Here is a 142,944-nt window from a genome sequence, read left to right as displayed (position 1 = left end):
CTAAGGCCGGGATTTCTCATATTGCATTCCTAGGAGGTGGCAGTTTGCCCTCTGCCTGCAAACCTCTGGTGACAAGAAACTCACTCCCGCCTAGTTGAGTGGCTCTGTTGGTAGCTGATCTATGGAGTTATAACTTACCTCCATGCTGCTTCTTCTCCGGGGTCTCTAGTTCTGTCTTCAAGGCCACCAGGACCAGATTCCTTCTGCTTTTTAGGGGTATGGTGGCTTGCTCGAGCCAATGGGAACCAGAGTGGAATAGGTGATAGTCACATCTGCCCCGCGACACCCTTTCCTTGCTCCTGGAGGGCTCTTGACCTTGTTGGCCAGGCTGGAAGATTTGAGAGCTGGCAGTCAATCACAAGAGATTGTCCTTGGGCAGGCTAAGTGGGCCATCTGTCCTGGCTGAGTCCCAGGGCTGGGCCCATGGTGGAGGACCAGGACATGGCTGGGCCCAGCATGGAGACCAGAGTGTGAGCTGCACAGTCTCACAGGCCCAGGATTGAGTCCAGCTCCCCATTATGACTGAAGGTGAGGGCAGGGGCGAGTGTGGAGGACATGACAACAATTCATAGCTGAAAGAGTTCTTCTAAGAATTAGATGGTCAGAGATGCTTTAATGTCTAATAGGGTTCTTGGAATCTGCTAATAATGTTTTTTTCCAAATCCATAATCAGTAAATGGGTTAATCTGCTGGCAGAGAGAAGCTTCAAACAAGCCAAGCTTTTAAACATTTATTACTCTTTCAGCTTCAAGGTTTTTCAAAAATTATTGTATGCTTCTTTTAAAATTCATCAGCTTGGGGCAAGCTGGCTGCCTTAATAACAGCACTAAGGAAGTGTTGATAAGGTTCTGTCAATAACAGGTACTTCTCCAGCAGGGGAGCAGCATCAGAATAGTTTCTGGAGACTCCCAGTCGGTCTCCTCTTTGGTCTTCGAGCAAGAGCAGACACCTCTAGACCCTCTTCCGTGGTTGTGTCAGCAACCTTGATGCCACATGGACCCCACCTTCCCTACAGGAGACAGGGGAGTTGAATGAAGGTAAGCAAGGACCCTGAAGGTGAAGGAATAGGCCGGAAACCCACCCTGCTTGTGTTCTGGATTTTGAGTATGGTTTGTGGGCTTAGATGATGAACTTCTCTCACTTTTCCCTCACGTTTGTCATGAGTTATTCTAGTCTCAGGCATCACAGAGACAGAGCCAGGAGAATGCAGAGAGGGGAGGGAGAAGGCAGGACTCCCTAGCCCTTCCCTTTCATTCTGGTCTTGAACAGGTCATGGAATCCTGAACTTGGAAGAGAACTGAGAGGTTGTTCAACTGAGCTTGCTGCACAGGAAGGAGATACTTGCCTGAGGGGTCTCCTGGAGGAAGTGTGGTCATCCAGGACCCCCGAACACTTCCTTGGTGGTGGAGATCATTGCCTTGTAAAAGGACTCAAGATAGGGGAAAAACCAGTAAGTGAGCAAAGGGGAGAAGTGTGAGCTCCCATTTTGCCTTTGTGGCAAAGTGGCTACGTGGCTTTGGACAAGGTGTTTCCCCTCTGGGCTTCCATTTCCTCATGTGTCAAAGCAGAGGGCTGGACTAGGTGATAGTGATAATCTAGAAGTCATCATTACTAGGGTGCTTTTTATGCACTAGATTCTGAGTTAAGTGCATCACATAAATCATCTGTTTAACTCTCCTAACAACTCTAAGTTTCTCTGGAGAACCTGAGTGTCAATAAAGGTCATATTAAATCTTAGATATTTTGTGCATCTGAAAGTTATCCTAGCCACACTTTCACGTATTTGCAGACATCACACTCTTGATAAAGAACAAGGAATTTCCAATTAGATAAAGTATCAGTTAGGATTAGGTTTTGCTGTGACAGAAATCGCAAAGTAGCAGTGGTTTAAACATGCAAGGTTCACTTTATTGCATAAAAGTAGTCAAGAAGCTGGCAGGCAGCCCTAGGCATTCATCAAGGACCCAAGCTCCTTCCCACTTTATGCTCTGCTATAGGACTCACAGTCACCACATGGTCCAACAAGACTCCTGGGACTTCAACTGTCACAGCTCCACTCCAGGCAGAAGGAAGAGAAAGAGAGGAAGGACAGAAAGCAGTGTACGTCTGGCTGAGTCCAGCCCCTTTAAATTATCTTCTTGGAATTTCCACAATTGACTTCCATTTGTGCATCATTGGCCAGAACACAGTCATGTGGGCACTCCTTGCTGCTAGGGGAGGATGGGAAATGTAGTCTTTTAACTGGACACACTTCTACCCTCAATAAAATCTGGGCTTTGTTCCTAGGGAACAAGAGGGGAAGGAATACTGGCTAGCAAATGGGAATCCTCCCTGCTATAGATGTCTACATACAAAGGACTGTCTGCATAACAATAGCCTGACTACTTTAAGTAGACAGTTTTGTAGTAGGCTTATGTAGCTGTTTGAACCTAGAACATAAGGGACCAATATCTGTACCAGTTAGACTTCTTTCCATTTCAAGTAACAGAAGCTCATCTCCAACCAGTTTAAACAGGGACATTTATCAGTCCACACACTTCATTCCCAGAGGTAGAGTTGGCTCCAGGGTTGCTTTATTTGGCAGCCTAGCAACATCATCCAGCTTGGACTCTGTTTATCTACCTGTTCTCTTGTGCTTGGTGTTGGCTTCTTCCTCAGGCTGGAGGCAAACGGCAACCTTGTTTCTAGGAATGATATCCAAACCAAATCATATCCAGGCAAAGAAAAGAGAATATTATTGCCAGTGGCTCTTAGGAGCTAGACATGTTCTCAAGAGTTTCTTGTGCCTCAGTGGCACTGGATCATACATCTACTCTCAGACAAAGTACTAGCAAGGGCAAAGGCAAGTAGACCACTTCCTGGGCTGGGATCAGCTTTCCTGAAGTTCATGGCTATGTCAGGGAGTAGTGGATACCTGAACAAAATTGGGATTGTGTGCATATGGGACAGAAGAGCAAACATGGCGGCAGGCAGCCAGCAGTGTGCACTCCAGCCTGGGAGGTGGAGTTAGCATTTCCATTTTGCAGCAAAGGGATTGAGGTTCAGAGAGGTAAAGTAATTTGTTCAGGGTTACACAGCCAGGAAGTGGCAGAGATGGTGCCATAATCAGGGAATGTCATTCCAGATCTGAGAAGCTTAGCATTGTACTCTGCAGCCATAGAAGGGAGAGGGTCTCAGCTGTCATCTCTATCCATGTTTCCCAGACTTCAGCCATTTGTTCACTACCTTTGTGACTTTCTTCTACATTTGCTTTCATCTGCACAATGACTTACTCAATATTTTATTGAAATAATAAAACCATTTTATTGTTGCTAAAAAAAATTCACATTTTTTTATGTAAAGAATTGCATTTGTAAAGGAAACTAAAGTACTGTCATAGACAGAAAACCAGTGATGCTTGCCAGAAATAGAAGGTACATTATAAAAATAAATACAATAAAAACAAGCACTCATTCTGTTCTACAGGGATACCATTACCCGATGAGCTCAAGATCTGCTCTGTTTGTTCTTAAGAAGTGAGGAGAGCATTAAAGACTTGCCAGGACCAAGCCGAGGCTTCCCCTTTGATAAAATGAGAAGGAACTAATGAGAGTGGGAAAGAGCCCTGCTTTCTATGCCTTTCAATGTCATTTAGGGCTCCTCATCTGAAATCATTCCATGTACCATTCTTTGAGAAACGTTAACTGCACCCTGAACAGTTAGCTACTGCGGCATTACAAACCACGCCACTGACTCAGGAGCATACAACAAAAACCCCTCATTCCCAGAAAGCTGCAGGTCAGCTAATGCTCTGCTGATCCAGGCTGGAATTCATTGGGTGACTCTTCTGTCTAGGGTAGAACAGGGTTGGCAAACTTTTTCTGTAAAAGGTCAGAAAGTAAACACTTTAGGCGTTGTAGACCACACAGTCTCTGTCACAATGACTCAACCCTGCTGTTGTAGTGTGAAAGCTGACACAGACAGACCAGACATAAATGAATAATCATGGCTGAATTTTGATAAAACTTTATTTATGAACCCTTAAATTTGAATAAAACATAATTTTTGCATGTCATGAAATAGTATTCTTCCTTAGATTTTCTTCCCATTTAAAAATGTAAAAACCATTCTTTGCTTTAGGGCCACAAAAAAGCAGGCAGTAGACGAAACTGGACTTGAAGACCATAGTTTGCTGACCCCTGGTCTAAAACAAAAGCTGTCATTGCCTCTTCCAGGGCTGGCTTTATGGATGTGGGCCTTGCACAAAGGAGGACCCACACTTGATTGAATGCTGTGCAATAGCTGTCTTGAAATTTTTTATAATTTTTGAACAAGGGACCCTGTACTTTCACTTTGCAGTGGGACTTGCAAATTATATAGCCATTCCTGGCCTCTGCTCAAAAGATGTCTAGAGATAGGAAGAATGATCTCCCAACAGCTGTCTCACTGGTGCACGCTTTCCTCATGGAGAGGGCAGAGGTGCAAAGAGGCCAGTGGAAACACCTCTGCCTCTTAAGGTCTAAGCCTGGAATGGACCCCACTGTGTCTTCTGACCACATTCTCTTGGCCAAGGCAAGTCGTATGGTCGTGGCTAAGGTCAAGGAAAGGGGAAATATACTCTGTTCCTTCAATGGGAGGACTCCAAAGTCACATAACAAAGGGCTTGGATACAGGGAGAGGTGAAGAACCGGGGCTGATAACGCAACCTACCACCAACTGTATAAGAGTGTGTTGATCCAGTGTGGTGTTTCATGTCTGTAATTCCAACACTTTGGGAAGCAGAGGTAGGACGATTTTATGAGGCCATGAGTTCGAGACCAGCCTGGGCAATATAGTGAGATCACATCTTTACAAAAAAGTTTTTTTAAAATAACTTGGTGTACTGGCACATGCCTGTAGTCCCAGCTACTTTAAAGGCTGAGGTGGGAAGATTGCTTGAGTCCAGGAATTTGAGGTTGCAGTAGGTTAGAATTGTCCGGCTGTACTCCAGCCTGTGTGACAGAGTGGGACCTTGCTTCTAAAAATAAAAAAGTGTGTTAATCATTCTGGCTATTTGGACGAGGGAAAATGTCAAAGAACTAATTTCCTGGTGCTCTTATCCATGAGTTTTATCAGTCCCTTATTCATCAGCCCAGGCAGAGTCAAGACAAAAAACACTGTGTGTGCCCTGAGGTTGGTTTCAGGTGGTACCAGTACATGCATTATCTTTCTTTCCCTTCTATGGGAGCAGGGAGACCGCACAGGACTGATTCCACTTGTGCAGATGCAAGGGAAGGGAACTAGGTGGCATTGCAAATAGAGGAGCCAGCACGCCAGTCTCCTCCCACAGTACTCAGCCTGCTCCCTTTCCTGGAAGAGCCCTCTGGGGGATCTCAGTACCTTGGATAGCACCTTCAGGCTGCAAAACTGGAAAAGAAAAATGTCTGGCTCACACTCTGCTTGGGAATTCTTTCTAGGTTTTAAACACATTTGAATAAACAGAGTGAGTCCATACACATATATCTGAGTATGCCACTGCCCTGCTTAGGATCCTTTCCTGGCTCCCGAGGCCCACGTTTGGCTTCACGTTGTGGCCCTGTATGACCCAACCACAGTCCGTTCAGAGTGAGCACCTCACCGTTCTTGGACACACCAGCCATCTTCCCCGTAGGGGTCTTTGCAGCCACCATCATAGCTTTGGAGGCCACACGTGTGATAAGCCAGCTCAAATCCTTTTAAATAAAAATGGAAACTTACTGACTTACGTAACTTATATACATTGGATATTTTCCCCACCCAAATCTCATGTTGAAATGTAATCCCCAGTGTTGGAGGTGAGGCCTGGTGGGAGGTGACTGGATCATGAGGGTGGAAGTTCCATGAATGGTTTAGCACTGCCCCCTTGATGCCGTCCTTGTGACACTGAGTTCTCTCAAGGTTTCACTGTTTAAAAGTGTGTGGCACCCGTGTCTCTTTTTCTCCTGCTTTCCCCAGATCATCCCTGCTTACCCTTTGCCTTCCACCATGATTAGAAGCTTACTGAGGCCTCCCCAGAAACAGATGGCAGCACTATGCTTCCTGTACAGCCTGCAGAACTGTGAGCCAATTAAACATCTTTTCTTTATAAGTTACCGAGCCTCAGATATTTCTTTATAGCAATTTGAGGACGGACTAATATAGTAACTGAATATCTAGTGGAGGGAGCTTCAGACATGCAAAGTGCTTACAGATTGCTCTAAGAATATGCTTTCTTCTGTGTTGGCTCCATTCTCAGGCAGGCACACCCTTATGGTGGCCACTAGCCTCTTCTGGGGAAAGAGAAAGCCTCTTTCCTAAGCATTCCGACAAAGGTCCCAAGGCAGACTCTCACTGGCTGATTTGGGTCATGTGTCCATCAGTAAACCAATGGCTGTGGGGCATGGAGTGTACTGATTGGCCAAGCCTGGATTATAAACCCACTCCTGCAGCTTGGAGGGTGGGATAAGCACCACAAAATCCACAGGGACCAAGAGTTGGGGGTCCCAGAGGAAAATCAAGGTGTGGTTACCAAATACAGCAAGGAACAGGGGCTGAGAAGCCACAACAATAAACATCCCCCACCCTTAGGGCTCTTTGTCTGCAACACTTCCCTTTCTCCTCCTCCTAGCTCGGTCTCCAGTGTCACCCCCCTCTTTAAGACCCCTCACCCCACCCCAGAGCAAGTCACTTGTTTCTCTCTGTGTTCACACCATGCTCCACTGCCAGGTGTCTCTTGGGGCCACCTGTCTCTGGAAGATGCTGGTGAACGTGGCCAAATGCCTCGGTGTCAAAGCCTGTGCTTCCCTGGGGGCTGCATGCTCCTGGCCTGCCTCCCCTGCGGTCCTCAGCTCCCACACCTGTGGGTGTCAGCTCAGGTAAGCCTCTTGACTACTGGTGCGCACACCTTGCTATCCTTCCATTGCCACTGGAAAACATAATCATGCTTGGGATTTTGTGAGTTTAATAGCTTTACTGAAGACCTGAGGGAACAGAGGGAACACACGGCTCACAACAGCTTTCTGCCACGAAGCTGCCTCCCCACTTGTCCCCCACCCCCCCCTTTTTTTTTTTTTTCTGAGACAGAGTCTTGCTCTGTCATCCAGGCAGTGGTGTGATCTCAGCTCACTGCAACTTCTGCCTCCTGGGTTCAAACAATTCTCCTGCTTCTGCCTCCTGAGTAGCTGGAATTATAGGTTCATGCCACCACGCCCGGCTAATTTTTGTATTTTTAGTAGAGACGGGGTTTCACCATGTTGGTCAGGCTAGTCTCAAACTCCTGACTTCGTGATCTGCCCTCCTCAGCCTCTCAAAGTGCTGGGATTACAGGCGTGAGCCACCACGCCTGGCCTCTCCCACCTCCTTCTAAGACCACCTTCTCTTCAGTGCAGACTCCCGCTGGGCCCAGCCTTGGGGAAGTGGAGTTCTGCTCTCTCCTCCCTTGTCTCCTCCTGCTCCCCTTGCAAGGCACAGACCCGCCAGGCCAGTCTGCACTTCCGTATCACCCTTCCCACCTTGCCTGCTTCCTTAACTCTGGTGACTCATTTACTTGTGGCAGGCTAAGGGTCTGTTGAGTCTCTCTTCCATAAGTAGGGTCTGAGCTCCTTGAGGGCAGAGCTTCATCCAGGTCATCTCTGTGTCTCCATTGCCTTAGACTGGGAACCAAGCACCTACTCAGTGGATGCTGAATTTCAAAACCAGTTTCAATAAAAGGCTGTATTTTTAAAAATCAGCAAGAATTTCTTTGGCTCTGCAGAAAGCACAAAGAGAGTGGGTGAGTGATGATTTCAGCAGAAATGCCATAGGACACACGGGTTCTCAATTATTTATGGGTCTGAGGAGACTGTTCCTAGAGCATTGCAATACATTCTGAGGATGTCAGGGGAGAATGTGAGTGACTTTGTTCCTTGGAGTCCCCGCACCCCTACTCTGCAGACACCAGGGAGGGGGGCTTTCAGCTTCTTTCTGCAGCAGTGAAGAACTGAAGAGCTCAGTTCTGCTCCTTCCTGGTTACCGTTTCTCAGTGTGCTGGCAAGGGTGACAAGAGGAGGTAGGACGGCCTCTGGAGACAGAGGGGTCTGGGTTAAATCCTCCTCTGCCCTGGGTCACTCTGTGCTGGCCATTTTCTGGCCTGCCATTTTATCATCTGTTTGATGGAGATGAGCATCCCCCTGTGACGGGGTCCCCGGGGCATTCAGGGAGGCAGAAACCTATGTGGGCTCACAGCTCCCCACTGGGTGCACACAGTAGGTGCTCGCATGGGTGCACACAGTAGGTGCTCACACGGTGGCAGGAGCAGTCCCACTCTCGGGTCTGGCTAAGCTGGGTCCAGCTTGACTCTGTGTGGTTCTGAGTTCTTCGAGTCTCTCAAGTGCAGGGTTTCTGAATGGAATTTTCAAGATTCACAAAGGATTTGCTTTTCATTTGAACCAGAGGATAGAGGTTTTATAATTATCTGCAAGGGATTTCTTCCTGTTTATGTAAGGAAGAGTTGAAAGGTTTTCAGGCACAACTGTTAATGCTTTTCTCAAGAGCAGAGGCTGCATCAGTGCCAAGGACAGGGGTTGTGCTGGTGGTCAGAGACAATGGATGTGCTTTTTTCCAGGGCCGGAGGTTGTGCTGGTCCTGGGAGGCAGAGAGCGTGCTGGTCCTGGGATAGAGGGTGTGCTGGTTTGGGGCAAGAGGATGTGCTGGTCTTAGGGAGAGAGAAGGTATGCTGGTCCAGGGCCAGAGGGTGTATTGATCTTAGGGCCAGAGGGTGTGCTGGTCTGGGGCCAGAGGGTGTGCTGGTTCAGTAAGACATACACAGCTTCCATAGTCAGAGGTCTTGAGCTTTCACCTTGTGCTTGGAGACCCCAGAAGTAGTTGGGGATGGAGGCAGCCTCTGGAGCCTGGTGTCCCAGGTTGCTGGCCTTGATTTTCACCACTGATTTCCTCTTTTGGATTCCTTCAAGGATGTTCACATGGTAACTACAGAGCCATCCCAGCATCTGGTACTACATAAGTCCTTAATAAATGATTGTTGAATGAATTATGTGATGAGGAAATAGTCTTGGACTTGGGGCGAGACAAAGCTTGATGCAGATTTTATGTGTGCATGGCTGAGTATCTATTCCTTCTGAACATCAACTTCCTCACTGGTGACAGTGAATGTAACACCACTGGCAGTGCTGGGTGTTTGAGGCATAAACAATCACAGTTGAGCAAGCACCTAGCACACGCTGGCACTCGATCCATGGTGGCATCTTCTCTGAGTGCCCAGCTGCCTTCTTCAGATTTCTGAAAATGAAGAAAGTCTTATTTCTTTCTTATTTTGATTTCCCCTAGTTCAGTAGGCTTTTTTCAGGTTTAAAAAAAATCATGGCAGGAACACTTAGCATGAGATCCACCCTCTTAACAGATTTTTACATGTACAATACAGTATTATTGTCTGCAGGCACAGTGTTGCACGGTAGGTCTCTAGAACCTCTTCATCCCGCACAAGTGAACCTTTCTGCCCATTGAATGGCCCCCTCTTCCCCCACTCAGCTCCTAGCAACCACTATCTACTCTGCTTCTATGCATCTGACTATTCTTCCTTATTCTTCCCTAAATAAATAATGTTCCCCTTAAGTACTGCCTTCTAGATAAATAAAATGCTTTTATTTAATTTGATTGTTTTCCTGTTTGTTTAATTACTACCATTAAAATGTTAATGCTTTTTTGTATTTTCTCACGGCAAATGTGATATTTTAGTTCCATTTTGGGTTACTGTATTTGTCAAGTCTCTGACGTTTTGATTCAAATTGGCTTAAGTAAAAGGGGAAATTTATTGGTTTCTGTAACTAAACATTCCAGGGGGATTGCTTCAGCCAAAGCGGAGGCTGTGTTCAGACAATCCAAGGATGGTGTCAGGACCCCCGTCTACCTCCTGGCTTGCTCTCCACCATGTGGCTCTCGCTCGTGGCACAGGTCTTTCACCCCATCCTCTCCTCTCTACAGCCCCACTGAAAGAGCTCTTCCCTCCATCGCAGACCCTCAGAGTCCCAGAACTCAGATCCAAGCACAGCTGAGGGATGGTAACACGCTGGCCAGCCCTGCTGGGTCCATGCCTGGAGCTGGGGAGGGGCTCATCCCCTTCCAGACCTCATGGGCTTGGAGAGGCAAGTGATGGATCGCTGAGTGAAATCAGTGCTGGGTTCATGGACGCGGAAGGGAGGGTTGTTATTCCTTCTGTTTTACTGGTGAAGGAAACACCTGTGTTCACTACTGTCCTATTGGCAGCTAACTTGGTCCCCTGCGATAAGCTCATTTCCTCTGAAAAATGGGACCTGGGCATTAAACTGTCAACTCCTAAAGCCCTTATGGAACTGGGGTGCTCGTGTTGACTTCTGGGCCTGTCCAGGGGCCTGTGTGGGGCCATCAGCGCAGGTGCTTGGGTGGGAGTGTGTGGGGAGCGTCAGGGAAGGCTGAAGCCCGCTCGGTCCTGGCCGTGCCCCGGGCACCCTGGAGGATCTAGTGCTGGTCAGGACCTGCCCTGGATCTTCACTCCCTCATTTGTGAAATGGAAGCAAACAACTCCGCCCTCCCAGAGACGTGGGGAGGACCAAACGAGGGATGAGCACTTAGTAAGTGCCCAGTGAATGCAGAGTTGGCTCAGAACTCATGTAAACTCGGGGCAGGTCACGTCAGCTCTCTGAGCCCAAGCAGCTTCGGCTGTAAAATGAGATAATGATGATCCTGCATCCCAGGTGGGTCGGGTATGAGGTGCTCACTGCTCACTATGCCTTTGGAGACTGAAGGAAGAGGAGACTTCGAGAGCCATGAATCCCCCCAGTGCCGGGCATCCCCCCTCCCGCCGGTGTGCACTTGCTGAGACCCTCACTATTGAAGTGAGGAAATGGATGCCCAGAGAGGCAAACTTACTCCCTCAAGATCATGTAATCACACAGCAAAGGGGCAGAGCCAGGCTCGGTTCCAACTGCTTCCCCAGGAACTAGGACAGTGCTCCTTATATAGTCCTAGTTACTCAAGACCTGGCTAAGAGCTGGCCATTCACGAGGTCTCCCCAGGGCCCGAGGCTGAGTGAGGGGCTCTCCTGTGTTTCCCCAGCTCCCTGGGCTCTCCAACCAGTTCTCGCTACCTGGAATTGCAATTGTCTATCTACGTGTTTGTCTCCCCCACTGGACGGAGGATCAGGTCTGATGTACCCCAGAGGCCCTGGCCCTTGATGTGCTGCTGGGGGTGAAAATGATGCTGGGTGAACATAGAAACAATGACATGGTAAAGAGAGCTTCTGGTATCGCCGCGAGCTCTCTCCATTGGACCTTGAGCAGGGTCTGCCCTGCTTTTGCCTCAGTCTTCTCATCTGTGAAATGGGAATAACAGCACCTCCCTAGCTGTGTTGTCGTCAGGATTAGAAACAGTGTAATAGTAATATAGTCATAATAGCAGCTGGCATTAGGTGAAGGCTTACTCATTTATTTCTTCCAACAAATTTTTAAGGCAAACACCAGAGACTCTCATATTTTACAGATAAGAAACTGAGGCTGAGACAGAACTGCTTTGCCCAGAGTTGCACAGCTGGAACCTACCGCATGCACAGTGGGAAGCTGATAAGTAGTGTCTAGAATAATAAAGAATGTTCCTGGTGTAACTGAGTGAATGTGCCCCTGACTGCATGGCCTCCCCTCCTCTGACATCACAGGCCCCTGAGCCCTCGTTAAGCAGCAGGCTTGGCCAGGCAGTGCCCTGGTGAGTTACTGAGCTGGGAAGGCCAGCGTGCATGGGGGTGCATGTGTGTGCAGGTCTGAGGTGGCCTCTGGAAGGAGGGGGATTTGGAGTGGAGCAGAGGCCTTGCCAGGCAGTCCTGAGAAGCAACCAGGCTCGTAAAGTCTGGCGTTTTCATCTGAAGAAATTGCTGCATCCCCTCCTGGAGCCTGGCTTTTTGTTGCATCCCTCTCTCAGCAGCAACCCCTTCCTCTTGTGGGAAAAAGCTGCACAGCCGCCGGGCCTGTGCCCCTCAGCAGCAGCCTCTCGCCGCAATGGAGCATTCCCAGTGCGCTCCAGTGCAGGAAGGGAGGGTGGAGACAGGCATAGCGTGGGGTGGCTTAGCATCAAATAGGCTGGACTCACGCCCCTGCTCTGACATTCACTGGCTGGCAGACCCTGTCCAAGCTGGGGTCCCTCTCTGAAAATGGGGACGTGTCCCTGGGGGCTGCAAGCAACCAGAGAAGACCAGCAGCCCATTACCCAAGAGGTGAAAGGCAAGGGGGCTGTGAGCGGCACCCTGGGCAAGGCAGCCACCCTGAGAGGCTGGGACCCTAAGGTAGGGCCAGGCCAACCTGGGAACGGGAGAATCCGAGCCAGTGATGGCTTCCTTAGGAAGGTGGTGTTGAGCACAGCCTTGAAGGATGGGGAAGAAACTGGGTGGGGGGCAGGGGCGGTGGGGAGAGAAGAGACACAGCAGGCAGCCTCAAAACCTTAGACCAGTGCTGGGGCTGGATTCGTCAATACTTATGCAGTTGCAACAGCTAGAAATGGGATTAAGCTGATTTCTTCTTTTTTTGGTTCACATAATTGAGAAATCTAGAGTTGGCTTTCTGCATAGCTAGATGCAGTTTTCCAAACGCTGTCATCATCTCTTTTCATCACTCAAGTCTGCTTTCCCCCTGTAGAATCTCAGAGGGGCTCTCTCTCAAAGCAGCCCCCAGCACCAACGTCTTCCCCAATAGCTCCAGAGTAAGTTCCAAGAAAGGTCTCTGTCCTGACTTGGGCCACGCCCACCCCTGAGGGATGGGGATGAAAGGCTCTGGTTAGTTTTGACTGGATCATGGGCTGATCCTTGGGTTAAGAATGTACAAAAGTATTTCCATTAGGAAACCTGGGGTGCAGTTACTGGAAGAGAGATAGTGGATTTAGGGCAGGCAAAAGCTATGTCCATGGCAGGGCCTGGTCCTGCTGTAATGCTTCCTGCTGCCAGCTGCCTCTATCATTCCTTCTTTTTTTTTTTTTTTTTGAGACAGGGTTTCACTCTGTCTTCCAGGCTGCAGTGCAGTGGCATGGCTATAGATCACTGCAACCTCAACCTTCTGGGCACAAGCAATCCTTCTATCTCTACCTCCTCAGTAGCTGGATCTGCAGGTACATGCCACCATGTCCAGCTAATTTTGTATTTTTTTTATAGAGATGGGGGTCTCACTATGTTGCCCAGGCTAGTCTTGAACTCCTGAGCTCAAGCGATCCTTCTACCTCAGTTTCTCAAAGTGGTGGTGAAACAGGAAAGGTTCCCTTGCCCCCCTCGCAGGGCGTACGATGTGGGTGTGGCTCGCTTCTTCAGTACCCCGCTGCTTAAACCTCTAGGGGAGCAAACAGATGGGCGGGCTGTGAGGCTCCGACCCCAGGGCAGTGTCTAGGCTCCGACCCCAGGGCAGTGTCTAGGGGTGAATGTTGGCAGCTCCTGAAGCCTGGGTGTGTGTTACAGGGTGCTGTCTTAGTTCTGCCATCTATAGGAGGCTTGTATTAACCAGCTCAATTAGACCCTCTACGTGTCACAAGGACGGAGAGCATTCTGTATCCCGGGTTCTTCCTTGGTATAGCGGAAGAATGGGGCCACATGTGGGCTTGGAGAATGAGTGCGAGGTTTTATTGAGTGGAAGCAGCTCTCAACAGATGGGGGAGCCAGAAGGGAGACGGTTTTCCCTGAAGTCTGGCCGCTGTGCAGCCTGACTCTTCTCCGACCGCTCTTTCCTAACTCCGCGTCGTTCCCCCGGTCGCTGGCCTGCCAGCCTGCCGGTGCCTGGCAACGTGTGCTCCCACCCGCATGCTCTCGAGGACCAGTCGCTTGCATCTTCTTCCACCGATGTGTTCCTCACTACGTCTAGCCGCTCGTGTCTCTGCCTTGCTAGGGTCTCAGGTTTTCATAGGCCCAGAATGGGGGCGTGGCGGGCGAGGGTGGTCTGGAGAAATGCAACATTTGTGTGCGAAGGCAGAAGTGCCTGTCCTCATCTAGCTCTGTGCGGGTGGAGCCCTAGCCAGGGACCACCCCCTCCTTTCCCAGCACTCCCGGATCACTGGCGTTACACTCCAGAGCCAGCACGCCCAGCCCACCTTTCCTTCAGACATGAGAGCTCCGGGCTTTCCTGTCACTGTCCTCTGGCCCTTTGCACAGATGCTCCTCATCTTGTCTGAACTTTCTCTTGGTGACTGCCAGCATGAATGACCAGGTGTGGCAGGCTGAAGAATGGCCCCCAAAGATGTTCGTGTCCTAGTCCTTGGAACCTGTGAATGCGTTTCCTTACGTGACAAAAGTGGCTTTGCAGATGTGATTAAGAATCATGAGCTGGGAAGGTGACCCTGACTTATCTGGCGCCCCGATGTAATCACAAGGGTCTGTCCTTATAAGTAGAGTCAGAAAAGGGGAAGGGATGATGAGCAGAGGTGGGAGGGATGCAGCTGCTGGCTGGGGCCACCAGCCAAGGAATGCAAGTGGCCTCCAGACGCTGGGAAAGGAAGGGCAATGGATTTTCCCCTGGAGCCTGCAGAAGGAATACAGACCAATTGCACCTTGATTTTAGCCCTGTGAGACCAATTTTGCACTTCTGGTCTCCAGCACTTTCTGGTCCTACCTCTGTGTTGTTTGCAGCAATTAAGTTTGTGATCTGTTATGGCCACATCAGATCAAAAACTTAATGGCTTCATACCTGACGTCTTACTTTCGGGAGATCATGCTCCACACTGGCCCCCACTTTGTCACCCACAGATGGAGCCACCTCTCCCGGCTCATAGCTGTCAGCTGGATTCAGGTCTCCCCTCCAGTGACCCCACTCCACCTGCTGGCTGGCCTGCCACTGTCTGGGACCTACCCTCCACCTTTCTCCTCCACGGGGACAGCTCCCATACCTCTCAGCTCCAGTGTCACCTCCTCTGAGAAGTTGGGCATGTGCCCGTTCAACACCCTCTCAGCACCCTTCTCGGCCCAATCCAGCTGGGGGGAATCACGTGTTTCTCTGGTCTCTCCATTAGGTGGTGAACTCAGTGTATACAGATGACGTCTGATTCATCACTATTGCTGGTTCCCAGCCTGAGGCCTGCACACATCAGAGGCTAAGTCAACAATTGCTCACTTGGATGGGCCACTAGCCGTGTGGTGTGGGCCAGCAAGAAACCCCCAAAGGAAAGCGTGGGGCCTCCCTCTTGATGGCTGGCTGCTCACCCTGAATCTGTTTTCTTTTATTCCTGGTTCGTGCCTCCCTTGGAGTGTGTTGGGCGGTGGGCTGAGTTCTGTGTTCTGGCCCATAAACTGGGCAGAAGTAAGGGGTTCCTTTTTGGAGCTGAAGCTTTTAAGGAGCAAATGTGTCCCTCATTTTCTTCCCTTCCTGAATCTGGAGGAGATGAAAACAAGGCCCCTGTGCTCAAGGGGAGGTGGCTGCCAGGGGTGGAAGCCTGGTGTCTGGCTTACTGTGAAGAGAACCCTCCCACCACCCACGGCTGCAACCGTAGGCTCAGGACCATCAAGTAAAGAAGAAACCAAATTCTGATGGGCTGAGTCCTTATTCATTTTTGATCTACTTGCTTCAGCAGCTTATATTACTCTAATCAATACAGGAATCGGCACCTTGAAGCAAGGGTGTTGCCATAACAACCTTAAATACATGGCATGGCCCCAGGGGGTGGACAGTGAGTAGCGAAGACTGGAGATCCCAGGTGGAAAGTGGGGGACTTGTGTGATGCAGCCACAGCGCATCTGATGAGACATTCATTGCCTAAAATAATCTGGAAGGAAGACAAAGGCCAGAGAACTGGCAGCTCTAGGGGAAGAGGCAAAAATCCTGAAAGCTAGTGTGTGTTTCTGCTCATAGGAGCACACACTAGCTTTTGCTGCGTTTTGCTGCTTGTAGCAAGGTCTTACAAGAAAGACAAGAGCTCAGGTAAGATTTATGTAGTCTGCAAGCAAAAATGAAAGAAAATAGAAAGGTGGGGCCTCTCTGGGTGGGTTGGATTTTCCAGATTTGGACACTGCATGAGCAAGTAATAGACTTCCATTGAGTTTGAGTGTGCATACGCCTCTGGGTCTATTTTTCCAGCAGCTAGCATTGCCCTAACATAGGCAGCTTTGATAAATGCCACTTTTGGGTACAGCTAGTACTCTTCACATCCACTTTGGCTCAGTCTCCTATGGCAGGGAGGGGCCACACTGAGCCGCCATTCCCTGGATGGACTGCCCTAGAATCTATGGCATCAACTACAATCAGAAGGCTGGGGTCAGAGGGCTGCAAGGTTCCGAATAAGCCCAGGGTCACATAGCTGATGAACTATGAACTGGGGGAGCCAACTCAAGGCAAGCTTCCCTGGCTCTAGAAACATGCTATTGAGTCACCTGAGATGTTTACGGGCCTCTTTTTCACTGGGGCCTGGTGAGTGAGTGTGAGTGTGCATGCCTGTGTGTGTGTGTATGGTGATGGGTGGCAGTTGAGTCCTCAGTGACCCCAGTGTTGAGATTCTTTGTAAGTAAAGCACTGCTGGACAGAGGGACTGCAGAAGACAGGTATGCTTGCCCAGAAACGTCTTTACTGATGGTAAAACCGGGGCTCAGAGAAACCAAGGACCTGCTGGAGGTTGCACAGCAAGTGGCTGCCAAGCTGTGATGAACAGCCAGGACTTTGCCTGTCTGCGAGGAGGGCCTCCCTCCTTTACTTTTGCTCATTCTGCTCTGTCCTCCCTGAGCCTTGCCTCCCCCAGTGGCTTTCACACACTCTGACAGCAGAATCTTTCCTGCTCCTTCTCATGCCTCTACCTTTCTGAGCTCCACGCGGCAGGGCTGGGACCAGGACCAGAACAGGAACCAATGTCAGGGGGACTGGAGTCCCAGACTGGACTTGGTGTATTGAACTGTCATGAACTTGGCTGATCTTTGACCATCTGGCCTCTCTGCCCACTTCACTGGGGGGACTTGCCCTTCTGCGTTGCATGTGACATTATCCTGGGGCATCCATCAAGCTGTCCTGTGCTCTCCAGGCCAGGCGCGGGGGTGGCCTGATTGCAGGGGCTCTGCATCATAGAGAGGCCACCAGAAGTCATTCATCACAGTGGTGGCAACTTGGCAGAGAGGAAAAGCGCTCCCTGTCCTCGCCCCCAGAGTTGCTTTGGTGTTCGGTAAGCTCAGACCTCCAGTTTTCCTTCATTTTTTCTGAGCTACCTGACATCTTTCCAATAAAGTTCACCCAAGTCAGTGTTCAGGGCTTGCAACCAAAGATGCAGATGATGCATCAACTCCAGATGATGCAGACAGAAACCCAAATGAATAGTGGGAAAGAATTTCCCAAAGCCATCCTCAAAGCAACGCAGTGTGTGATTTTTGGTCATCTACTGTGAGCTAGCCCCTGGGATTGCAAAGAGGCAGCAGTCCCCTTTACAGCCTGGAAAAGCTCACAGATTGAAGGCAGGGAAAAGAGACAGTGGACGGACGGGGGCCAGTGCCCAGTGGCCAGGAGTCAAGGCTTGGGGCTCTCCTGTGCCCACTGTCTCCCATATTATAAACGTTTAACTATGAATTTGATTGGTACCCAGAAAGGTTTGGTCCTATTTCCTCTCACTCCCCTTAAAAAATAAAATCAACAAACCATTCAGGATGTCTTTAATAGAGACTAAATCAGAGTTTTTCATAACCTTGCTATGGAGTTGGCATTTACAACATTTTCCCCCTAAAGCTAAAGTTGGGTTAATATGGCATCATTTGGAAATCAGACAGTGGACTAAATTAACCAATAACCAACCTATGTTTGGCAGTTTGTCATTTTCAGGGAACCCTCGCAGGCATCATAGAAGCCTGCAGGTTAGAGAGTTATGGCTCAAAGAGGGGAAGGAACATGCTTACATTCACACAGCCAGGGTGGAAATGGTAGAGCTGGGGTTGATCCTGGATCTGCCTGACTCCTCAGCTCCACTTTTCTTGGGTTTAATTGAAAGGGGTAGTTGGAACTCTGAAAGCCTAGGAATGCTGGCGCTAGGGGGAGACGATTTCTGAAGGGTTTAGGGAGGGCAGTTTACTCGCAGGTGCTGGCTGGATAGGCATTCGTGGTCCTGCACTGCCCCCTGGTGGATTCCCCGTGCCTGGGCTCCCCCTGGTTTGGAGACTGGGAGTTGAAGGCTGCTGGCTATGGGCGGGTTGGAGACCTTCCTGGCTATGGGCGGGTTGGAGACCTTCCTGGTGCAAGCAGCCCCTGCTTTGGGACAGCTGAATGTTTAAGCCTACGAGATCAGATGTTCATGTGTTTGCTTATTTGTGGGAAAAGTGTTCTTTAATTAATCCACTTCCCTGCATTCTACAGGCCGAAATGCTGATGACTCCGCACTGCCCTGGCCCCCAGCCTCATGGGAGGATCAGATCCACAGAGAGACGCCCACTATGCAGGGAGATTGGACCACCCTAAGCTAAGCGCAGGGGGTCCTGGGGAAGGACCCAACTCGGGCAGGAGTGGGGAGCGGTGGGCGGGGCCCGGGAAAGGCTGCCCCGGGAGAGTAAGGGAGGGGAGATAGGACCAGATGGGGGAGGGGAGGCAAATCTGCTTTAAGGCCAATGGCCCGAAGCTTTAGGGGACCCTCGTTTTCTAGGACTCTGGACTTCGTTGTCCCATTTATCCTTTTGTACTATTTTTCTTCAGGAGATATACCCCAACTCATGTAAGCTTCAGGGCTCCACCAAGCCTGGCTCTGCCGCTGGACAGATGGGGATGCATGCGGAGGATGTGGAGCAGGCAGAGCCGCCAGGAGGACGGTGTGGCCGGAGCCCTGGGCTTGTGCCCCACGGAACCTGCAGGGAGCGGCAGAGGATCAAACGACAGAGGCAGAGGGGCGGGCTGGCGCGGAGGAGACCGGTGAGGGCAGTGGGTCCCACTGGAAGGTTTTGAGCAGGGGAGTGGCCAGGCCCTGTGAGTGAGATAGGTCTCTATAGAACAGGAGCTCGCCTACAGGGGCCCCGGCCTTCCTCCGCCAAACAGTCGTCAGGTCTGATTCCAGGGTCTGCAGGGACCTTGCCTGGCTTCAGTCTGTAGAGTAGGGACCATGTTGGCGGTGTAGTGCCCGAGGATGGCTGATTTTGGGGGCTGTGCGAAAGGAGTGGAGGGGCCTAATGGAGGGCATAGGCAGTGCTGTCAGCTGGGGGCCTCCCCTTGTCCACCCTCGTCTTTTCCACCATTACTTAGGAGAACCTGAGCTGTGCACCCGTGCAGCTCACCCAGGTCCAGGCCAGGCTGGGCCTCCTGGGCCAGATGTGCTGGGGAGGCCCGGGAGCTGGGAGTGGGTGGGTCCTGTGGGCAGGTGGTGGGATCTAGAGGCTGGAAGTGAACATAGGAATGTAGGGGTGCTCTGAGAGAAGGACTGGCCAGTGAGGGGGACCCAGCCCCAGGGTGACAGTGCCTGGTGCAGAGGCAGTGCCTGGGGCAGGAGAGGGCAAGGAGAGGGCCAGGACCCAGATGCCAGGGCCTAGGAGCCCACGGCTCATACTGTCATAATTGTTGGCCCTTGGTAGCCCTGGAGTGAGCCAGGTGGCTTATGAGTCTAGGGCGGGGGCAGAAATCCAATGGGAGGGGCAGTTAGAGCTTTATGGTCGGGTGGAGGACTGGTCTATCTCTGACAGTCTGGTCTCTGGGACACAGGCCAGACCTCTTGTTCTCTCAAGAATAGGATTCCCGCCCTGTCTGCAGCCCCCAGGAGGCAGCAGGAGGCCCCCAAAAGGCGGAGAGGAAGCGCTTCTCTGGCCCAGCCTGGTAATTAGGTCCCTCAATTGCAATTACTTTTGCAATTAGCTCAGCTGGTAATTGGAGCTGGAGGTGGTAATTTCTGTCCTTCATGGAAGCTTCCTCTGAATTGGGCTCTGCTCATCTGTCCAGGATGCAGAGTTGTGATCCTGGAGCACTGTCTCTCAGTGGGAGCTCTGAGTGCACGGCCCTGGGCTTGGCAGGTGATGCATTTGGATTCTGCTACAGCCCCTGAGGTGGCACATTTTATGTATGGCAAGGAGGTGCTTTGTGGGCTTCACAGTGAAGAGCAGGGTTGCTCTTAAGATTTTTGGAGCTTGGGAGGACTGTATCTCACATATCTAAATACTTACAAGTCAAAAATCAAGCAAGCTGTGGCAGGCAGCCCCTAAGATGGTCCTAGTGATTTCCGCCTCCTGATGTTCCTGCCCTTGTATGACCACCTCCCCTTGAGGGTGGGCTGGCTGGAGACTTGCTTCTAACCAGTAGAATATGACAAAAGTGATGAGGTGTCACTTCCATGAGTAGGTTATATAAAATGGTAACTTCTGTTACAATCTTATGATGCCTCTTGGCATACATGCCTTGATGAAGCAAGATTCTTTCTGGCAAGGAGCTGAGGCCAGCCTGGCTGACAGGCAGCCACTGACTGAGCTCAGCCGCCAACCCTGCCCTAGTTGGGCCTTCAGATGAGACTGTAGACCCTGGGCTGAGAATTGATTGCAGCCTCCCAAGACACTGTGAAGCAGAAAACCCAGCTAAGAAGTTTCCGGATTCCTGATCATGCAAATTGTGAGGTAATGCACGTGTGTCATTTTAAGCTACTAAGTTTTAGGGTCATTTGTTACACAGCAATAGGTAACTGGTACATAGACGCATTATTAAATTAAATAGCTTCTATTTTTTTATCTTGAGAAAGTATACTTTTCAAACTACCTAGAAGGTCAGGTTCAAATCTGGAATCTTCAGACTCCTTGGAGTTCCACACCAGAACGTGGTATGGGGAGGAGAGCTGGACCTTGGCAGAAGGCCACCCTGCTCTGTCTCTTCACACCTGGGTTCCATCCCATACACCCCACATCTTACACACGCCCAAGGGTCAAAACTCCATTCATATCCCCCCATAAGTAGCCGCCCTTGGGCCTAGTCATGTTCATGGTCCACTCCTGAGAGGTTGGACATGGGGACAGGCCTGCACAGGCCCAAGAATTGGGTTTTAGCACCATTTGGCCAAGAAAATCTAGGGCCCCAATTCCTGCAAGTGTGATGTAGAAGGGGGCTGGGGTGCGCTCCAGGTGGCCACATCCTTTCCGCCCCATAGACCCTTGACCCTGTGGGGGCCACTGGAGGGACAGGGCCAGGTCTTCCAAAGCAGGGTCCCTCTTGCCTGAGTCTGAGGGTGGTCCTGGGAGGGCCCCCTGTTCTAATCTTCTCAGGCAGGGATGAGGTGTCTCCAGGGATATACCAGAAAAGAGGGGGATCCAATCATACTCAGCCCAGGGGCAGGGCTGGGGCCCACATCTGCTCCCTCTTCCCTGTCTTCCACCTTCACTGGGGCCTGACCTGTGCTCAGCACTTGCTGGCAAAGCGTCTGATGGACAGAGCCTCCAGCTTCCCAGTTAGTAAGGAAGACATACCTTAGAGCAGAGCCAGTCCTTCTCCCCAAGCAGATTCATTTAATTAGAATTCATTGAACATATATTACAGGCCAGGAACTGGGTATTAAGCAGGGAGAAATTTATTAGTATAGAGGTTATTAGAAAGCTCATGGATTGACAGCAGAGCTGGCCTGGCGGGGAGCTGGGGCTGCCCTTGGAAGCCTGTGCACCAGGGCGAGCCAGTTACAGCCAGAGCCCACCACATTCTGTCCTGCATAGAGGAGCTTCTTCCTCCCTCCCTTTTTAAAATTGATTTATAATAGTTGTACACATTTTTGGGGTACATGTGATATTTTGATACATGTGTACAATGTGTGATGATCAAATCAGGGTAACTGAGATATCTACCACCTCAAATATTTATCTTTTTTTATGTTGGGAATATTCAAATTCTTCTCTTTTAGCTATTTTGAAATATGCAATACATTATTGTTAACTCTAGCCACCTTACTAAGTTATCAGACACTAGATCTTCTTCCTCCTATCAGACTGTATTTTTGTACCCATTAATCAACTTATCTTCATCCTCTCTTCTCCTCCCCTTCCCAGCCTCCAGTAACCATCGTTCTACTCTCTGTCTCCATGAGATCCACTTTTTAAGCTCCCATGTATGAGTGAGAACATGTGATTTTTTGTCTTTCTGTGCCTGACTTGTTTCACTTGACATGATGACCTCTAGTTCCATTCATATTACAGCAATTTCACTCTTTTTTGTGGCTGAATAATATTCCATCATGTATTGATATGATTTGGCTCTGTCCCCACCCAAATCTCATGTTGAACTGTAGCTCCCATAATCCCCACGTGTCACGGGAGGGATCTGGTGGGAGGTGATTGAACCATGGGGGCAGGTTTTTCCCATGCTGTTCTCGTTATAGTGAATAAGTCTAATGAGATCTGATGGTTTTACAAAGGGCAGTTCCCCCGCACATGCTCTCTTGCCTGTGACTGTGTAAGACATGACTTCACTCCTCCTTTGCCTTCTGCCATGATTGTGAGGCCTCCCCAGCCATGTGGAACTGTGAGTCCACTAAACCTCTTTTTCTTTATAAATTACCCAGTCTTCTGTATGTCTTCATAGCAGTATGAAAATTGACTGATATATATATATATAAAATATATATAATGTGTGTATATATATATAACATTTTGTTTATCTATTATCTGTTGGTAGACTCAAACAAAAACTCAATAGCAAAAAGCCCAAATTATTTGTCTAAAATTGGGCAAAATATTTCTCAAAAGAATACATACAAATAACCAGGAGGTATATGAAAAAATGCTCAATGTCTATCATGAGGGAAATCCACGTCGGAACTGAGGAAAGTGGAAATCACCTGGTGAGCATTGGACAGTCCCAGAGGCAAAAACTCCTTATCTGAGGAGTTCAGAAAGAGCGAAGACCACCTGGTGACCATTAGACAGGCCCTCCGGAGGCAAAGCTCCCTAGATCTGGAGAAAATCAGAAGTAATTAGACTTCCCTAGTATCTAAAGTCGGCATCTGGTTCCAGGCATCTTTCAGTGTTTATAAGTAACTAAAATTTCTATACATCTCTGGAAGGCCATGCCAAAACTCATTTTACAACCCTCAGCTCCTGCCTTGAAGTCCATAGATACCCCTAAGGGAAAATTCACTGCAGCGAGCTGTCTTCTTGCTGAGGTGTCCCATTGCAGGCTTTTGCAGCATTCTTCCTTTCTAATAAACTTTTCCTTTTTCAAACGTATACTATTGTTGGTACTTTTTTTTTTTTTTTTTTTTTTTTAAATGAACCCACGAGTCGACCACTTCCCAGTGCTGGGACTCTGACCTTGCCTGGCAGAAACCACAATGAGATATCGTCTCATCCCAGTCTCAACAAAAAGACAAAAAATAACGGGTGCTGGCGAGGATGCAGAGAAAAGGGAATGCTTGCACGTTGTTGGTGAGACTGTAGATTAGTACAGCCACGGTGGAAAACAGTATGGAGGTTCCTCAAAGAACTAAAAATAGGACTATCATATGATCCTGCAATTCTACTGCTTGGAGGAGCTTATTTCTAAATCAGAGTTGCTCGAGCCTTTGATTGGGATATTCTGTCAGATGTCTGCACCCTAGGGGTAAAGAAGGCTGAGCAATGCAGAGGTTTGCAGTCTACACTGGGCAGGAGGGCTTTTCAGGATAGAGGAAAGGATTTAAATGTGAGAGGGTGCTTCCCTATTGGGGCAGCCCTGATTGACAGCTGCTTGCCATGGCAATAAATACAGGGAATAACAAAGTAGCAGGAATCACCCAGCAGCAATGTACAAAAATGAAACATTTCCGTTTTCTTCTAATAACATGTCACTTTCGTTTCCTGAGACCACTGGTTTGGAAGAATAATGATGGATCTGATCTTGCCAAATAAAGGATTTTTAATCCCTTCCATTTTTAAAAGTCACTTTCTATTTCAATTTGAGGTAAATATTTAAACAATCCCCAGAGAGACCTCCACAGCCCTTGCTGCTGTTTATAATCTCCAGCCCAGGACTTCCTCCCCCTTCTCACTGGTTTGTCACCTTCCAGTCCTCTAGCTTGCTTTTTACAAAAAAAAAAAAAAAAAAAAAAAGCTGATTCCAGAATATGAAAAGAGGACTGCAGGATCAAAGCCAATCAGTGTTTCTATGTAACCATATTCTGCACCATATTCTGCAGGCAGTAATGTTATGTCAGCTTGTGAATTGCAATTGAATTTAACACTTGGGAGAGTCATTTCAGGTGGTGTCTGGAAACATTTTAGTGTGTTGCTAAGACGAGGAATAACCCCCCCAGATTAGGGTGTCTGTATAAAAAGGACCTTCATCAAACATTAAACCACAGGAATTTTTTTTTTTTTTTTGACCTGGAAACCTTTACCATTTTGGTAACACGTAGGATAAATTAATTTTTATTTACTTCAAAATTATGGGACCTTGAAAACATATTTTACTAAATACTAAATAGGTGCTAGATGAGTTATATGCAATCCTGACTTGATCCTTGATCCCTTTTTACAGATGGGTAAACCAAGGTACAGATAAAGAAGTAACAGACCCCCTAAGGTTCCCTTAGAACTTGAACTGGAGCCAGAGCTCATATCTCAGGGTTTCGAGGCCCAGTGAGGAGTGCAGTTTCCCCTCAGCAAAGGGCCTGAGGCCTGCAGTTTGCATATCTGTGTTCTCCTCTTACCTGGGGTCAAAATAAAATTTGGTTTTGTAAACACAAATATGCTGGACCTGATGATGGTTTCAGACCTGGGAGGACAGGGGTCTTAATCCCCACCCCACGGCTCTAAGAGCAATTTTGGCGTGGTTGAGAGTTTCTTGTGCTCGAGATGTTCTCCATGGCTGGCCAAAATTGATACTTCTACATTATCAAAATCAGTATTAGGATCTTTCAAGAAATAGTTTGTGACCTGTGGATGTGGAGATATGAAAGCCTCAGAGAAACCTCTTCCTGGCCCCTTGGAGTGACCCATGATACCAGCTGGTCAAGGAACTGCTCGAGAGGCAGCTCAAAACCAGAACACAGGAGAGCAATTCTTTAAACCTAGAGTATTTTTTGTGTGTGTGTGTGTGTGTGCTCTAGGTTCTTACAACCTGCAGCAAGGATTCAACAAAGCCAAGCTGATTGGCTGGCCGTTGTCTCCAGGATAGCAGAAGGGGATGTCTATGAGCACACATCCTTGTGAAGATTGGTGGGTTGTGTAGAGAGGAGGCAGGTCTCTTGCTCTAGGTCTAATTGAGGCAAGGTGGTCTTGGCAGGTGGAGTGGGGTGTCTATAGTCCTAGATCAATCTCATCTTGGAAATAGGGCAGATGGAGCTGGTTTTACATTAAGTAAAAATGATGCACAGAACATGCCTTCTGCCTTTGTCCTGAAGAACTCCCATCAGACATTGTAACCACTCAGAATATCCCATATTAAAGATAATTTTTATGTAATTATGAATTGAACTGAGCTATGGCTGACAAGCTATACTTTGTAGACATCTAAAATATTGCAGTTTAGGCCCGGAGTGGTGGCTCAAGCCTGTAATCCTAGCACTCTGGGAGGCTGAGGCGGGCGGATCACTTGAGGTCAGGAGTTCGAGACCAGCCTGGCCAACATGGTGAAAGCCCATCTCTACTAAAAACACAAAAAAATTAGCCAGGCATGGTGGTGGGTACCTGTAATCCCAGCTACTCAGGAGACTGAGGCAGGAGAATTGCTTGAGCCAGGGAGGCGGAGGTTGCGGTGAGCCGAGATTGTGCCACTGCACTCCAGCCTGGGCTACAAAGCAAGACTCCGTCTCAAAATAAATAAATAAATAAATAAATAAAAATAAAATATTGCATTTTGTAGATTTTAATCAAACGTAGACTCATTTTAAATTTGCATTTTTCTTTTCATACTTTAAAGGCTGTTTTCTTTTCTTTCTTTTTTTCCTTTTTTTTTTTTTCTAAGTCCCAAGTATCTTTGGAAGCTTCTGAAAATCTTGTGCTTATAACGTGTAATGAATAAAATGGCCCTGCCAGCAGGGGGCGTCCCTGCCCACTGGCTGTGGTTAGAACCCAAGATTTCATCAGTGTAATGTTGAAAAGGTTAAACACACGACTCGTGCAAATAGATAGTCAACAGAAAACACAGAATAATTTAACTCATTAATGAGAGAACAAGGAGGATGGTAGGTGGAGCTAGTTCAAATAAGAATCTGAGAAACAGCCATAGACCATCACTGAAAGAATGTCTTGGGATAGGATTGCTGAATTAGACACAAACAGGGTAATGTCCTACAGGACAATAAACTATAACCTTTGGTGTAATCTCTGCCACTGTACAGAAATCATTTGCATTTCTAATGGGCCAAAAGGAAGCTATTTACAACTTAATCTTCTACAAGTTAACATGTAACTTTGCAGAGTCTGGGCCCTAATCAATAGTAAACAGTAAGTCAAACACAGGGACATTCCCCTGGAGAATCAGATAGTCCTGGGCGGGCCTGCTAGATAGGTCCCCCCGTGTGACACTCAAAGGACATGCTGTCACCTTTTAGCTTTATTCCTAAGTTTTGGGTAAAAGTTCTTAACAATGGAAAGGGGGAGAAAAGGGTTTTTCTAGGGCAAGCCTTTGCTAGGGTCAAGGTTCCCAAGGAAGTAAATGGTTTGGCATTTCTTCAGAGCTATGTCTTTCAATCTTTGTTCAATATTAAACTAGCTGGGTCAGGGAAAAACTGATTTTTCTGTTAACAAAAACTATATACAGAAACAAAGTCACTTACCTGTTTATTTCCATGGTCACAATGGAGTCAGTACTCAGAAAATACTCAGCAAAACATTTCCCAATTTTGTTTCGGTTTTTGTTCCTTCCTTAGTTTCGTTTGGGGAGTATCCAGAAATAAGTTACTGGAAGCACAGGAAAGAGTTTTAACTCTAGACAAGGCATTATTTTTTACTGGTAAGCAGCTCGAAGGCATGAACTACTGGGTTCCTGCATTTCAGCAGAGGACACTGTGAACCCCAAACTCGCTCTGATAGCCCGTGTGTGGCACAATGTCCAGAGTGGGCAAATTCACAGAGACAGAAAGTAGATTCTTGGTTGTTGGGGGCTGGAGAGTCATTGCTAATGGGTGTGGGGTTTCTTTTAGGGAAAAGAAAAAATTTTGCAAAGTTGCAAAATTTAGCAGTGATGGTTGCACAATTTTGTGAATATACTAAATACATTAAGTTGTACATTTTTAAAGGCAAATTTTATGGTATGTGAATTATATCTCAATCAAAAAACACTCCAGAAAAGGGTCAACACAACAAGGGATTTTGGAAAATTCCCTAAAGGGCCAAGTGTAGGGATCAATGCACATTTCTCCAGCTATGAGAGAAGAATGATCCTGGAAACTGGAGTTCGCATGTTTGTGGTTTATTTCCATGATGTTTCAGGGCTCCCTGCCATCTGGCTGGCTCACACTCTAACTCAGCTTGGGCCCGTCCCGTCTTTAGTGACATGTTTCAAAGGAGACAGTTTCCAAGAACTAAGAGGGTCCTCTCCCCTCTACCTCTCGTACACAATACAAGTCTAAAAGATTTAAAATCATTTGAACACCTGCTTAGATCCACCCAGTGCTTTAGCATTTTATGCTGCCTGGGACCTAAATCTTCAAACTGGACATTTCTATAGTATTGTTTCTGGCATTGGAAGGAGTCACAACCACAAGGAAAATCCACCTTAAATAATGTTGTCATTATGTATCAAATGCTTTTATTCATCATCTCTTAATCCTCACCACAACCTGTAAGGTAGATTTTATTAAACTTGTGTAAACAAAATGGTATCTGTGTCCTCCTGATGCCTTGAGATCTGGACAAGGCTGGTTTGATCTCACTCATTCACTACCCTCTAGGAAGACCACAGCCTTCCCGAGATTCCAGTGACTTCCCAAAGGATCCAGAGTCTCCTGTTTTTTTCTGGCTCTGGAAACCTGCCTCCTCCAGGGTCCCTTCTGTTGTGGTCTGTGTGGGCCCAGATGCCAAACTCCACTCCCTCCCCAGATTCCACACCCACTACCAAAGCCAAAATACTCATGAGTGCAATGGTCTCTCCTGGAGATCTTTGTGCAGGAGGAGAGGTGGAGAAGGATTTACAGCATATCAGTGTGTACAACTATAAAACGAACATGAGGCATTCACTTTTCTTCCAAGTGTCATTTTGGGAATGTACATGGTTAACTTCATTCTGTCCCCATCTTAACGACTTTTATCTCTTTTCTCTTTTCTCATCCCTCCTCCTCACCACCTGCCACCCCAGACTGTACCTCACGAACTCCAAATTATTCTCCCACTATTATGCAGATAAATGAATTTTCAGATTCATCCAGGTGCTCAGCAGAACAAAGGGGACCTAGTTAACATTAAGGGGTCTTCTTTGGAAAAGGCAGTTTGGGTTATAAATAGCATAAAGAAAATGTCCCCAGTACCACCATGTCATGGATGAGAGAATGAGACTCAGGGGCCTGTGTCAGTCACTTAGATTTCCCTCTCTGGCTCAGACTGTAGATCAGATGAATGCTGGGTCCCTGGGAGAAGATCCTGGAGTCAACTCAGAATGAGCTCTGTCCCTAATTCTCTAAGAGAGGTTCAATTTCAATGCCCAGAGCAGCCCTGCCTTGGCACTCAAATCCTGGACTAAGCTCCCAGGTTGGTGGAGGACCTCCATTGCTTTTGGAAGGGGGCAGCCTGCAAGGTCTTGACATTTGGAAGGCTCAGAATTGACAAGTCAAGAATGTACCATTTAGAGTCGGGTGTGTACATCTCATGGCTGGCGACTGCATCCATGTGGGAGCAGGGAAGGCTACATGGGCTAGATCAGGCAGGGCTGTGAATGTCAAGCCCAGGAGCCAGCTCTGCATTCAAAGGTAATGAAAGCTACAAAGATGTTTAAGCAGAAGAGCACTCAATGACTTGCGCTTTGGCAGTAGCAGTAGCTGATGCTTATTGAGCACATGACATTGTCTAAGCTCTTTGGCTGCATTGTGCCAAGCACTTTGCAGGCATGACATCCTTTGAAACCTTCCAACAACTCTGTAAGATACCACCAATTTTCCCCATTGGTGGATGAGGGAACTGGAGTGTGACTTGTTCCCTCAGCTGGAATTCAAAGCCAGTCAGATACCATGACCTGCTGGCTCTGAGATGCCCTTGGGGACACAGGGCGGTGTCCATAGACATTGGACGAGGAGGGAATGAGGACTGGAAGCTAGTGGGGAGTCCAAGAAAGGTAAAGCGAGGCCTGACGTAGGGCAATGGTGATGAAGATGGGAGGAGCGGGCTCACTAAAGACCCTTTCTGAGGTCAGGAGGCTCTTGGGACCTCTCTTGAGCACTGTAGAGAAACCCTGGTCAAGACAGAGGCAATTCCCAATCTCTCTGTATTTCTTTTCCTCTGAGGTCTGCCTGCTCTCTCCAGTTCCCCTGGAGGGGCTGAGGGAAGTGTGTGTGCGGTGTTGTCAGGGCAGAGGGAAATGGAGGAGGCATCCTCAGTGGTGTCTGCTCTGGGCAGGGGCCACACCCCACCCCTACTTTCTCCTCTAGGGGCTCCCCCAGAGTAACAGGGAAGTTCTGTTCCTGAGTCCACAAACTGGCAGCCTTCTGATCAAATGTGGCCTATAAAAAGGCTTGGTTGTTTCAGTATAGCATTTTTTTAAATTACCAACTTTTCAAAGAGAGATTTATCTAATTTATCCTCCTCCTCTCCCTTCTTTCCTCTCTCCCTCCCTTCCTTCCATCTATCCACTTACTTTAACAAGTATACAGCATTTGGCCGGGCGCGGTGGCTCAAGCCTGTTATCCCAGCACTTTGGGAGGCCGAGACAGGCGGATCACAAGGTCAGGAGATCGAGACCATCCTGGCTAACACAGTGAAACCCCGTCTCTACTAAAAAATACCAAAAAACTAGCTGGGCGAGGTGGCGGGCGCCTGTAGTCCCAGCTACTCGGGAGGCTGAGGCAGGAGAATAGTGTGAACCCGGGAGGCGGAGCTTGCAGTGAGCCGAGATCGTGCCACTGCACTCCAGCCTGGGCGACGGCAGGAGACTCCGTCTCAAAAAAACAAAAACAAAAACAAAACAAGTATACAGCATTTACGATGCCCCCAGCATCCTTCTTAAGAGCTTTACAAATATTAACCCATCTAATACTCCTAATAAATATCCAAATTTATGTCTTCTCCTGAAAAATAGACTCAGCCCACAGTCCTGGGTGGCAGCATCATCGTCCAGCAGAGTTGCTCTGGTCCATTTTGGCCAAGGTCATACAAACATGTGTGCAATTAGCATGGCTGGGGTGGAGATCAACAGCAGGGACATTGGTTGTAAATTGCTAGGCACCCTCTTCTGTTTGTCTTAAGCCAGTGAGCTTTAGTGGCCCCTGAAGGCATCTGAGTTAGACCCTCTGGGATGTCTGTGATGTGTCTCTTGGACAGAGGGATGTGCCAAGGGAAGAAGTAAAATGAATTAGTCTGGGAACAGAGACAGGGATCACTTTGAAATGGAGGTGAGGCCCAAGCTGGGACTTGAATGATGCCTGGGAAGGGCATCTGCAGCAGACGAGACCATGGAGTGAGAACATGCATGAGAGGTTGGGTCCTTGAGCAAGAGAGGAGAGTGCGGCAAAGGGGGAGGGCTGTGAGTGAGCCTGGACCGTTAGGCAGAGCCAGACCACGGGGGGTGGGTCAGTGGTGATGGAGGTAGAACACTGAGGGGCCCATAGCCAGGCAGTGCCAAGGCCCAGATTTGAGTCTTAGAGATCTCACTGTGGGGCAGGGTAGAAAATCACTGTGGTGTGTGTAGGAGATTGAAGACAACTTCAATAATGGGGAGTTGAGGATCTTTAAAGAACTCATTTCCAGACAGTTGGGGGACCCTGTCTCCATCCTGAGACCCTTGCTCTGCAGGGCTCTGGCGTCAGGCAGATTTCAGGTCATATCTGGCCTGGCTTCTGTGGTGGATTAGATGGTCATTCACCCCTCAACTCAGTTCCGCTGGAGAGTGAAGGGGTGGGTTTACTTGCTTCATCCACGGCTTGGCCATGGGACTTGCTCTGGCTCATGGTGTGTTTGCAGATGAGATGCCCGGAAACTTGAAATGCACATGTGTTGCTGGGCTTGCTCTCTTATGTCCCTGCCATTTCCCGGAGAAGAACATGCCTGGGTGGCCCTGATGGTCCCAGGAGAGCCTGGGAGACACCGGAAGCAATGCTGAACCATCCCAGCAGAGCCAATCCTAGATTAGCTGCCTACAGATGAATGAGCTAAATAAATGTTTACTCTCACATGCCGAGAGATATTGTGGATGTTTGTTACGCAGCACTCCTGCAGCCATTCTTAGCTGATACAGCCTCTAATAGCTGGGTGACTCGGGCAGGACTGGCTTCCTCCACAGAGGTCCAAGGAGGAAGGCAGGACTTGGTAGAGCTCAGGGAGAGCCTGGGGTGAGCCTCAGGAGAAGTCTGAGTATTTCTTCTACCTACCTTTTCTGTCCTGCCCTGGAAGTAGGGCATCTCTAGGAGGACTAGAAGGACTAGAAGGCACAGGTGGGATGTTGAGGCTGTGAAGAGACAATTTCTTCCCAGTGTTGCTGGTGGGAGTGTGAACATGCTTTGCTTCTCTGGAGGGCTGTTCGGCAGCATGTATACTCCACATCCAGAAAGACATTTGCAGGTACACTTATGCTAAACACACACACACATACACAACCAAAAAACCTGCACTTACACATGCGCATGAGATGATCAGCATATCACTGTTTAAACAGCCAAAAAAATAGAAATAACTCAAATGTCTGTGGCTAGGAAGACAGCTAAACTGTGGGGTACCTACCAATACCAATACCATAGAACACCTTCCCACGGCTAAAAATAATGAGGAAGATCTTTATGTGCTAGCATGGTTGAAACTTGAAGACATATTGTTGCATTTGGTTCCTTAGGAGCAGTAGAACTTTCCTGTTAAAAAAAACAAAATAAATAAGCTGAACCAAATACCATACAGCAAACTAGGATAACAGTGGTTGCATGGAAAGAAATTGCTAGGGAAAAAAGATGGTTGGCGGGGGTGTCAAATAAACTCTACTTTTCTTTGTAATGTTTCCATTTTAAAAAGAGATTGTATGTCTATTATCAGTTATGTCCTTCACAATTAATTTCGCGATAAAGGTATAAAGAAAAGACCTGGACTTTGGAGACAAGCGAATCTGGCTGGAGCCCCAGCTATGCTGCTTGTTCGGGTTGTTAATTTTGGAGTTGTTAACAGCTCGTGGAGATGCTAATCTCTACCTGGGATGGCTGGTCACAGAAGAGACGAGCTGGTGCCTGCAGAAGGGCTGACATCATGTCTGGGTACAGGAAGGGGCTCGTAAAAGTCAGTGGAAAGTGATGGATGGGTTATCTGGGAACCACGTGGTCCACACTGTGTGTCCCTTTGGGGCCCTATTTCCCTGGGAGTCCTGCCAGGCCCACCAGGTGCATGAGAACTCTGGTAATGCCCCAAATGGCCCAGGCAGTGAGGGCTAAGTTCAGGCCAGGTCAGTGCAGTGGCTCACCCGGTGGCATCTCAGGACCTGAGAAGCACTTTGTGCTCTGTGACCTTGAATGAGGAGGTCAGGGATATGGCACTGACTTCCGCAAAGACCTCCAAAACATTGAGTTATGAGCCTAGGTCTGTTGACAGTTGGGGCAGTGGCAGGGTGGGGGTGGGGGGCTCCTTCCATTCACCCTGCAGGCTCGGGGCTCCTGAATTCTCACTGGATGCTTGGAATTCCGGTGGGAAATGTATGTTCCCAGCAATGTTTTCCTGCTTGTGTGACATGGGGAGAGCCACCTGAACTCCCCGAGCTCGGTTGCCTCATCTGGACAATGAGGATGATGACCTCACCCTCGACAGTAGTCTTGAGGGCCACACCAAGCATGGTGAACTTCCGGGTGCTTTGCTGGGGCTCAGTCACTGTGAGTAGAATGGGATTCTCCATCCCACCCAGCTCAGTTGGGATTAGATTCCAAACCACCCCTCAATCCGGCTACCAGGCAACTCCCCGCCACCCACCTTGCATCTAAACCGGGTTTAAACACCCCCTGAACCAGGGTACTCAGGAGCCTTTTCCTCTAGAACCTCACAGCTGCTGGGTCCACTTCTTCCCACACTCGAGCACCGCGCCTCCCTCCCAGCCGCAGCCACCCCGCTCTCCACACAGCTGGTTTCTTCCCTCATTCCCTTGTATCGTTCAGGTGCATGCCCATCTTTCAGGCGGGCATGAGCTTTGATTCCCTTGGGTTCCCAGATGTAGCTTGAGTGAGCAGATGCTCATAGAATGTTCCTGTCCACCCCCACCTGCTGCAGGGGCCTCACGATCTGCCCCCGATCCTCCCCCTGATCTATTTTCTCCACCGGAGCCTGAATGCTCTTTTCATAACACACACTGCATCATTTTAGCCCCCTCTGCTGAAAACCTTTCAAAGGCTTCCCGTGACTCATGGGAGGAGACACAATTCCTGATGTGGCCGCCAAGCCTCCCGTCTGCCCGTGGGGCCTGTTTGGGCCTCACACGCCCTAGTCTTGGTAGTTTCCCAAAGACTCTCTGGTCTCCTTCCCCCTCTGCAACCCCATTCCCCTTTGCCTAGTTAGCGATCACGATTTTTGCTTCTCCGATTCCCACTGGTGGAATCTGAGCCTGCTGGCACAGGATTCCGGACCTTGTAGTTCCCAGGCCCCAGCCCTGGCTGCTTGCCTATAAAGAGCCCGGATATTCATCACACCCGTGGCTGTCGCTCAGGGGTTAACACTTCAGTTCAGGACTGCTTAGCAACATCTGCCAACCCAATTAACTACCTTCACCTGTCCCAAGTCTTCCAGCTTTGTCTTTTCTCCCCTGAAATATATATTAAAACTCATTTTCAGCAGAGTGGTTCCTGTACATTTTGATTAACACACAATCTCTTCTCTGCTTCTTGTGAAAATTTGTCAGGGTCTGTCTTAGCGGGCTCTTCCGGAGGGCTGGAAGCTCAGAATTCCACAACCTCTGGCCTCCTCCCTCCCATGCCGGGGAGCACGGCTCACGGCTGACATTGCGGTGATCAAACATCATCCTCAACTCCGGCCTGCCCCCTTCCTTCCTCCTCACAACCCTTTTGTTGGTAGCTCTAGGATTCATTCTTTGCACGAAATCCATGCATTTTCCCTTGACCTGGTTTTTGCTTGTGCCTCATCCATCCACCCACTCTCTATTGTGGGCTTGTTTGATTGGCAAGTTTTCCATTTTAAAGACGCCTCGTTCTCCCACGTGAAAAAAAGGTGTCTCCACATCTGACAACTCCAGGAAGACTTACCAAGCTCCTCCCAACTACCTGGCTCTCCGGGTCCGTCTGATCAGCCCTTCCCTCCCTGCTGGTGTGGCCCTTTCCGATAAAACTCGCTTCTGGGAAATGTCTTTACTTTTTGAGGCAATTTTTAATTTGGCCTTTACCCCAGCATTTTATCATGACTCTTTTTCTAAATCAAGACACCGTATGATGAAGTTTGGGAAGCATTTCCTCACCAGGAAGTTAAAAAATAAAACCGCGAGGCAGCATCTGCTTCGATAGTTTTATTGGAACACGACGGTAACACAAACATGGATTTGGGGTCCCACCGCAGATGTTCCTCCTCCGGGCAGCATGCACCCCACTTCTGCAGCCAGCAGAGGCTCCAGGAGGCCTGCAGAAGGCGGAGGCAGCCCAGAGACAGACGTGGAGGGGCGGGTGGTGCGTCGGCCCCTCGGGCCAGAGCTCTGACCAGCTGAGTCTGTGAACAGCCAGACTGGTTTGTTTTCACTCGAGGTCACGTGGCCACGACTGGGAGACCTGCCTGCCTCAGACTCCTGGGAAAACTTCCAAGGAGGGGGTTCTGGGGATTCCAGAAGGAATTCAGCCAAGAGACTAAGCACCTCTGGGGGTCACCAGGGCAACTCATGCCTTTAGGTTTATTGGCAGATACACGGCTGAAAGCATCTGTTTTATCCACTCTGCACTCTCTGTTCTCTGCTCATTCATCCAACACACATTTATTAGGCGCCTACCATGAGACAAACTCTCCTGCCAGGGTTAGACAGACAACGGGCACCAGAAACAGACAGGACCCACAGCCTCGTGAGGAGGACAGACAGACAGTGTTCAAGGAATCACACAAACAGGGTCTCAAGCTCCAAGGAGAGCTCTGAGGGGTGTGGCAGGGGCCTGGCCTGGTGCGAAGGGCCAAGGAAGACTTCCTCAAGGAAATGACATCTCGGGGCACTAAAATGGGCAGGAGGAGCCTTTTGTCGTGGAAACAGCTTTGAGCGTGGAATGGGCAAAGCGAGTTAATCAAACTAAAAGGAAAAGAACAGCAGGGCCAGAGTGAAGTTGTAGAGGAGGCCTGGTGCAGGGGGAGGCTGGAGAGGGCCCAGCAGGGTCCAAGCACGCAGGGCCTGAGGGCCGGGCTGAAGATGATTTTATCCAGCTGTGTGGCATGACCTGGATTGTATCTGGCATGGCTCACTCTGGCTGTCGGGTGGAGGGTGGACTGGGTGGGGGCGAGAGTGCTAAGAGGTGTTCCAACTGGCCTGATGGAGACGGTGGTGGTCAGATGGAGTGACACAGAGTAGATGGGGAGAAGCCAGCAGATGGTGGAGCCAGGGCTCCATGAGGACCGAGGCAAAGGGAGGTGGCAAGGTGGACCCTCAGCCTGTGAAGCCCGGGCAGGCTTAGGTCTGAGAAAGGGACCTGGGGAGCAGGGCAGGTGCAGGGGGAAGGCAGGCACGCAGCTGCAGACACGCTGAGGGAGAGCGCCTCTGAAACTCCCAGGTGGAGGTGTTGCGGAGGCGGCAGTGGGTCTCAAGCTCCCGGAAGGAGCCAAGCCTGCAGTTATAAATCTGTGAGGGATTTCGTAACCGAACCTCGTGCCTTGTAACTGGAGCTGTGGGTGCAGACAAGGTCACAGGGGGACAGATGCTGAGTGAGAAGAGAGGACTCCGGACTGAGCCTGAGGAACAGCCACATCTGATGGCAGGTAGAGGACAATGAGTTGCCAAGGGGACAGAAAAGGGAGGTCAGGGATGTTAGGGAGGGGGAAGACCATGAGGCATCTTGGAAACCAAGGAAGATTGAGTGTCAGGGGCCAGCCAGGAGATGCCACTGAGAAGCCCTGGGGGCAGATGTCCCTCCACAGCCCCCTCTCTCTGGGGCTGGCACTATCCTGTCTCTTTGAGACACTTTATGGATCCTGTGAATAGGAACAGGGGGCCTACCCTCTTGGACGGGAGAATCAAAAGCTGCTTAGAGTGGTCAGGAGACGTGCCCAAGGTCATACGGCCACCAGAGAGTGCTGGGGACCAACTCCATTCACAACCATTACAGTCCCTCAAGCTCCATTCCTCCCTCCATGAAGCCTGGCTGCAGACACTCTCCCCAGCAAGTCCACCACACACCACTTGTGGATGACAAGCACCAGAGAGGGTCATACTCTAGCAGGAAGGGACCCCCACGGCCTGGGGGTCTAAGCCTTGCTAGAAGGAAGGTGGCTGAGTCAAGGAAATATTTGCCCTCTCTCCTGAGAGGCGGTGTAGTGCAGTGTCAGTGGTGTGGGTTTGAGGCCTGGCTTTTCACCCGTCCTCTCATTCATTCACCCATCCAACAAATATTTTTGCATGCCTCCTATGTGCTAGGCACACTTTCTAGGTGCTGAGTGGCCTTGAGTAGGTCCCTTACTTCTCTGAGCCTCAGTTTCCATCTCTGTAAAGCTGGGGTGGTGGTTCTTGCTGTAAACTCATGTTGCTGTAAGGGTTACAAGAGTTCATGCCAGGGAAGCACCTGGTACACAGTAGGCGCTCATGAAAAGCTATTTCCTTCCTGTCTCTATCTTTACCCTTCCTTTCCTTCATCCTGCAGAACCCAAGAGGGAGTGAGAGACCAAAGCTTTCTTGCAATACCCTCTGCCTTGCTCAGAGGACATGCACGTTCCTACACATACGCACCCATGCACATACAGGTGCATGCATCCCCGTCTGTCCAACCGTCTCTGCTCGTGACTCCCAGGGCCAGCACCAACATGGGCTTTGAACCCATGGGATTCAGCCCACTCGGGCCCAGAGGAGTCTTGTGTGCCTGTCTGGGAATGCTGAGCACAGAATAGGCTGTTCCGCCCTAGGCCTGAGGACCCCACCCCCAACTGTGTGTTCCGGGAGCCCCCAGACTCAGTCCAGGGTGAGTCCTTGGTGGCTTTGGAGACTGGGTCCTTAGGAGCTCCAGGAGTCACATCTTGGGGACCAGGAGCAGTATCTTCAGTGTCCTGGGGCTAGGTCTAGACAGCCTCAGAGGGCAGCGTCCTCACCGCTTTCTGGGGAGGTCTCTTCTGTGGCTCCTCAGACAGTGGCTCCCCCGATGGCTCCTCCGAGGGGCCTCCCATGTGTCTCTGAAGGAACCTGAGCCCCCACAGGCTCTTGGAGCAGCTCAGGAGGTTGCTGGAGCACGTAGTGCAGGACAGTGCTGGCTTCCTGAGGAGACACAAGCACATGCCAGGCTGAGGTGGCCGCAGAGCAAGGCAGGGCAGCCCAGGTTTAGCCTCTTGATTTTGCTTCTACTAAGTCAGGGCCTGGGAAGGGTGGGATGGGGTGGGGGGAGGGGAACCGCCCTTTGCCACCCCGAGCAGCCTATAGGCAACAAGGACTTCTTCCCTCAACCCACAAGAAGGAGTATTCAGGAGACTTGCTTTCAAATCCCAGCTCTGCTTCTAACATGTTGTATGCCTGTGGTCAATTTACTTAGTGTCTCTGGACTTCAGATGAAGATAAAAATATCCAATTCAGGATTTTTGTTTTGTTTTTGTTTTTGTGTTTCTTGAGACAGGGTCTTGTTCTGTTGCCCAGGCTGGAGTGCAGTGGCGTGATCATAGCTCACTGCAACATCAAACTCCTGGGCTCAAGGGATCCTCCCGCCTCAGCCTCCCGAGTAGCAGACATTATAGGTGAGTGCCACTGTGCCTGGCTAGTTTTTATAAATTGCCTTTTTGGCCGGGCGCGGTGGCTCATGCCTGTAATCCCAGCACTTTGGGAGGCCGAGATGGGCGGATCACGAGGTCAGGAGATCGAGACCATCCGGGCTAACACGGTGAAACCTCGTCTCTACTAAAAATACTAAAAATTAGCCAGGCGCAGTGGTGGGCACCTATAGTCCCAGCTACTCGGGAGGCTGAGGCAGTAGAATGGCGTGAACCTGAGAGGCAGAGCTTGCAGTGAGCCCAGATCGTGCCACCGCACTCTAGCCTGGGTGACAGAGTAAAACTCTGTCTCAAAAAAAAAAAAAAAAAGCCTTTTTTATAGAGGTGGGTTGTCACTCTGTTTCCTGGGCTGGTCTTGAACTCCTGGGTTCAAGTGATCCTCCTGCCTTGGCCTCCCAAAGTGCTGGGATGACAGGCGTGAGCCACTGCACCCAGCCCTCACTTTTCCTACTCCTGAAAGAATTCAGTGTTACAGAATACACATAAAAGTAAGCACACATAGGCTGCCTGGCAGTAGGAGCCCCGTCAAAGTGTGCCAGTTCCGAATCTTAGTGAGATGATTCCTGAGCATCTGCAGCATGCCCCGAGTTGGGGAAGAAGTTTGGGAGAAGTCTGAGTTGCTCCATCTGGCATTCAGATCAGCTGTGAACACCTCGGCCACCAAGGGAATCAAACGTACTCCTCCTTCTCCCTTCCACATAGAGGGAAAGGAACACTCGTGCCTTTAGTGTCCATCTGATGATAGCTGTGGGTTTGGAGGCCTGACTTTGTAAGGCTTTGTGAACAAAGACATAGCTGACATCTGCGCTTCCTTCCATGTGAGGGCATGTGCCGGCCAGGCCATTGCAGAAGGTCTGGGTGTGGCCCTTTCTCCCTGAACACCCCACCTGCACCTGGGCCTCAAGGTCATCCCTCTGGCATTTCAGAGCCCGCGGGCGTCCTTTACCGTGTTAGCAGTGTACATATTTGACCAAGCAGGCAGGTATTTGCCCTTGCATTAACATTCCAGATGCAGCCTGTGGCTCTGAGAAGGCAACTCTCATTGCACTCAGTGAAATTATCAAAGAACAGCTAGCTCTAGGCTAGGAAATAACCACCTCCCTTCTTCTAAAGGGCCTAAAAATCACTTAAAATAATGCTATTTTGGAAATACCACATGTTCATAGTAACAAATTCAGACCATAAAGATGAACTAAAATGAAAATAAACATCTCAAGTCTTCCTCTATTCAGTCATATCTCTTTGTTACATGTCAATTCACTCATTAAATATTTTTAAATGAAATGCATTAAGCATCCAAAGAGACGCTATATAAAACACATATACATGGCTTAAGGAATATTGAAAAGATTACCAGTGGAACCACCTGTCAGATTAGGAACTGAACTTTACCAGCCCCTGATTTGTTTCAGCAAATATTTCTGTATCCCTAAACAATCTATTGTGTTGTTCTGCCTGTATTTCACTTGTATATACATAAAATCGTGTTTTATGATCTTTTCTCTGTAGCTAACCTTTTGTTATCGTTTGACATTATATTTTTGATAGGTATAGCTGTAGCTCATTTTCACCGTTGTAAAGTATTTCAGGGCCAGGCACAGTGGTTCATGCCTGTAATCCTAGCACTTTGGGAGGCCAAGGCAGGTAGATCGCTTGAGCTCAGGAGTTCGAGACCAGACTGGGCAACATGACAAAACCTGGGAAACATGGTGAAACCCTGTCTCTAAAAAAACATACAAAAATTAGCTGGGCCTGGTGGCATGCACCTGTAGTCCCAGCTACCTGGGAGGCTGAAGCAGGAGGATTGCTTGAACCTGGGAGGCTGAGGCTCCAGTGAGCTGAGATTGTGCCACTGCACTTCAGCCTGGGGGACAAAGTGAGACCCCGTCTTAAAAAAAAAAAGTCTACTCTGGGGGGTAGGTGGTCCTGTGTGTGTGGGGGTAGGTGGTCCTGTGTGGGGGGGGGATAGGTGGTCCTGTGTGTGGGGGGGTAGGTAGTCCTGCTCCATAAGGAGCAATTAAAAACCAACAAACAAAACAAAAGATTGGGCATAAGTTGGTAACTGTTTACATCTGTGTGATGGGTTCAGGGAGCCTTACTATGTATATGTTTGAAATGTGCTGTAATTTTTTAAAAATGGTATTTCATCGTATGAATAGACTTCAATTTATTTATGCATTTATCTGTTAAAGGACATCTGGATTGTTTCCAGTTTTTTACCATTACAAGAAATGCTGCTCGGGACTTCACTGAACCTGTCCCTGGTGCATAGGTATTTGAGTGCTAGCTGAATTCTCTATCCTTTTCCACTAGTCTATTTGTCTATTCTTGCAGCATTACCACCAAGGACTTAATTGCTATATCTTATTTTTTTCCTCTTTAGAAAAGACTTGGCTATTCCTGACCCTATTCTCAACCGTACAGATTTTAGAATCGGCTTGTCCATTTCTATGAGAACACTGTTTGGATTAATGGGAATTGTTCTGAACATACAGATTAATTTGGCAAGGAGAAACATCTTTGTAAAATTGAGTCTTTTCCTGCAGAATCTATGAGTCATTTGAATTAATGTTAGGGTATAACAAGGGTATTGCACATAAGATCAGTATACAAAATTCAGTTGCATATATGCAGTCCAATTCTCTATGTATCAGAAATAGGTAGCAAGACCACTTATAACAACCACCAAAATCACAAGGCACCCAGGTACTCATCTAACAAAAGACATACCAGGTTTTTATGAAGAAAAGTATGTAGTCATTGAAAGATTTATTTAGCTCTTCTTCAATGTCTAATTTTCTGATTGTTCTTATAAGTGGTAGTTTTCAAAAGTTGACAATGTACGTTGATTTTGTGCCTGGCAATGCTGCTTAGCTTTCTTATTCATGACAACAATTTGTAGATACTTTCTGGTTTTTGTATAGAGGATGGTTATTAGCTGTGAATAATAATAGTTTTGTTTTTTCCCCCTTCTTATTTTTTAAATTTATTTTTCTTGTCTTACTGGACTGATCTCTGGTAATATGTTGAATAGAAGTGTGATGGCCATCTCTGCTCCCTATTTTAGAAGTAGTTTATTAGTATTTCCTCAGGTTAAGGAAGTTTCCTTCTGTTCAGAATGTGCTCAGATATTTTGTTTTGTGTTTCAAATCGTGAATAAATGCTTAAACTTACCCAGTGTTTTTTTTTTCTGCTTCTATTGATATAATATTCACAAAGACTTTTTTTCTTCTTTAATTTGTTGATGAGCGGAATTACATTAGTAACATTTCTAATATTAAAGCAACCTCTGTTTCTGTATAAATCTAACTTGGTCGTGAGGAATTATATTTTTCTTTAAAAATATTGCACTATTATGTTTTCTAATGCTCTGAAATTTTTGTTAACTATGTTCATGTTTCTGATTAGCTTGTAATTTCCTTTTTCATACTTATTTTTTAATCTGTTCTCATAAAATAAATAGGAGAGTTTCTCTTTTTTTCTCTCCTCCGAGAGAGTTTGTACAGGACTGCACAGTGATCTCTTTTCTTTGAGTGTCTGGTAGAACTCATTTGCAAAACCAAATACTATTGGTGTTTTATTCATATCATGTATTTATTTTTAAAATATGGAATTCTCATGAATTTGCATGTCATACTTGCACAGGAACCATGCTAATCTTTTCTGTATGGCCCCAATTTTAGTATATGAGCTGCCAAAATGAGCCTGTCATTTTATTTATTTTTAATGGTTATAGGGCCATTCAGGTTTTCTATTTCTTCCCAAGTCAGTTTTGGCAAGTTCTGTTTACTTATTCACTTCGCCTTAGTTTTTTCTTGTTTTGGGCATAAAATTGATCATAATGTTCTTATTATCTTTTTTGATCTCTGCAACATCTATATTAATATCTCCCCGTTATTATTCATAGTCTTTACTTATGTTGTTTATTCTGTTATCTTAACAAATTTTGCCAGAACTTTTCAAAGTACTAAAGTTTGGTTTTGCTGCTCTTCTCCTTATTAAATCTTTGTCTTCTGTTTCATTAATTTCTTCCTTTGTCTCTACTGTTTCCTTTCTTTAATTATCTTTGAGTTTATTTTGTTTTCTTTTTAACTTCCTAAATTGGCTGTTTAAATCATTACATTTCAAATTTGCTTTTAAAAATATGAGCCATTAAGGCCATATATTTCCTTTTGAGTGGCGTTTTAGTGGCATCCTATAAGCTTTGATGTACAGTATTTTCATTGTCGTTTACTTTAAAATGTTTTCTAATATCCATAATTATTTTTTCTTCATCCCATGATCTATTAAAAACGTTTACAACTATGTAAGAGTTTTGTTATTATTTAATTTTGTTGTAGTCAGATAATTATTCTGTATGAAGCATATTCAAGGCCTTGAAACATGCTGATACATACTTCTTAGCCTAATACATGGTCAGCTTTTTAAATGTTCCATATGTGCTTGAGAGGAGTATGTACTCTCTAGTTGTTAGACACAGTGTTCTAAGCGTTTTGTGTTTCCCAAATATTAATTACTATTTTATCATAGCTTAATCTGTAAATTTTGATAGAGGTATATTATACATTTTCTGCTCTAACGATTATTTATCAATTTTTCTTTGTAGTTCTGTCAACTTTACATATTTTTAAAGCAGGGTTATTTGGTACATACAAATGTAAAATGTATCTTTCTGGTGAACTGAACTGTTTATCAAAATATGGTGACCATATTTATCTTTAAAGATGGTATACTTCGGCTGGGCGTGGTGGCTCATGGCTGTAATCCCAGCACTTTGGGAGGCTGAGACGGGCGGATCTGAGGTCAGGAGATAGAGACAATCTTGGCTAACAAGGTAAAACCCTGTCTCTACTAAAAAAAAAAAAAAAAAAAAAAAAAAAAAAAAAAAAAATTAGCCAGTTGTGGTGGCAGGTGCCATCTACTCAGGAAGCTGAGGCAGGAGAATAACATGAACTCAGGAGGCGGAGCTTACAGTGAGCCGAGATCCCACCACTGCACTCCAGGCTGGGCAACAGAGTGAGACTCCATCTCAAAAAAAAAAAAAAAAAGTTGGTATACTTTTGCTTATAGCTACTCAGATTTCTTTCAGTTAGTATTTGCTGGGTACATCTTTTTTTCCTTCCTATGCTTTCAAAAATTATGTTCTTAACATTTTAAGTCTCTTGTAAAAACATTTGTTTGGATTTAAAAAACCAAGCCTGACAATCTTTGTATTTTTTTAATTGGCCAATTTATTCCATTTATATTCACTGTAATTACTGATTTATTTTCATTCATTTCTTCCATCTGTTTTTCTGCTTTACATTTGTCCCATTTTTTTTCTAAATTTTCCCCCCTCTCTTTTCTTGTTTTAAGTTGATTTCTTTTTCTCATTCTCTTTCCTCCATACCATATGGAATCTCTACCTTCTGTTTTTTAAGTGATTATCCGAGGCATTTTGACATGCATATTTAGCTTTAAAAAGCCCAGTGGCAGGAGTCTCTCTCTCTCTTACTTGACTTGCCCCCCATGCTGTGCATAAGCTGGGATGAAACACCAAACTGGGATTCCCATGCTGTGTAGACTCTAGTATAGATTACTTTTAATGGTAAAATCTGCAATTACTTTTGCACCAACCTACCACTTGCAAAGATTCTAGTAGGTTTAATCTTCTTCAACCCCCTTCACGGTCCCATGGCCCCTCCTTGCCCTGAGCCAGAACACTGGAAGCTAGTGGATGCTAATGGGGTTATAGGTGTGTATAACACGGCGTCTGCTGAACAGTAAGTGTTTGTGATAAACACCTCGTTTTCACATTTCCATCCTCCATTCCCCTTCTCATGCTAACAGCACCTTGATTCTTCTTTGGAATTCGACCTTCCCCACTTTTTGTCCTTGTAGATTAGGTGGAGTTGACCTATTTCCCTTTGCCCTGGCTTCAGGGTTGGGTACGTGACAGTTGGTTTCGGGGATAGACATATGACCCAATCCAGCTGATGAAACTGAAGCCTGGAGCTTTTTGTTGGAATAGTAGGAAAGGGATATACTTTTCCACTGGGTCTGCAAAGATGTTAAGATAGAAGCTTGCACCCACTGGTGGCTCTATGGGAAGACTCCACCTGAGGAGGAAGTCAACACAGTGGAAAGCCGAGTTGAAAGTTGGAGAAAGACAAATTCCTGAGGACATTTGAGCCCTTGGGTCCAGCCACGCTTGAAGCTACTCTTAGTCTCTTCAGTTCTGTGAGTCAGTTACCTATCTCCCAAACTCCATCCTCTTGTAACTGGGTTTCTGCTACTTGCAGTTAAGAGGGTTCAGACTAATCACATTCCTAAATAAATGTCATTTGAATCTGAATCTCGTGTTTTTACATGGACAGTGTTATAATATGTTCAGCCACCAGGGGACAGGACCCGGTTTCAGAGCTACTGGGCGTGGGTAGCTTTGCTCAGCCCCGCTCTGAGCCTCGATTTTCTCATCTGTGAAATGAGTTAATAATAGCAGCCTCACAAGGCTAATGTGAGGACAATGGATGATGAATGCCAGTGCCCCTTCCCATTTCCCTCCACTGCTTATCATACAAATGATCAGACAGAACCACCATCTGTATGTGTTACCCTGCTATTTCTTGCATCTGTGCCTTTGCACAGATTTTGTTATTCACACTGCTTTAAATTCCTGCATTTTCTTCTTTGCTGGTCAATTTATCCTGTGTCTTTACTTTTTTTTTTTTTTTTTTTTTTTTTTTTTTTTTTTTTGAGACAGAGTCTTGCTTTGTCGCCCAGGCTGGAGTGCAGTGGCACGACCTCAGGTCACTGCAACCTTCACCTCCTGGGTTCAAGCAATTGTCCTCCCTCAGCCTCCTGAGTTTACAGCCTCCTGAGTTTACAGGTTTAATCCCCTCCTGGGATTACAGGTGCATGCCACCATGTCCAGCTAATTTTTTTTTGTTATTTTTAGTAGAGACAGGGTTTCACCATGTTGGTCAGGCTGGTCTCAAACTGACCTCGTGATCTGTCTGCCTCTGCCTCCCAAAGTGCTGGGATTACAGGTGTGAGCCACCATGCCTGGCCAATTTCTCCTGTTTCAATACTCTGTTCAGTATCATCTCCTCTAGGCAGTTGTCTCTGAGGTCTCCCAGAATTACTGGTTCCCTCCTGGCTCCTGCAGCCCCTTTGCCGAGGCACTTATGTCCCTGGGTTAGGTGTCAGCTTACTTGTCTGTCTCCTGGACTAAACAGGAGTGTCATAAAGGCAGGCATTGGATCTTTCATCATCTACCTTGTCCAAGTTTATAGTAGGTGTTCATGTGTGTTAACGAATGAATGAGAACCCCAATAAATCTCAGTTTGGATAGTGATTCTCCTGTCTTCTGACTTCCCAATTTCACAGATGGTCAGAAGCAGTTGAGCTTCTCCCCGGCTGTTTCCAGTAGCCGGTACCCACTTTCTGGCTTCATTTCACCATCTACCTTCTCACCACCAGCCTGTAAGAGTCTTGTGGGCAGGAGCACCGGAGGGAGATAGTGAAGGAGGTTTACCACTTCAACAAACATCTGAGCAGCAACTGCGTGCTAGGAGTGAATGGGAGGAGGTGTGAGATTCGGAACCAGGAGTCCTGCATTCTGTCTGAGCCTTCCTCATCCACCGCTGCTGGGTCTCAGACAACTCCATCCCTCTCGGTTCCTCAGTCCCTCTCCACATCTGTACAACAGGAGCAGTCCTGAAGAAGAGGCTGTGAAAGCCATGAGATGAGATGGGAGAAGTGGAATGTTTTGAAATTTCAGGGAATCCTTCTCTTTCTCCGCCTTTGTAAATGTTTTGTCCCTGAGGGTCCCTAAAAACTGACAGTAGCTCACGCCTGGAATCCCAGCACTTTGGGAGGCTGAGGTGGGTGGATCACGAGGCCAGGAGATCAGATCGAGACCATCCTGGCTAACACAGTGAAACTCCGTCTCTACTAAAAATACAAAAAATTAGCCGGGCGTGGTGGTGGGCGCCTGCGGTCCCAGCTACTCGGGAGGCTGAGGCAGGAGAATGGCGTGAACCCGGGAGGCAGAGCTTGCAGTGAGCCGAGATCGCGCCACTGCACTCCAGCCTGGGAGACAGAGAGAGACTCTGTCTCAAATAAAAAAAACAAAGCACAAACAAACAAACAAACAAAAACCTGACAGTAGAGGGACTGTGTGCTGAGGCTGTGGGCTGATCCTGTACTGAACAACACACGGAAACCCCAGACTGAGAGGGTCAGTTTCATCCTGGGAACTGGGTCACCAGGACGTCACTCCTTTAAGAGGAAATGGAAGTGCAGGAGGTTGGGGAGAAGAGGGGTTGGCTCCTATCCTTGGGGCCAGCCACAACCCACCTCCCGAGAGATCTTTCTTACTGCCTTAGGCTTTTGCAAAAATTGGGGGGGACCCTTTTCTCTAGACCATACCTATTTTTTGGTTGTTTTAAAATATGCCGTGGTGGAAATTTCAGGACACAAAGTCACCTGGAGACCAATCATGGTGTTCTTTTCATTCCCCCTTGTTTTCTGCCACAAATCAACATTACCCAATATGCCCAAATGCCCCAACTGCAGCCCTCTGCTCATGAAAGGAATTCTTTTCTCAAGGCCTTCTCCTGGTTTTCTGGAAGTAAGCACAGAGGGTTTGCCCGCCCTCAGGGTCTGCTTTGAAGAAGTGGAGACTGAGGGGCGGTGGGAACGGCAGGGATCCCCCTTTAAGGCAGGGCTCACTTCTTCCTGCGTTAACAGGCAGCATGAGCAGGCCGCTGAGCAGGCCGGGGAGACTCCCAGCAAGAGCTTTGCAAACATCCTGGGTTTGCTTTTGCACCCAGTGAGGTGAAATGAACCCCGTGGGACTTACTTGAGATCAACAGTTGTCAGTCACAGGCCTTAACCCCTTTTTAATATCTTCCATGATAAAGGGAAAGTGAAGGTCTTTAGGCCCACAAAGGGAATTGTGATGAGGGAGCTCCTGGGACCCCTATCCCTGAACGCTCCTGAGCTACAGCCTCGGACCTGACCTGGAGGCTGCCAGAGGGAGGGGTTGGCTGTGACTCTAGCAGGATCCCTGAATTTGCTGGTGAATGAATAAATGCCTGGCAAGAAGTAGCATTTACTGAGTGTTCCCGTTCTGAGGCCTGAGCTAGGTGTTTTGCATCTTTTTTCTGTTTAACTTTCTCAATGGTACGATAAAGCGAGAACAGGTGTGTGCATTTAACAGACCATGAACGTGAGGCTCCACATAAGTAAGAGCTGCCCCAGGTCACGCAGTAGCAACGCTCAAATCTGAACCCAGGGCTAGCTGACTTCAAAGCACGCTTCCCTCCCACGATGACATGCTGCTTCCTGTGGGGCGGGCTAAATGGATCAGGCAGAATGGTACAGAGGGATAATACGAGGGACACGGAGATGATCTAGGCAGGGCTGCTGGTCTCCAGCAACTCAAGGGTGAGAAAACGTTTGGGTTAATTGCTGCAGTGTAAAAACAGAACTGCCTGTGTGATAACAGGAGCCTGTAAGCGAGCGTCTGCAGGTAGGTGTGCCAGTGTACGCACAGGTGTAAACTACACACAAGGGCAGGTCTGCTTGCACACAAGAGCGTGTGTGTGCTCCAGTGCCTGAGTGTGCATGGGTGTGTTGCCCGTGAGTGTGAGTGGGCGTGCACCAGCAAGACTGTGTGGCACAAAAGCCATTTCTGGCTCTGGAGTTCACGGGAGGCTACATGGAGCAGGTGGCGTTTGAGTTGGGCCTGTTGCCATGAGGGGTGTTTGGGAAGGTGGGTAAGGCTCTTCAGGCAGACAGCAGCCTGAGCTCTGGGGTATTCTCTGAGAACAGGGAATGGCCTATCTCAGCCGAAGAGGAAGAAGCATGGGGCGGAAGAAGATGAGAAGGGCAGAAGGGATTCTGTAGTCGGAGCATGAAGGTCTTGATTGAGGAATTTGTGTGTGATCTGGCAGGCACTGGGGAGCCACTGAAGGCTGTAGAGCAGGGAGAGTGTTGTGAATTGAACAATGACTGGACTCAGTCTGTGACCGGGATGGCCCTTCTTCAAATTCTATGACTGCATGGGGCGGTGAATACTCCAGTGGGGGAATGGGGAAGGGAGCTTGCCTCTCTGGCAAAGCATATTCACTCACTGCTGGGAGAGATGAGGCTGCAGGGGAGTGGGTCTGGGCAATTTTCATGGGCATCCTCTTTAAAGGTAAAACTTTAGGCAAAATGTGTGACTCAGCACGGTCTTTGAGCATGCACTGGGTGCTCAGCCTGGGATCCCCCACGCCACCAGCAGTCATGCTAGCGGGGACTTTACAGAAGAGAGGACTGACCTTCCCTGGGGTTGAACGCCCTGACCAAAGTCACATAGCTGGTGAGCAGAGGAACCGGACTCCTGCCACCTCCACTAGGCGCAAAGTCTGGGCTGAGCCCTAAGAACTACCACTCAAGGCCACCGTCCGCTGAGCTCCTGCTGCACTGTGGCCCGTCTCTAGCATTTTCTATGTCTTAACTCAGTTCCTTCTCACTCCAACCCCATGGGGCAGGTGCTGAGATTCTCCCCGTCTTATAGAAGAGGAAGTTAAGGCACAGAGAGGTTAGAAGACCTGGCAAGGAGGTCACACAGCCAGTAGGCGGCGCTGAGTGTGTTGCAGACCCTCCGGTGGAAGAAGTGAAGGCGTGGGAGCCCTACTTCCTGCGAAGTCCCTCCCCCACCTCCCTGCCATCCACTTCCTGCTACTGACCTAGGATTGCTGGTAATAAAACCACAAGAGTATGCATGGAGGAGGCCCTTAACATCCACACTGTCGCTTAACTTTTACAACATCCACGTGATTGATATGATAGATATTTATCCTGTTCTTATCTCTAACAGATGAGGGCGTCTTGGCCCAAAGAACTTCAGTCGCTTGCCCAGGACTCACAGTGAGTGGTGGAGTCTTGCGAAGTCCAGGTCGGCCCCATGGCAAAGTGGGGAGCTCCCCGCCTTATAATGCACAAGGCCGAACTCAGAGGGGGCCCAGAGTTGGCCCACGCTGCTCCAGAATCGGGGTCACACTCAGGTCTCCCAAGTCCTGGACTGTGTTTGCCCTGCCCAGCTGCTCGAACTTTTCAATAACTGCCACTTTCAGATGGGCTGACTTCACGCGCCCTCTCCTCAAAACCGTGAAATGTTTTTTTTCAAACTGAGGGAAACCCCCAGGCTCCTGCCCACTCATGCCAACGGCGGCTCACACACAGGCAGTTCTCAGTATCAGTCACGATCCCTCATTACATCCCAGCTCTGAGACGCAGGCGAAGTGTCACGCCCATTTTGTAGATGGGGAAACTGAGGTTCAGAGAGGCCTACTGTTTGCCCCTGGGCCTTGAGCAGTGCCTGGCAGAGCTGGGAATTGCCTGGGCCTGTTGAGTGCTGTGTCCTGCATGTAGGCCCTGAATCGCCGTGCCAGTTTCTTTGGTTTGAGACCTTTACTGGCTCTGTAGCCTCTGAATGGCTCAGGCCTTGGACCTGGGGACCTCTCAGACGGTTCCTTCTCAGCCCCTTCGAGGATTCCTCTCCCCTCTTCCCTGTCCCCTCGCCCATCCTTAAATGCTGGTGACCCCTTCTCCGTGCGGTCTATGCCCTCTGCCTCAGTCTGCCGCCCCCACAGCACTTCTAGGGCCCTCTTGCTGATGTGGCTTCGAGGAAGTAATAACCTGATGGGGCTGGCAGCAGGGAGGCCCCCACAGCCTGTCTAGAAAACAGCGAGGCGAAGTGTGGCAAAAGGCTTCAAATACCCTCCCCTTTAGCCAGTAATTGTTTCCAGAAATTCCGTTTCTAGGGAAATAATCTGAAAGAAACAAAGTGTTCCCTGCATGAAGATGTTTATCATAGAGTGAAGAAGAGACAACAGCCAGATGCAACAATAGGGAAGGGTTTTCTCGCACCTACTCCCGCGCGAGCTGGTGTACCCCTGGGGCTCACTGTGTGCTGGACACTGTTCTCCAGCCTCTATATTATTCTTTCTTTTAATCCTTGTAACAACTTTTTGAAACAGGTACTAGTAACATCCCCTTTGACAAGTGAAGAAACCGAGGCTTGGAAAGGTTAATCAGCATGCCCAAGGTCAGCCAGCTCCCTAAAGTCTGACTCCACCAGCCTCAACTGTTACCAGGGTAGCGATGGTTAGTAGTCACCATTACCAGGTAATTGTTGGGAGAGGGTCAACGTGCTGGGCAGCGTGAGATGCTTGTCAGGTGGGGCAGGCTGGGCTGGACTTTGCAATGCAGGGAGACGGCACGGCTCCTGGCCCTGGCTTGTCTGTGTCATCGGCACTGGCCCTGCCACTCAGGCAGCAATGGCAGGTGAAGGCAGACACAATTTCTTAAGTCCCAAACAGAAACGGTGGAGAGAGAGTCAATGTGCTTTAGGTTTGCAAGAGCCCCTGTGAGCCGTTCCCCACCACCCAGGGTGAAGGGGGCACCACCTGGGGAGTGGGGTGGTGGGCTGAGTTCAGTGCTAGGCTGGGCCCTGCTTCCTACTCCCAACACTCTCCTGTTGGGTCAAAACCTGGATGGCAGGGGAGCGGGAGTCACTAGAAGGCGAGTTTGGGGGAGTCTGAAAGCACAGAGGCTGTGCTTCATTTCCCATCTAGAAGCTCAGAACAAGGCTGTCTCAGAGGAAGGGGCCCCTGCAGGGGAACAGAAATAGCAGCTAGGAGGCCTCAAGCTGTACCCCAGTTCCTCCTTCCTCTCCTCCACAGGGGCTGCAGATCGTTAAAATCTCCCAGAGCCCACAGTGAGCCTCAGCACATGGCTGAGACTTGGGGACTGCCTGCTAGGGTGTCCTGGGGTGGGGACCCATAGCAGAGACAAAGGCCTGCAGGGGGATGTAGCTGGCTTTGGACAGTGCCAGGGAGAGCCCAGGAGCCGGCCAACTATGTCCACGTGGCTGCCATGGATAGAGAAGCTGACAAGACAGGTCTGGAGTGGCCCAGAGAATGCCACTGGGGCCAGACAGCCTCTGGGGACTTACACTGGGGGGATGCAGGTGGGGAGGGGAGAGAAGCCTGCAGGGACTGCGTGCCATTTCCAAAGCCACCATGTTTACTACTGGAAGTGGCTGAGCTCCCTGACCCGGAAAATTTAAGTTTTTCCATCATCTGTGAAGTGGTGGCCTAGAAGGTCCCAGAGCAGAATAAAACAAAGTATCTTACACCTGGGCACGTCCAGGTGTGCGTGCCAAGCTCCACTACTGGGGCAAGGGCGCTCACTCAACTGTTCCTTCCCCAGCCCTGGGAGGGAGGCGCTGGAATGATCAGCTCCATTTTTCAGATGAAGAAGACACAGAGTTTGAGAGAGAGGAAGTCACTTGCCCCATGTCAGCCAGCCAGCCAACTGGGGAGGTCGGCCTTCAGAGCTCTGGCAACAGACCGCCGCCATGTCATAGATGGCTTCCCAGTTTGTGAGAGTGTCTCGTAAGGGACGAGTGAATGGGGGAGACAGCAGGAAACTCAGCAGCCACAAAAGGGAGAGACTTGCTGCCTGCTCGGGAACGAAGACCAGGTGGAACGAAAGCAGGGCAGAACGCGAGCGTGTGCATCCTCTTACCACCGTGATACCAAGGCCATGTCTGCACCCACACCAAGATGGGAAGGGAGCGTCGAGCTGGGACTTCAGGGACTAGGAAGGATGGCAACAGACATGGGGTTCTCTATGACTTTCCATTTTATCTTCCATTTTCACAGTAAGCTTTAAAACTCTGTGTCTCCAGATTCAGCATGAGAAGGAGAAGTTCCCTGAATCCTCTGGGCACTGGGGACAGCCCTGCCACCCACCCTGACAGTGTCCCTGGGTGACAAAGGGGTGTGGTCAGTCCTCACATGAGGAGGGACTGAGTGTCCTCCATGGACCTGCGACCTCCCGTCTGTGAGGCCCTCGCTACCTTCTGCAGCTTTCTGCATGGATCAGAGAGAGGAGAAGCAGGCACACGGATGGCTGTGTAGCACCACCTGCCAGTTTGGGGCAGTCGGGACCACCTCGACTTCCTATCTCCAGGCAGGGCGGGGAGGGAACGGTCCTCCTACCCCAGGAGAGCCTCAAGGGCTGTGTACGCCCTGCAATGCAGGCACACCCCCTTCCACTCTCTGAATGCTCTGCCACAAACAGCCACTGCGAGTGTAATGAACACCCCAAAACAGGGAGCCCTGTGACTCACCACTGCTGCTTCAGGGACAGGGACAGCTGCCAGAATTCTTAGCTCTCTTTTACAGATGGGGAAATTGGGACTCAAGAGGGGGATGCGATCTCTCCAAGCTCACACAGCCAATCTGTGGCAGGGAATGAGGAAGTCTGGTCTGGTCTCCTGTCCCCATGGCTGGGGCTCTCTCAGCAGTCCCGCCCTGGGCCCAGCCTGCACCCTCACCTGCCCCTGACTCCCGGACCGGCAACTCAAGTCGTGACAAGGACACGCTTTACTGAATTTGAGAGACTCATTAGTATGAAAAACACGTTCCTCACCACCCTTGCCAGAAGATTCTTGACACAACACAGTTGGGGGGTTGGCATGCGCTCTCCGTTGTTAAGTATTTATATATAGTTAGTGTTGGAATGGTCCCCAGACACCGATCCAAGTCTCCCGTTTTCAGATGGGGGGCACCAGGCTTAGGGTCAGGACCCCCCTGGAACAATTCAGTAGCACAGCTGAGACATGCATCCACAGAGCCTGCCCTGAACTTTCCAGCTGCTCCTTGGCAAATGGGCCATGGGGAAAATAAATAAATAAATAAAGGCTGCCACTTACTAAGCATTTGCTGTGTGCCAGGCGCTTTGCATAAATCGGTGCTAAATCTTATCCTAGTTCTCTCAGGGAGGCATTTTTATCCCCATTTTGCAGATGAGCATGCTGAGGCTCAGAGAGGGCAAGCCACCTGCCCAAGGTCACACAGCCAGGGGCTGGAAATGGCACACATTTCTTCCCCCACGCCAGGGTTGGCAAACCATAGCCCACAGGCAAATTGAGCCACCACCTGTTTTTGTCAAAATGGTTGAAAAATAATAGAATAACATTTTGTGACCCTGTGAAAATGATATGCAGCTCAAATTTTTGTGTTCATAAATACAGTTTTATGAGAACACAGCCATCTCCATCCATTTATGTACGGTCTGTGGCTGCTTTCACCCTACAAGGGCAGAGCTGCGGCACTGCAACAGGGATCAAATGGGCTGCACAGCCTAAAATATTTGCTATCTGGCCCTTTGCAGGAAAAGCTTTCTGACCCCTGCCTTTTGCTGGGCTGTCTCCTGAAGGGTCTGGAAAGTACGCAGCCCCCATACGGCTGTGCAGGCCGTTCTCTGCACAAAGGCATCAGGTGAAGGGGGCAAGGGCCTGCCATGAGCCCTTCCTCTGCTTGCCAGGCTGTGCACCCCAGGCCGGGTCCCCTGGAGGAAGGGCCTTTTCCTCATTTGTTCACCTTTCTGTGCTTTTTTTTTTTTTTTGGAGATGGAGTCTGGCTCTGTCACCCAGGCTGGAGTGCACTGCAACCTCTGCCTCCCAGGTTCAAGCGATTCTCCTGCTTCAGCCTCCCGAGCAGCTGGGATTACAGGCATGCACCACCACTCCCAGCTAATTTTTGTATTTTTAGTAGAGATGGGGTTTCACCATGTTGGCCAGGCTGGTCTCAAACTCCTGACCTTAGGTGGTCCACCGCTTCAGCCTCCCAAAGCGCCAGTATTACAGGCGTGAGCCACCACGCCCAGCCGCCATGCTCCTTCTTAAGGGTACAAATGTACTAGCAGTGGCCCCGAAGGCATGGTGCCCCTTCCCGCCCCATCTCGGTCCCTGGGAAGGTAGCACCTTCAGACCCGCTCAGAGGGAGCCAGGAGGTGTAGATCAGGGCAAAGGCAGGGCAGGGGAGGGGAAGGAGGGGTTCACAGGTAGAAGCCAGAGTCTCCAGATGGCTTCCAGTCACCATCCCCAGACCCATGTAGGAAGGTTCTCTACCTTTCAGTGACTCCTGGGGGGCCACGATTTATTCTCCTTGACTTTTGAGGCTGTAAAGGGCTTCCCACCTCCTCTCTGCTCTCCTTCCCCTGACTTCCTCTCCAGGAGTGGGAGGGGCTCTCACTCCCCAAACTCTCTGAAGAGACAGAAGAGGAAGAGGATTAACCGTGTGCTGGCGCCGTTGCTCCGCGTGGCTGCTGTGCAGAAGTGCAGGCCCTGAGAAGCTGGGCGGGCAGGGATTGGGGCCCCGGTGGCCCAGGGTGCAGCCTCGAGCTCTCCACCCAGGGCCTGCAGAGGCCACAAGCCGCCCTAAAGCCCAAACACTTGGGGAAGGAAAAATGGGCCCTTGGAGGGAAGAAAGGGAAGGACAGAAGAAACAGGGGAAGGAAAAATCACAGCAAAAAGGATGGAAGAAAGAGGCAAAGGAAAAAAAGGCAGAAAATAAAGATAGCACCGTGGCAATGTTACGCTACGTGAGGGAGCCAGGCACAGAAGAGCACCCGTTCCATGAAATGTCACACAGGCAGGTCCAGAGAGGCCGAAAGCAGACGCGTGGCCACCTCGGTGTGAAGGTGCAGGGAGCGGAGCGCAGGGAGCGTGGGGGTCAGCTCACAGGTGCAGGGCTTCTTTTGGGGGTGGTGAAATGTTCTAAAATGGATTGTGATTGTAGATGCACAACTCCATGCACATACTAGAAACCACTGAACTGTCCACTTCAAACAGGTGACTTCTATAATATGTCAAATGTAGCTTGAAAAAAACTTACAATAAAATGGAAAGAAAGAAAAAGGCAGGCAGGCAGGCAGACAGACAGGAACAAGAAAACGAAATGGATGGTGAAGAATGAAAATTCTCATTTGCTGAAATACCTGTCACATGCCAGGAATTATGCTAAATGTCTGTGCCCTTTACGCCTTTTCTGACTTTTCCAAGTAAGTCTGATGGTTATCAGCATTTTACAGTAAAGAAGCTGCAGCTCAGACTGGAGAGCGACTTGCCCGAGGTCGTCAAACCAGTAAGTGGTGGGGCCATGACTCATGCCAGGCAGGCCCACCCTCCAGCAGCCCAGGAGAGCACCCCCAGCAGCTGTGAGACAGGGCTCCAGCTTCACAAGGCAGCCAGAAGGTTCCTGAGTGGCGGGGCCAGCCCGGGGCCCCTGACTGTGGGGTGAGCTGCCCTGGGCGTAATGCAAAGGGCACTCATAGAGGCCGGGCAGGAACACTGAAACCATGTGCTAAAGGGAGCATTTCAGTAAAGCTGAATGTATAAGTGAACAAGCTGGGGCTCTTGAAGGGGGTGAACACATTCAGGCCCTTAAGGAAACTTATCTTCTGGGCAACAGCTCTTCTTGAGAAGTGTGTGTATCAGACACGTGGCTGCAGCCTCATCTTCTGAGATTGGATTTGGAGCAAAAGATAAAGTCAGTCTTGCTCCTCAAGCTGTGCCCCTGACTTCTGGCCAAACCAGGACATGCCGTGGCGATGCTGTGGACGCAGCCCAGGTTGTTGGGAACTCCGGATTCCAATCCTGACTCAGAAGCTTGCTGTCTATGCTATTGGCCAGAAGTCGCACCACCTTCCCGGGTTCATCTGTGCTGGAGCTGGAGAGGGGTTAGGCTGTTCCCACCCCACGGTTCTGTGATTCAGAGCTGGTGCTGGGTTCTGCCAGGAAACCTGCCCCGATGCCAGTATTTGCAGGGAGGCTTATCGTGCCATCCAAGCTAAAAACGGGAACCAGGAATCTCTGAGTTCTTATGAGGTTTCTGGAACTTCTCTCTTAGAGACGTGGTTTCCTGATCTCTACAGTGGGGGTGGGTTCACTTCTCAGGGTTCTTGGGGGCCTAGAACAAGACATTCACTCATTCATTTATTCAACCAGCAATATTCCTGGGCCTGTTCTGTGCCAGGCACAGTGCCACGTGTTAGGGTCTAGTAGTGAACAACACAGACAGGGGCCTGTCCTATGGAGCTTACGGTCTAGGGGGAGCAGACGTTAAACCAATAGGGTAAGTCAAGAGGGGGAAGAAGAGGGCCTGGGCTGAGGGGAGCCTGCGTGGGGTTAGACACCATGTGGGCTGAGGGGAGCCAGAGGGGCAGGAGAGGAGGTCGTGGCAGGGCAGGGCCTTGGAGATGGGAATAAGAATTTGCTGTTTTACTCTAAGCAATAGGAGAAGTGGAGTATAATCCAACTTATGCCTGAAAACCTCACAGAGGGAAGGAAAGCAAATTCAGGGAGCCAGTCAGGGGCCAGTTGGGATGCTGAGCTGATGGGGGGACAGAAGAAAAGCTGGAAGGAGTGGGGAGGCACCAGCTGTGACTCCAGCCCTCCAGACATCAGGAGTAGTGAAGCCACAGGCACAGGCCCAGGGAGTGTATAGGCATGAGGAAGGGCCACGCCCGGAGACCGTGATAGCCCAGGTGCTAATGAATATTATCTCCCGCCTTGGGAGATTACCATGAACAAGTGAATGGGTGGGGAAAGGGCTCAAAGAGACCTAGGCAGGGGTCCAGAAACACAGGGTTCTCCTCCCAGCCTTTCCTGAGTTTGCTTCACACCTCAGACAGGTCACTTGCCTCCCTGGTCCTCATTTTCCCCATCTGGTATGTGTAGGGCTAGCACTGAGGTGACAGTCAAAAACAGGGCCAAGTTCAAATCCAGAGAGCATTTCACCCTAGAGTCTAGGCTTTGGGATCAGAGAGACTCAGGCTCAAATTCTAGCTCTGCCACTCATTAAGGCTGGCGGCCCAGGCCAGCTCCTCTGTTTCTGGGAGTCCCCTGCGGGTGGGGGCCACACTGTGAGAATGCCTGCTGCAGAGTCACATTCCTATGAGAAGAGGGCCTCAGACTTGCGCACTGCTCTACCGCAAACAGTGCTGGCAGATGGCAAGTCCTTGGTAAATGCTTCTCACTGGGCTCTGGGTGGTTTATTCTGGCTGGGGCAGAGGGTGGTGGATGGGGCTGGGGAGGTGGCAGGAAAGGCAGCAAGACGGTGGGCAGGGACCAAATCAGGGTGGGCCAGAGGGTTGGGACTTGTGGGAGGCTGAATAATGGCCCCCAAATGTGTCCACATCCTAATCCCTTGAGAATGTTACCTTACGCGGCAAAATGGACTTTGCAGATTCGATGACGTTACGAAATTTAAGCTGGGGCTCTAGAGTAGCATGGGTTACCCAGGCGGGCCTCAGTGCAATTGCAAGTGTCTTTCTAACAAGGAGGTAGACGGAGAGAGCTGGCTACAGCAGAGCAGAAGGTGACGTGACCTTGGAAGCAAAAGGCTGGAGTGATATGAGAGGGGCCCTAAGCCAAGGCATGCAGGCTAACTACAAGTGGGGCAAGGTAAGGAAAGGGAGGCTCTCTGGAAGCCTTCAGAAGGAACCAGCCCTGCTAACACCTTGATCTCAGACATCTGGCCTTCTGAATTGCAACAGAATAACGTGTGTTATGTTTGGCCACTAGGCTGGTAGGGATTTGTTATGGCAGCCACAGGAAATGGACACACGGCTACCTATGTGTAGGCGGCCGTGGGAGGCAGAGGAGAGTCCTGAGCAGGGCACTACACTGAGATTCATGATTTAGGGAGCTCACTGTGAGTGACGGAGCAGACAGGGAGAGGCTGGGAGCAGGGGTATCTGAGAGCAGACAGGGGAGAGGTGATGAGGGGTGATGAGGGGCAGATGGTGTCTGCCCACAAGGCAGACAGCAGGTTCTCGAATGGTGGGACCAGCCGGGGCCCCTGACTGTGGGGTGAGCTGCCCTGGGTGTGCTGCAAAGAGCACTCATAGAGGCCGGGCAGGAACGTTGTGGGGGGGCTGCTAGTTGGCCACAGGGAAGGGAGGACCAACCAGCTTGGCCACTCTATCTTCTGGAGTCACCCCTTGGCCGATGGTGCCCCCACCCCACCCAGGGCAGGCTGGCTCAGTTCCCTTTGGAATTCTTGGCTCAGGCAGACAGCCCAATCTTGGCAGTGATAAGGGCTCTGGGTCAGTGCGGGTTTGACCCCAGACGGAGAGCTGGAAGGACATGCTATCAGCCAGCAGGGAAACTGGGAGCCGAACTTATCGAGGGACACATGAGGCCCTGATCGCCCTGGCAGTCTTGGTGGGAATATCAACCTCTGGCTGTTCTTGGCTACCTCCGCCCTCCATGCCCTCAACCACGGTGTGGGGCCCTCTGACTGGCTCCCCAACCCTTCTCTGCCAAAGCCCTCTGCCCCTGCACCACTGGAGGACAGACCACAGCTGTGCTCTCCAGGAGCATGGGCCCTGGACTCGGCTCTGGCCCTGCCTCCATGGCTGCATGCATGACCCTGGCAGGCACTGCCTCTCTGCTGGCCTTTGTTTCTTCACAGCCCCTCACCCAGGGTGCCCGCAAGGATCAGAACAGGAGATGGACACTCATACCCTGCAGCATGCCGGGCACCCAGAGGACAGTCTATGGCAGGCGCTGCTATTTCTGTTGTTGCTCAGATCGCAATTTTGGGTTGTGTCCCTTGGGGCAGTTTACTTGACTTCTGTGAGCCTCAGTTTTCCCATCTGTAAAGTGGAGATTAAGCAAGTCCCTGCTTCACGGGGTTGTGTGGAGGATGAAGTGAGGCCCTGAGTCTCAAGGGTCCAGTCCTGCCTTGGATGAAAGGGTCTTCTCATTTGCATTTAAAAGCTCAGAGGTCTACTCTCCGGGGTGGGCTCCTGGGCCCACGTGCCAGCCCCATCCGGGCTTCAATCCTTGGCATGTGTGGCTCTGAATCTGACCAGTCAGCTTCTTAACTAGACCATGAGCAATTGCAGGTGGCCGAGGGTGGCAGGGGGTGGGAGATGCTCTATCTCACTTCATGCCCTTAGCACTGGGTGCAGGGGTGGGAGTAGGATGCTCCCGAGGAACAATTAATGCCTAGAAACAATGTCAGGCATGAAAACAGGCCAGTAGTGGGTGCTCAATGAATGTCAGCTATTGTTAAGTGCTTATTGAATGAAGAAGTTCCCTTAAGGACCCAGCTGAAAAGGCGGCTTATTAACCCAGGGCTCAAACAGGTAACGGCAAATACAAAGGGATATACAAGACTAAACCCAGGAGTGGCAACCACCTTCTAGCTGAACCACATCCCTGTATTTTTTTCTTTTTTAAGCTTTGTAAACTGAGTAGGCTTTGCACTCCAGCTGCCTCCTGAATAAGAGATTGCGCAAGGATATGGTAGGTGGGCGTTTTGCCCATCAGGACTGGAAGCGGAAGTTTCCAGGTGTGCACTTGGAGGGTGGATTTGAGGGACCGGGTCCAGGGCCTGAGGCCACAGTTCAATGCAGGAGCAACAGGCTTGCTTCAGATGGACAGTGGTGAGGGAGCAGAGGGCCCCAGATCCAAGTCTATGGAGGGACACTCCACCCCTGGGAATGGGGGTAGTAGCTACAAGGACCAGAGGGAATATGCAGGGGTCTCACTAGGCAGTTTTGCCCCCACAACTCCAGAACCTGGAAACCTTGTTGGTGGGTCTGCAGCATCCACACAAGCTTTTCTTGAGTCTGACTTATGTCCTGTTGGGAGACGGCAGAGCATGTTTGTGTCCTTTCGCTCATGTGAGCTTCAGGCAACTCTGGACGGCAAGTAGGAAGCCCGGTGAGGGTAGATCAACTCTCTATGAGATGAGCAAACCGAGGCCTGAGATGGGGAGGAACTTGCTCAGGATACAAGGTGAGTGCCGGCAGAGCTGAGACCAGGGCTGTGCCACTGATTTTCCATAACGTCATCACCATAAACCCCAAAAAATCTCATTTCTACACCCCCAGTATTCATCATGATTCCTGGCATGTGGTGGGAATTGGATGAATGTTTGCAAATGAATGAATGAACAAATGAACAAACAGATGAATGAAAGGGTCAGTTCCACAGACCAGCATCCTGGAAGGCAAAGCCATGGTCTGTGGGAAGAGAAAGGAAAGCAACATTTATTGAGCAACTTCTATGTGCCAGGTATCCTCTGAGCATTCTTTCATTTGCTCCTCTCAGCAGTGAAAGCCCAGACCAGTAAGCTGCTTCTCCCTACAGGGAGCTTCCTCGGTGCCACTCAGGTCTTTGGTGTGGTTTCCCTTAAGATCCTGCATTGGCTTTGTCACCAGCGAATTTATCCAAATCTCATTCTGATTCTGCGCCTCTTTTCTGCCTGGTGCCCTCAGGAGGGGAATCCTGTTGTCCTCACTTGCATCTCCCGCACTCTGAACATCCGAGAGTCTGCAAGCTTTTAAGATCTATGGCCTCCTTGATTTTGCTTTCTTCTCTTTCCTCTCTTATGAGTCAGTGCCACAAGCCCCTCGTCTACAGTCTCATCCTCTGGTCCACATCTTAGGGGTACCCAGAGCCCTCTTTCCAAGGCATAGATCTGCTGAAGGTACCCTTACCCTTGCTTCTAACTCTTTCACCTTTCCTAAAATCTACAGTATCATGCCCAAACTCAGCCACCTTCAAGGCCCCACCTTTCTGACTCCACTGGCCTCTTTCCCCACCGACTTACACACCCCCACGGTAAAGCTGATGCATAGTAGGTGCTCAATAAATGCTGAACTGAGCTGAGTTTCTCATTTAACCCCACAACAGCCCCATCAAGTGGCAGCATTGGTGACATGGTTATTTGAGTGCTATCCTGGAGGGGTTCGTTGAACACTTACGACTCCTTAGTGGCAGTCAGGCTTCAAACATAAGACTCCTAATTGTAAGGACAATGTAGCTAGGAAAAAGGGCTCGCGAGTTCCAAAGTCAGGTGGCCACTCTTCAGGCCCCAGCTGTGCGGTCCTTGCCAAGTCCTCTGAGAATTTTAATATGCTCCTTTTAAAATGGAGCTAATAAGTTCTCCCTTTGGGGGCCGTTGGGAGGATTAAGCAAGAGGGTGTTTACAAAGTGCTCGTGAAGAGTGCCTAGAACAGAAACCAGCACCATCTAAACAGCAGTTCCTTAAATCATTCCCATCAGTAGCCTCCCCTCCCGGTGCCCCCATCCTGTGCACCAACGGCTAGGGCTATTACCTGTCTGTGGCTCCCTGGGGGGCTGTGACTTCTGTCCCACTCCACACCTGGAGCTTCAGGGGTTTGTCTTCCTGTTGCCTGGGTTCTCGGCTTTGGGTCCTGGACAGCTGAGAGGCGTTGGACCTCACAGAAGTTTTGTGGGAGTTGCGGTTGGCAAGCCTGCAGCAGAAGAGCTGTTGGTACCCGGTACGGAAGTCTCTGTTGAGCGCAGCATACAGGATGGGGTTCAGGGCTGAGTTGGCATAGCCCAGCCACAGAACGATGGCTTCTAACACCTCATTGATGGCATCATCCCCTCTCAGCCCACGGTACACAAACGCAGTGAAGTAGGGAAACCAGCAGATGATGAAGGCCCCCATGACGGCGGCCAGTGTCACTGTGGCTTTGTGCTCCCTGATGGTGGCTGCCTTCCAGGAGCTAATGTGATTGATCCTCTTGGCCTGGTCCCGGGCGACCTTGAAGATGCGGTAGTAGGTGATGCACATGATCAGTAGTGGTAGGTAGAAGGTGACCAGCCCATCCACCAGCCCGTACACTTCATTGACCTGGACTTTGCACTTAGAGGTGGTATGATTGCCCTTGCTGGTCTCGTTCCTGCTGTTCCACCCCAGGTGGATAGACAGGAAGGACAGGGTAATGGAGATGACCCAAATTAAGACCAGAGAGATGGCGACCCGAACTGGGGTGACCAGCACAGGGTACCGCAGTGGGTCCATGACAGCGCAGTACCGGTCGAGGCTGATCATGAAGAGGTTGAGAATGGAGGCTGTGCAAAGCATCACATCCAGGCTGGTGTAGATGTTGCAGAAGACCTTGCCAAAGCTCCACTTGCAGGACAGCTGGTAGATGGCAGAGAAGGGCAGCACCAGGAGGCCGAGGAGCAGGTCAGTGACAGCCAAGGACACGATGAAGCAATTGGTCAGGTTGCGGAGCCGGCGGTTCAAGCCCACGGCCAGACAGACGACCACATTGCCAGCAATGGTGATGAGGATGAGGACCGCAAGGACCACGGTGATGGTGATCTTGCAGGCGGTAGAGTCCAGGCAAAAGGAAGAGGCTGTGCCATTGGGTGCCATGCTGGGACCCTATGGCTCGGTCCCCTGACCAGGGCCCCTGGCTGCTGCTTCTCCGCTCCCAATGTGACAATTATGCCAACCACTGAATTCCAGGCTCCCAACAGAGCCAAAATGTGTCCAATTTTTTTTTTTTTTTTTTTGGCCAGGGGGTGGGGAAGGCTTCAATGACTGACTCTGGGCTGCTTTTCTAGAAATAAATTAAGCAACACCTTCTAAGGTGTTGAGAATGAATATGAATGAAGAATAGAGAAAAGCAAAGCCTTGAAGCCAGGTTCATGTATCAAACTCCAGTCCTCAGATGATCCCCTGAAGAGCTAGCTTCCTCCCGGGACTGGGGTAGGTCTCCACTCCCCGGGTTTTGCATAGAATCCGAGGCACTGTCTGGCGGTGGCTTTGGTGTCATACAGGATGGGTCATGTGGAGACACAGCTGTATCCCTCTCCATAGCTGGTGCCTGCTCCCATCTGCGTGATGGAGTCAAGTATTGAGGATCTCCCTCTCTGCAGTCAGTGGAGGGCAGGAGCTAAAAAGGCAAAGGTTGGATGTTAAGCACCTTGAAACCAGATAGAAAGCATGACCCGATTCAAGATGTATCCTTCTACTAGATCTCAACCTCTTGGCAAGACCCCAGGAAGTATGGGGCCAGTCTGGATACCTCTCTTTGGGAGGGACTCGGGCAATCAGGATACATAATGGGGAGGCAGAAGGGAGGCAGGATGCAAGGGGTTAGATACTGAGACTTGTGAGAAGAGTTGGAAAAGCTGGAAGTGCTTGCACTGAGAAAAGAAGGATCTAGACACAGACTTTCAGCTCCACTAGAAGAGGGCCTGCATCTGTTTGCTCCTGGTGCCTGGCCCCACAGACAGACATTAAGCGTCTGATGAATAAAGGATAAAATGAATGAATGAATAAACAAATGTAACGAATCTACTCCTCTGAAGTGCTGAGAACAGTATCTGGTGCTGCTGTTGGGCAAAATGTCTTCATACTCTAAGGTGGTGGCCGGCAAACTTTTTCAGAAAAGGGTCAGGTAATAAACACGTTCTGCCTAGCAGCCTGTGACGGCTCGGCTCTGCCTTTGCAGTGAGAATGCAGCTATGCAGATGACGTGCAGACAGAAGAGCGTGGCTGCACTCCAACAAAACTTCAGTAATGAACACTGAAATTTAAATTTCATATCATTTTCACGTGTCACAAAAATCTCTTTTTGATCTTTTTCCAAAATTTAAAAATGTAAAAACCATTCTTAGCCACGGGCTGTACAAAGCCAGGCAGAGGGCCAGATTTAGTCTGCAGTTCGTCACCTGTCATCCACGCCACCCCTGCTCTGAACACATCTCTAAATCTTACTGGTCTTACTTGGCAGAACACGTGATCCCACATCCAGGTCAGCAGGGACAGAACTCACTCAATCCTTCTAATGGTTGCATAAGAGTCTGTGGGGAGGCTCACCATGAATAGGTTTATCCTATCTTCCCCATATCACCCTCTCACGGGCATTTGGGTGGTTTCTCCTTCCTCCCTTCCTCCCTTTGCACTATTGAAGTAGTGCAAACACTACTTCAATAAAGTAACTGCATGTGCAATGCCTCTTGGTTAAATAAGAGCCCCTGGTCACCAGATAATCTCCAAGGCGCCCTCCCAGTGGTGGCTGTATATGATTCCAGCTGGCCAGAAACAAGCGGAGGCCCTGCTCCACGCCCCGGTCCTTCCCTACCAGCTTCTCCTGGTTTTTCAGAGAGCAGGCAATCTCCTGAGCTCTGAGAGTGTGCAGAAATCGAGTTGACGGTGGAACCTCCTCTCAGAAGCAAGCTAATCTCCATAAAACATAAATTAAGCCTCTCCCAGGCTCTTGCCTGGAGCGGTTTGCAACCTGAATACGAGAAGCATCATTTAATCATAACGATTGTGTTCGTGCAGGGATCAGGGTTCCCGATCACCTTCTGCCACCCTCCCTGGCTCAGCCACCAGTCCTGGCAGCTGAACCTCCGGGTATTATTTTTAGCAGATCTTTTCATTATATAAATAGCCCAAACAGCATGGGTCTCACCGCCACACTTAATTAACTTTGGAGGGGGTAGCAATCAGGGTATTTTTTTTGAGAATCCCTATTTCTCATCAAAATTTTTTCTGACTTACCCCAACAGCCGGGTATAGGTATTTTGGCATCAGGCTGACATTTGAGTTATGTTTGGATGAGAGGTCTTCAAATCTGAGTGAACCAGCCTCTCCTATAATTAGAAAATTCTTTCCTTCTCTCCCCTCCCACCCCTCCTTCTCTTCCTCAGTCCTTTTCAACACACATTTCTCTGAAAACCCAGAATGTGTCAGATGCTTCTCCAGGTGCTGGGAGGACAATGATGACCAAAACAGCTGTGAGTCCTTTCTTCATGGAGTTTTCAAAGAAGAACCACTTCTGCTGTATTCCTATTTAAAGCCCAGCTCCCGTAAATTCTGGTCACCTTTTTCGAGGGCAGGTGATTTTGTACGGCGCTCTGTCTCCCTCCCATCCTCTCCTGTCCCATGTGGGCAGAAGGATTGCCTTAGAGGGCCACGTCATCCCCTTATGGAGCAACCTTCAATGGCTTCTCTTTGCCTGTGAGGAAGAATCATGTCATCCTTGTCACCATCGTTGTCACCATCATAGCTAACAAAAAATAGTCTCTCAAACTGTCCTTTCAAACTTCTCAAGTGATGACAGGCTTATTCCAGTAAGCCAAGTACCCCTGAGGTGTACAGAAAGGGCCAAAAATCAGGGCCACCACACACCTGCGCCCCTGCACCAGGAAGTGACTGCTGCTGACCATTTGGTATGTGGGGGCCTCCTGCATTTCTCATGCCTCTGCATGCACATGGACACACCCCGGGCACTGTCCATACACAGCATACACGCTACTGAGCAACTGCTTCTCCTTCACTTCTTTTAAAATTTCCAATATATAATGGATGGCCCTCTAGGTTGCTTAGATCTAAGCCATCCTTCAGGGAGCCCAGCCCACGGCAGTGCAACTGCTGTCATGAGGATATGTGCACAAGGATGTCCACTGGCAGATGTGCAATGGCAAGAATGGAAAACAATCTGAGCTGCCATCTGCAGGGGGAAGAAGTTTCAACGAATCACGGCACAACTGTCCTGCAGGATCGTCCTGGGCAAAGCGACACCACACATAGTAAATAAAATATTACTGAATCCTCACAACCCCACGAGTGAGGAAAATCATTGCCTCTGTTTAACGGTTGAGGAGACTGAGGCTCAAAGAGGCCAGGTGATGTCATGCCCCTAGAGAGTGGCAGAGCCTGGATTCGAATTCAGCTCAAACTCCTTTGGCCTGTATTTAATGCCCATTCTTCAATCAGACTTCAACCTGTCTTTCCAACAGGGTCTCACCCAGCACTCCAGCATCTGCCTGTTAATTTCACAGACTCTCGGGCAACCGAGAATGTCCCCAGATGCAGCATGCCTTCTCCCTCCTGTCTCTGCGTTTGCGTCCCCTATGTCTGGTGCTTCACTCTTCCTTGTATTTACTTTAACCACTCTCCTTTCAAGGCCCAGCTCAGGTACCTGTCTCCTTGAGTCCTCCTAGATGCCTAAAAGCAGGAGTAACCTCTCTGCACTTTGTACCGAGTTAGATTGTACAGCACCTGCTGCCTTGTAGCGTTGATCTGGCTCTGCGGTATTTAATTCTGAAAAGTGCCAGGCCCATTCTGATTCTGTGCCTTTGCACATGCTGTTTTCACTGCCTGGAAGGCCTTTCCTTACCTAGAGAGCTCTTACCCTTTTGTCAAGCCCTGGCCTCCTCTGTCACCTCCTCCATGAAGTCTTCCAGAGGTAACTTCTCCATCCTCTCTCACTTCTACCTCCCTTGTACTCACCTCAGGCAGAGGCTTGTGCTTTCTGAGGTGGACAGAAAGGGGGTGTTTTTTTAATCCCATTGGGCAGAGTGTTGAGTTTTCAAGGCCCTGGGAGCACTCTCTTCTTAGTGGAGTCCTTGGTGATTCACCATGAGAATGTGTCTTCCCAGGAATTGAGTTGTGGTGAGACACAAAATACCACTCTTCTCTTCTATCCTTCCACCTGGTGGTGAAGAGGACCAGGGCTTGGAGGGTGAAGCTCTCCACAGAAAGAGGTAGAACTTGGCAGACTGCCCCAGGTCTGCCTGATGCCACAGCCTCCCTCTCACTACCCACAACCCATGAAACCCCAGAAGAAATGCCGCTGGTGTGCACTCAGTTTGAAAACCAGAGGGGCGAGGCCATCTAGAAAAGCAACCAAGCTGGAGACTGGGATGTGCTCCCCCTCCAAATTTACCAAATCAAGTCCAATACTTTCTTTTCCCTTTTCAGTGGGAAGTGAAACCCCTTTTGTGGTTTAAGTACTTAAACCCCAGACACAGCCCTGGCAATTGCACCCAAGCGGCAATTGCACCCAAGCGGCCAGCAATTTGGGGGAATCAGTTAAGGCCTGATTGGCCTTCTCACTCAGCCTGAAAGATAAATCTGATTTTCCAGGCAATAATGTACAACGGGAAAAGAAAATGGCATCCACGCAGCGACCACTGTGCCTGATGCCCCTGCTGGGCGAGCATCACGGCAACCCTGTGAAACAGGTGGTTTGATCCTTACTCTACAGAACGGACACCATGAGGAGTGAAGGGGAGCCCCTGCGCTGAAAGCAAGGACTTGGACATTGGACAGATCTGGGTTCCAATTCCAGCGCTGTTGCTGAAATAGCTTTGTGACCTTGGGCACGTGACTTCCAACTCTCTGAGCCTCAGTTTTCTCATTTGTAAAATGGTGATGCTACTACCTTCTCCTTCACTTGATGGCTGTGAAATGAAGACAGTAAAGGGATGGAAAACCCTTAGTGCCCGGTACGTGGTAGGTTCTTCCCAATAACATTTTTGTCATTGGCTGAAGCTGCATGGCCAGCAAACAGCATTCATGAGCATGACACATACCAAGTGGCTTCCAGGTGAACACGCTGTGCTGAGGACTGGGCTACAGCAGTGAGCACAGCAGACACATCTGGAGCGCCCAGCACAGGGGTGGGAGGAGACACAATCCGGGACCTACGGTGGAGCTGCTTATTGATGGCAGCTGTGCTAAGGGTTATCTAAAGGGAAATAGCACCGCCAGAATGTATCACGGTGTCGGTATGGAAGGCTTCCCCAGGGAAGCGATATTCGAGTTGAGATCGGTACAGATGGGAACGAGGTAACTGAGTGAACATGGGATAAGCAGATTCCAGAGAGAACAGCCACTGTGAACGTTTGGAGGAGAAAGATGGTGGGTTGTATCCCAAGAGCCCTGAGACGCCTCCGGCAGGTGGAGGGGAAGTTCGAGCAGAGGGTGATGTGATTGGAAGGTGGGAAAAGGGGCACACGGTCCCTGACCTCCTGCTGTGTATCAGGATTCGGCGGTGTGGCAGCTGGGGGTGGGCCGGAGCAGGTGGCTGCCCGGCACCGCCCAGTTCCTCATTCTCATGAGCTATTCATTCTCAGAACTTTTCCCCTGTAATCGACCACTTCAAATGTTCCAGGTGCCTGTTGAGGGTATTGGAAAGTGGCTCCAGCATCAGTCCCCAAGGAGCCGCCCAAAACGGGCTGGGAGGGGTTATTTTGGGGTTGCAAGGAAGTAGAGAGTTATTTTAGTGTTGCAAGGAAGACAAGCCTCTCCAAGCCTAGAGTGGCTGCCCCCATATGAGCTGCTGACCAACCTGGCTTCGGTCCAGACGGTCAGAGCTGAAATGATCCCTGGCCTTCCCAGCGAGCCCTTTCTTTCCACTTAACATGGCAGGACAGCTTCATTTAAGAAATGCTGGTCAATATACCAAAAAGATATCTGAGCTCATGTTTTTCGAGCACTATCCACAGTAGCTAAGATATGGAATCAACCTACATGTCCATCAGTGAATGACTGCATAAAGAAAAGGCAACAGGGCGTAGTGATTCACACCTGTAGTTCCAGCATTTTAGGAGGCTGAGGTGGGGAGGTGGGAGGATTGGCCAGGAATTTGAGACCAGCCTGGGTAACGTAGGGAGACCCTGTATCTACAAAAAGTTTAAAAATTAGCTGGGCATGGTGGTGCACGCCTGTAGTGCAGGCTACTCGGGAGGCCCAGGCGGGAAGATGACTTGAGCCCAGGAGTTCAAGGCTGCAGTGAGCCGAGATCATGCCACTGCACTCCAGCCTGGGCAACTGAGTGAGAACCGAAAACAAAACAAAACAAAACAAAAAACAAAGAAAGAAAAAAAGAAAAGAAAAGACGGAAAAAAGAAACAGAAGCAGTGGTATACAGACACGCACACACACAAAATGGAATGCCATTCAGCTATAAAAAAGAATGAAATCCTGTCTTTTGCAATATTTGACTTTCTGTGTCTGCCTTGTTTTAGTTAAAATAATATCCTCCAGTGCAACTGCAGTCAAATATTGCATGTTCTCACTCAGAAGATGGTAAAAAATGTGTACACGTGGACTTAGCACATAGAATGCTACACAATGGAGCCTCTGAATGGTGAGGAGGTGGGTGATAAGAAATTACTTAATAAGTACAATATACATTACTTGGGTGATGGAGATGATAAGTTTTGACTTGACCAGTATGCAATCTACGTATGTTACGTAATTGCACTTGTACTCCATAAATTTATATGAATTAAAAAAAAAAAACCTGGAAAAAAAGTGTTGATGACCCATTATGTGCTAGGAGTTCGGGCTCCTTCTTGCCTTTGCCCAGGAACCCAAGGCCAGCTCTGGGGCAGGGGCTGGGGATACATGTGAACAGGTGTGGTGGTCCCAATCCTCTAGAAGTTCAGATACAGCAAGAAATGGCTAATAAGAGCGGTGGGTGGAAGCCACACAGGCATGGGAACTGGGACACTGGAGCTTTGGCTCTGAGGGCAGTAGCAGGCAACAGCTCCGTGTGTGCGCAAGTGCGGGCGCGGATGTGTGTGGGCCAGAGTGTGTACTCCAGCACACACACATGCATTTGTGGAAGGAAGCATTTTCTTGGGTCTGGAAACCCCATTAATGTTAAAATCAGTCAGACTACTGACCTGGCAGTTGCACTTCTAGGAATCTGTCCTGTGATTCCCAAAGCACTGCTTGTGTTGGCAAAGTCTGGAAAGTGTAAGCGTACACATGACAGAACGCGGTGAAGCTGTACAAAAGACTTAGCTGGGCTGATGGGAGGGCCTCCAAAAGTGTGCCGATGCTGAGTGTGATATGCACAAGGGGAACACATGTGTGCATACCCACGCATCTACACGTTAATGTCGGTCAAGGACTGGCTCAGGCGGGCAGCAGTGAAAGGGTAGGGATGGCAGGGATGGCTGCCTCCAGGGAGGAAATGGGAGCTGCGAACAAATGGGAGAAAGGCTTCTTTTCCACCATGTATCTCTTGGGACCTTTTCAATCTTTTCACCTTGTATATGTATCACCTACTCAAAACCTAATAGACATATAGTTTGACTGGTGGAGAATGGAAGGAGAAGGGTATGCTGAGCAGAGGGAACAACATGCAAAGGAATGGAAGCTGGAGGACTAGCTCATGCTTAGGAGTGGGACAGGGCCATACAGTTGAGATGGGCTCCAGGCTAGGATTGGGCGAGGGTTGATGCTTGGTCCACTCAGTCCAGACGCCCCTTTATAAAAAGTCCTCTACTTCCAAGCTCATAGCCCTCAGGGCTCATCCTCTCCTCTCAATCATTGCACAGGTTTTGCAGTCCAACTGTCCTGGTCTTTGAGCATGCCGCAGCTTTCTAATTCCCCTCTTGTTGTTAGGGTAAAAATAGCAACGCCTGTTATGCCCTGTGTGATTGGCCCCCACCAACCTCTCCAGCTAGTTCTCAAGAGGAAAGTGTAGCTGGGGATGGAGTGCTTGGGAGTTTGGACTTAGTTCTGAAGGTAATAAGGAGTCACTGAAGGTTCAATCCTCAGCCCTAAGATCTCCCAGGGAACTGGCAGCAGATATGGGACCCCATATCTCTAGATCTCAGCCAGTTAACAACCTATGAAAATACTACTACAAATTGGCATATAAGGAATGCTTACTTCATGACAGGGCTGGCTTTATCTCATTTAATCTTCACCACAACAATGTGAGGAAAGAGATTTTTCTTTTTCCCATTTACAAACACAGACACTGAGGCTCAGCAAAATTAAGGAAATTGTCCAAAGTTTCAAAAACAGTAAGTGGCAAAATCAGGACTTGAACCCAGGTCTGTCAGCCTCCAGAGTCCCTGTTCTCGGCCTCCACATATCTGGCTTTGTCGGTAGAGAAAGGGCTTGGGCTTTTAAAAGAGATGGTGTGATTGCAGTTGTATCAACAGCACAAGACACTTCCTCCCTTGTGGTAACATCCACACGTCTTTCATCTTTGTGGTTGCAGGTGTCTAACTCCTTCCTGGCAGGACATTTGGTCAGAGTCTACAGGCAGGAAAAGACTCCTGGTTGAGGCTGTTCGTTGGAAAGAAAGTCTGGAGCCTCCCAGGAGCTCTGGTCCTGCCCCTTTATTTCTTCTGAGTCAGGAGGGGTGCAAAGGCAGAGCTTGTTCTCGCTTCTGTCCTCAAGCACGTCTTGTCCCAAGCTCTGCAGCCCGCAGCGGGGCTCCTCTGCACAGGCTGAAAAGTGAATGGATCTGAATGTTGTCTGGAATTGGGAATTGGGGGCGGGTTCTGTAACTGGTGGTGTTGGCACAGACGGGGAAGAGTCTCACTACCCCCGAGACGTGTGTCCTCCAGCTCAGCGCTAGATGGCAGGGTCAGAGCAGACACTTGATGATGATGAGTGTCATCCCCTAGGCATCATAGTGAGGGAGAGGGGGACCTGGACTTGACGCAAAGACCCTGGCCACTTCCATTTCCCGAGCACCTACCACGTGCCGGGCACCTGACAGATGATAATAATAGTATCTGGATAGCAGAGGTTTTCATGTTCCCATCTGATAGATGGTAAAACTGAGGTTTGGAAAGCTCACTTGTCTGGGCCCACATAGCCACAGTAAAGACGCAGGCAGGGCTTTGAACATCCATATCCCCCGGCCCACCCTCCCGCAGAAGGCATGAAACCAGCCTGGCCACTGATTTGTGTGACCAGTTCTTGTGTGATGTTTCCTTATCAGTGACAGACTCACACCATTTGCTCGGCCTCTGCCAACAGCAGATATGGGAACCTGAAGCTGCATCCAATGACAAAATTCCTTAGTTTTTGTTTGGGAAAGTCTTTATTTCTCTTTCACATTAAAAAAAGAAAACTGAGGTGGCCGGGGGTGGTGGCTCACGTCTGTAATCCTAGCACTTTAGGAGGCTGAGGCAGGTGGATCACCTGAGGTCAGGAGTTCGAGACCAGCCTGGCCAACATGGCAAAACTCTGTCTCTACTAAATACAAAAATTAGCCAGGCATGGTGGCGGGCATCTGTAATCCGAGCTACTCGGGAGGCGGAGGCAAGAGAATGGCTTAAACCCAAGAGGGCAGAGGTTGCAGTGAGCAGAGATCACGGGCCACTGCACTCCAGCCTGGGCGACACAGTGAGACTCCATCAAACAAATAAACAAAAAAACAAACAAAAAACAACCGAGGTGAAATGCAGATAACATACAATGTACCATGTTAAATTGTGCAGTGTTGGGGAGCATTCAGTACCTTCACCATGTTGTGCAACCACCACCTCTCTCTGATTCCAAAACATTTTCATCACCCCAGAAGCAGGCCTTGCTCCCGTTATCAGTTGCTCCCGCTTCCTCCCTTTCCCTAGCCCGTGGCAGCCGCCGACCTGCTTTCTGTCTCTGTAGACTTGTCTATTCTGCATATTGTGGGCACAAAGTGCATATAAATCATGAGGTGAGGGGCTGGAAAAGGACCCCTGATTCTTCTTTCTAACCTGCGTCTCCCCAGCCTCCAAACACCTGGTTGCTCAGGTTATACACTTAGGCATTCTTCTTTTTTTTTTTTTTTTTTTTTTGAGGCGGAGTCTCGCTCTGTCGCCCAGGCTGGAGTGCAGTGGCGCGATCTCGGCTCACTGCAAGCTCCGTCTCCCGGGCTCACGCCATTCTCCTACCTCAGCCTCCCAAGTAGCTGGGACTACAAGCGCCCGCCACCACGCCCGGCTAATTTTTTGTATTTTTAGTAGAGACGGGGTTTCACCATGTTAGCCAGGATGGTCTCCATCTCCTGACCTCATGATCCACCCGCCTCGGCCTCCCAAAGTGCTGGGATTACAGGCGTGAGCCACCGTGCCTGGCTGGCATTCTTCTTGATTCCCATCTCTCCTTCACCTCTGACTTCCAACCCATCAGCAAACCCTGTGGTTTCTGCCTGTGAAATGCGCTCATGCACAGACACACACACACACACACCCCTACTCTCCTTTGCAGCTGGCCCCGTCCTAGTCCTAGTTCGAGCCATCGCCCTCTCTTGCCTGAAGTTTTGAGACAGGTCCTCACCAGCCTCCCTGCTGCTGGCGCTTGAATCACGAGCACCTGCCTGCTTCTGCCTCGCCAGTTCTGTCCTGTTCCGCACTCTTACCGCCGGCTCAGAAGGCCCCTTGTGATCGGCATCCCCGGCAACCTGCTCCATCTCCTCTTTTACCACCTGAGGCCTCAGTGGGTGCACACTGGCTCCCCTAACCTTGCTCTTATTCCTCAGATACTACACACCTGCTCCTCCCCAGAGCTTGGTCTGTGACCTGCTGATGACCTGGACATTCCTGTCTTGGTACACACATCAGCTCTGCAGAGGGGCCTCCTGGACCCCTCCAAGGCAGCTCAATTCACCCTCTTCAACATCCCCCCCATGTGGCCCTCCTAGCATTTCGTGTGTTTCTCTATTGGTTCACTATTTGTCTCTCCCTACCGGAATGAGAGCTTGGCGAGGGTCAGGATCCAGGATCCAGGATCCACTCCGCCTTGCTCCCTAACAGGCACTTAATGGGGAATCCACTAATACTCAATTGGCTAAATGCATTTGAAAATAACCATCATAACAATGCAATATCCCATTTATTGGGCACTTTGAAAGTATCAAGTAATGTTTGAAATATTTTAAATACATTATCCCATTTAAGCTCTTCAACAACCCTATTATGTGGGTACCACTATCCATCTCTATTTTATAGATAAGAAAATTAAGGTTTATGATGTTTTGTGACTTGGCCAAAGTCCTCCATCCGCAGGGGGCTGGCGAGTGTGGCAAAGGCCTGGGGAGGGAGTTCTCAGGGCAGGGGTGAGATGGGATAGCTGAATAGTCTGCCTTGGTTCTTGGGGAGGTAAGATGTGGATCGCCAATGTTTTCAGGGAAGCCCACATCCCTGCCACCCAGGGGCAAAACTGCTCAGGGGCAGCAGCTAGGGTGGGAAGAATGTTGGGCTGGGAATACGGATCCTGAGTTTGTGTCTCTGGTGTGACTCTGACTTGCTATGTTACCTCAAACAAGTTTCATATCCTCAGTTTCCTCAGCAGAAAAATGTGGAGATGGGCTTAGAATATTTCAAAGGTCTCTTCCAGCAACTGTATGTGTGTATGTGGAGGGGAGAAGACAAGGAATCATGAACCCTCCATAGTGAAATAGAGCTCTGGGTGGAAATAAAACACAGGGCTCCTCGTGTTCAGGAACCTCTTGTGTAGCACCCAAGAGAGGCAGTCATCCTGGCTGTCCTTGCACACCTCCATCGATGGGGGGCTTCCTATCTTACAAAGTGTTTGCCAATGAGCCACAGCCATTTAAGGACATTTACAGAGCTCTACACCCTCTTTCTTTGGGAGGTCATACCTCACTGCATAACAAATACATTGCAATGTATGCACTTTGCAAAGAAAATATAATTTGTATATGGCTATTTGACTTAGGCAGCTGACTTTGACCAGCTGGCATAGTGTTACATTTGCAGATGTTCAACTGGACATTTAATACTGGCAATTTTATCGTTTTCTTTTTGTATTTTATACCTGGCACTTTGGGTGTATGTGTGTGTGTTTGCAAACTTTTTTGTGCGTCTCTGAAAAGCTTTGAGGTTCAGAGAAGAAGTCCACGTTCCTTTTTCCAGGCTTGCTGTCACCACCATCATCACCATCACCTCCACCATCGGTAGCAGCTGTGGCCACATGAGCTGGATACCAGCGCTGCCGCTGACGAAACGTCTCTCCCTCCCTCTCTATTCTCTCCCCCAACCCCCCTCCTTGCAGGTTTTGCCCTTCTGCCAAGGTACAGCTTTGTCTTACAGGCAGAAGTCCTGCAACCAGCTGGGTCACCTTAAAGATAGCAGCAGCACACAGATAACCCTTGCCAGGAACATTTATACCCGTTGATTATCTTACGCAACCTCCGCTCTGCTGAGGAACACCAAGCCCATGCAGTGCCCCACAAAGCCTTGGGCAATCCATCTGGCTCCTGGGAACTTTCTAATATGGATCCCCAACTTCTCTTTTCCTCACTCAGAGGCTTCTGTGCACAGAACTGTCCTCCAGTTCCCCAAAGCACGGCCCCATCCCCACGCAGCACTCTCAGCGGACATTAGACATCTGGTTATACAGTCTTGGCATCATTGTATACACTTAGCATACCTTGTCCTTAACCCCATGTGTGCCATTCTTCCTTTCTCTGCTGGCCCCTACCAGGTGAGTGTAAGTGCCACAGGGCAGGCCCCATGTCTGTTTGCCCACCACTGCATTCAGATGAGGCTTGGTAAGCATTGCTACAGGCCCAAATCTGGACATGGCCTGGCAAAGCAAATCAAGAACCAGCCCAGGCAGCTGTCTGCCTGGAAGAGATTGTTGTCATCCTCCTGTGGCCAGTCTTTGGACAAGAGTGAGGGTGGGGATTAGGCTTAATCATGTAGACTCTCCACGGGTCTCTGGTGGGCTCAAGGGCCTTGAGGGTTCTGCCCCAGGCAGGTGGTTGCATTTGCAGCCTGGCTGTGGCAGTGCTCTCAGGCACACTGCTGGTCCAAGGGGAAGTTGTGGGATTTCTGAATGATCTATTAGTAGGACCGAGGACAGGAAATAGCCTAGTGGTCACTGTGAGTGGAAGAGTCCCTGTCCAGCATTTCTGATGGATGGCCAGGTTGCCTCTCCTTGATTACCTCCAAAGATGGGGAGGTCATTTCCTTCAAACAACATGTGTCTCCCCTCGTTTTCAAATTTTTGGACAGCAAAGATGGAATCAATGGCCACAGGCTGAATTCAGTCTACTGAGGAGTGCTGTGGGGTTCAAACAATGTTTATCAATTTTTTTTGAGAGGCAACCTTTAACAATCAGGAGATTTCATGTAAGAAGTCTAGGTTTCCAGTTACTTTTAAAAAAAATAATAATTTTGTTTGAGGCAGGGTCTCACTATGTTGCCCAGGCTGGTCTTGGACCGCTGGGCTCAAGAGATCCTTTTGCTTTGGCCTCCCGAGTAGCTGGGACTACAGGCCTGGCTCCAATTACTCTTGAAACAGCCCTGGCCCTCATTCCCACCTGTCCCCTTTGGATTGGAGCCTGGTGCTAGGAGCCTGTTTGGTCAGACACAAGCCCACAGGGAGTGACGTGGAGCAGAGCAGTGACACCACCTGCCTGGCCTTGGAAGCATCAGAGTTTGTCACCCCGAGGGAGCTGCTCCTGTGGTTAGTGAATCTGGGCTCCTTGGAAAAGCGGCATCAAGTTACAGAAGTATCAGGTCTCCCTGGTTCTGCTCAGTCCATGAACGGTAAGCGCAGGATTCCTCTAGTGGAGCTCTAGTGCTTTTTGAAAGCATTAAAAGGGACATTGCTTGGATCCTGATGTGAACAGAATCATGGTACAAAGGCATCTTGAGGCAATCAGGGAAACTTGAACGCGAATCAGGCATTGGGTTATGTTAAGGAATTGTGTTCGTTCTGTCGTTCTGCTAGCTGCAGCAATGGGGAGGTGCCGTGCGCTCGCCAGTTAGAAATAAACCCAAACACTGAAGCTGGGCACGGTGGCCCACGCCTATAATCCCAGCACTCTGGGAGGCCAAGGTGTGTGGATCACTTGAGGTCAGGAGTTTGAGACCAGCCTGGCCAACACAGTGAAACCCCATCTCTACTAAAACTACAAGAATTAGCCGGGCGTGGTGGTGGGTGCCTGTAATCCCAGCTACTCAGGAGGCTGAGGCAAGAGAATCACCTGAACCCGGCAGGCAGACTGTGCAGTGAGCTGAGATGATTGCACCACTGCACTCCAGCCTGGGCGACAGAGCGAGACTCTGTCTGAAAAAAAAAAAAAAAAAGAAAGAAATTCTCACAAGCACAGTGCCATGATGCCTTGGATTTTCTTTAAAATATTCACATGAACATTATGTGGTGGCAGGGATGAAAGACAACTGGCAAAATGCTGAAAATAGTGAGACTGGGAAAGGGGGATGCAGGGTTCATAATTCTCTCCTCTCTACTGCTGTGTCTCTTTGGAATCTCAAAAACAAATGCATTCAACAAAGCACGGGCCAGGCGCTGTGGCTCATGCCTGTAATCCAGCACTTTGGAAGGCCGAGGCGGGAGGATGGCCTGAGCCCGCGAGGTGGAGGCTGCATCGAGTTTTGATTGTGCCACTGCACTCCAGCCTGAGCTGGAGGAGACCCTACCTTACAAAACGAAACAAAAACCAAAGCAGGGACCTCCTGGGGAACTGTGCGATCGGCTCTTTGTGGACATTGTTGCACTTTGCTTCCTGATTCTGCACTGAGTGAGTCCTGCCCTCAACATTCCTTCCATGCTGGGGAGCTCCCCTCTCCCCTGCTTCTCCCACCCTCTTTCTGGATTTGGACAACTCTGCCCTGACCTTGCTGCCCTTCCCTAGGAGTCTTTGAGTGCCCCTCACCCTCGCTCTGCTTCTGGGAGCACGCGGTTCTTCCTGGACAGCCGGCAGAATGGCTGGCGTCCTCCTCACTGACCACCCCGGGCCCTTCCTCCTAGCCGGCCCCTCACCGCGACTCCCATCTCAGTCTCCAGCACCTCATGAAAAAAGGCATCGTTCACAGCAGCTGCAGTGAGTTCTAGTCCAGCTCTGCTGCTACCAGTTAGTCAATTTTGGCCAGATGACTTTGCTTTGAGCCCCAATTTCCCTTCTTGTAAAATGGGGCTAATAACCCAGCCTCACAAGGGAGTTAACAGGTGTATGGGGTCAAGATCAAGACCCTTCTGGAGCCAACTTCCTGAGTGACATTCCCCTGTGCCCCCACCCTGCGAGCAATGGCTGGCAGCGGGGGTCTCTGCCTCAGACTTCTCAACTGGAGGAAGGAAATCCCTGCAGTTCGCCACTGTCTGACTGCTGTGCAGTCAGTGGGCAAATGTGTGCCAAGCCCCAGCACTCAATTCTTTGTTCACACACCGTGAGTGTGAATACTGCACATGCGTGATGCACAAGCCCACAGCACAGTGCTTGGCCCACACTGGCACCTACCTTCCTCCAGCTTCCCAGGTGCCTGTGTCCCAGCCATCCTTCCCCTTCCAGAACCTCATTCCCACACAGTCCCAGCCCTGGGGCACCAAACCATGGCTTTTCAGCTCCTGGCCTAGGTGGCCCACTTTCTAGGGATGCTCACTCTGCCCAATTACAAATATTTGAAACAACTGTAGATATGACCATATTCTCGACAATGGGCAATATTGGGAATGACCTATATGTTCAAAACTAGAATAATGGTTAAATTATGTCATAACGAAATTACTATAGCTATTACTATCATTTCTTAGAAACTATGAAATAATGAGGGAAAATGCTTATATTTAAGTCAAAAAAATAGCAGGATTCAAATTGTAAGGAGACAATGATTATAACTATGAACTCCTAATCTGTCAACTTCCAGGAGATGTGGGGGGACAGCAAAAAAAAATTTATGTCTAGTAGGACAGACTGGATGGTATTAGTGGTTTTATTTTGGATGGTCATACTGGTTATTCTGTCTTCTTTGCGCGTTTCTTTTTCTTTTCTTTTTTTCTTTCTTTCTTTTTTTTTTTTTTTTTTTTTTTTTTTTTGAGATGGAGTTTTGCTCTTATCACCCAGGCTGGAGTGCAGTGGTGCAGTCTCGGCTCACTGCAACCTCTGCCTCCAAGGTTCAAGCGATTCTCCTGCCTCAGCCTCCCGAGTAGCTGGGACTACAGGCACCTGCCACCACACCTGGCTAATTTTTGTATTTTTAGTACAGATGAGGTTTCACCACATTGGCCAGGCTGGTCTTGAACTCCTGATCTCAGGTGATCTGCCTACCTCAGCCTCCCAAAGTGCTGGAATTACAGACATGAACCACCTCGCTCGGCCCGCACATTTCTTTATTCAAAGTTTTCTACGTTGAGAGTGAAGTCTACAGTGACTAAAAAACAACATGTAAGGTGCAAAATAGTATGTATAATATATTCCCCTTTGGGCCAAAAATAAGACTATACATTACATATATATATGCCTTTACTTGCAAAAAGAAAATCTGGGAGAATAAACCACAACAAATTAACAAAAGAGACCTCTTGTTTTTTTGAGCAGGGACTGGGCAGATGGCGGCCAGGGTGCAATGAGGCCTTTCGTTGTGCACCTTGTATATTGTACTTTTGAACCACATGAAGGTCTTATCTACTCAAAAAGTGAAAAGAAGAAACACAACTATCTAATCAGTCTTTAGAAGAGGCAGCAGGGTCCCAAATGAGCTCTGTGGATATTTGTTAAAGGTGCTACTTCAAAAAAAGGGATCTGGAGCCTGGGTGCAGTGGCTCATGTCTGTAATCCTAGCGCTCTGGGAGGCAAGGCGGGTGGATTGCTTGAGCCCAGGAGTTCAAGACCAGCCTGAGCAATATGGTGAAACCTCGTCTCTACAAAAAAAATAATAATAATAATACAAAAAATTAGCAGGGTGAGGTGGTGCATGTCTGTAGTCCCAGCAACTTGGGAGGCTGAGGTGAGGAGGATCCCCTGAGCTGGAGAGGTCGAGGCTGCCGTGAGCTGAGATTGCACCACTGCACCCCAGCCTCGGTGACAGAGTGAGACTCTATCTCAAAAAACAAAAAAAGGAATCTCTGCCTTAGTGCAAGGGTCATGTCAACTGGGGTCTCTGTTGAGCACTTGACTGAACTCGCCAACCTGTACTGTGACTGAGAGGGGCTGGGGGTAGCAGGGCTTCCAGACAGCCAAATGAGGCCCCAGATCCCACCTGCACAAAGCCTTCTCTGAGACTGATGCTTCGAGGAACACAGTTTGGGGGCTGCAGGGCAAGGAACTCCTACTGGCCCAGCCTCTAGGTAGCAGGGCAGAGACAAGGATGAGGCTGGTCCTGGGGTCCCAGATCCCAGGGCCTCAGGGCTCAGGCAGGCAGGTGAAACATGGCAGGCTGCACCCACAGTGGGGGTGTAGCGCCCAGCTGGAGGGGCAGCCACTACGCAGCTGTGGCCACTATGGGCTCAGTGCCATCAGAGCTGCACATTCTCCAGAAGCTGGAAATCTGGATGTTAAGTAAAATCTTCTGGGTTTGAAATAAAATGTCCTAACTATTCAATGAAATCTCATTTAAAACTGTTGGCTCATTTTTTTTTTTTCCTAAACAAAAATATCTTGTGGTCTCTGCAAAAGTCCTCTGCCAGCTGCCATCTATGATCTTGGCGTGTTCCTGGTGTTCTTGGAGAGCTAGGTCAGTTTCCAGGATTTCCTTCTTCCTTTTCTAACCAATCTTCCCTATTTTATAATTGCTTTGAGAGCTTGGCCTCCGTTGACATCACATTCACTGGTCAATAGTTTGGGGGAATCTGCCTTCCGCCTGTTTGACAGTCAGACTGACAGGCACCCAGATCTGACCCTGGGAGTGCGGTAAGGTGTTCAGAACTTTCTAGCTCTAGCAACGGGCTTTCTTAGGGCAGCGAGTGTTCTGTGCCTGGAAGCAACAGTCAGTGTTCCTGTAGCCAGGACCTCTGCTCTGGGTTCTAACAGTCCTCTGATGCCAAGCAGGGATGCCCCTCCTGCCCACTCCAGCCTCAGTTTCCCCTCCCATCTTGCCATCACACCCTCTGTGCTTGAGGCATCCATGGCCTCTCACTGTTTAACTCTCTTTAATTCTCACCCTTCTGCGCTTGTGCATATCCAGATCCCTGGGTCTGGACCTCCCTCTCCCGCTGCCTCTACTCCCCCTCTCCAGCCACCTGGAAAATGCCATGCTCAAATGCCAGCTCCCGCAGCTCCTGTGCCTCCTCGGTCGTAGCAGGAACCCCAGGAGGCTGGCATCAGCTGTTCCCATGTCATTCATTACTTAGATTCCTTCCTTTCCTTCAACCCATAGCCCCTTCAGATGATTTCACCTCTCAGCTTTGAAGCTGTCCCTTCCTCTCCAGCTGCAGAATACTGGCCTTCATCCCCGCACAAGATGAAGAGAAAGAGCCGGGGCATCCTGATTAGGTTCCTGGCCTCCTGCTCTCTCCTCAGCCCCACCCTCCTCCGCACTGTCTGGAGAAAAGGCATTTTAGAAAATGCAAACTGGATCGCCTCTATCCTCAGCTGCAAATCCTTTTGTGCAGGCTGTGTGCGGTGGCTCATGCCTGTAATCCCAGCACGTTAAGAGGCCATGGCAAGAGGATCTCTTGAGCCCAGGAGTTTGAGACCAGCCTGGGCAACACAGCGAGCCCCTGCCTCTATGAAGAAAAAAATAAAGCAGCCATGCATGGTGGGGCTCTCCTGTAGCCTCAGCTACTTGGGAGGCTGAGGTGGGAGGATGGCTTGAGCCCAGGAGGTCAAGGCTGCAGTGAGCCGTGATTTCACCACTGCACTCCAGTTTGGGTGACAGGAAAAAAAAAAAAAAATTCTTCTGTGGCTCCCACTGCCTACAGGACAAAATCCAAACACCTCAGCTTGACACTGAGGACTTTTCAAGGTCTGCGCCCTTGATTCCTCTATGACCTGCCCCCACTGCCCGGGGGTCTCAGGTCAAGCCTAATCATTCTGAATGCTCTGAACACCCCTGGACGTTTTACAGCTCTGTTTCCTTGTGCACGCCCTTTCTACACCTGGAATACCCAGACGCTCTGTGTCTCCCTGCTGCATTCCCATGCACCTGTCTGTCTTCCCCACTATGCTGGAATCTTTTCTCAGGTGTCAGACGTATCCATTGCTGAATCTTCAGTGCACTGCCCAGGACTGACTGAGCACAAGCAGGGCCCCAGGAAGCATTTGGTGAGTGACCGAATGAGTGAATGAGTGGCCCTCATGTTCACAGAGGCTTTGGCTGTTAGATCATTCTCCCAGGAAAAACGGGCAATTCTAGAGCCCAAAGTGGCCAAAGTGTCCAGTCCTTGCTGGAGTTGGAGGTGTTTGCAATCCTTCCTCCTGTTATTGGAGGTTGGGTGCCAGGTCAAAGCTGCCACAAGCTCTTGCAGACTGTCCCCAAGGGGCTGGCAATAACCAGCCGAGCTGCCTGCCCCAGTCCGTGACCAACTTGGCTCCAGCCACGCTTCTCTCACAGCAATAGCGCCAGGCCCGCACCCTCCTGGCAGTGCCGTCACACAGCATCAGATAAGGGCAGAGCTGGAAAGGCCCTTTGCAATCAGCCAGTCTCACTTCCTCTGGTTTTCAAATGGGGCAGCTGAGGCTCAGAGTGGGGAGGTGGTTTGCCCAGGGTCACACAGTGAGTCAAAGGTGTAGTCACACCTGGAGTTCTTCAAGATCTTATCAACCAGGAAAATACGATCAAAGGAAACTTGAAGTGTGCTAGAGGGGGGCTGAAGAAGTGTCCTTGAGACTGGGAGGACAAGGAGGGCCTCTCTGAGGCTGATCCTTGAGCTGCTGTGCAAAGGGCAAGCTGGGCAGAGGAACTGGCGAGTACAAAGGGCCGGTGGGGAATGAGCTGGCCCTTTTGAGGCTTTGGCCAGAGCTGAGTGAGGAGAAAGGCAGACAGGGCACGGGCAGGGCCTGATGGAGGGCACCTGATAGACTTCTATGGAGATTGCCTTTCAGTCCAAGTAAGGAATGACTCAATGAAGTTTAAAAGGTGACTCTGATCTGAATAGACAGTTTTTCAAAGAAGATACACAAATGGCCAACAAGCACACCGAAGGATGCTCAAATTCATTGGCCCTCAGGGAAATGTAAACCAAAACCAGAATGATACCACTTCGCACCCACAAGGATGGCTAGAATCCAAAAGACCTGAGAAGCTTTGGAAAGGACTGGGACCTCCACGCACTGCTGGTGGGAATGTAAGAGGGTGCAACCTCTTTGGAAACAGTTTGGCAATTCCTCAAACACGCGCCAAGTCAAAGCTTTATCACCGTGTGACCTAGCCATTGTACTCTTAGGCATATATTCCAGAAAAATGAAAATATATGTCTCCCCAAAAGCCTCTATGCAAATGTTCACAGCAACGTTATTCATTATAGCCCAAAAGCAGAAACAATCCAAATGCCCATCAACTGGTGAATGAGGAAAATGTGGTCTATCCATACCGTGGAACATTATTTAGCCATAACAAGGCATGAAGTGCCGATACATGCAACAACATGGATGAACCGTAACAACATGCGTAAGGTGTAAGAAATCGGTCACAAAACCTATTGTGTGATTCAATTTTTGTGAAATGTCCAGAATCTGGAATAGGCGAATCTACAGAGAGGGAAAGTAGACCTGTGGCTGCTGAGCCTTGAGTGGGAGTGGGGAGTGGATAGAGGGTGACTGCTAATGAGGACAGGTTTCTTTTGGAGATAGCGAAAGTGGTCTGAAATCAGGTAGTGGTGACGGCTGCACAACTCTGTGTGAATATCCTAAAAATTATGGACTTGTCACTTGAATTGGTGACTTTTATAGTATATGAATTATATCTCTATAACGCTCTTATGTTAAAAAAGACCACCCTTGTTGCTTGAGGTCAGTGGGGGCAGAAGGGAAGCAGGGAGGCCAGGTGACCAATAGAGCAACCTCAGGCTCAAAGGACCAGTGCTTTGAAGGCACTTGGTAAACACCTGTGGGTACCTGAACCAGCTGATCTCTGGTCAGGAATGCTCTTCTCTTCCAACCCAGGGTTTCTTAACCTCCGCACTATTGACATTTGGGACAGGATAATTTTTGGTGATGAGGGCTGTCCCGTGTATTGTGGGAAGTTTAGTAGCATCTCTGGCATCTACCCACTAGACACCAGCACTCCCCCTCCCCAAGTTGTGACAATCAAAAATAGCTCCAGACGTTGACGAATGTCTTCCAAGGGGCAAAAACGTCCCCACTTGAGAACCATCGTTCCAACCTCCCTGGCTCACCTGGTGAATTCCTACTTATTCTTCCTGATCTATTTCAAATATCATCCCCTCTGGGCAGCCTTCACCTGCATCCCCTGAGGCCTCACAGTTTCCTCAACACCCCTGTCAAAGCCCTGAGGACCTGCTTACACACCACTCTCCCCACACCCCACTGTCTGTAAGCTCCGTGTAGCAATGGCTTTTTTTTTTTTTTTTTTTTTTTGAGACAGAGTCTCACTCTGTCTCCCAGACTGGAGTACAGTGGCACAATCTTGGCTCACTGCAACCTCTGCCTCCCGAGTTCAAGCGATTATCCTGCCTCAGCCACCCAAGTAGCTGGGACTGCAAGCACCTGCCACCACGCCCGGCTAATTTTTGTGTATTTTTATTACAGACGGGGTTTCACCATGTTAGCCAGGCTGGTCTTGAACTCCCGAACTTGTGATCCTCCTGCCTTGACCTCCCAAAGTGCTGGGATTACAGGTGTGAGCCACTGTGTCCAGCCTGCAATGACATCTTATATATGCCTGGGTTCCCAGTATTTGGCACAAACCCTTACACTTTGGAGGTCATTGTTGTGCCATTTTTTCACCTCTACAGTGCAGGGATGCATTGCTTTTTACAGCATCTCTGTGATCCCTGCTTAAATGTTGGTTGATTGAATCTGTCAACCCTTCCTGACCCTGATTAGGAGTGTAGGCTGTGGATTTAGATGGCCAGTGTTCGAATTCTGTTAGACATTGGGCAGTGGCTGAACGCATGTTACTCTTACTTTCCAGTCTGAAAGTGAGACCCATAGGGTTGTCATGAGAACATAGTAAGAATACAACAAATAACAGATATTGATATCAATAATTTTGTATTTCTTCTAAGGGGTCTGCCAGGCCTTGATATAATTGCCCCTATTACTGACAAGCCTTCATGTGCCAGCTGCATCCTGGGTGCTGGCAAGGAGAAGACAGGTTACATCGTCCCCATCTTTAAGGAGTCCTGGGGGAGGAGCATACCTGTAAACTGTGGGGTCCTAAAAGATCTGGTTTGAATGGAATCTTGCAGGAAGAGTAGGATGGGGTTGCTAAGCAAAGGAGGGCATTGCAGGCAAGAGAAATTCCAACTGGGAAGTTTGGAGGTGGGCAAGAACACAGTTCATTCTGCCAGCTGGATGTGGATTGTTGTAGGTGGACCAGCAGAGGGTGGGTGGGTGGGGTAGCTGGAGGCGAGAAGGCTGGCCAGAGACTAGACCATCATGAGCCATGTATGCCAGTCTGAGGACTTTGGTCTTGATCCATTTGGTAATGAGGAGTCTTGGAATATTTCTGAGCAGGGGAGCAGTAGCCTCAGCTCTGTATTACCAAATTGACAATAGGATAAAGGATGTATCAGAATTGGAGGGGACAAGATAGGAGACAAGAAGATGGTGAAAATTTCAACCTGGAAAACACTACTTGAACCCTTTTAGAGACAATTCAGTCTTTATTGTAGGCCTGAGACAGGGCACCCTCAGATACAGTGCACCCTTACTGAACTTACTTTTTTTCAATCAGGCACCCTCCTCCCTGCTCTCAGAACTCGAAGCCAGGTAGTCCACTAATTATTAAAGAACATGCTCATTGCATAAAATCTGGAAAGTCAAGAAAAAGTAGTCAGGGAACACATCTCCCACAACCCCACCATCCATGGGCAAACACTGTTAACACTCTTTAGCCTATTTCCTTCCAGTCTTTTTTCTAAGCTCTTGCCACATTTTTGGGACCCTGCCATTTGCATGCCGATGCAAAACATGTTTCCATTCACTAAAAACTCTTAACTTTTGGTGGTCACATGTGCGTCCCATAATTTTATTGATTCCCTACTGTTGGACATTTAGGCACTTTCTGATTGTTGATGAATATCTCTGCACATGAAAGAGGCTTTGTGCATATCTCCATCCTTTCATTTGGATGTACTCCTCTTCTTTAAAACATTTTTTGGCAAAGGAACCTCTCTAGCCTGCTGGGACACCCTTTTCCCCATCATCAGGGATTTCTTCCTCAAGTCTGAATTAAATCTTTGGGATTGGAACTTAATCCTGTTTCCCTTACTATGGGGTGTTGGCGGAGATGGACCACAGCTGGTCTTGTTTTTCCCATGGAATGTCGCCTGGGAGGGTCAGTAGTTAATCATCAGCCTAGAATGGAGAGTGGGATGTGCCTGTGAGCTCAGGAGAATTAGCCTAGACTGAGATAAATAAAGACAAGGTTAACCCGGACAAGGTGATGGAGGAAGCAAAGAAATTGGTGGACTGGGGTGAGTCAGTCTGATATCAGCATCCTATGTAGTACTGAGTAGTGACCTTCCTTCCTTCCAGACCCTGAGAGAAATCTCTTGGAAAGAGTACCCCAACCCTGCTGCCAGCCTTCAGGCTCACGTTCTCCAGTGCTTTGTAGCAGCCCTTCCTATGACACATGGAACAAGAAGCCAGTGCTGATTGCGCACGTGCCATGTGCCAGGCCCTGTGCTATGCCGCAACTTATACAGTCATATTTTGGGGCCAGCACGATACAACCAGAAGCACCCTGGAGGCGGGCAGACCTGGTTCCAGTCTCTGCACAGGCATTTCCTACCGGTGTGACCACATGGCAATCATTTACCTCTGAGAACCTCAGTTTCCTCATCTGTAAATTGGGATTTGATGGCACCAGTTTCCCAGGATTGCTGTGGTGACTCTAACCAATGCCATACTTGTAATGCACCAAGTACCCGGCCTGCAAGGAGCAGGTTCTCGAGATAAGTTATTTTCTCATGATATTGAATTCTCCTTATATCCCAGCTCAGATATAAGGAGAAAATGCCACCATCCAGACCCAGAGATGTCAAAAAATGTAATCTATCCAATTGCCTTGGATAACCTCCAGGGACAGGAAACTCATTAGTAGGGAGGAATTTATAACTTCCTTTTATAAATAAGGAAACTGAGGTGCTGAGAGATTATGCCAGGAGTCTTCACAAGACAAAAACTGCCATCTGAGAGACGTCATGTCTAGAGGAGCATCAGCCTCAGGATAGGTCTGGAGTGGAGGCTGAAGCTTCTGGGCCCCCCACATTCCCTAGGCCCTGCCCTGCTTCAAGTCCAGCCTGGTCACCACCCAGCTTCACCGACTTACCCTCTCTGGCAAAGGACACAAAGGGGACCTAGAACGTAGAAATGACTTCTCAAGAGGCAACCACCTCCAGGACTGGGCCCACCTGAGCTAGGGCATGACAGCTGCCACTGGGGGCCACCACAGCACACAGGCACTTTCCTGCCCCACCTCGTTCACCTCACAACACCTCATGGACGGGGTGGGGGGATTAGCATGGCCCTCAGGAGGAAACTGAGGCTGTCAAGCTCAAGGTCAATGCGCAAACTGGGATTCCTATCAAAAGAGGCCGCTTGCTCCGCTCATCCCACAGGCGAATCCACGTCCAGATGTCCCCAGCAAGGACTCCCACCCGCTGAGCGCTGCCTGTCGTGGCTCCAGTCAACGGGCGTCGGGCAGCAAGCCGCAGCCCAGCGGGATGAAGGCAGGTCGTTCTCGTTCCCTGAGACATAGAAGCCCCCTCCCCACCAGCCCTCGCCCTCCGCTGGCTTCCCTTTAGCAGAAAGTTGCTCCATGCTCCGACAGACACATCGCCGCGAGAAAATGCCACCACCCAGACCCAGGGACAAAACGGGGACTGTTTCGGCGCAAGTGGACTTTCCAAATCCACCCCTCGCGGGCAAAGAGGACATAAAGCCGAACCGCGTCCCGAGCACCGCCGCGGACTGGGACTGCATCCCGAGCTCTCAACGCCCCCTTGGGGAAGGCACAACCCCGGCGGTCACAGAGAAGGAAACTGAGGCTCACAGGCCAAGCGGAGGCACCTGCCCAAGGTCAGGCACAGCCAGGGAGCGGTGGGGCCGGGTCTCGAACCCAGGTTCGGGGCCACGACCGCCGCCGGGGATCCCGGAGCAGCCCCTCAGGCGGCTCCGCCAGCCCACGACGGGTCCCCAAGCCCGCCCGGGACCCCACCCCGCGCCGAGGCCCCGCGGGGAGGCGGCGGCCGCGTTACCTGGTGCTGCTGCCGCGGGCGTTGGCTCCGCACCCGGTTCGCCTCGGTCCCGCGCCCGCGCCGGCTGCGCTCCGGGCAGGGATGGAGCGGGCGGCGCGCGCACGGCCTGCGCCCCGCGCCTCGCACCCACTTCCTCGTCTCCGCCCCCAACTCGCTCCTCCTTGCTCTCAACGCTCCTTCCCTTCCTTCCCTCTCTAAGTCTCTCTCTCTCTCTCTCTCTCTCTCTCTCTCTCTCTCTCTCTCTCAGCGCGCACACACCCACATTTTCTCCCCCAGTCTCCCTCTCCCACGGTCTCACCCACTTTCTATTTTCCGTTCTCCTTCACCCTCCCTCCTCATCTCGCCAACTCTGACACTTGCCCCTTCCTCTTCCTTTCTGACACACTGCCCCCTCTTTCTCTCCCTTTTCTCCCTGGCTCTTTCCCTCTCCCCGCCCCGCTGATTGCGAGCCCGCCCTTGACCGGACAACCGCCTATTCCTGAGCCCCATGGTTCACCTGCGCAGATACTGGCTGAGTGGCCACAGCTGGAGACCTGCCCCGGGTGGGCGCTGGACCCAGGGGGTCAGGTGGCAGCCCTCACGTTGGGCGCCCAGGGCCCAGCTAGAGTCAGGCTAGAAGGGGGAAATAACTAGTTTTGAGGAAAAACTTGAATAATTCTGGAATCTGAAATCTAGAAACACAAATGCAGAAATTAATTAGTTCAAGGGTTATTAATTACCAAAAAAAAAAAAAAAAATCAGGAAACTTCAAAAACCCTAGAGTGGCTTTGTTTTGGTTGAAGGAAGGGATGAAGAGAGAGAGAAGTAAGGAAGTGGACTTTGGGAAAAGGGGTTTTGGGATAAGGAGAATAATGCCCGCCTTCCAGATGAGAAAACGAAGGCTCAGATGGGAAAACCCGTCCCCTGAATATCAAGATATCAAGGCCACTGTGCTAACCACACAGATCTCCGTGGAGGGAGCCTGGGTGGGCAGGATGGTGAGAGATTTTCGCCAGGCCTGGACAGCAGCCCAGTGCCGGGGAGGCAGGCGGTCAGCTGGGCTGACCGGGTTTGCTTGGGGAGCCTGGTGTGTGGAGGGGGATTTCCGTGGAAGCTTGGCAAAGGATGGTGAAAGCGAGGAGGGTTCAGCTAGCATGCATTTCAGACACATGCCACTGCTGATTGATGCACCACCTCAAGCCATTCTGTCACCACGGACCAGCCCTGTGCCAGGGGCTGTGAGGCAGAGGACGAGGGGCCATGGTCCCCTAGGTCTCAGTTCACAGCTTCTGGGGAGGCTATTGCTGCACTATGCATCCAAGTCATTGTCATCTTGGAATGACAAGAGCCTCCAAACTGGTCTTCTGGACGCCTCTCTTGCTCACCTGCCATTCACAAAGCAGCTCAGATAATCTCTGAAAAGTGTAAATCAGATCGTGCCTGTCTACTTCCCTGCTTCCAGACCTCCCGTGACTTCTTGCTATAGTTCAAGTAAAATCCAAGTTTCTTGTCACTGCTAAGAAGCCTCACCCTATGTGGTTTGCTAGAGCCGCCTCTCAGATCTCATCTCTCACCACTCTCTACCTCTCTCTCTGCACCTCAACCACAGTGGCTTCTTCCCCCTTCCTGGACTAGGCCAAGCAGACCATACCACAGGCCATTTGCACAGGTTGTTTTTTCTGCCGGGAAAGCTCCCCTCTGTTCCTGTAGCTGCTCGAGCATCCCCTCCTCAGTGAGCCCACCCCTAACCACTTATCTAAAGGAGTCACCTTCTTGCCTATAGTGTTTTTCACAGCAGACCCTTTTATTGTAATTAACATATTTATCACTGCCTAAAATTAATTTGTTTTTCTTTTTTCCTTTTTTTTTTTTTTTTTTTTTTTTTTTGAGATGGAGTCTTGCTCTGTTGCCAGGCTGGTGTACAGTGCTGTGATCTCAGTTCACTGCAACCTCTGCTTCCCAGGTTCAAGCGATTCTCCTGCCTCAGCTTCCTGAGTAGCTGGGACTACAGGCGCTCACCACCACGCCCAGCTAATTTTTGTATTTTTAGTAGATATGGGGTTTCACCATATTGACCAGGTTGGTCTAGAATTCCTAACCTTGTGATCCACCTGCCTCAGCCTCCCAAAGTGCTGGGATTACAGGCGTGAGCCACCATGCCTGGCCTATTTTGTTTTTCATTTGCTTATATGCGTATTGCCTGCTTTATCTCACCGGCATACAACAGGGGAAGGATTGCAACCTTATCTGTGTTGTTCCCTGTGTCTCTGCAGAGCCTAGAACAGTACCTGGTACACAGTAGATACTCAATAAACATTCACTGAATGAGTGAATGAAAAAAAATGCTATAACAAAGAGGTTTAGAAAATGAAAAAGTTGATTGACCCTGACAAAGGAAAAAGAGGATTATCTTCAAAAAGATTACTTTACAGGCCAATCCTAAAAGAAAAGCAACATTTCACAAACTGGAGAAGAGGGGAAGGGCTGTGCGGGTTGAGGTGACGGCACAGAGAAAGGTACTGAGGCGTGACGTTCAGCACAGCTGCAAGCCAAGGTGTGGGGAGCACAGACAGAACCAGGAGACAAGGCTGGAGAGGCCAGTGGGAACCTGAGCGAGGGAGGCCTGGAGGACTCGGATGGCAGTTTGGACTTGATCCAGTTATCAATAAGGGGGTTATGGCAGGTCTTTAAGCAGGGGAGAGCTGAAAAGGCTGGGATGTGCATCCTGGAGTAGAGAAGGCTCCAGTGACCTTCGTCTCTATGAAGGACCTCTGTGCAGAGGGAACAGATGAGACAGCAGCACTGAGGCTAATGGTAGAAATAGAATGAGATGCATTTCCACTCAGCAAAGAATGTGTTTTTAAAGGAGCTGAAGAGGAAAACGGGCTCCAGGGTGGTGGGGAATCACCATCCATGCATCTTCAGTGCTGCTCCCGGAAAGAGGTTGATGTGCCTGGGACTTGTGTAGCTACTCATGTGCTGGTAGAAATGATGTGTATTTCTTCTGAGCAGAGGCTTTAGGGCCGAGAGTGCCTGCCATGTTCCTTTCCCGTCTGCCACAGGACTGGCACCATTCAGGTGTTGTGCCAGGGAGAGGCTGCTCCATCACCTGGGTCCCAGAGTGAACCCGCAGAGGCCCAGCTGGCCCCCAGTGGACAGGTGGTGTCAGTGAGAGATGCTTACATTACATGTTGTAGGCCACTGCAGTTTCTAGAGTCATCTGATATTGCTGGATAGTCACGGTCCCTTGGTCTGCCTTAGTGAGTCACAGGCTTACCCAGGCTGGTTCCAGCACTCACTAGCTGTGATGGATTTTCAAAAACGAACCTGGCAATTCAGCCCAGGCTTCTTTGCAATGGAACAGCACCTCCTATGGAGAGGTGGAGTGTATTTCATTGCTCCTTGAACTTCGGACTGACCTTGAGACTTGCTCCAACCCATAGAACCCAGTAGAAGTGATGCAGTGTGGCTTCTGAGGTTAGACCTTAAGAGACGTGGCAGCCTGGCCTTTCTCCTTCTCAGAACAATACCCAAGACCACCACGCTGTGAAGCTATCTAGGATGAAAGACCGTATGGAGAGAAGTGCCCAGCAGTCACAGCCCTCGCAGCAGACCCACTAGCTGAATGCAGCCACATGAATAAGCTCGGGGGGGCCAGCACAAGAACCACTGTTTAAAGCTGCTGGAGTGGTTTAAAGTGGTGTAAAGCTAGCTTGAGTGGTTTGTTATGCTGCAGTAAATGACTAGGTAAGTGGCGCTGGGAGAATCAGCACCCATCTTGAAGTCCATTTCCTTGGCTACAAAATAAGCATAACAGTAACGTTATCCTTGTAAAGAGACTGTTTTAAAGAGACTGTCTCTTGTAAAGAGACAATGTCTGTTGTAAAGTGTGTGGATAAGGCTCAGATTTTTTTAAAGAAAGGATATAAAATTCATTTATTCATTCAACAAACGTGTATTGAGTACCTACTGTGTATGTGTCAGGCACTGGGTCTACTCTGGGATGCAGCAACGAGCAAGATAGGCAAGGACCTGCTGTACTAGAGGTAGATGAAATGAGCCTGATAATTCCAGCTACAGATAATTGCTTTGGGGAAAGCCAACAGGGTAAAGTCCTTGAGAGTGACTGGGCTAGCACTTTGTTTAAGATACTTAGGGAAGGATTTTCTGAGCCTGTGACATTTGCACTGAGCTAGGCATTTGTAGAGAAGCGGGAGCAGCCTCCCTGTGAAGGACCAAGAAGTGCAAATGCTCCAGGGTAGGGCAAGTTTGGCCTTGACAAGGAACAGGGACAAAGTCAGTGTGGCTGGGTGTATGAAGAAGAGGGACAATGGCCAGAGACGGGTTGATGCAGGGCCTTGTAGGCCATGGTAAGGTGGTGGATTTCATCTTAAATGCAATGGAGCTGTAGAGGTTCTAATAGGGTAGTGATATCCTTCACACACTGTCAAGTGATTTCCTGCTGGAAGCAGTTCATGGTTGGCCACCCATCTGATCAGGACAGCACTGTTGACCCTGTCCAGCTCTCAAAGTTTCCAATTCTGTACTAGATCTGAAAACCTTTGGAAGCTCCTAAGCATCTTCATCATAAAAGGAGTCCTTGTTGTTACGAATAACCAGAATTGAGGCTCCCTGCCTTGCTGGAGGGCTTTGGGATCTGATGGCCCGAAATCCCTTCTGGCTCTCTGTATGTAACAAGAACCATCTTTCAAAGGAAGCCGGAAGAGGCCTCTCATTCTGAGGAAATCCAAACCACTATTGGACCAAAATAGAAAAACGTACTTTCTTTGGAATGAGTAATCCCTGCTGAGTCTGACTGCTTGAAATCGGAAAACAAAACAAAATAATAACAACCAAAAACCCCCATAAACCCAACAATTAAGATACTGAATGACATGGTATGGTAATAACTTTTACCCAAGTGGTCTGTGGACAATTCTGATAAAAACCTACTGGTTTTTGTCATTGGCTATTTCTTGTCTGCATCCTGTGCTGTGTGGTAGCTCTGGGTTTGTGGTAGGGCACCTGAACTGTGGTTGGGCTGTGTGGGTGCGGATTTCCTGGCTGTTGTGTGCTGAGAACCTTGAGAGAGGTATTGGAAAGGTCTGGGGGCTGGGAGTCCCCAGATGGATACAGCTAATTCCTGCCCCATCCGTGCTATTCTGGAGACCCCAGACTTAGCTGCTTCCCCCAGCATCTCTGAAATTACACAATGACCCAGTTTTGGCTTGCAAGGGGAGGAGGGAACATTGTTTGTTGACTATCTACTGTTTTCTGTATACTGTGCTAAGTTCTTTGGGTACATCATCTCTAGTAATTCTCATCACAGCTCTGTGAGGCAGATACTCTTATTTCCTCTAAGTTACAGATAAGGAAACTGAGGCTCAGAAAGTCAGATATGTCTCCCAGGTCCCACAGCTAGCTGGGGGATTCACTTCACCAGGTTTCTGCTCTTAACCACTCTGCTCTCCTGGTCCACTCAAACAACAAAACAGACTGTTCTATGGGGACCTAGAGTAGAGAATGATTCAGCCGGGGGTGGAGAGGGATCCAGGAGGCAACTTTTATAGCGGATCTGGAAGCATAAATAGGACTTTGTTCATGGGAAGGGTGGGGAGGGATGTTTCAAGAAGAGACAAAGCATAGAAGGACATTAAGTATGAGGTGTTAATAGGGAAAAAGGGACAGTGGTATTGTTGAGTGATGGGACAGACAGGTGGGTTGGGGTAGAGCATAGAAGCCCTTGAACATTCTGCTAAGAAGCCTGGGCTGCATCCTGGTGGCAATAGAGGGTGGTCAGTGCAAAATAGAATGTTCATCTGAGAGATGGTGAGCGGGAGAACATTCTCCCTGGTGACTGATAGAAGAAGGAACAAACTCAGGCATCTTCTGATTTCAAGGAACAGAGATGCCTGGAACTGGCTCAAGCATGCAGGAATTTATGGAACTGAAATTCAGGAGGTCATGAAAAATGGCTAGGACACACAGCTTGGTCTCATGGAACCTGGACAATCTTCAGGCAACATCTATTCCTTTTTTCTGCCTCTCCTGGAAAATCATCTTCTTTGTCTCCTTGAGCAGACTCTTGTCCCCAATTCCGAATCCCCTATAATTTTCACTTCCATGGTATTGCTACTGGGGCTCTGCTTGGGCCTCAAAGCTACGTGACTCAAAGATCCATGGCCCAGCACAAGTTGACTACAGCTTTGAGTCTCTTAATTCCGATCATAAGAAAGATAAGATCCGAGGGAAGTGACTTGTAAAGTACCTAAGAGAAAGGGAAGGGAAGTAACATTTTCTTGAATGCTTACTGTGTGCCAAGTGGGCACATGGAATATCTCAGTTAACCTCACAATAGCCTCACTGAGCAAAGGGTACAATCTCCATTTTTACAGGAAGGAGAGTGATGTGGTTTAGATAGCTTCCCCTCCAAGTCTCAGGTTGAAATATAATCCCCAATGTTAGAGGCCTGGTGGGAGGTGTTTGGTTCATGCAGGCAGACCTCTCATGAATGGTTTAGCGCTCTCCTCTTGGTGATGAGTGAGTTCACATGAGATCTGGTTGTTTAAAAGTCTGCGGACCTCCCCCCACTTGCTCTCTCGTTCCTGCTTTTGCCATGTGATGTGCCTGCTCCTGCTTTGCATTTCACCATGATTGTAAGCTTCCTGAGACCCTTACCAGAAGCTGAGTAGATGTTGGTGTCATGACTATATACAGCCTGTAGAAGCACGAGCCAATTAAACTTCTTTTCTTTGTCAATTACCCAGCCTCAGAAATTTCTTTACATCAATGCAAGAATGACCTAATACAAAAAATTGGAACTAAAGAGTAGAGGTTTGCTGTAAAGATAGCTGATGATGTGGAAGTAACTTTGGAACTGGGTAATGGGCAGAGGTTGGAAGAGTTTGGAGGGCACGGAAGAAGACAGGTTGATAAGGGAATGTTTGGAACTTCAACTGGCTAAATAGTTGTGACTAAAATGCTGATAGTGATGTGGATGGTGAAATCCAGGCTGATGAAGCCTCAGTTAGAAATGAGGAACCTGGCCAGGCGCGGTGGCTCACACCTGTAATCCCAGCACTTTGCGAGGCTGAGGTGGGTAGATCACTTGAGGTCAGGAGTTTGAGACCAGCCTGGCCAACATGTTGAAACCCTGTCTCTACTAAAAATTAAAAAAAAAAAATAGCTGAGCGTGGTGGCATGTGTCTGCGGTCCCAGCTACTCAGGAGGCTGAGGCAGGAGAATCTCTTGAAACCAGGAGGAGGAGGTTGCAGTGAGCTGAGATCATGCCACTGCAGTCTGGCCTGGGCAACAGAGCAAGACTCTGTTGAAAGAGAAAGGAAAGAAAGAAAAGAAAGAAAAGGAAGGAAGGAAGGAAGGAAAGAAAGGAAAGAAAAGAAAGACAAGAAAGAAGGAAGAAGGAGAGGAGAGGAGAGAAGAGGAGAGGAGAGAGAAAAGGAAAGGAAAGGAAAGGAGAGAAGAAAGAAATGAGGAAACTATTGGCAACCAGAACAAAGGTCACCCTTTATATGCCTTAGCAAATAGCTTGGCTATATTGTGTTAATGCCCTAGGGAACTGTGAAAGTTTGAACTTAAGAGTGATTACCTAGAGTATCTAATAGAAGAAATTTCTGACCAGCAAACCCTTCAAGATGTGGCCTGACTGCTTCTAACAGCCTATGCTCATCTGTGGAAGCAAATAAATGAGTTAAGTTGGAACTTATATATAAAGGTAGGGTAAAAGTTTGGAAAATTTGTAGCCTAGTCATGTGGTAGAAAAGAAAAGCCCATTGTCAGGAGCGGAATCCAAGCAGGCTGTGGAGCAACCACTTACTAGAGAGACTTGCATGATTAAAGGGAGTCAGGTGCTGATATCCAGAACAATGGGAAAAGTCCCTGAAGTCATTTCAGAGCTCTTCTAGGAAGCCCCTCCCATCACAGACCCAGAGGTCTAGGAGGAAAGAATGGTTTCACAGGCCAGGCCTGGAACTTCCATGCACAGCTGCAGGACACTGCTCTCTACATCCTGGTAGCTCTAGCTCCAGCCTCAGCTCAAAGGGGTCCAGGTATAACTTGGGCAGCAGCACCACAGGGTGCAAGCCATAAGCCTGGGCAGTTTCCATATAGTGTTAAGCCTACAAATACTCAGAATGGAGGCATGAAGGAGGCTTGGTGGCTTCCATCTACGTTTCAAAGGATGTATGGAAAAGCCTGGATGCCCCACAGAGAGACACTATTAGGGCAATTCTAAGGGGGAAATGTGGGGTTGGAGCCCCCACACGGAATTCCCACCATGACACTGCCTAGTGTAGCTGTGGGAAGGGGATCACTGGCCTCCACCCCCCAGAGTGGTAGATCTATTGGCAGCTTGCACGCCGACCCTGGTAAAGCTTCAAGCATCAACTCCAATCTTTGAGAGCAGCCATGTAGGTTACACACAACAAAGCCAGAGGGGCAGAGCTACCCAAGGCCTTGGGAGCCCACCCCTTCACCAGTTTGCTCCAGCTGTGGGACATGGAGTCAAAGGAGATTATTTTGGAGCATTAACAGTTAACAAATGCACTGCTGGATTTCAGATTTGTGTGGGACCTGTTGCCTCTTTCTTTTGACCAATTTTTCCCTTTGTGAGTGTTTATCCAATGCCTGCACCACCATTGTATCTTGGAAGTAAATAACTTGTTTTGACCTTACAGTCTCATAGGTGGGAGGAGATGAGTCTCAGATGAGACTTAGGACTTTGGACTTGATGTTGGAATGAGTTACAATTTTAGGGGACTGTTGGGAAGAGATTATTGTATTTTGCAGTGTGAGAAGGACATAGGAATTGGGGGTCTGGGGTGGATAAGATAGTTTGGATATTTATCCCCTCCAAGCCTCATGTTGAAATGTAATCTCCAGTACTGGAGGTAGGGCCTAGTGGGAGGTGTTTGGATCATGGAGGCAGATCCCTCATGAATGGCTTAACACCATCCTTTTGGGGATGAGTGAGTTCACACAAGATCTGTTTTTTTAAAAAGTCTGGGACCTTCTCCTCTTGCTTTCTTGCTCCTGCTCTCACCGAGTGATGCACCTGCTCCCCTTCATCTTCTGCCATGATTGTAGGCTCCTGAGGCCCTCACCAGAAGCCAAGCAGATGCTGGTGCCAGGCCTGTACAGTCAGCAGAACTGTGAGCCAATTAAATCTCTTTTCTTTATCAATGACACTGTCTCATTTTTTTTTACAGCAACACAAGAACAGCCTAATATAAGAAATGACTTGTCTAGGGCCTAACAGCAAGGAATTAACAGAACATGAGAGTTAATTTTATTTGTCACCTTGGATGGAGCCATGATGCCCAGATATTTGGTCAAACATTATTCTGGATGTTTCTGTGAGGATGCTTCTGGGCAAGATTTCCATTTATGTTGGTGGATTTTGAGTAAAGCAGATTGCCCTCCACATTGTGGGTAGACTATTCAATCAGTGGAAGAGCTAAACAGACCAAAAAGACTGATCTCCTTCAAGCAAGAGGGATTTCTTCTTACAGAATCTGGACTTAAACTGCAGCATTAGTTCTCTCCTGGGTCCAATATATATCCTGTTTATTTTAATTCTCTGGAACACCCAGACAAATAACCAGAGTAGGAACTCTTAGTCACCTACTAGAGCAAGAATGGGAGAGAACATTTTGGGCAGCTGGGGGGACATGTTGACTGACACGGGCATCCCAGGACTGGGGACTTTAGTAAGAAACTAATAGCCCAGAATACAGGGAAAGCCAGGTCCGGGAATCAGCCCAGGCTGAGCCCCTGGGAGCCTGGCTGGATCATTAATTAGAGGCCTATGAGATAAGGGACTCAGAGGTGAGGCTAAGGAGGTAAACCTAAGGCCCAGCCAAAGAAGTCTTTGGCAGTTTGTTCCTGGTCTAGGCAGAGGCAGAGAGCACTGATATTCACTACCATGATTCCCAACTCCCTTCACCCCTGCTCTGTACCCACTTCAACCGCTGGAAATTTAGAGAACAGCTTTCCTAGCCTCTGTTGCCGCTAGGGGTTGTCATGTGACCCAGTTTGACCAATGTGATGAAGGGACCAGGAAATTTCCTCTTATAATAAGAAAGGCAGACACCAGGCACACCTTCTCCTGTTGCCCCGATGGCTTATCCCATGATCTCCTTCCTCTGATCCTGCAGGTGAGGCAGCCGTATTGTGACCATGAGAACTGAAGAGAAATGGACTCAGAACCCAGATATTGTAAGGCTCCTAGAGAAACCCTGGAAACATCTACTTATCAACGTTTTTGCTGGTGAGCTAATGAAACACCCTATGGTTAAGCTACTGTGAGTCAGAGTGTTTGTTATTTACTGCTGAACACATCCTGATTCAAGGAGGAAATATGTAAATGTGCAGCAGATATGACTTCATCTCCAATGTGCTGCCCCTCGAGAGTGTGGTGCCCAAATTTTCCTCTGTTTTTAGGATATTCTTTCTCTGCATCCTCTACCTGCTTCCCTCTCAAGCTTAGATATTGTCTTCTCTGGATAGCCAACTTCCAAGTTCTAGGCTGGATCACACACCCCTCCACTGAACTGTCTCTGTTCTGCGTACACTTGCTTTCATAGCATATGTCACATGGCAACTTTTCCATAAGACATGTGCTCTGTGAGGGCAGGAAAGAAGAAGAGAAAAGGGAGTCAGTGATATCGACCTCTTCAGCAGACTTTCACTTTTATCTCATCACCCAGACCTACCACACGGTAGGCACCCTAGCTGCAAGGAAGGCTTGCAAAGTGACGATTTCACCCTTCCAACTTCTATAGTGGAAGACAAGCAAAGGAGAAGAGTACTGGGAATGGAAGCATGGGTTGGCCACCAAGCAGCATCTGCCACAAATGACAAAATATTTTAAGTTCTTTGATGTTTTAGCCATAACATTATTTTTATTTTTTTCTAAATGGAAATATTTTATTATTTTTTCCTAATTCTAAAAGCAACAAAGCTTGTTTTAAAAATGGAAACCGTATGGGTTATGGAGTGAGGTTCCTAAAATCTTTTTCCTTTAGATACAATCTTATGAACAATTTAATCTATGTATTATTTTGGCATAAAATATTTTTTGTCTAAGCAGAAAAATATTTTAGACACTTGTTTGTAAAAGTGGGTTATATAACATATACTGTTTTGTTATCTACTTGTTTTTTTAAACTTAGGACTAGCATGGCCATTGTACATAGTCATACAAATAGATATGACTTAACCCTTTTTACCAGTGGGATAATTTCAGTATTAGTTATCTATCGCTATCTCACAAATTACCACAAACTTAGTGGCTTAAAGCGACACATATTTATTATCTCCCAATTGCTGTGGATCAGGAATCTAGGCTTTGCTTAGCTGCATTCTCTGTTTTAGGGTCTCTCATTAGGCTGAAAATTGTCTTCCAGGATTGAGTTATCTTCTGAAGGCTTGACTGGGGAAGAAAGAATCTTGCTATGGTTTGAATGTCTCCTCCAAAACCCATGTTGACATTTAATTGCCATTTTGGTGGTATTAAGAGGTGAGACCACTAAGAGATAATTAGACCATGAGGACTCTGCCCTCATAAATGAATTAATGTTATCATGAGAGTGGCTTTGTTATTGTGAAAGTAGGTTATTGTAAAAGCAAGTTTGGTTGTCTCTTCCTTGCTTGCTCTCCCTCATGTGTGCCCGTTCACCCTTCTACCTTTTGCCATGGGGTGATGTGAGAAGAAGGCCCTTGCAAGTTGCTGGAAATTTGATGCTGGATTTCTCAGCCCCCAGAACTGTGAGAAACAAATTTCTTTTATTTGTAAAATATGCAATCTGTGGTATTTTGTTATAGCAACACAAAACAGACTAAGACATATCTGCTTCCAAGCTCACTTACATAGTCAACAGAATTAGTTCCTTCTGTGTTGTTGGACAGAGAGCCTGAATTCCTTCACGGCTGTTGGTCAGAGGCTGTCCTCAGCTCCTTTCCATGTGGTCCTTCCCTACTTCCTCAGATCAGCAAGGCAGAGAATCTGCCAGAAGGGTGGAAGTCCCAACCTTTTGTAATCGAATCACAGAAGTGATGCCCACTCAATGCTGCAGTATTCTACTGGCTGGAAGCAAGTACTAGGTCGTACCCACAGTTTAAGGGGACGGCATTACACAAAGGCCTGGACACCAGGAGCCAGGGTCATGGGCGCTGCCGTCTGCTGTGGTGTCCTACTTGTTCAACTATTTTGCTGAGGCACACTAAGGTTGTTTCCAGTTTTTTCACCAATATAAACAATGTCATCATCCTTGCACTTGTATCTTCACAAACTGGTTCAAGATTTTCTTTTTACTTTTCTTACTTTTTTTTTTTTTTTTTTGAGATGGAGTTTCGCTCTTGTTGCCCAAGCTGGAGTGCAATGGCGCGATCTAGGCTCACTACAACCTCCACCTCCTGAGTTCAAGGATTCTCTTGCCTCAGCCTCCTGAGTAGTTGGGATTACAGGCGCGTGCCAACACGCTCGGGTAATTTTCTGTATTTTTAGTAGAAACAGGGTTTCACCATGTTAACCAGGCTGGCCTCAAACCCCTGACCTCAGGTGATCTGCCCACCTCAGCATCCCAAGTGCTGGGATTAGAGGCATGACACACTGCACCCGGCCTGGTTCAAGATTTTCTTTGGAAAATTCTTCATGGTGGAATTTCTTGTTCTAAAGACAAATAGATTAATGGGTAAGTGGCCTCCCAAAGGCTGACCAAATGTGTATGCCCAGTATCTGGGTGTGAAAGTGGACTATTTCTTGTCACACTCACTAATACAGCATTTAACAATTTGTTAAACTGGCTGGGTGCAGTGGCTCAAGCCTGTAATCCCAGCACTTTGGGAAGCCAAGGTGGGCAGATCACAAGGTCAGGAGTTCAAGACCAGCCTGGTCAATATGGTGAAACCACGTCTCTCCTAAAAATACAAAAATTAACCAGGCATGATGGCGGGTGCCTGTAGTCCCAGCTACTCAGGAGGCTGAGGCAGGAGAATCACTTGAACCTGGGAGGTGACGGTTGCAGTGAGATGAGATCAAGCCACTGTACTCCAGCCTGGGTGACAGAATGAGACTCCATCTCAAAAAAACAAAAACAAACAAACAAACAAACAAAAAATCTTAAATATTCTTCAATATGATAGATGGAAACTGGAATATTTGTATTTTAGTTTGCAATTCTTTGTTTCTCAGTAAGGTTGAAAATATTCTCTAATGTTACCAGCTACTTGTTTCGGTCAGGATTTTTTGGTTATCAAGTACAAAAATAGCCTCTTTTTTTTTTTTTTTTTTTTTTTTGAGGCAGGTTCTTGCTCTGTCACCGAGGCTGAAACGCAGTGCTCGACCTCGCAGGCACAAGCAATCCTCCTGCCTCAGCCTCCTGAGTAGCTGTAACTACAGGCAGACAGCACCATGCCTGGCTAATTTTTAAATTTTTCTTTTGTACAGATGTGGTCTAACTATGTTGATCAGGCTGGGTTCAAACTCCTGGCCTCAAGTGATCTTTCTACCTTGGCCTCTGAAAGCCCTGGGATTATAGGCATGAGCCACTTCACTGTGCCAAAAAAGCCATTTGAACTAGCTTATGTGTGAGCCATCGCGCCCAGCCTGCAATTTTTCTATTAGGACATTGCTCTTTTTCCTACTGACCTCTCACATATTTTGCATATTATATCTTTCCTTTGTCTTTATGCCTTTTACAATACAAAAGTTTTAAATTTCAACGTGGTGAGACCTATTGGCCTTATTTCTCACTTCTGACCCTCATGGCATTCTGAGACAGGCCTTTCTCAACTCAGGGTCATAAAACCTTTCTTTCTTTTATTTTCCCTATGACTTTAACAATATCTGTCTTACGTTATTTGAATATCAAATCCATTTCAAATTGGTTTTTACAATTGAATTAATCATCTCTCGAATAATCATCTCAACATCATTACTTGGCTAGGCCCTTCTTTCCCCACTGACCTGCCTTGATGTCCCACCTCCCACTGTCTGTAGTGGTTACTGGCAGGGACATTTGAGTTTGACACACTTGGGTACTGGGTCCCGCTCTGCCACTCACTGGTTGTGTGACTCTGAGTAGGTTACTTAAGGTCTCTGGGCTTGTGCCTCCTCCTTGCAAGGTGGGGATCATCAGGGTTCCAAACTCAGGTGATTGCTGTGGAATGAATTGATCCAGTCCCTCCCAATCACACAGTAACCATCCTCAAGATTACTGTTTCCTAATTCCCCCCAACCCCACTTGAAGAACCTATGTCTGGGCTGTCACTGGTTCCCTCTGTCTGCTCCGCCCCAGAACCTCACCATTTACAACCTCTGGTTCCATAGCCCGTGTTAGTATCCTCCAGTCTGGAAGCTTCTAGAGGACAAGGATGGTGCCTCAGAACCTGGTGTATAGTAGGTGCTCAACAAACATCCACAGAAAGAATGACTGAGTAATGTGAGTTCCCCTCCTTGTTATATTTCTTAGACATTTTCTTGGCTATTCTTGAGCATTTTTTCTCCCAAATTAATTTTAATTAATTTGTCAAGATCTTCTCTTGGGTACTAATGGGATGTTTTATTGGCATTACAGCAAATTAATGAGGTGATTTGAGGCGAATTGGCCTTACAGCCCCAGGAACGTGAGCTGCAGTGCATTTACCCAGCCCTTCTTTCATGAGCTTTGCTAAGCTGCATCGTTTCCTTGTTATTGGCCTGGCCTGTTTGCCTGCACGTTTATTCCTAGATGTTTTGCTGTTTCTCTTGCTTTTATGAAAGGCGTCTCTTCTCCATTGTAGTGGCTGAGCAGTTAGCATCTTGGGTGGAATCAAGATCCTACCGCTTTCTGGCATCAGTGGTTATGAGCACACAGCTTCAGAGTCCAGCAGATCTGGGTGTGAATCCACTTAATGAGTGTATAACCATGAGAAATGACCCTCCACCTCGAGTCTCAGTTTCCTGGCCTGTGACAGAGAAGAACTAACATATGTGCTGCAGTCGTGCCGTAAATATTAAATTAGATATTTTGAGTAAAGCTTTTAGGCTGGCACCTGTACAAATATGCAAGAAATGTCTTCTATTACGGTTATTTAGTAATATTACTGGCATAAATATTTTATAACTCTAAACAATGTACTATCATGCTGGGCGTTTTGTCGTTACTATACACAAAAAATATTTCTGATGCCACACCCCCCACCCCATCTCTTTGGTAACTAGAGGACTGCACTATTTTTTTAGCGCTCCGCCTAATGATCTTTCAGATTCTTGAAAGCAATGTGGATGTTGAGTGTGGAGATGCAGAGAGAGAAAGAGAAATTGCTCCAAGACCAGGTGGAGACTGAGGATGGGGACAGGAAACATTGAAAGGCATGAGTGAACGTAACAGGAAAGGGTTCTTGGGGGGAAGGAATGAGAGAGAGAGCGAGAGAGCAGGATGGGAGGAGACAGTAGAGAAGTGTCAAATGTGATGTGGACTTTGGAGGGAAATCCTCAGCTCTCCCCATTGTCTCTGCTCCTCTGACTTTCTGGCCAAGCAAGGAAGTTATGAGCACTGCCCTTCCAACCCAAGACCTCTGCCTGGGTCTCTCCAGGAGGTCCTTGATCCTCAAGACAGAACAGCTGGACCAACAATCTCAGCGCTGCAGCTGCCCGCAATGCATCTATGGAGGCTGCAGGTCCCCTGCAGGGCCCCAGATTCCCAGGCCCCACAGAGGCCTGAGCCCATCAGAAAGTGAAGTGCCTCCCTGTTGCTCCGGGAGGAGGCTGGCAGAAGGATTGGGAAACCAGCCGTGGGGACCTGCATCTGCTGCAGGGCGTGGGCATGGAGAGAAAGGCCAGCAGGCTGCCTGCCCCCCAGCCCTCCCCAGCTGAGGCTTCTCTAGCAGTCTCAGCATGTTTCCCTACCTCTGGGTGGGATTCTGCAGGGCTGGAAGGGTTCAAGCATCCTTCTTTGAAATTCAACGCTAAGTTCTTATGACACTGTTTATTACCTATGAACCCTGTGCATGAATGAGTGTATTCTCTCATTCTGGGCCACCAAGTAAATTTCCTGACACAGCCCCTGCAGGGCACGCATGTTAGAAACTGTCAAGGCAGGAAACAGTGCACTGCAAGTGGGTAATTTGAGCAGTACGTGAGAGGGACTTTTTACAAAGGTGCAGGCAGGCTGAAAAGGAGCCACAAGAGACAGTGCCGCACCCTTGGTGGTCACAGCCAGTCACCTTCGCCCTTAGGGCTGGAGCAGACTAGCCCCCAACCTCACTCCCTGCTTCCCTCCTGGCAACGCTGCCTGTTGGCTGAACACAACAGGAAGCCAGGGGACGAGGGAGCTCTTTGACGTAGCAGGCTTTTGGGGTGGAGAGAGGGTCTAGCAGGACAGATGGACGTTATCCATCATGGCAGGGAAGCCCTACATCAGTCTCCAGAAGAGTGATGGCAGACACTTGTGGCAGGTGCCTGGCTCTTTAGCAGGCCGTTTATCTGTATGAATTTATTTAATCCCCATCACAACCCTTTGAGATAGGTGTGATTAACAGCAACATCTTTACTTTGCTCACAGGGAAACTGAGGCCTAGACAGGTTAGCAACTTGCCCAAGTTGCCCTGCTACCGAGAGGCAGAGCTGGGACCTGGATCCAGGTCTCGTAGCCTGGGGTCTGAGGTCTGAGGTCTGAGGCCCTCCCCTGCACTGCTCCCTACCCCTTGTCGCGGACCCCTAGAGGAAATCCTCCTGCACATCAGGTGTTGACTACCTTCCCATGAGGCTCTGCCCTGTAGAATGTGCTAGGCTGGCATGCATCCAATGTTAAGGCAGAACCTCAACTAGGACAGAAGCCTACTCAAGCACCTTACTCAGGGGGATCCACTGGAGATGCATTGAGCTGGCAGCAAGTGACAAGAACAATCAGGTTGCCTGTGACAACTGATGGCTGGAGGTCCTGCGTGTATTTAAACCAGCATTTCTGCTCTCAGTCCTAGTGAAAGCCTTGGGTCCCAGCCTCGTACTGTGTCCCAGAATGAGACAGGTAGCCAGGCCGCTGGCTATACATCCCAGCTCCATCACTTTCCAGCCATGTGGCCTTGAACTCACCTCACTCTTCTCACCTGCCAATTGGGGAGACAACAGTTCTATGTTATGGGATTGTCGTGAGGCTGAAAAGAGTCAATGTGAGTAATGATAGCAGTTCGTGGCACATTGTGTACACTGTGTGTTAGCTGTTTCTGCTGGTGTTCATCATCATTATGATTAGACAGAGATCAGCCCTCTCATCATAGGCTTCCAGGGCAGGGCTTCTCAACCCCGGCTGTGCATTAGGAGCTGCTGGGATCTTTCGAGGATGTGTGTGCCTGGGCCGCCCAGCAGACAACTCAATCAGAATATCTGCTAGCGGCCGGGCACTGTGGCTCACGCCTGTAATCCCAGCACTTTGGGAGGCCAAGGTGGGCGGATCTCGAGGTCAAGAGATCGAGACCATCCTGGCAGACATGGTAAAACCCTGTCTCTATAAAAATACAAAAATTAGCTGGGCGTGGTGGCGTGTGCCTGTAGTCCCAGCTACTTGGGAGCCTGAGGCAGGGGAATTGCTTGAACCCAGGAGGTGGAGGTTGCAGTGAGCCGAGATTGTGCCACTGCACTCTAGCCCAGGCAACAGAGCAAGACTCCCTCTAAAAAAATAAAAAATATCTGTTAGCAGGTAAGGGGGAACCCAGGCAAGGGTAAGAGATGGTCCCAACTTCCAGGAGCTTAAATCTAGCAGGGAGCACCAGAGGAACTACAGGGCTGGGTTGGTTTCTTCATTTGAATGTGAACGGTAAGGAATGTTGAAATCAAGGGCATATTTCACAAGAGAAAGGGAGTGAATTTGAACAGGTCTGAGGACACATTTTGCAGGATAGAAAGGAGGTGGGCAAACAGTTGACAGGACAACAGCAAGAAAGTGGAAGGTGCATGCCAGGGGCCATGACCACTGCCTTGGCCCTCTGCTAGGGTTGGGCGTAGGGATGGCACATGGTAAGCATTTATTTAATGAAGGAATGAAAGAAGGAGCCCACAAGTCCTTTAAAACATAGCATTCACAACCCTAGATTTCTGTGTATTCTGTTTCCTAGGGCTGCGTAACAAAATGCCACAGGCCGGGTGGCTTAAACAATAGAAGTGTATTGTCTCACAGTTCTGGAAGCTGGAAGTCCAAGATCGAGATGACAGCAGGGTTGGTTTCTTCTCAGGGTCATGAGGGAGAATCTGTTCTGTGCCATTCCTCTAGCTGCTGGTGGCCCCCTTGGCTTGTAGATGACGTTCCCTCTGTGTCTTCACATCTCTTCCCTCTATACATGTGTCTCTGTGTCCAAATATCCCCTTTTTATAAGGACACAGTCATACTGGATTAGGGCTCTTCCTAATGACCTCATCTTGATCATCTTCAAAGACCCTATTTCCAAATAAGGTCACATTCACAAGTATTGCGGGTAAGGACTTCAACATCTTTTGAGGGGTACACAGTTCAACCCAGATCATTGCTATCTCAGCCACCCTAAGAGCTTAGACATTTATTCATTCCCTTCATACCTCTATTGAGCATTTAAATGTGTACCGTGCCCTGGATGTTGGAAAAGAAAAGGCTGGGAGGACTGGTTCCCTGGCATCAAGCAGCTCACAGCCTAGAGGGGCAAACCCAAAATAGGTAGAAAGGAAAGGATCCAAGAGGGGGAGGACAGGGGAGAGAGTGGGGCAGGGTGCAGGGGGTAGGGGTTGCTGAGAATAGTCAGGCTGTTCTCAGGGCTCGGTTCTAAATCCTGTATAAACAAGCCCTCAATGAATGTATTTGCATTTATTATCCAAGTTCACTGGCCTCAAGTTCCCCAGGCATTTGAGGAGGTTCTTCCTTTTTCCTTAGTGAACAGGAGGCTTTTAAAAAATAACAGACTTCTGGCTGGGTGCAGTGGCTCACGCCTGTAATCTCAGCACTTTGAGAGGCTGAGGTGGGTGGATCACCTGAGGTCGGGAGTTCGAGACTAGCCTGACCAAAATGGTGAAACCCCGTCTCTACTCAAAATACAAAAAATTAGCCGGGCATGGTGGTGGGTGCCTGTAATCCCAGCTACTCAGGAGGCTGAGGCAGGAGAATCCCTTGAGCTAGGAGGCGGACGTTGCAGTGAGCCGAGGTCATGCCATTGCACTACAGCCTGGGCAACAAGAGCGAAACTCTGTCTCAAAACAAAACAAAACAAACAAACAAACAAAAAAACAGACTTCCAAACACTTTCCAAACAAATTCTCATAATAAATTCTTTTAAAACTGTCAGAATCTGAGCCTTGCATCGAGGTATCACAAAAATCTCTTTTCCCACATTCTAACTCTGGCTCATCTCTTGCCCTAGGAAAAGCATGAACATCCCTATCTGGTTCTACCCCATCCCACCGTTCAAAGAGTGGGATCTTTCCTTCCAACCCTCAGCCAAAATTCTCCCAGTATAAGAAACAGTTCTGCCCAGAATCAATGCCGCATGGGAGGCAGTGCCGGCTAAGGTGTTGGTAGCATTCTTCTTGCGTTCTATTTCCTAGCAGGGCCAGGGAGTTTCCCCAGCTTCCCAGAATGTCTAATGACACAAGTAGATTGGAAGCATGTTAAGTGGGGACCCCTGGGCATTTCTCAGTTCTCTTCCCTCCCTGAGCTGACAGATGGAATGCCAACTCAATCCATGTTAGAGTTGCTGATCGGAGTATGGAAGAAATGGTCAGTCCCGGGGTTGAGTGTTGCTTCCGGCCCAACCACATTGCTGTCTTTATTAGCGTAAGGCTCTGGTCCCAGGACATCCCACACTACGGGGCTCCCCTCTGTGACAGCTATTCATAGACTCTGAGAGGTCCTGGCTTGCAGGCAGCCAGCCAAGGCCTGCATTGCACAGGTGGCACCTTCCTTCCCAAGCCCTTGACTTTTCCGGGGTTCTAGATTGTGACTTTGCTCTTCTTGTTTTCTTTCTTTTGGTGATAAACAGTTTTGGTTCACCATTCACTGAGCTCTGATCCTGCCACAGCCTTGGGGTAGAGGGAATGGGGGCTCCTACCCTCACAGAGCTTATGGTCCAGTGGGGAAGACAGAAAACAAGCCAACAGTTATAATGAGGCAAATACGGAATACAAATAAATACAACAATGCAATAAAAGTTACAGAGTGTGACGAGGTACTATGATAAGGGGTCATACTGTTGAGCAGGAAAAGGGTCCCGATCCACACCCTGGGAGAGGGTTCTTGGATCTTGGGCAAGAAAGAATTTGAGGTGAATCCATAAAGTGAAAGGAAGTTTATTAAGAAAGTGAAGGGTAAAGAATGGTTACTCCACAGGCAGAGCAGTGGCTTGGGCCGCTGGACTAAGGATACATAGAGCTATTTCTTGATTATATGCTAAACGGGGTGGATTATTCATGGATTTTGCAGAAAAGGGGTGGGCAATTCCTGGAACTGAGAGTTCCTCCCCTTTTTTGACCATATAGGGTAACTTCCTGAGGTTGTCATGGCATTTGTAAACTGTCAGGGCACTGGTGGGAGAGTCTTTTAGTATGCTAATGCGTTATAATTAACATATAATGAGCAGTGAGGACAACCAGAGGTCACTTATGTAACCATCTTGGTTTTGGTAGGTTTTGGCTGGCTTCTTTTTTTTTTTTGAGACGGAGTTTCGCTCTCATTGCCCAGAATGGAGTGCAATGGCGTGATCTCGGCTCACTGCAACCTCCGCCTCCTAGGTTCAAGTGATTCTCCTGCCTCAGCCTCCAGAGTAGCTGGGATTACAGGCAAGTGCTGCCACGCCTGGCTAATTTTGTGTTTTTAGTTAAGACAGGGTTTCTCCATGTTGGTCCGTCTAGTCTCAAACTCCCGACCTTAGTTGATCTGCCTGCCTTGACCTCCCAAAGTGTTGGGATTACAGGCGTGAGCCACCTCACCTGGCCTTGGCTGGCTTCTTTACCTTATCCTTTTATCAGCAAGGTTTTTGTGACCCTTACCTTGTGCCGACCTCCTATCTCATCCTGTGTCTTAGAATGCATAACCTCCTGAGGATGCAGCCCAGTAGGTCTCAGCCTTATTTTACCCAGCCCCTACTCAAGATGCAGTTGCTCTGGTTCAAACACCTCTGACAATACCACTGCAAATATTGAAAAAATGGAAGTAACATAGATGTTGCCGTTCAAACAATGCCCTGCTATGCAGCCATTAAAGAGGGTGCTGATTAGCTCTAGGGACTGGTGTGGAAAGGTGCCTGAGATACGCTGCTGTCAAAGGCCACCAACTGAAGACCACCAGGAGCACAACTGTAGTTGAAAGGTAAGTTTATCTGGTTTGCTGCAGCAAGGGAGAATGATTTCTGAGGAACCACAGGAGTGTGTTAGTAATTGGAGGGGGTATCGGAGGTGAGGTGGTTGGGAGAGTTTCGTAGAGAATTCGTTTGACTTGGATGGTTCTAGGTGAGAATAAGGAAGCAGGTTCCAAATTGGGTATTGTCAAGGAGCAACAGCAGTTCAGTGATTGGGCGTCTTAATGCATTTTATCTTGGAGGCAGGAAAAAAGCAGCAATCATTCATATGAGTCAAATGAGGGAGTGTTTGGTCATTTATGTGGCCACAGATTGGTTTTGTCTCCATCTTCCTTGGTGCAGCATGGCCTAGTCTGAGCTCCAGACCATCGGGGCTCAGTTTATATTCTGTGAGCACTGAGCATTGAGCATTGTTTATGTTCAGATGGGAACATCACGGTCTGGCTGCCAGTAGAACCATCTTTTACTTTCTCATTGTTAATAGAAAAAAAAAGGTGTCAAATTTTGGAGGAAGTATTCACATACACAAATATGAGGATCTATGTAGAAATATGTGCATATGACAGAAATTAAATCATGATTTATTAATAGTGATTTTTTTGTAGTTGACAGGATTTGTGGGTTTTTTTTAAGGTCTGGAAATTTTACATACAAAAAAGTGTTTCTGGCTTACACTGGAAAAAGTGGGAATATTTAGCAACATTGAGCTTAAATCATTTTTTCTCTGTAACGAAATATACCAGGGTTTTGTGGAAAGAACAGTATTGGAATCTCCCACTTCATGTTCTCTGCTATTTAAAATTGGGAAATCTCATTGGGATGTCTCTGGCCTGGATCTGCTAGTAACACCCGAAGAATAATGTTTCAGTAAAAAAGAGAGTCTGAGTTCATGTGGCTAAAAGCCCCTGTAGATCCAGCCACCCTGACTTGGAGTCAGGGTGCTTGAGGAAAGAGCTGATTGTAGGAATACAGGAATGTACCCCAACAGAGCTGAACTTTGGGGCAGCATCAACAGGAAGGGTCTGACCAGCCCGGTGCTTTGCTGCACTAGACGAGTGTCCACAGGACTGTGTAAGACCAGTGTTCAACAGCAACACCTTCTGCAATGATAGCAGCAGCAGCCTACGGGCACAGTAGCTCACACCTGTAATTCCAGCACTTTGGGAGGCAGGGGCGGGTGGATCACCTGAGGTCGGGAGTTCGAGACTAGCTTGACCAGCATGGAGAAACCCCGTCTCTACTAAAAATACAAAATTAGCCGAGTATAGTGGCGCATGCCTGTAATCCCAGCTACTCGGGAGGCTGAGGCAGGAGAATCACTTGAACCCGGGAGGTGGAGGTTGCGGTGAGCCGAGATTGTGCCATTGCACTCCAGCCCGGGCAATGAGAGCGAAACTCCATCTCAAAAAAACAACAACAAAAAAAGCAGCAGCAGCAGCAGCAGCAGCTCTGGTGGATGGTGGATGATGAAATCCTCCCATTTCTTTCTCCCCGTGGTATTTTTCAAAATTATAAAATCTTTTTATAGATTTAGGGGGTACAAAGGCAGTTTTGTTACATGGATATATTGCATAGTGGTGAAATTGGGGATTTTAGTGTAGGTATCACTTGAAAAGTGTACATCATACCCACTAAGTAATCTCTCATCTCTCACCACCCTCCCACTTTCCACCCTTCCAAGTCTCCAATGTCTGTTATTCCACATTCTGTGTCCTTGTGGACACATTATTTAGCTCCCACTTATAAGTGGGAAACTGTGGTGTTTGACTTTCTCTTTCAGAGCTATTTCACTTAAGATAATGGCCTCCAGTTCCATCCATGTTGCTGCAAAATACATGATTTCATTCTTTTTAATGACTGAGTAGTACTATGTTGTGTATACATACCACATTTTCCTTATCCAATCTTCCATTGACAGACACTTAGATTGAGTCCACATCTTTGCTATTGTGAACAGTGCTGCAGTAAACATATGAGCACAGATATCTTTTTTATGTAATGATTTCTTTTTCTTTGGGTAGATTCCCAGTGGGATTGTTGAATCAAATGGTAGTTCTATTTTTAGTTCTTTGAGAAATCTTCATACTGTTTCCCGTAGAGGTTGTACTAATTTATATTCCCACCAACAGTGTATAAGCATTCCATTTTCTCCATATCCTTACTAATATCTGTTATTTTTTTGACATTTTAATAGTAGTGATTCTGACAGGTATAAGTTGGTATCCCTTTGTGGTTTTAATTTGCATTTCTCTAATGATTAATGATATTGAGCATTTTTTTCAAATGCTTCTTGGCCACTTGTATGTCTTCTTTTGAAAAAACATCTGTTCATGTCATCTGCCCACTTTTTAGTGGGGTTATTTGTGGGATTTTTTGTTGTGTTGTTTAAGTTTCTTGTTTATTCTGTTTATTTGTTAGATGCATAGTTTGCATATATTTTCTCCCATTCCGCAGGTTGCCTGTTCACTCTGTTGATTATTTCTTTTTGCTGTGCAAGAGCTTTTTAGTTTAATTAAGTTTTATTCATCTATTTTTTCTTTTTTTTTCTGCGATGGAGTTTTGCTCTTGTTGCCCAGGCTGGAGTGCAGTGGTGAGATCTGGGCTCACTGCAACCTCTGCCTCCTGGGTTCAAGCAATTCTCCTGCTTCCCCATCTTGAGTAGCTGGGATTACAGGCACCCATCACCATGCCCAGCTAATTTTTGTATTTTTAGTAGAGACAGGGTTTTGCCATGTTGGTCTTGAACTCCTGACCTCAGGCGATCCACCCACTTCGGCCTCCCCAAGTGCTGGGATTATAGGCGTGAGCCACCACCCCTGGCCTCCATTCCTCTATTTTTGTTTCTGTTGCATTTGCTTTTGAGGTCTTAGTAATGAATTCTTTGCCTATGCCAATGTCCAGAAGAGTTTTTTTCTGGGGTTTTCTTTTCCTTTTTTTTTTTTTTTTTGAGACGGAGTCTCGCTCTGTCGCCCAGGCTGGAGTGCAGCGGCGCGATCTCAGCTCACTGCAAGCTCTACCTCCCGGGTTCATGCTATTCTCCTGCCTCAGCCTCCCGAGTAACTGGGACTACAGGCACCCACCACCACGCCCGGCTAATTTTTTTGTATTTTTTTAGCAGAGACGGGGTTTCACCGTGTTTGCCAGGATGGTCTCGATCTCCTGACCTCCTGATCCGCCCGCCTCAGCCTCCCAAAGTGCTGGGATTACAGGCATGAGCCACCGCGCCCGGCCTCTTCTAGTATTTTTATAGTTACAGGTCTTATATCCAAGTCTTTAATCCATCTTCAGTTAATTTCTGGATATGATGAGAAATAGGGGTCCAGTTTCATTCTTCTGTATACGGAAATCCAATTTCCCCAGCACTATTTATTAAGTAGGGGGTACTTTTCCAGTGTGTGTTTTGGTCGCGACTTTGTCAAAGATCAGTTGCTTGTAGGTATGTGACTTTATTTCCGGGTTTGCTATTCTGTTCCATTGATCTGTGTGTCTATTTTCTATGTGTACCAAGTTGTTTTGGTTGCTAAACCCCTGTAGTGTAATTTAAAGTCAGATAAAATGCTTCCAGTTTTGTTCTTTTTGCCTAGGATTGCTTTGGTTATTACAATCTGTTTTTTGGTTCCATATGAATTTTAGGATTGTTTTTTCTAATTCCACAAAAAATGACATCGGTAATATGATAGGAATTGCGTTGAATCTGTAAGCTATCTGGGGCAGGATAGTCATTTTACTGATATTGATTCTTCCAATCCGTGTGCATAGCATTTTTAAAATTTGTATCATCTATAGTTTATTTCACCAGTGCTTTGTAGTTTTACTTATAGAGATTTTTCACCTCCTTGGGTAAATATATTCCTAGGTAATTTTTTGTAGCTGTTATAAATGGGATTGACTTCTTGATTTGGTTCTCAGAAGACTGATTGTTATAGGTGTATAGAAATGCTACTGATTTTGTACATTGATTTTGTATCTTGAAAATTTACTGAATTCGTTGATCAAATCCTGGCGTCTCTTGGTGGAGTCTTTAGGGTTTTCTAGGTATAGGATCATCAAATAGAGATAATTTGACTCCTCTTTTCAAATTTGGATGCCATTTACTTCTTTCTTTTGCCTGATTACTCTGGCTAGGACTTCCAGTACCATGCTGAATGGGAGTTGTGGGCATCCTTTCCTTGTTCCAGTTCATAGAGGAAATGATTTCAACTTTTCTCCATTCCATATACTGTTGGCTGTGGGTTTGTCATATACGGCTTTTATTATTTTGAGGTATGTTCCTTCTATACTTAGTTTGTTGAGAGCTAAGAAAGCTTTGGGGTGCTTGGGCAACTCATGGAATGTGGAAAAACTTCTATGGGCAAGTTGGTGTTCATGTGCCTAGAAAAATAAAAGAGAGATGTTTTAAGCTGGTGAGATACGTAGTACCAGGCTTAGTAGTCGAAATGAATGGATCCACCAGGCGTGGTGGCTCACGCCTGTAACCCCAGCACTTTAGGAGGCTGAGGCAGGCAGATTACTTGAGGTTGGGAGTTTGAGACCAGCCTGACCAACATGGTGAAATTCCGTCTCTACTAAAAATACAAAAATTAGCCAGGTGTGGTGGTGGGCACCTGTAATCCCAGGTACTCGGGTGGCTGAGGCACAAGAATCAGTTGAACCCGGGAGGCAGAGGTTGCAGTGATCCAAGATTGTGCCACTGCACTCCAGCCTGGGGAACAGAGTGAGACTCCATCAAAAAAAAAAGAAAAGAAAAAAGAAAAGAAAGAAAAGAAAAGAAAAAAAAAAAGAAAAGAACAGAAAAAAGAAAAAATGAATCAGAAGGCCAGATAGCCTCCAGCCAGCAGACTCCATGGAATCACTAAGCAGATAACCAAGGCCTCAGGCCTTGTACCCTTCTCTCCCGACCCCGTAAGTGCGTGACCATCTAGGTCCTGTGAGAAGTACCCAGCCAATTTTTCTCTAGTGTGGTCAGCCCTGACCTCTTTCCCAAATGAACAAGACCCCCACAGGAGCTGGCTCCCCCACCTCTCCGACCTCATGTCATAATGCTCGCTTCTTCCTTACTCTGCTGCAGTCACACGGGCCTTCTTGCGGCTTCATGAACATGCAAAGTTCATTCCCACCTTGGAGCCCTTGCCTTTGCTGCTCTCTGGGCCTGAAACACTTCCCAGAGCTTTTTACGTGGCGGGATCCTTGCTTCCCTGACCACCCTGTCTAAGTGGGCGGCCCCTCTCACCTCTAGTTGCCCTCCATCCCGTTTCACTGTTTGTCTTCCTTGCATATATCACTCTTGGAAATGTCCTTGTTTGTTCTTTTATGTGCCCATTTATTGTGCATCTCTTTTCACTAGAATCCAAGCTCCATGTTTGTCTGTCTTGTTGTTTGTCAAATCTCTAGCATATAGAACAGTGCCAGCCGCAGGGCAGGAGCTCAGCAATTCTTTGTTAAAATGAATGTTGATTCCTTTAACCCTTTCAGCAAAGGCCAGTTCACAGTGGCCCATGATCTCGATTGGCCTAGAGGACCCATAGGTCACCTGTGTTGTGTCTGGTGGAGACCTGAACTTGGAGCTGACACCATCACTGCCTTTTTTACTTTCCTGACAGTTTTGAGCCTGTTTCCTCTTCTCTGAAAATGAGCTAACCGTACGGGATGTTGACCCACTCTAAGCAGACAGGAGGTCAATGTTTTTGTGTTTGTGAAATCTGAAGGGAGTGGGATGCACAAGTTAGCAGAGTCCAAGAAGCAAAGGGAGGGAAGCCAAAAAAAGCACATTTCCTGGTCTCATCTTCTGGGAAGACTTGGGTGGGCTTAGTGCCAGTACGACACCTCAGGGGACAGTGGGGTCCCAGCATGGGAGGTCCCCAAGGAGCAGAGTCGGGAAGGCTCTGGTGCTGAGTAGGATGAGCTGGTGTGTGGGCATGGGGCCAGGAAGGCGGGAGCCTGGCAGCAGGAACAGCTTGGGCTGGGGGCCTGTGTCGGGAACCGCAAGGGCAGGAGGGAGGCAATGGACATTCATTGTCCCTGATGGTCTTCCAGATTTCAGGTCCTCTTCTTTTGTTCTGGGACACCTGGCTTAACTCCCCTGGGCAGAACTTACTGCTCCCTCTTCAGTGCTCCTATTGAATGTTGCTCATACGTCTTTGACCAGTATCTGGTTGTGCAGTTGACCCTCAAACAACCTGGGTTCGAACTGCGCAGGCCCACTTCTACATGGATTTTCTTTTTTTTTTTTCTTTTTTTTTTTTTTGAGGTGGAGTCTCACTCTGTCGCCCAGGCTGGAGTGCAGTGGCGTGATCTCTGCTCACTGCAAGCTCCGTCTCCTGGGTTCATGCCATTCTCCTGCCTCAGCCTCCCAAGTAACTGGGACTACAGGCGCCTGCCATCACGCCCGGCTCATTTTTTGTGTATTTAATAGAGATGGGGTTTCACCATGTTAGCCAGGATGGTCTCGATCTCCTGACCTCATGATCCACCCGTCTCAGCCTCCCAGAGTGCTGGGATTACAGGGGTGAGCCACCGCACCCGGCGTCTACATGGATTTTCTTCTTCCTCTGCCACCTGTGAGACAAGGCAAACTCGTCCTCTTCCTCCTTCTCCTCAATGTGAAGATAACAAGATAAAGACCTTTATGACAATCCACTTCCACTTAACAAAGAGAAAATATATTTTCTTTTCCTAATGATTTTCTTAATAACATTTTATTTTCTCTAGCTTACTTCATTGTAAAAATACAGTATATAACACACATGACTTACAAAATGTGTTCATGGACTGTTTTTGTTATTGGTAAGGCTTCTAGTCAACAGTAGGTTATTAGCAGTTAAGTCTTGGAGGAGACAAAAGTTATAGGCAGATTTTTTTACTATGTAGGGTCTTGACGCCCTTAGCCTTCACATTGTTCAAGGGTCAATTGTATTTTCACATGTTTTCACATGTTTTTCCTTCCTTCTAGACTCTGGACTCTTGGAGCATAGCATTGATGGCTTTTTTATTTATGTTCCCAGGCAGAATTAGGCAGTACTCCTTCTCCAGTGCTCCCACTGAACATAGGCTGCAGGTTCATGACAACAACTATCTGGTCAATTGGAATTGTTTATTCACACAGGTGGCTCTTTGTTGACCCATAGGGCAGGGGTCAGATATTTTCATCTTTATGTCCCTAGCTCTTAGCACATCGAATAAACACTCAATAATAGCTTATTGAATGATAAAAGAAGAGTAAATATTGCCTGGAGGAATTCTCATTCTCACATGCACCCTACAGATGTTCTCCATAGAGTTTATTATCGCTCAGCCCATGAACTTCCCCTCTGTAACATTAGATTAAAAAGACTTGCCGCTGGCATTTCAAAGAACTTCTCTCCTTTCCTATAGGCAGTAGGAGTCATCCTCTATTGGGCTCCTGTATTGATATATAGTAGCTCATTTAATCTGCACAACACTTCCTCTGATGGCTAGAGAGTGCAAATGAAGCACAAAGAGGTGGGAAGCCAAGATTTGAACCCACATCCAGGAGAGGCCAGAGCCAGGCACGTTTGCCTGTGTGAGGACACCCAGAGGCAATAATAAACCTTTACCCAGGGCTGTAGCAGGATCAAATTTAGTGACAGCTGCTCGAATGATCTTCTGCCCTGTCCCAAGGTGGGTGGGAGAAAGCCGTTCCAAACCCTCAGCTGGGAGCCTGAGCAGATCCAAGATTCCCGAGGACGAGGTGGGGTGGCGTTTGGGCAGACTTGTGCGATGACAGCCAGTATGGGAAACCACTGGACACAGGTTCCAGAGGCCCCTCATTGCCAGCTAATGGTTGGCGTAGCTGCTAGGGTCCCAGGCTGGCAGGCAGCAGGCCCCCCCGTGACCTTGTCTGCCAGAAGGAGACATCAGCTACACAGGTGTACTGCCTTTGGGGTACATGCAAGATGCAGTCTTAGGGGTCCCAGAACAGCCAGAAGAAAACCCCATAATCTAGTTCCTGTCTGCCTTGACCTTGAGCAAGCCCCCCATCACCTCCAGCAGTGGGTGTCCCACACCCAAGAGTCTGTGGTCCTCCAGCTCCCCGACTGCAGCGTCTCCTCTTGTCCTGGGGATTTTCCTACAGTCCAGATTGTGTCTGGTCTGCCCCTGTTAGAGCTTCCCTAAAGTCTTTCTAGGTTTTGCTAGAACCTTTTTCCCAAGACTAGCCTCCTTCTTCTCTTCCCTAAACCTGCCAGGTGGAAACTTTTGGCAATGGCATGGGCTGAGCACCTCGCCACTGTGAATATTCAAGCAGAGGCTAGTGAGGGCCTCCCTTTGTGACTCCAGGTCCTGCAGTTCTAGGGTTTTCCTGATGGCTGGTATCAGTAAGCCCTGCAAAGGGAACTGTGTGAGCTCCAGAGCTGGCCCATCTTTCCTTGGAAGCTGTCCATTGCTCTCCCTGGCCTCCATCTCATCATCTGTCCATGGGGATGTTGACATCACCTCATAGGATTATTGTAAGGATAAATAGGAGGAGGTTTGTAAAACTCCTAGTGCAGTGCAGGGCACATACACAGCACATGTTCCTCTGCCATTTGGGCCACCACAGCAGCTGGTCTGCTGCCTTGTGCCGGAGCCCTGGCCATGGCCTGAGCTGAATTGCGTGAGGATGGACTGGAGGCTGGTGCCCACTGGGAAGGCAACTCCTTACTTTCCACATTGCTTCAGTTTGCATTTGTTCTCTAACACTCCCTCCCTCTAGCCTTTGCTTCTGTGGTTCCTCCTCTCCATATTTACTCACATGCCCATTCAACAATCATATACTGAATTTCTGCCCCTGGTTTTGTGTTAGGCACTGTTCAAGGTGCTGGGAACAATACAACTGTGAATAAGACAGCTCTCACGCAGCTCGTATTCAAATCAGGAGAGAAATAAAGACAATAACAGAAGGTATCTGCAACGGTGTGAAGTGCCCTGAAGAGTGTGAGGCGTGGTGACTGGACAGTGTGACAGGGTGAAGATGCAGACAGTGAGGAATGGCAGGCCACAGAAAGCAGCCCTGGCCAATGGACGCTGAACAGGAACTGAACAGGAACAGGCTGGTGGGATCCCCAGGAATGAGGAGTGAAACTCGGAAAGGAGGCAGGTCCCAGGGAGACCTCAACCAGACCAGCCATAGGACAGGCTGTCGCCCTTCCTCTCTGCATGGGCTAGTTGGGCCTCCTTAAAACATGGCTACAAAAGGCTCTAGCGTATGTGTTCTGGTGAACCAGATGGGAGCTCCATCTCCTTTTATGACTGAGCCTTGAAAGTCAAAGGGTGTCACTTCTGACACATTCTGTTGGTCAAGTTCCTAAGGTTGGCCCAAATTCAAGGGCACCCTACCTGTTGTTAATGAGTGACAAGAATATGTAGATTTGTTTCAAAACATATCTACCCAAGTCCTGACAGACCGTGGACTTGAGTGCTGTCACCACGGGGAATAAGTTCTGACTGTCCTTTTGGAGTAGCTGAGGCTGTGTCACATGCCACCCCAAAATTCCCAGGAGGCAAGGGGGAAAGGATTTCCACCCTTCTTTGGCCTCCTTGATGTAAAGGCTGGTTTGATGCTGACTAGCCAAGAAATAACAAGTGTCTGAAGAGATAACATCTGATTTGAGATCTAAATCATAATGAGGCAGTCATGGAAAAGTTGGGAGGAAGGGAAGCATTGTAGACAAAAGGAACAGCAAGTGCAAAGGCCCTGGGGCAGGGATGAGCTTGAGGAGTTCTGGGCACAGAAGGAAGGCCAAGTGGTGGAAGTGCAGTGAGTGAGGGAGAGGCCAGGAAGAAAGGTGGGTGGGAAGCTGCCTTGCTTTTCAGTGCTGCTGCTGCGGCTGTGGCCCCAGAGCTGCCCCCGTCCTGTCTCCTTCCCCAGATTCAGACAAGATTGCCAGGCTCTCAATTCTCTCTGCATCTGAGTTGCACTTTCTCATGAATACCACATACTTTCCACTTGATCTGGAAATGATTTATGGGCACACTTGACTCAGAGCCCTGGAGGGAAAGGACGGGACTATATTTTCATCCCTGTGTCTCCAGGGCCAGAGGCAGCTTGGCACAGGAAAGGTCTCAGGTTGCCTGAATGATTTAATCAGCTGCCCACGACAAGGGACAGCAGACGTTAGTAACGTAGGAACCTGTGTCAAAAAGTGTTAATGTTTCCAGCTTTTACGTAAATATTGTACCAACTAAACAATCAGAGCAACAGGCCATGTGCAGCTTGTGAGAAAGCGCCTGGTATTCTCTGTTTGCTCAGTTTCGTGGTCAACTAGCCCATGCAGAGAGGAAGGGCGACAGCCTGTCCTGTGGCTGGTCTGGTTGAGGTCTCCCTGGGACCTGCCTCCTTTCCGAGTTTCACTCTTCATTCCTGGGGATCCCACCAGCCTATTCCTGTTCAGTTCCTGTTCAGCGTCCATTGGCCAGGGCTGGTTTCTGTGGCCTGCTATTCCTCACTGTCTGCATCTTCACCCTGTCACACTGTCCAGTCACCACGCCTGACACTCTTCAGGGCATGTGTTCTAGTGAACCAGATGGGAGCTCCATCTGCTTTATGACCGAGCCTTGGAAGTCACAGGGTGTCAGTTCTGACGTATTCTGTTGGTCACGTTTCTAAGGTTGGCCCAAATTCAAGGGCACGCTACCTGTTAATGTGTGACAAGAATATGTAGATATGTTTGAAAACTACCACATCATGTCAGTCTTACTCTTTTGCCACTGATTGGTCAAGAGTTGGTGTGTGCAACCTATTTCTGGCCAATGATACATAAAGGCAAGTCTCTTGCAGTTTTTCAAGCATGATTTTTCCTGTATAATAAGAGAGGATACTCCTTTTATGCCACCTTCTTTCCTTCTCTCTTGGGATACATTCATGATGTTTGGAGCTGTGGCAGCCAAATTGCAAGCTGATAGAATAAGAGGGACAGAGCGGGAAACTGGGAAGAGCGTGAGTCCTTGATGACATGGTTGAGCTATTGCCTCTAACCTGGAATCATTTAAGACCAGACATCCTGATATGTGAGAATAATAAACCCCTGCTGTATAAACGCCTTTGCCTGCTGTTCCTTGCAGCTGACCATATGCTAATGCTGACTGGTGTGGGAATTCAAAGCACAGGCTTTGGAACAAGACCTTTCTTCTTCTTCTTCTTTTTTTTTTGTTTTTGTTTTTGTTGTTGTTGTTGAGACGGAGTCTCGCTCTGTCGCCCAGGCTGGAGTGCAGTGGCGTGATCTCGGCTCACTGCAAGCTCCGCCTCCCGGGCTCACGCCATTCTCCTGCCTCAGCCTCCTGAGTAGCTGGGACTACAGGCGCCCGCCACCACGCCCGGCTAATTTTTTTTGTATTTTTAGTAGAGACGGGGTTTCACCGTGTTAGCCAGGATGGTCTCGATCTCCTGACCGTGTGATCCGCCCACCTTGGCCTCCCAATGTGCTGGGATTACAGGCGTGAGCCACCGCGCCCAGCCGGAACAAGTCCTTTCTGTGTTTAAATTCTAGTCCTACATTTAGTCACTGTGTGATCTTGGGCAAACCACTTCACCTGTCTGAGCCTCACTGAATAATGAAGGGAATAACTCTGCCCTACCTCACTGGGATGTTGGGAGGATTGATGAGATCTTGTACAGAACACATGGCACAGCATCTGGCATGTATTACATGCTCAGTAAATTCCAGCTAATGATATGCAGTGATTTAAACCCACATGGCAGGAGCTATCGCTTTCATGATCTCAACAACTTCATGAGATGTGGGTGTTTATATCCTTGTTTTGGAGACAGGGAAAAGAAGTGAGGGTTAGGAAGGTGGAGTGACTTGCTGGAAGTCACATGGCTGGTGGGGGTGGAGTCAGAGTTTCCAGGTCTGGCTGGGTCCATCTGTTCCTTCTCCACTTTGGTTTTGTTCTGACTCTTACTTTGTTTCCTGCAAAGCTGTCTCTGAGATCCATGGTTTATACCATGTACCAAGCTTCCCACAGTCAGCCTCCTTTCCCATGCACTGCTGTCAACTCTATTCCGCTGTGTCCTGCCCAAAGCTGCCTTCTTCTCCCCCGCCCTGTGGGCACCACCCTGTCTCTCTCACTGGGCTCACCGCAGCGCCTCTGGAGAGCTGGTTTGGAGGTTCCAGCAGGGGAGCACACTACTCTCACATGCTTAACGGAAGAATGGTCCTCCTCTCTCAGGGACGGTCGCCCCCTTTGACTGAGCGCACAGCTTTGGGAGGGACACACATGGAGGGGTGAGGGAGGAAGCGGACACCCGCCTAGCCAGCCAGATCAACTGAATCAACTCTGGCAATCCAGTGGGGTGATAGATATCACCACCAGATCGCCCTCCGTCCTGCAGTGTCTCTTGAATGGTCTCCTTGTGCCCAACTGTGGTCCTCTGAGTCCAGAGGATTCTTCCCAGAACATAAATCAGCTTGCATCTCTCCAATGGCTTCTCAATACTCTTGGAGTAAAGAGCAAACTTCCTGCGGAGCCCTCCCAGGCCTGCAGCCCCTGAGCCCTGCTGTGCTGTGACCCTCCCACCGCAGCCTACCGCGCCCGCCCCACACGCTGGGCGTCTCCCTCTTCCCTCTGCCGGCTGCCGCTCCCTCTTCTGGGCTCCCTCTTCTGGGCCGGCTCCCCTCTTCTGGGCTCCCTCTTCTGGGCCGGCTCCCTCTTCTGGCCCTCTTCTGGGCTCCCTAGAGGACCACTTCTGCCAGCTCCGCCCTTCTCTGATCTCGTGTAACTTTATGCCGCACAACTTTTCAGTCTCACCCTTCACTAGTTTCTTGAGTTTTTTTAAAATCACATCCCCCCTCACCTGGGCTGTGAGCTCTGTGTGGACAGGGAAGCAGTGTAGCTTAGTGGATAGAAGGACGGGCTCTGGACTCATACCAAATTCACGTCCCTTTTTACTACTCATGTGGGCCCTCCCTACAGGCAAGGGATATACCTGTTTTCTGCCTTAGTTTCTTTGTACATGAAAAGAGGGTGATGAGAGAACCCATCTCATTGGGTTGCCGTGGAAATTAAATGAAGCAAATCCACATGATATTATTAGAGAGGAACCTGGGTCATAGGCAGCGCTTAACAAGTATGAGTGACTTCTTATTCTGCTGGCTGCACTGCCCCTCCCACCTGGCAGAGTGCCCCCACCCACGCGGTATGTGCTTAATTAGAACTTGCTGGTTGAGGAATGAGTGGATGATCTGCCTTGCTCCTTCCAATAGCCCTGTGCAGTGGGAAGTTGGGATTATTTCCCTCATTTTGCTGAGAAGGAAAGAGCCCAGCGTGGGCTAGCAGCCTGCCTGTGGGCCCAGAGCAAGTCGGGGGTGGAAGCAGCAGTTGAGCTCAAGGCTCTTGACTCCAGGGTTCTGTCCATCGTTCGGGGGTGGATGGGGTCCTAGAGAAACCCTGCCGAGGCCTCAGCCATCCTCAGCCAGTCAGCAGCAGACCACCAGGACTTGGCTGTCTCCTTCTTCAGGGTCAATGCCAGAGGTCTTTGGCTTATCGAGATGTCCCTTTTGCCCCTTTCTCCCTGGCTCGGGGTCAGCTGTGATTAGGAGGCGTCTAGCCCTGTGTGCAGATGTCCTTGGGGACCCAGCAGCCAGAAGCAGGTGGGTGCAGGCCCTAATCAGGAGGAACCCCATACCGAGACCCAGATTCCTTAGCATTCCCTCATCGGCTGCAATGTGCCTGGCCCCATGCTAAGAGTGCCTGGAACTGTGTGGCTCCTGCTCCCCCAGGTCCCTTCCCTGCTGCATAGGGCAAGCCTCTGAAACACAGATCCAACCTCATCCCTCCTCTTCCCATACCTCCTCTGAGGTGGTGGACTCTCCACCACCTCAGCTCCCTGGGCCTGGCATTCAAGGCACTTCTCCTTATTCACAGCCCTGTCATTCTGAAACTCTTATGTACTTGAACACTTGTCTGTGCTCTTACTGCCCATCTTCCTCCTCCACACCTTAAACTCTGTGCCTTGTTCACTGCTATATCCACAGTGGCCCATTTAGTGTCAGGATCTTTTGGTGCTGTATGGATACTCAATAAATGAATAAATGAATGAACAAACCTTCTGTCCCCTGTCTACTGTCCAGTAACATCCCCTAAAGTGTCCCTGATGACATGGTTTGGCTGTGTCCCCACACAAATCTCATCTTGAGTTTTAGTTCCCATAATTGCCATGTGTCGTGGGAGGGACCTGGTGGGAGGTAATTGAATCATGGAGGCAGTTACCTCCAGGCTGTTCTCATGTGACTGATGGTTTTATAAGGGGCTTTTCTCCCTTTTGTTCAGGACTTCTCCTTACCGAGGCCATGTGAAGAAGGACGTGTTTGCTTCCTTTTCTGCTGTGATTGTAAGTTTCCTGAGGCCTCCTCAGTCCTGCTGAACTGAGTCAATTAAACTTCTTTCCTTTATAAATTACCCAGTCTTGGCTGAGCACAGTGGCTCACGCCTGTAATCCTAGCACTTTGGGAGGCCAAGGCAGGTGATCATGAGGTCAAGAGATCAAGATCATCCTGGCCAACATGGTGAAACCCTGTCTCTACTAAAAATACGAAAAAAAAAATTAGCTGGGCGTGGTGGCGCACACCTGTAGTCCCAGCTATTCCGGAGGCTGAGGCAAGAGAATCGTTTGAACCTGGGAGGTCGAGGTTGCAGTGAGCTGAGATTACACCATTGCACTCCAGCATGGACAATAAGAGTGAAACTCCATCTCAACAAAATAATGATAAAATAAGTAAATAAGTAAATAAATAAATAAATTACCCAGTCTCGGGTATGTCTTTATTAGCAGCATGAGAACAGACTAATACACCTGCCATGCCCCATCCTGGGTCTTACACTTCAGCAGTACCAATCCACACCTTGGCCAAGGCTGGTCTCTGCCTGGCATGACCTCCCTTTTTTGACCTGTTCCTTGGTGAAGTCTCAGCTCTTTCTTGACCTTCCCTCATGCTGCCTGCCCCACTGGTCCATCTTCCTGGTTCCTCCCTGCATTCTCCATGGCCTCCATCCCATGGATGACCTCTATCACAGGGCTGTGGGAACCATTAACTAACCTGGATTATGAGCTCCTGAAAAACCCATGTCTGATTCATCTCCTGAACCCCAGAACTGAGCCAGGTCCTTGGACAGTGTAGACACTTGGTAAACACTTGCAGACTTAGTCTTTCAGGTGAACTAGTTTAATCCTCACACACCCTGGGTGACAGGGGTTCTTTGTGTTGGGAAGCGTGCCTGCCACTGGTGAGTAGCAAGGGCGCTGTTGGGCTCCAGATGTAGAGTCCAGTGGTCCAGGACTGAGGCCATGGAGTTGGGCAGACCTGGGTTTGAATCTTGGCCCTGCCATGTGCCACCTGTGACCTCAGGACAGTTTTCCTACTGTTATGTGCCTCAGTTTGCCCACTTGTCAAATGAGGACACTAATAGGGTCTTTCTCATAGGGTTGTTAAGAGAGTTAAATGGGACAATCCTTGTAAAACACTTGGCAAAAAGTCTGGACATAGTAAGTGCTCAATAAATGTCTGCTGCTATTATTGTTGCCTTTTTTTTTTTTTTTTTTTTTTGAGACAGGGTCTTTCTTTGTCACCCAGGCTGGAGTGCAGTAGTGTGAACACAGCTCACTGTAGTCTCAACCTCCTGAGTCAGCTTCCCAAGCAGTTGGGACTATAGGCGCACACCACCACACCCAGCTAGTTTTTATTTTTATTTTTTATTTTTCTGTAGAGAGAGGGTCTCCCTATGTTGCCCAGGCTGGCCTTGAACTCCTGGGCTCAAGCAATCTTCCTGCGTCAGCCTCCCAAAGTGCTGGAGTTACAGACAGAAGCCACTGTGTTTAATCTGTTGTTTTTATCTTGACCGCATGTCTTGTGCTGTCTTCCACTAACCAGTACTCAGTTACAGCTACACAGAGTAAACTTTGCCAGAAAATAGAAAACAACAGTCCTAAGTCAGATTGTTTTTGACCTTTGGCTGCTAAGGCAAAGGACAGTGATATTCGAGATAAGCTCTGCCTATGGCTCTGATTGGAAGGCTGGGCAACTGGGTCTCTAATGATGATAATGATCTCTGACTCTGGGGAGGAGTTGGGAAGAATAACATGGTTTCCTCTGCAGAGTTTTCCCCAGCCCGGCCCAAACTGTCCCAGCAGCCACATCCCTAGGACCTGCCCCATCTGGGCAGCCAGGAGGTAAGGACCCCCCACTGTGAAAACAGCACAAATGGAAACGACCTCTCTCATCAATACCAAAGCCTTACCAGGCAAAACAGAGGCTTTTTGTGGAAACAGAAAACTGCATTTAGCGATCGCCTGCTCTGTGGCTGGAGTTTTGATGTCCGTGAGCTCTCCGGATTTTCCCAACCACGGAGCCAAAGGACCTGTGGGAAAGACTGTTGGTGCTTGCCACACAGCACACAGCTCCAGAAATTCGTGTAAGTATTTGGGAGCCATGTGACTCGTTCTGGCCAGTAGCTTGTGTGTGGAAGTAACATCGGTCACTTTTTGGCCAAGGCAACTGAAAACCAGTGTACCCCCTCCATTGCTTTCCTTCTCCCTGCCCTGGTGACCTTGGACAACACGTACCCCAGATGACAGAGTTGCAAGACAGAGCAGCAATGTGAGTGGGGATGTGAGGGGCAAGTCACCTACTTTATGTTAGGATGTAATTTGTTACCCCAGCAAAGCCTAGAGTAGTCCTGATTCATGTAGCATTATTTTTCTTGTTTCCAGATAAGGAAATAGAATCTTCTGAATTTGAAGCTGTTACCCACCCCCAAAAAAACAGGGTTGGTTTTTTCACCTGGTGAGTAACAACCAACCCTCCACGAGAATACAGGTTTTGATCAATAGGAGTTTTATTACTTATCGCAAGTCAAAAAAAGTACTGGGAGTATTCTCCAAAGCAGTGTCTCCCCGAGGGAAAATGAGAAGAGGGTTTTATGGGGTGATGGAGAGGGGAGAGGGGGCATCATCGCAGGTAGAGGAGGGGTCCCAGTGGCACAGATGCAGTGAGTCCTCAGGCCAGCACATAGGTCCCGTGTTACAACAGTGACGCTATAGCTCCTCCATGGGTAGAGACTTCAGTGTGATGGTGAGGAATGTTCACTTGGGTTTACCTCTAAGTTGCCGGGGTCTGTCAGACGTTGCTTCCAACTGACTAGGTGACAGCATTCCACATGGAGTTTGGGGAAAAGCAGGCTGCAAGGCAGAAGGCTGTAAAACAGGCTGATTGCTCGAGTTGATGAGTTGATTAAATTCCTATAGTCCCTGGAGACCCTCCCTGTCTGCTTACAAAGTGATTTGCTCTAGATCATCCAACTAGCAAATGGCAGAGCTGGGAATGTGTTATTGGCAGTTGGACTTACATCTTTTCAAGACTCATTCCAAATCAGAATTCTACGTTTCTCTAGCTCAGGATCTGAAGTTGGGGTGAGTCAAGAAAGCACAGCCAGAGGTCTTGGGCAGTGGCCAGGTGAGACAGGGGAATCTGGGCAGATCCATCAGAGGACATAGATGGGTGAGGGTCCCAGCCTTAGCCCAGGAAGTGGGGTTCAGGCCTTGTACAGGAGACACACCTGACAGCAATAACTCAAGCATACCCTGAGAATGACCCTATGTTCTAAGAAGAATGTTGGTTCAGAGTTTTTAGCTGGGGAATCGGGGAGTAGCCAACCCAGAGATTCACTCCTTATCCACAAAGAACATCTGAACCCCTGGCCCATTCCTTGGAATGAAGGCCATACAGGAGATGGAGGCCTTTTGTTTTGAGTTAAATAGAGGTTGCTAGGTAGAGTGTGCTGAGTGAAGATTGCTATATAAACTACATGTTTTTTACAAATGGCAGTGGTTCTCCTGTCCAGTCCACTGCCCTTAGACTATCCCATATGTAAGCCCTCAAAAAACCCTATGTGTTATTCACTGGCTTCGGGTCTCTTCTTTGGCCTCTTGGACATGGTGGCATGCCTATTGGAGTCAACAGGGGTCCAGCACAACTGATCTGAAGCTCCGGCTCCGGATCAGAAGGAAGTTAAGGGAGGGTTCGTGGTTATCTAAACATAAGCAGAATAAGCCCCCATATGGCTAAGGGATAAGACTGGCTCTTGCCAAGGTCATTTCCAGGGACCAGATGTCTCCCAAGTTCAAAGGAAAAAGTTCAGAGCTTAGAAATTCAATTAAGACTTTGAGGAAGGAGAAGAGGGGGCTGCCTAAGGAAAATGTGCTATAATAAAAATGTATTTTTATTCCCATTTCTGGCACTGAGCTCCAAAAATCTTCGGAATTTTCTGAGTTCTAAAAGTGTCTTTGTTATGCTAATGAGGTGACCTATGGTGGGCCCCTAGATAGTTTTAGGATGAAGATTGGTTTCCAGAAAGATTAGAGGGTTGGCATTTTGGGCCAGCCCAAGCTCTGGGAAAGGAAGGGGGTTGGAGGTCGAGTTCAATCATACAGCCAGTGACTTAACCGGTCGTGCCCACAAAATCAAACTGCAGTAAAAACCCTGGACACCAAGGCTTGGTGGAGCTTCCTAATTGGTGAACACACCAATGTGGCAGGAAAGCGATGTGTCTGTATTTCACAAGGAGAGGTCACAGAAGCTCCGCACCCCTCTCTCCAAACCTTGCCTTGTGCCTCTTCACTCCGTTAGTCCTTCTCTGTTTGTAATAAAACTGTACTTGTAATCTAGTATTTTCAATGAGTTCTATGAGAACTACAAAACCCAAGGGAGTCTGGGACCCGTGAATTTATAGCTGACTTTTTAGAAGTGTGAGTGGTACCTGAAATGTGTGGCGGCATCTGCAGTGGAGGCAGTCATGTGATGTTCTGAACTCTTAAACCTGTGAGTCTGATGCTAACTTCAAGACATTTAGTAGGTGTCAAAGTATTGGAGATAAGTAAAGGGACAATTATTTGTCCATCTGGAAGAAGAGTTTGAACAGATAGTTTGTTTGCAAGGAGCCCAGAGAAAGAGATTAAGTGTCAGTGTTCTCACCCAGAGATGCCAGCATCTACTGCTTTTAGTGGGTCTTCTTTGCATTGGTAATGGGAAGGCTTAGGTTCAGCTAAAAGACCCTAGCCACTGGGGACATCCAACCACTGTCCGTGCATTTCTTATAAGATCATCCTTATCATCACCATTATATTATCAACGCTATCACCCATCACCACCATCATCCCATCATCCTTGCTATTAACATCACCATCACCATTACCATTATCAACATCACCATCATCATCACTCTCTTAGTCCATTTGTGCTGCTACAAGAAAATGCCACAGCCTGGGAAATTTATAAACAATAGAAATGTATTTCTCACAGTACCAAAGGTTGGGAAATCCAAGATCAAAGCACCAGCAGATTTGGTGTCTGGTGAGAGCCCAGTCTCCACTTCTAAGATGGCACCTTGTTGCTCTATCCTCCAGAGCGAAGGAATGCTATGTCCTCACATGGCAGAAGGGATGGAAAGGGCAAAAAGAGGTGAACTCCCCCCATCAAGCCCTTTTACAAGGGCACCTAACTGCCAATCATGAGAGCAGAGCCCTCATGACTCAATCACCTCCCAAAGGCTATACCTCCCAATTCTGTTGCATTAGAGATTAAGTTTCAACATGAGTTTTGGCAAGGACAAAAACATTTAAAACATAGCAATCACTGTCACCATCACCATCCTCATCCCCAGCATCATCATCCTCACCATCATCACCACCATAATCAGTATCACCATCATTATCCTTATCATCACCATCACCATCATCTCCATTACCAACATTATCACCATCACCATCATCATCCTTACCATCATCATCCTCGCCATCATCAGTATCACCATCATCACCATAATAATAATCACCACAGTAATAATTATCATCATTCACCATTGCTATCATCATCATCACCATCACCATTATTATCCTCACTGTCACCACCATCACCATCACCGTCATCATCATTTTCACTATCACCATCACCATCATCACCATCACCATCACCATGATCATCATCCTCACCATCACCATCACTAACATTGATCTAGTGCTTACCATGTGCCAGATCCTCTCTTGAATTTCTGCCACACATTCCATAGCAGTCCAGTGAGGTGGAAACCATAGCTATCCCCATTTTACCTGAGGAACTTGAGAGCAGGAAAAGTGAAATGATTTCTCTGGTAAATGCCAGTGAGGGTCCACCAGGATCTAAAGCCCAGGCTACCTCATCGCAGATCCTGCGCTCACAGGTACTTTCTTGTAAGCTGCTCTGCAGAAGTCTTCCTGCTTCCTCCCCTTACCTTATTCCAGGCTGCTATAGATGGGCTGTGTCTCACCCAGAATTCATATGTCGAAGCCTTAACTCTCAGTGTGGCTGTATTTGGAGATAATAAGGAAGTAACAAAGGCGAAATGAGGTGGTCATAAGAATGGGTTTCTGATCCTGCAGCATTAGTTTCCTTATAAGAAGCAATGTCAGAGCGCTGTTTCTCTGCACCTGCTCAAAGAGGTCGGATGTGCACACAGTGAGATGGCGGCCACCTATAAGCCAGGAAGAGAGGTCTTACCAGAAAGTGACCATGTGGACACCTTGATCTCAGACTTCCAGCCTCCAGAACGGTGAGAAAACACATTTCTGTTGTTTAAGCCACTGGTCTGTTGTATTTTGTTACGGCAGCCTGAGCAGACAAATACACAGGTAGACTCAGTAAAGTGAAGGAGATGGGACAGGAAGTGTCATTTCCCTGAGCACCTGCTTGTGGCTTGCCAAGTGCTGACCGATCCATCAGGCACATAGGCACAGATCTAAGGCCCACGATACTTTTAGGGACCCTCAAAATATTTTAATTTCTTCTAAAAAATCATAAGATAATTTTTTCATGTTAAAAAAAAATTTCTAGGGTCCACAAACTTCTGCTATGGAAACAAGGACGCATGAAGGCACAAGTACCTAGAGCTCATGAAAGTCATGATGAAGTCCTATGTATCCCTGGCTTTGATCAGGCATCAGCACACATGGCCGGGGGGCCAAATCCAGCCTACTGCCTGTTTTTGTAAATACATATTGCCTGTGGTTGCTTTTGTGCAACAAAGATAGAGTTGAGAAGTTGTGGCAGAGATTGTATGGCTTACAAAGCCGAAAGGACCTACTCTCTGCTCCTTGGGAGAAAAAATATTGTCAACCCCTGCTTTGCATTCATTCATTGAGTTGATCCATGCCCCGTGAGGCTAGACATTTTATCCTTATTTTTCTAGATAAGAAAACTGAGGCTGAGCAAGGTGAAATGGCTTGTCGCAGATCGCATAGATTTGCAGCAAGGAAATGTTGACTTAACAGAAAGCTCTTGTTCTTTCTGTCGCAACCAGGCCCAGTCCGGGTGTTTGTTTGGTCCCCTTCCTTCCTGAAATTGCCCTCTTTTCTTGCTAACTACACAGAATGAAACTGCAACAATTAAGCAAAACTTGTTACCACAATTAATTTCAGTTCAAGCAATATTTTCTGTGCCAAGCCTGTTCCTATACTCGGTGCCATCAATATAAAGACAAAGGGCCGAGTGTGGTGGCTCACGCCTATAATCTCAGCACTTTGGGAGGCCAGGGTGGGTGAATCGCTTGAGGCCAGGAGTTCAAGATCAGCCTGGGTAACGTAGAGAGACCCCATCTCTACAAAAAATAAAAATAAAAATTAGCTGGGCATGGCGGCGTGTGCCTATATTCCCAGTTCCTCAAAAGGCTGAACCAGAAGTATCACTTGAGCCTAGGAGTTGAAGGCTGCAGTGAGCTATGGTGGTGCCACTGCACTCCAGCTCAGGTAACAGAGATCCTGTCTCTAAAATAATAATAGTAATAATAATAATATAATGGTAAAGACAAAGAAGACACACCCTCTGGGAAATTGTATAGGACAGTGACTATTACTTGAGTGTTCCTGCTGGCCGGAGTGGCCGTGATAAGCCATTCTCCCTCTCTGAGCCTTGTGGCTTGCTTTTCTAATCATGCAGCCAGCGTGGTTGTTAAGAGTGGGGCTCTGGAGGCAATAGACTAAAGCTTGAATCCTGTTGTGTAACCTCACCTGTTGTCTCCTCTATGAAACTGAGATGTGAATAGCTTCTCTCTCATAGAGTTGTTGTGAAAAGCAAAGGAACTCAACATGAAAATGCCTTCGAATGCCGCCACAGAAGGGGAGCTTAATGATGATTAACCACTGTTATTATTATTATCATTATTACGCACCAGGACCACTTAGATTTATTTTTTATTGTTTATTCTTAATTTTTAAAAATTTATTATTTATTTATTTTTGAGATGCAGTCTCACTCTGTCGCCCAGGCTGGAGTGCAGTGGCATTATCTCAGCTCACTGCAACCTCTGCCTCCCGGGCTCAAGTGATTCTCATGCCTCAGCCTCCTGCCCAGCTGGGACTGCAAGAACCTGCCACCATGTCTGGCCAATTTTTTGTATTTTGGTAGAGATGGGGTTTCACCATGTTGCCCAGGCTGGTCTCGAACTCCTGAGTTCAGGTGATCCACCTGCCTCACCCTCTCAAAGTGCTGGGATTATACAGGGGTGAACCACCATGCCCAGCCAGACCACTTAGATTTCTGGGCTTGGTGAGAAGGCCTCACATTGGGGTCTGCTAGAGACTTGGAATCTAGTCCAAAGTGTTTCTGACTAGCCACGTGGCTCTAGATAAGTCCCTTCCTCTCTCCAGGCCTCAGTTTCTCCACACAATCACCAGTTAATCTCCACCCAGCATTAATTTTCCCTTTTCTTCTAGACTGTCCTCGCTGCTCTCTCCCTCCTAGGCCTTGTTTCCCTCAAGGATTGCCTGGCGCGGGGCCTGCCCTGTGGCCCCATTGCCCACTTGGTGACTGCCACTGTGGCCTGCCCTCCAGTGACTCAGATGGGTACATCCTAGGTAAGGTCAGAATCCAGGTGCAGAGCCCACCAGAGCCCAGAAAGGCAAACAGGGAAGGAAATGAGAAGAACAGGTTGTAGCTGACTTAGCACCAAGGTATACCTGTTTGCCCAGAGGATGAAACAGAACCCTCCAGAATTTGGAGATTACCCCTCCACAACGGGGGCCCTAGAAGATCAAGCACGTCAGAGCTCGTGGGTGTGCAGTCGTGTGTACAGTTCACGTAGCTCATTCAGAGCCAGGTCTCTTCCCTGTTCATGCCACTTGCTTCCTCAAACCCTCCTTCTCAGCAGGAATCCTCATTCAGGGCCTCCAAGGAGGTCTCCGAGGACCCTCCTCAGTGGGAACCACATCTGAACCTGCTTCTGGCTTCCAGCTGCAGGGGCTGCCTCCTGCCCACCCACCTTCCTAGCTCTGTGCACCCAGCCACACGGGCCTCTTCTCTGTTTTTCTGTAAAGCCAAGTTTGCTCGCACCACTTTGGCTGATAATTTCTCTTTTTAAAGGCTGGCCCCTTTGATTCTACTTCTCCGGGAGGTCACCCCAGCGAAAGCAGCACTCCCCAAACACTCTTAACCTTGTTCTGTATTCTGCAGGGCACCTTGACTCTGGGAGGCTCCTATCTGTGTATTTATTGTCTGTCCCTCTGCCCCAGTGTAAGCTCCATGAGACCACAGCCCTTGTTCCTCCATCCTGACTGCCTTTGCAGGATCAGGGCAGCGCCTGGAGCATAGGAGGTACCAGTCATAGCTGCTGAGGGACTGAATGAGTGCATTCACTCACATCTTAAAACTGCATCTTTCCATCTTTTTTTTTTTTTTTTTTTTTTTTTTTGGCAGAGTCTTGCTCTGTCACCCAGGCTGCAGTGCAGTGGCACCATCTCGACCCACTGCAACCTCTGTCTCCCAGGTTCTAAGCGATTCTGCTGCCTCAGCCTCTCGAGTAGCTGGGATTACAGGCGCCTGACACCACGCCCATCTAATTTTGTATTTTTAGTAGAGATGGGGTTTCACCACGTTGGCCAGACTGGTCTCAAACTCCTGACCTCAGGTGATCCACCCGCCTCGGCCTCCCAAAGTGCTGGGATTACAGGCGTGAGCCACCACACCTGGCCCCATCTTTCCTTTTTTATGAGAGGAGGCTGAGGCCTAGGAGGAGCCATAAGGTGGAGAGATTTTCTGAGGGATCTAGCAGTGTGACTTGGACCCCAGGCCACGTGGCAGAGAAGTTGAGGGAGGAGCGCAAGCTTTGGAAACAGGCACCTGGGTGTGGGGCCTTCCTCCGCTTTACTAGCTGTGTGACCCTGGGCAAGTGACTCACCCTCTCTGAGCTTCTTCTTTATCTGTGAAATCATCACTCGGGTGGGTGGTGTTCTGGGAAGATAGAATCTGATGAGTGAGTGTGAGTGCGCTGTGTGCTGATGAGGGTGCGGGGATGGTGGTGGTGGTGTTTGTCTCAGACTCTGTGCTGCTTTGCCAGAGGTGGCTGAACCAAAAGGCTCTCAGGGGCTGCAGACCCCGCACCTGCCTAAAAAGCAACTCACAACTCCACCTGGGGTCTTCCGGGAGTTTGCAACCATGACCTCTAAGAAAACATAAACGACTCTGGGCTGTATATATTTTTTTAATTGTATAATAGTGAAATACATAAAGCATTTATAATCTTAGCTATTTTCAAGTGTACAGCTCAGTGGCATTAAGTACATTCACATTGTGTGCCGCCATCACCACCATCTATTGCCAGAGCTCTTTTCACCTTCCCCTGCTGAAACTCTGCACCCATGAAACACTAACTCCCCATTCTCCTCCCCTCACAGCCCCTGGCAGCCGCCATTCTACTTCCTGTCTCTATGAGTTTGACTATTCCAGGTAGGTCGCATAGGTGGAATTAGAGTATTTGTTCTTTTGTGATAGGCTTATTTCAATCAGCATAATGTCCTCAAGGTCCACCCATGTAGCATACATCAGAATTTCCTTCCTTTTTAAGACTGAGTACTATTCCATTGTGTATAGGCCCCATATTGTTTATCCACTCATCTGTCGTTGGACACGCAGGTTGCTTCCACCTGTTGGCTATTGTGAGTAATGCTGCTATAAACGTGGCTGTAGCTGGGCGCGGTAGCTCACACCTGTAATCCCAGTTCTTTGGGAGGCTGAGGCGGGCGGATCACCTGAGGTCAGGAGTTCAATACCAGCCTGGCTAACACGGCGAAACCCCGTCTCTACTAAAAATACAAAAATTAGCCAGGCGTAGTGGCGGGCGCCTGTAATGCCAGCTACTCGGGAGGCTGAGGCAGGAGAATCGCTTGAACCCGAGAGGCAGAGGTTGCAGTGAGCTGAGATCACGCCGTTGCACTCCAATCTTGGTGACAGGAGTGAAACTCCACCTCAAAAATGTATAAATAAGTAAATAAACATGGCTGTACAAATAGCCCTTTGAGGCCCTCCTTTCTTTTGAATAAATACCCAGAAATGAAATTGCTGGATCATATGGTAATTCTATTTTTAATTTGTTGAGGAACAGCCATACTGTTTTACACAGAGGCTGCACAATTTTACATTCCCACCGATGGTACACAAGGGTTCCAATTTCTCCATATCCATGCCAACACTTCTTATTTTCTATTTTTTTGATAGTAATCATCTTAATGGGTGTGAGGTGATATCTCATTGTGGTTCTGATTTGCGTTTCCTTAGTGATTAGTGATGTTGAGTTTCTTTGCATGTGCTTGTTGGACATATGAATATCTTCTTTGGAGAAATATGTATTCAAGTCCTTTGCCCATTTTTTAATTGGGTTGTTTTGCTGTCGTTGAATCATAGTTGTTTATATATTTTGGTTATTAACTCCTCATCAGATACGTGATAGGCAAATACTCTAATTCCATAGTTGCCTTTTCACTCTGTTGCTTCTGTCCTTAGATGCATAGAACTTTTATATTTTCATGTAGTCCAAGTTATCTATTTTTACTTTTGTTGCTTGTGCTTTTGATGTCATAGCCAAGAAAATATTGCCAAATCCAATGTCATAAAGCTTTTCTCCTGTGTGTTCTTCTGAGAGTTTTATAGTTCTAGACTATTTTAAAAGCCAAAAAAAAACATGGTAAAATGTAAAACGATCTCAGTGCAGCCTGGGGCCCTCTGACTCAGATGCCCCAAGCCAACAGTCTTGTGACTGGAGATCATTTGTGTCCAGTTTGTGGGCAGAGCAATGCAAGGCAAGCAGTGGACAAGCTGTCTGAGAGCTCCTTGCATCCCCACATGAGGGGCCTTGGTTTTCCCATCAGTAAAATGTACCCGCTTCATGGATTTGTGAGGATTAAATGAGAAGGAATGTAAAGCAACTGACCCTTCCTGGGTGTCTGAGGCCCTGATCGCTCTGAGCTGTGCAGGGCCTTAGCTGGGTCACCAAGAGAACTCTTGAAGATTTCAGACCAGCCCAATCTCTGCAACAATTCTTCCACAGAAGTGCAGCCCAATAATAAAATCAGGAATTCTCAACTTTACAAATAGCACTAGAAAAGATTAAAGAGGATCCGATTCCTAACCCACTGGACACTTGTTCATGCCCATTTTCCCTCCATCCTCAGCCAACCCCCAGGGCTCCAGCCCCTTCCTCGCCCAGCCTCACCCAATGCCCTCCACCCAGCAAGTACACACGCTCCTCCCTCCTCCACTCTCTGAACACAGATGAACTCCTTTCTGATGTGCTCTTTTCTTTGCCCTTTTTGCTAGGCCTGGATCATATAAAGCTCTTGTGAGACCTGGAGAAGCAGCAATGGCAAAACCAGCATTGTCTGTGGGAGGAGCCAGGACGTAAAAACAATCCAGGTTAATAAGTTTAAAAACATCCAATCAGTCAACATGGGTGAACTTTGAAAACACTGTGCTGAGAAAAGGAGCCAGTCACAAAAGCCCACATACGAGATGAACGTCCACAACAGGCAAATCTAGAGAGACAAAGTAGATTGTTGGCTACCTGGGTCAGGGGTGACAGCTAACGGGTACAGCAGTTCTTTTTGGGTGATGAAAATATTCTAAAACGGATTGTGATCATGGATACACAGCTCTGTGAATGCACTGAAAAAGATTAAACTGTACACTTTAAAAGGGCGAATTGGATGGTGATGTGGTTTGGCTGTGTCCCTGCCCAAATCTCTTCTTGAATTGTAGCTCCCATAATTTCCATGTGTTGTGGGAGGGACCTGGTGGGAGATAATTGAATCATGGTGGGGGATTCCCCCATACTGTTATCATGGTAGTGAATAAGTCTCATGAGATCTCATGATTTTATAAGGGGAAACCCTTTCCACTTGACTCATTCTCTCTTGTCTGCCGCCATGTAAGACCTGCCTTTCACCTTCCACCATGATTGTGAGGTCTCCCCAGCTACGAGAAACTGTGAGTCCACTAAACCTCTTTTTCTTTATACGTTACCCTGTCTCAGGTATGTCTTTATCAGCAGCGTGAACGTGGACTAATGCAGACGGTATTTGAATTATATCTCAATAAATCTGTTAAGAAAAATCTCTTCATCTACCAAAGATACATCAGTGCTCCTAGAGGCGAAGTTGCTGATCCAGGGTCACAACCAGCAAGTGACAAAGCTGGGAACCAAGACTAGTCTGCGTGGCCTCAAGGGCTGCTTTATTCCTCTCCCCTGGGCTGCCTCCCTCAAGGATAAGTGAGGAGGCAGAAGTTTGGCATTGTCCTTCTAAAATCAAAGGGGTATTAGCAAATATTTTAACAGTATTCTCCATGAGCGATCGGATGTGCTTTCTTCTTTGTTCTTTCTGTATTGTTTGAGTATTTTAATATCTTTTTTTATTATAAAATGTTTTAAAAAGAATACATTATTCAAGAACTATAGGTGACAGTAAGTTTCATGGGGGTCAGTAGTAAACAATTACTCTTGTCATTGCTCTGCTGAGGTGGCAGGTGCTTTTTAATGTGGCAGGCACGAAACCACTTTTGCAAAATGACATCAATGAGAAAATTGTGGCAGTGGGGGAGAGCTGATTTAGCCAGCCTGCCTTGTGCCTTTAGGCTTCGAGCTGCCTTTGATTATTCCTGGGCTAGCTTTGGAAGACATTTAGTTTACAGTTTAAATGATAACAGCCAGGCCGGGTACGGTGACTCATGCCTATAATCCCAACACTTTGAGAGGCCGAGGCAGGTGGATCACTTGAGGTCAGGAGTTTGAGACCAGCCTGACCAACATAGGGAAACCCTGTCTTTACTAAAAATTCAAAACTTAGCCAGGCGTGGCAGTGCACACCTATAATCCAAGTTACTTGGGAGGCAGAGGTAGGAGAATCACTTGAACCCGGGAGACGGAGGTTGCAGTGAGCCGAGATCGTGCCATTGTACTCCAGCCTGGGCAACAAGAGCGAAACTCCGTCTCAAAAAAAGAAAAAAAACATTGATGACAGCCCTTCCCCAAAACTCAACCACCTTCCTAAAGCTAACGAGAGGCTGCCAGACTACAGAACAGGAGCCTGAATTCTGCTAAGGTATAGACATAAACAACCACCAGCCATTATTCCACAGGTCATAAGATACGCAACTCCCCAGTCACACCTGCAAATAGCATCACTATGGTAGAACCTAAGTTTGGCCTTTTGGAAATATCTTTTCAGATTTTTTGCATGTCTGACACCTAGGGTTCCACCAGGATCCACCCTCCGATGGTGGCTCCATCTGGACCCACCCACTCTCCTGTGGCCCCTCCCGGAAGCGATTCAGGGCAGGAGGATCATTTCCTACACCGTTTGGATTATACCCCCCAACCAGTCAACAGCCACCCCATCCCTTTCCCCAGACTACCTGTGAAAAACCCTAGCCCGTGAATTCCAGGGAGACCGATTTGAGTAATAAGAAAACTCTGGTCTCCCGTTCAGCCCGCTCTGTGTGAATTAAACTCTCTCCATTGCAATTCCCCTGCCTTGATAAATCAGCTCTGTCTGGGGTGTGGGAAAGAGAACCCACTGGGCGGTTACAGGCACTGGACTTAGTGTATGATGCACGATGTGGAGGCAACGGTTGTTCTCATTTTACAGATGAGATCAGTTAGGTTTCAAGAAATGAAGTTGCCTGTTCAAGGGGCACAGCAGGAGATGGCAGGGCCAGGATCCACCCCCAAGTCTGTGGGTTCCAGAGTCTGTTTCTGGAATTTAGGTATTTCCCATGGAGGCATATTGTCTAGATCAGTAGACACAAGGGTCTGGCCACTGGCCACACTCATTGGCCATGATGGTTAGTTCCAGACTCTGCCCTTGTGGAGGAGATGAAGTAGAGAGGAGACGGCACAGGGAGCCATGCTGTATAGGAGCAGTTGGGGGTCTGAGGAGGAGGGACTGGGGGCATAACACTGTCACTGCTTGGTCTTGGCCAGTTGGTGCTGGGGAGTGGGGGACTTTGTGAGGCCAAGGAGGAGCGACAGAGGGAGCTGTGACCAATGGTCAAACTTGGATGGGAGATAGGTTAGGATCTAACTGTCCAGAGATGAGATTGGTCAGCCGTGTGAAGTAGTGAGCTCCCCATCACTGGAGGTGTGCAAGCTGAGGTTTGATTTCAGCTTGTCAGAGATGATGAGGGGTGGCTTTATGCATTGCGTGGGAGTTGGATTCGATGATTGTATTAGTCAGCTTGTGCTGAGTAAAATCCCACCCTACCCCTGCTCCACCAAATCTCAGTGGCTTACCACAAGCAGTTATTTCTCATACATTGGTCTTCAGGTCAGCTGTGGTTCAGCTGGGCTTGAGTTCTTTTCAGAAAGAAATAGGGGATATGGCAACAAGCTAGCACCGAAGCACGAATGTAGCCAGATTCCCCATGGTGGGCAAGTGGCAGATAGATCTTAGGATAATAATTTTGGAATAATATTCAGGTTGAAGCTGTTGCCTCTGCTGTGTGATGTGCAATCACTACTCTCCACAGTCCTAAAACTTGAGTAAAAATCTTTTATGTACAGAAGCTTGTGTTCCTGGCAATGGGGGAGTGAGATGATCAGTCCAGCGTTCAGCATGGGAGAGAGTGGGAAGCAAAGGTAGCATGGAGAGTGAGAACTCAGAAAAGGAGATGAGCGCCAAGGCTGACTGAGGGAGAGGGAGATGTCTAGAATGGGGGTGTGAGTTAGTTTCAAGGAATACGCTTAGCCCAATAGGCTGGAGGGGACTCAGGGCCTCCAGGTGGCTGCCATCTGACTTACCTTTGGGGTAGTTTTGTGCTCTATGGAGAATCCTTTGCAGCTTGGGTTAGCCATCAACCTAGCGCTGAGACAGAACAGTGTCCTCACAGCGTTGGGGAGTACAACCTGGGGTTGGGTGGACCCTCAGAATAGACCCCAAAGCCAGAATGGAGTCATTGCAGTCTGAAATCAGCCCTGGAGTCTTGTGGAGTCCCTCCACTCTGGGCTGGCTGTTCCAGGCAGAGTGTCAAGGCAACTGCAGTGTTGAGAGAACTTTCTAGAACCTTTCAGCCAAGCGAGTCTCCTGAGGCAAATGTACAAGAGGCAGGACAACCCCAGGCAGCTCTCTATCGGGGTAAGTCAGAATACAGTGTGACTGAGTCTGGAAGAGGGATGCACACGGTCCAGGGAGGCTGGAAGGGAGAAGCCGGTGAGTGCCCCAGGAGCCTCCACACAGGCTACCTGTGAGCAGGGCCTGGGAGGATGGAGCGGGGTTTATCTGATGGCAGCAGGGAGGAAGGGCTTTTTAGGTGGAAGGAGGAACGTGAGGCAGAATCTAAAGGAGCATGACACACAGCCTCACTAGTTAACAGGAGCTTTTTATCTCTTTTCCCATGTATTTCTCTTTCCTGTTAAAAATGGAAAATGTATTCAGATGTATGCTAATTACGCACCCCACACCCGGAATAGAAAAAGTCGTAGGCAGAGGCTGCAGAATCGTCACTCCTGCGGTAGCTTCTCGCGGTGAGAGATCACAGAGGCTGTGGCTTCCGAGGAAGGTCCGCAGACCCCGGTGCTCTAAGCCACCCTTGGGGCAGCTACGCTCAGCAGAAAAGTCGCAGACTGTGCAGCCTCACGGAGCAGGGTTCAAGGCCCAATGCGGGCACTTTTAGGCTGCGTGACCTTGGACAAGTCATTTTGCCTCTCTTAATTTTCATTTCCAAAATCTAAAATAAGGATGCAGGATAAGGATACAGGCCCATCCTCCTGTCACTGTGTCTCCTCCAGGGCCAAGTGCTTGCACTGTCTCCCTGAGCGTTTGCCAACTGGAGGCCCAAGGCCACCTCTTCCTTGATCTAGAAGCTGCCCGGCTGCTTGACCCAAAGCACAAGAGCACCTTGATCCGTCTTTCACTCTGTTGTTAAGGAGACCTTTAAGAAGGTGAGAGCAGCCAAGCAGGAAGCACACCCATCTTCCCTGCTAGAACTCAGGCCAGCTTCCTGGTGACCTCTTACCAGGGTCAGCAGCACTAGCTCCATCAACAGGACCTGGATTCCTGTGCCCCTGGCTTCAGGGGGATGCCCAGAATGGAACTGTCTCCCTTTGACCCCACACAGAGCAGGTAAAGCAGTCTCCTCTTTGGATCTGGAGGGCTCTGGAATGTGTAGAGCCTGGGCTAGAATTCTGGTTCAGCTGTGACACCTTGGGCAGATCCACTCACCTCTCTGAGCCTCAGTTTCCTCACAGTTAAAATGGGGATGACAGCATTCACCTCACAGAATTACGATGAGGGTGACATTAAATGAGATAATATAGGCAAAGTGGCAGATGTATAGTGAGTGCTCATAAACGGCAGCTATTTTTACCTCCATGAATGCACCTTCAGACTGTGCTAGGTTTTTCGGAAGCTCTCATTCCCTGAGAACCCTGTCCATGCTCTGAACCCCAGCTCAGAGTTTGTGATCTTGCTTGCCTCTCCCTGCACCCCTGTTTTTCTTGCTTAACCTCTTTTTGCTAAAAGGAAACTGAGGCTTAAAGAGGTGAAGTGAAGTGTCAGAGCTAGGATTCCAGCCCACCGTTCTGATGACAGATTTCGGGCTCTCTCCCCACTCTGTCACTCTAGTGGGCAGCTCACATTTGGGGCCAGGGTCCCGGAGGCCCTTCTGGACTCAAGGAAGGATGTCAGCTCCAGGAGAGGGAGCCTGGGGTCCAGCAGTGCCCAGCTTCCAGAGCACTTGGCACAGTGGTGCCAAGATTGTGGGAGTGCTCACCCAGGGAGGCAACGAGGGGTACATGGTCTGAGAATTTAACGGCAATAATAAAATCAACTGAAAGTTAGCTTGCTTTTAAAATTATAACCATGTGCCTGCAATTCTAAACAATGTTCATGATATAATACCCCTCCTTGAAGAGAAATTGTTGGTCTATGTCTAAACAACTGCTGTGGCTGTTATCGAGAATTCGTGCATGTGAGTAAGGCATGAGATCTAATGTATTATGAGAGTAATGTACATCAGCTTCTGATTAGCACGTTTTTATCACTTACTCTTTAAAAATATTATTCTTCATGGAAATTAATTCTTCTTCTTCTTTTTTTTTTTTTTTTTTTTTGAGACAGAGTCTCACTCTGTTTCCCAGGCTGGAGTGCAGTGGCATGATCTCGGCTCACTGCAACCTCCACCTCCCAGATTCAAGCAATTCTCCCGCCTCAGCCTCCTAAGTGGCTGGGATTACAGGTGCACACCACCACACATGGCTAGTTTTTGTGTTTTTAGTAGAGGTGGGTTTTCACTATGTTGTCCAGGGTGGTCTAGAACTCCTGGCCTCAAGTGATCCACCCACCTTGGCCTCCCAAAATGCTGAGATTACAGATGTGAGCCACCATGCCCAGCCTCTACATGGAAATTAATTCTGAGCGTTCCTTGTCACACAGTCAGCCTTGACAAACTCAAATTCAGCTGTACATTCTTCTTTTGGGTATAAATTTGTAAAGATGCAGAGTTGTTCGAGTTCACTTTGGATGAAGTTTGTCTCTACCCCTGTGATACTGTATATTCCTGTGTTTGAACAATAGATTTGAAATAAATAGCACAGTAATTGTAAAGATGAAGAAACTGACCTTGAGTTTCTTTAACTCTGTCATTCTGCATAATCACTTAAAGCTCTTATTTGTGTTTAAAATTTAAAACAGCAAAGTACACATTTTTAGATGTCATATTTTTGTTTGATAGTGTAACTTCCATTTACACATGAAAAATATGTTTCATGATTTCATTATTATTTTATTTCAGAGTATTATAATTTAATATTCCCCTTGTATAGAGAAGAGGATCTAAAAAATTGTCTTATCTGGATCAGATATGGTAGATATTCCCTGTCAAGGAACAACCAGACTGAAGCCAGTTCCCTGGGGAGCTGGAGCAACCTCTGCCTCCCTGCTCAGATCAGGACTGACTGTCCAGCGGTCTAGGGGACTGAGGCCATGTGCTGTGGTCTCATGAAGGAGGCAGTGGCCAATATGACATGGAAACACAGACTTTGGAATCAGAAAGACCAGGTCTGAATTCCAAATGGCTGTGTGGCTTTGAGTAAGTTACTTCACTTCTCTGAGCCTCAGTGTCATCATCTGTAAAATGGGAGATGCCAACAGTAACTATCTCCTGGTTTGATGAGAGGGTTCAATGAGATAATGTTGCCAAATTCTGCCCAGCCCACAGTTGGTGTGCAAGGACTGGTGGCCACTGGCTTTTTTGTTGGTTTGTTTTGGTTTTTGTTTTTTTGAGATGGAGTTCTGCTCTTGTTGCTCAGGCTGGAGTGCAATGGCAGGATCTCAGCTCACTGCAACCTCCGCCTCCTGGGTTCAAGCGATTCTCCTGCCTCAGCCTCCTGAGTAGCTGAAATTACAGGCGCCCGCCACCGTGACCGGCTAATTTTTTGTATTTTTAGTAGAGACAAGGTTTCACCATGTTGGCCAGGTTGATCTCAAGCCCCTGACCTCAGGTGATCCACCTACCTCGGCCTCCCAAAGTGCTGGGATGACAGGTGTGAGCCCCCATACCCGGCCCAGTCATTGTTAATGATGTAATTTCCATTCATCAAGGGCTAGCAAGGAAGGAAAAGATTGGAAGTGAAAGTGCCTTTGCAACAATTATGACAGGGGCAGACATTTGACCTGACTGTATCTTGCTTCTAACCCCCACGCTGTCCTTGCTCATTCCTAGATGTATACTGAGCTGATTATGGGAGGAATTTAGTTTATAGTTTAACTTTGAAAAAAAGATGATAACAGCCCCTTCCCAAAACTAACCAATCCTTCCTTGGGGATTGGACTTACTTTGTAAGACTAACATTAGCCAGAAGATCGGAAGTTACAGCTCGAGAGTCACGCAGCCAGAGGCCACAAGATTCCGAACCTCCTAACTGCTTCTGTAGATGGCATCACTATTATAAGACCTGAGATTGGTGTTCAAAGTATTGTTAAGGCCCTGAATTCTGATGGACCAGCTGGCACCACCTAGACTGGTAAACTGGCTCATCTGGTCTTGGATCCCCACCAAGGAACTGACTCAGCACAAGAAGACAAGCTCCAGCTCCCTATAATTTCATCCCCGACCCAACCAATCAGTGACCCCATTCCCTAGTCCCCTGCCCACCAAACTACCCTTAAAAAATCCTGGCCTT

General features: G+C 48.5%; 1 protein-coding gene, 1 long non-coding RNA gene and 1 other non-coding gene across 7 annotated transcripts in view; 1 reads left to right on the top strand and 2 right to left on the bottom strand.

The window, feature by feature from the left end:
- Nucleotides 1-34,451: 34,451 nt before the first annotated feature.
- HRH2 (histamine receptor H2) lies at nt 34,452-87,275 on the bottom strand. 4 transcript variants are annotated; one of them, XR_001445668.3, is made up of 5 exons: nt 87,193-87,275; nt 60,857-62,455; nt 60,503-60,748; nt 53,850-53,985; nt 34,452-37,388 (listed from the first exon to the last, which is right to left on the bottom strand). XR_001445668.3 is itself a non-coding variant. In XM_015141438.3 (3 exons), the coding sequence occupies exons 2-3, from the start codon at nt 61,930-61,932 to the stop codon at nt 37,196-37,198; spliced, it is 1,269 nt and encodes a 422-aa protein (XP_014996924.1). In that variant the 5' UTR covers nt 61,933-62,455; nt 87,193-87,275; the 3' UTR covers nt 34,452-37,195.
- Nucleotides 41,492-41,598, bottom strand: LOC114679098 (U6 spliceosomal RNA). The gene has a single exon (XR_003730782.1). It is a non-coding gene; the product is annotated as a U6 spliceosomal RNA (small nuclear RNA).
- A 40,032-nt stretch (nt 87,276-127,307) lies between the features above and the next one.
- LOC144329605 (uncharacterized) overlaps nt 127,308-142,944 on the top strand; it is a 76,137-nt gene continuing 60,500 nt past the window's right edge. Inside the window, exon 1 of one of the 2 annotated variants that reach the window (XR_013395018.1) lies at nt 127,308-129,057. This is a non-coding gene — a long non-coding RNA (uncharacterized LOC144329605). Of the gene's footprint in view, nt 129,058-138,477; nt 138,974-142,944 lie in introns of those variants that run through there. The other variant, XR_013395019.1, reaches the window with a different exon arrangement.

This window comes from Macaca mulatta, chromosome 6 (genome assembly GCF_049350105.2).
Source record: "Macaca mulatta isolate MMU2019108-1 chromosome 6, T2T-MMU8v2.0, whole genome shotgun sequence".
Taxonomy (NCBI): Eukaryota; Metazoa; Chordata; class Mammalia; order Primates; family Cercopithecidae; genus Macaca; species Macaca mulatta.
The sequence above is the reverse complement of the archived record's forward strand: the minus strand, read 5'-3'. Positions and strand labels throughout refer to the sequence as shown.

Excerpts from the sequence above, each read along its gene's own strand:
- HRH2 (XM_015141438.3), bottom strand. The coding sequence starts at position 61,932 with ATGGCACCCAATGGCACAGCCTCTTCCTTTTGCCTGGACTCTACCGCC. Across the intron at positions 37,389-60,856 it reads CCCCAGGGAGCCACAGACAG|GAAGCCAGCACTGTCCTGCA; the intron begins GTAATAGCCCTA and ends GTGTCTCCTCAG.